Source organism: Urocitellus parryii, chromosome 4 (genome assembly GCF_045843805.1).
Source record: "Urocitellus parryii isolate mUroPar1 chromosome 4, mUroPar1.hap1, whole genome shotgun sequence".
NCBI lineage: Eukaryota > Metazoa > Chordata > Mammalia > Rodentia > Sciuridae > Urocitellus > Urocitellus parryii.
Genome location: NC_135534.1, coordinates 73,010,625 through 73,154,803, shown reverse-complemented (window position 1 = coordinate 73,154,803; position 144,179 = coordinate 73,010,625). Strand labels below are relative to the sequence as shown.

Genomic DNA, 144,179 nt, shown 5'->3' with positions numbered 1-144,179 from the left:
CAGATTAGAGTCTCACATTTTGCTTTTTAATTTATGTGCTATCTTACTTGTTAACTCAGTGACCTTGGCAAATAATTCACATCTCTAAGCATCATTTTTTAATGTCTAAAACAAGCAAATAGAACAAAAATTCATACATTTCTTCTGAGGATTAAATGTGATAATGCAGTAAAAATGAAAGAAGAAAAGAAATTATAGTGCCTGAGTAGAAGAGCCCAATACATGGTAATAACTATTATTAAACACAGAAGGAACAATTGCATTCATATTCATGACCTATAGGGCTAAGCACAGTGCTTGGAATGAACAAGATGCTCAAATGTTATTGAATTAACTAATTTACACATTTATTGTAGAGATCAAATAATGGGATGTGTATAAAGTTTTGAAAACTAGAAGATAGAAGCAATGTGTTACTATCTGTCCCCTGCCAACTGGGTAAAACTTTACTCTTTTTCAGCTAAGATGTGTGTCATTCTTCCGGTTCTAAAATCAATATTTTAAGGCATTTATAGATTTAGTATGAAACTGCCATTTCTTCCCCTATACTGCTTGCAGCTGCCCACTTTGCTGTCAGGGGGCTACTGCTTTCAGTATGGAATCCTGCTACCAATCAAGTTCCATTGAGCTCATGGTTTGTGCCACTGGCAGTCAAGATTGGAGCCAGAAGTATGAAATTTTGCTCTGAATATTTTAAGACAGTCCAAATTTCATATGTTAAGATACTTTGAAACTCTTTTTGTGAATTTTTATATTCTTTTTTGGGGGAGTGGGGGGTAACGGGATTAAACTCAGAGGAACTTTACCACTTAGCTGCATTCCCAGCCCTTTTTTGAATTTTTTGTTTTAAGACAGGCTCTCACTAAATTGCTGAGGCTGGCCTTGAACTTGTGATCCTCCTGCCTCAGTCTCCTGCGTCACTGGGATTCCAAGCATGCACCAATGAACTTGGATAGATGTATTATTTTTATATAAATGTATTACTATGCATTTATCCATTCTTTCCTCAGATATTTATTGAGTTCCTATGTTAGCAACTGTTACAATGTTGAACAAGACAGAATCTCTGCCCTCCTGGAGCTTACAACCTTGAAATTATATAAAGTACTAATGTCATTTAATATTTATGCTTTTGCAAGGCTCTCTGTATGAAAGAATTCACAAATCAGAAAAAAAGTTTTTCAAAGGTTGGATCCATATTTTTCATTAAAAAAAAATTTGGTCACTTTTGCTGTGGAGAGTTACAAAAGATCATAACTTTCCTAGTATTTCTCTCAGAAAGAGGAGGAGGAAGAAGACAAAAGAATTTTACTTTAAAACCAGACATTTCACTTAAATAATCTAATGAAATTATAAAACACATAAGGAAGATGTTCTTCATTTTAGAAAAAAGAACCGAGATTCAGAGAGGCTAATGGTAAGGCCAAAGTCGACCACTAACAAATGTCATTACTAAAATTAGAATCCCATATTTCCTGATTCCCTACCCAAGCTCTTGCTACAACCTCATTCTACTCCAGATAAAGCAATCAACTATTAAACCATTTAAGTATTATCAAATATTATATGCCTTGGATGAGACACAAAAGAATATGGTTCTTAATCTCAAGGGGCTTAAATCTGGTTTTGACATAAAAATACCATGAACTACATTAAGTGACTCGAAGCATAATAAGTGTTCTCAGGAAATATACATAACAAGGGTGTAGGTGGTTCAAGATAGTTTCATAGAAAATAAGTAAATTTCCTTAAACCCTCCCAGACATCTATACTTTCATAATGTTTTGTGATAAGTCTGATTACTTTGTATTGGGTTAGTTTTCTTGCCTTCCAAGAACATAAGCTAAAGGAAATGAGGAACCATGTTTGCATATCATTAACCTCTGTCCTCATAAGCTAACACAATGCCTACTATATATTAGGAGGAGTTTGAGAGAAGTTGCACTCTATGAAGATGGCTCTTTAAAACTCATACAGAAGCATGATTTAAGATAAACAAGAGAAGAGCATTCCAGGTGAAGGCAATGGTGGAGGCAAAGGCAAGGAAGCATGACTGAACGAGCAGTGTGTGGTTGAAGACGGGGATGGAGCAGAGGTAGAAGTCTGAAAATCTGACTTGTTGCAGTGTGGATAAAGCCACCTGTGAGCTGAAAATGAAGCCTTGTCAGTTTAAAAACCTGCCCTGAGATTTCAGGCTCCGTAAGGCAGCTGGAGAAAGGTGTCATAATTATCATGAGAACAGATGCAGTTGAGAGCACTGGAGAAACTTGCAAAATGTTCTTGGACCCTCTGTGTGTGTAGCCAGCCCAGAGGAATCAGACTTCAGCCATCATACCATCAGTGCTGCTAGACTGCATTCCAGGGCCGAGTTAATGATCCCATCATTCCATTTGATCCTAAGTATAGCTCTAGATGAGGCCCAAGAAAACATCTGAGTGCTAAGGGTAGCCAATTAGAAGGCATTTCTTTAATGACCATCTTTTCCCCTGCCCCTTCTTCCACCTTTCCCACTAAATAGTGACTCCCCCACTGGCTCGGGTGCTACATTCTCCTGCCTACTGGAGTAAATCAAGGTGAGACTCAAAGGACCAGAGAAGAACGCAATGACTGTTTTTCTCACCATACTAAGAAAATGTTCAAGTCTGAGAGCTGAGGGGAGGAATTTTCCACATGCTGGAACCATTTAGCCTAAGTTTCAAGTATAAGGAGGCCTCAGATTTGGGCTGCAATTTAGTGTGGAATTTTCAAAGGGGCAAGGAAAGGTCTTCTTATAAATATCAACCCTAAATAAAACACATGGATCTCTATGGTGAACTATTTCATAGACTAGAAGACTGATTCCAGATGAGGAGCCTCAAATTTCCATTTGTGTTGCAACTCTTTCAAGACTCAGGAGGACAGATCTAAACCACAGCAGTTGTCTTTATGAACTGGAAGGAGAATTTTCTGGGAATTGTTTTCTTAAAAACAAACAAACAAAACAAACAAACAAAAAAAACTGGGGCAGTTTTTAAATTTGTTCTTGTGTGAAACCTAACAGTTTTAGTTTACAAAAAGTTTTTGCCCACAACTGTTGACTTGATTCTCACAACAGCCCTGTGTGGTCATTAAATCCCAGTTTATAGACAAGGGGTTAGATGTTCAAAGACACTTCAACACTGAGTAGGAAGTTTTAAGATTGGAAATGGATCCAGGTTGTCTTTTTTTTTTTAGTGGGAGGGGGTATACTAGGTATTGAACCCAAGGGCACTCTACTACCGAGCTATATCCCAGCCCTTTTCATTTTTTATTGTAAGTCAGGGTCTTGCTAAATTGTCTTGGCTGGCCCTAAACTCTCAATCCTCCTGCCTCCATCTCCAAGTACCTAAGATTTCAGGTGTGCACCACAGCACCAGCTTCCAGGTTGCAATAGCTTATAAAATATAGTACTTTCCTCCACTTAAACATGTAATCCAAAAGTGCTTCTTATGTTGTTTCCAACTGGCAGATTCAAATCACAGCCTTAGATCTGTCATCTTGCTAATAACTCAGCAAACATTTAGTGAGCCTGACCATGAGCCAGACATTAGGCTATGTCCTGAAAACACAAGAGATAAATAAGTTATAGACTTTATCCTCAAGGTCTGAGAATATAGTCAAGGAGGAAAACATACAAAGAATTTATTGCAATTCAGTGCGGCAAGTGCTAAAATTCAACCAAGAATTGGATATAGAGTTGAATAAAGAAAGATCAACTTGAACTGAGTATGTCAGTGTGCTCCTGTAATCCCAGTACTCAGAAGGTTAAGGCAGAAGGACCACTGGGAGCCCAGGAGTTCCCCACCAACCTGTGCAATATACTGAGACCCAGGCAAGGAAAAGAAAAAGAGACCCTGGGAGGGAGGATGGAGGATGGAGGGAGGAAGATCAACTCTGCTTGTGGTGACGGGGGACAGGTAGTCTCCCAGAGAAGGTGATGATTAAGTTGGAACCTTAGGGAGCTGAGCATGTAGCTCAGCATTAGGGCTCTTGCCTAGCATTTGTGAGGCCCTATGTTCAATCCCCAGCACCCAATAAATAAATAAATAAAGGCTTTCTGTTCCAATTCTTTCTATAAGGTATAAAGTGGGTTTATTAAAAACATAAAGTTAGAACCTTAGCTATAAGTAGGAATGTGATTTTTGGACAGGGGAAAACCATTCTTGACTGAATGGCCACTGGAGAGTGGGCATGAAGTATGAAGCAGCATGATTATGTCTATGTTATCATTACGCACTAATGAGTAAAGGGCTCCCTGGTGTGGCTCCTTCAACTAACAGTGCCCACCTCCACAGTTCCCAGTTGAGGTATCAATCAGTCACTTTTTCATTCATTTGGCAAATATTTATTGAGCTTCTACTATCTGATGAACTCTGTTCTAGGGGCTGGGAATACAATAAAACAAGCAAAGTTCCTTCCCTTAAGGAGTCTAGTGGGAGGAAACAAGCAACAACAACAACAACAATAATAAAGCAAATGAAAATAATTCACAATAGGGGTGATAAGGGTTATGTAAACAGGTATATACCACGGCATAGAATATTTGTTCTGGAAATACATAATTTAGGATTAGTTTGGCTGTATGTAACAGAGAAACACAATATAATGGAAACTTACACAATATAGAGATCATTTCTTATGCATAAAAAGTCTTGAAATAGGCAGTCAACAAATTGTCAGAGACCCGGTTCCCTTCTAGCTCTCTATTTCACCATCTTTAGGATGTGGCTTTAATCTTCTGGTTTCAATCTAGATGCTGGAGCTCCAAGAATCATATCATCATGCTCATGGTAGAATGCAAGAATAGAGAAGGATAGACCCCTTTAAAACAAATAAATAAAAATATATGTATGTGTGTAAAACAATCACATATCATTTTTACTGACTTGTCGTCCTACCTGGTTAAGATGAAAACTTTAAAAATAAAGTTTCTCGTTTTTATTTTTTAAGCTGGTTAACATTGAGCCCGTTAAGATGAGCATTCTGTTTCTAAAGAAGGGGAAAAGGAATATTAGGAAGCGTAATAGTCAAGATCCCAATGGGAAACAGTTACTACACTAAAAATTAAGGAAGGCTTACTGACAGAGGGACTATTAGAAAGATGTGTTTCTGAGTCCCACAGCCTTGTGATGAGACAGATGCGTAAATTTGGTTGTTTTGAGAGAGGCTGTGACTTTGGTTGAGGGACTGGGTCAGTTGGAAGTGGCCCTGCAGGGAGCAAGTCCAGGGAATATAAATATTTTGACCTTCCTTCCTGCCTCCCTCTGCTCTTCAGCCAGGGCTTTCCTTCATCCTAACTTAACTAGAAGCAGAAAGTCACTGAAGCCCTTGACCTGGAATAGGGAAGAAGAGTGAGGAGAAGAAGGGATGTGGGGGCGGGGCAAACAGCAAGCACTGCAGGCAAGAGCCATCTCGCCCACGGGGACAGTTCCTTTCTACCTGTTTTCATCTCGCTCTTTTCCTCTCATAGGTCATCTTCCTCTCTGCTTCTTCTTTCACGACCCTATGCCTTCTCCTTGCCCTCTCCTAATTGTGCTAGTCTGACCCTTCCTGGTTTGGGTTATGCCTTTTCATTGATCACCCCCAACATCTTGGTCTAGCAGTAAACACTCCCTTACTCAGGAACTGTCCTCATGGAGTGTGCTTCCACTTCAGTCCTTCTATCTCAGGGACAGGATAGTCCAAACTCCCACAAATCTTAAATATAGAGCGTTCATGAATAACAATAAAAATTTACCTTGAGGATCAGTACTCTTAAAACATGGATAATTTCAGAATTTTAGTCATCCATTTTTCACGTACCATTATTTTGCTCTTCTATTTGCTATTAGTGCCCTGGTATTCTACTTCTGTGAGGCAGTTTAATTCTAGGTGTCAGCTAATCATAAGAAACCATAAATACTTCCTCAAGCTTAGCAATTGCTGGCTTGACATTCCCTGATGAAGACACAGATGATGAATTTAATCAGTAAAGGAACAAGGCAGTCATCCTGGACCCATAGCTCATTATCAGGCTAAGTATCAATGCATATGGAGTAACCACATCCTAGGAGAAAAATATTGGATTCCAAGCAAGGATGGAACATTAATGAGTTTCTTCTTTTGTGGTTTGTTTTGCCGGGCAGTCTGTACCATTAGTAAATACAGTTTTCACGATCAAATCTACCTAATTTTCCTAAATACAATAAAACAAATTTTTAAATTTTAACGAATCTCTGAGATCCTAGTAATTTGATTTCTGTGGAGAAAGTGCCATTAAAACTAATTTTTTTTTCTTTGCAGTACTGGGAATTGAACCCAGGACCTTTCACATATTACGAAAGTGCTCTACCACTGAGTTATATCCTCAGCCCAAAACATCAATATGTTTTTACTCACAGCAAAATTAGTAGAATTAATTTCAATACAATCCTGAACATTTTGTGTGTGACTTTAGACAAGTTATTTCAACTACTAAGCCTCAATTTTCTCATCTGAAAATTGGGGATAAAAGCACCTGCCACACTGAAGTTTGTAAGGATTGACTAAAATAAAGATTATAGATCCCTAATGGGGGTGGGGTGGAGCATGGGAGGAATGGAGGAACTCTACATAGGGCAAAGGGGAGGGAGGGGAAAGGAGGCATCATGGGGGTAGGAAAGATGGTGGAATAAGATGGACATCATTACCCTAAGTGAAGACACGAATGGTGTGACTCTACTGTGTGTACAACCAGAGACATGAAAAATTGTGCTCTATGTGTGTAATCTGAATTGTAACACATTCTGCTGTCATGTATAACAAATTATAATAAGTAAATTTAAAAAAAATAAAAGATTGTTATTTTCCCCTTCTTTAGAAACAGAATGCTCATTTTATCGGGCTCAATGTTACCCAGCTTAAAAAATAAAAACGAGAAACCTTATTTTTAAAGTTTCCCTCTTAACCAGGTATTGGTATCACAATGCTTCACATTTGGTGGGCACTCAAGAGATGTCTGTAGTTTTTTTTCCATTCATCTTTCATGAAAATTTATTTGATTTAATAATTTATCATTATAAAACATACATTAATATCAGATCTAGACAGATAGACTTTGAGATCCTTGAAAAAATTATTAGCAAATAATAATTTTGAGTTAAAAATTGCCTTCAGCTTTTCCTTCTCTTTAATACCACAGTATCTGGAAAATAATAGGTACTCAAAAAGTTTTGTTAATTGAATGAATGGATAATTAACAGAATTTTCTCTTCTTTGAAGCCCTATATATTATTTGTGTTTCTCTTTATTTTTTAGAACATTTTTAGGTTAGCAGAAAATGGAGCAGAAGTGGCAGAGATTTCTCCTATTTTCCCTGCTCGGCCCTTGCATAGCCTGCCTTTCAATATCCTCCTACCAAAGGGGTACATTTGTTACAACTGATAAACTTACATGGACCCACCACAATCATGCAAAGTCCACAGCTTACCCTGGGATTCACTCTTGTTACTGTATGTTCTGTGGTTGGAAGAAAAAAAAAAACGGAAATGACATGTACCTACAAAATAGTTTCACTTTCCTAAAACTCCCCTTTGGTTCACCTATTCATCCTCCCTGCCCATAATTCCTGGAAACCACTGATATTTTTGCTGTCTACATGGTTTTCCCTTTTCCAGAATGTCATAAAATTGGAATTGTAAAACATGTATCCTTTCCAGACTGGCTTCTTTCACTTACCAATATGCATTTAAACTTCCTCCAAGTCTTTTCATGGCTTAATAACAACACTTCTTTTTGGTGCTGAATATTAGTGCATGGTCCAAATGTACCACTGGTTATTTATCATCCACCTACTGAAGGATGTCTTTGTTGCTTCCAAGTTTGGCAAATATGAATAGAGCTGCTATAAACATCCATGTTGAAGTTTTAGTGTGGACATCAGTGTTTTTTCCCAAGAAACTGACATTTACATTCCCATTAACAAAGAATGAATTCCTCATCTTTGCCAGTATTGGGGGTTGTTGGTGTTCTGGATTTTAACCATTCTGTTGGACAGGTAGTGGTATCTCTTTTTTTCTAAATTGCATTTCACTCATGATGTGGAACATCTTCTCATTACTTTGTTTTTCTTTTGACGTGTGTATATTGTTTTATCTCTGATTCTTGGTGTTTATGTACTTGTCTTTTCCTTACTAGGAAGTTCCCTGTATGACTCCATTCTATGTAAGGATACTTCAACCTACTGCACAATGTTAGAAACTATTTGTTCAAAATTCTCTAGAAGAGTTTCAATGTCATTCTTTTCCATGAAGGTAATAAAACTTTTCTTTACTACTATAAAACTTTTCACTTGCATTCTCAGATAAAATAATAGTAATAATAATAATAACAACAACAGAATCCTGGGCTAGGGTTGTGGCTCGGTGGGAGAGCACTTACCAAGCATGCATGAAGCACTGGGTTCTATCCCTGGCACACAGAAAAATAAATAAATAAAACAAAGGTATTGTGTCCATCTACAACTAAAAAAAAATTAAATTAAAAAATAGAATTCCTTTATCATATGTGTCTCAATTTTTTACTCAGATGGCTTCCTTCTGTTTATTAAGCTAAAACATTTAAAAGTAGCATAAAAATCCACATGACAAAAATGAAGAAAGAGATGTCAACTTAAATTAACTTATACAGCAAGATAACTCATCAGGAACTTGGGTATATTTTTTTTGCAATCAATTTATCTTCAGTGATACACTCCATAGGTGTTTTGCACAGTATAGACGACAATGTAGTCTTTTCTAGAACACTAGGTTGCCTGCATTCTGGTTAAAAATGCAGATTTCTAGGTTCCATTCAGATATTTTTATATAGTTGGTTTAGGATAAAACCTTGGAATCTATATTTTTAGAGTATCCCAACATAAAGAAAAACTTCCCTGGGATAGCCTATAATTTATTTTTACTTATGGCTTTGTTTTTTTAGTTTTTCTACACTGATCATATATGACTTTTTTTTAATGTGCGTTTCTTTTTTTCTCTCTATTTAAATCACATATTACTTTTGAAATGGAAAAGGAGAATTGGAGTTGTGGCTCAGTGGTAGAACGCTTACCTAGCACGCATGAGGCACTGGGTTTGATTCCTGGCACCACATAAAAATAAAAAATAAAATAAAGGTAACGTGCCTATCTACACTAAATATATATACATATATATATATATAAAGATATATATATGTATGTATATATATATATATGTATGTATATACACACATATATATAGCTATATTATATATTATAGTTATATATAATATTATATATTATATACATATATATAAAGGAAAAGGAAACCAAATTTTACTTTTATTAAAGATAAATTTTCCATGCTATGCTCTGGGAGACTAACATTAAATTATGTCCCCAGCATATAATTTGGAGGTTTAATTGACTCAATCCCATAGGTGTTGAAGCATAATTAAAGTATTAGAGTAATTTCTAAATATAATCTGTAGATATGTCTTATGGTACACTGTTAGTATTCCCTTCCAGATTGTCCCAACTAATTGGCAGATTTGATATAATTTTCTGAAAGTTGCAGGCCAAGATCAAAACTAGGTCCCAACTGGTCATTCCACCATGAATTTAAAAGCATTAAATTATGAAGATTAAGTCTGAAATAGATTTAAAAAGGGAAAGAATCTTGATTACATGAAACATATAAGATTAATATTTTTGGAAACATGACTTCAAAATACTTTCTGAGAAGTTATGATCTAGGGGCTGGGTTTGTGGCTCAGTGGCAGAGCACTTTACTAGCACATGTGAGACACTGGGTTTGGTCTTTAGCAAAAAAATAAAGGTTAAAAAAACAAATAAATAAAGGTAAAAAAAACAAATAAATAAAGGTTAAAAAACAAATAAAGGTTAAAAACAAAAGTTTTTAAAAAAGACTTAAAAATAAGTTATGATCTAACTTTTTAATAACAAAAATTATATATAGGTCAGTTATCATATTCAGCCCTGAGTTTCTGTTTGGTTCTTTCAGGTTCTGTGCATATGTATGCATGCGTGTGCTCTTAAAAAAAAAAAAAAAAAAAAAAAAAAAAAAACAACCTCTTTTAATTGCACATTTGTGTCTTGAGTTACTCTGGAGTGAGAAGCCCCTTCCTTACTCCCAATTCCAGCTATACAGGTATAATATGGTGTCATGGTCTAGCTCTCAGTGAGAGGGCATGAGTGAGTGCTGAGCTATGGCCTGGGGCCATCTCAGAGCTGGCCCTTGAGTCTGCACCAGACTCACCAAGGAAGGGATCTCAGACCTTGGAAGTACTTGCCCTGCTTCAGGGCTAGCTGAAATCCTCACACAGGGACAGGCTTCTCTGAATCATGGAGCAATCCCAAACTGCTTATATTCATAACAGCAGGGCCCCCATCCATGGGGGTTGGGTTGCCGGGGCCCAGCTGGCCTCATAGGGTGGGAGCTAGGGTGGCAGTCATGAACAGTGGGTATACAAGTGGGTAGACAGAGTGTGTGTGTGGGGGGGGGGGGGAGGTGTCCGGCTGGCTGGGTAAACATACCGCAGTCCCCTGAGGCATAGCGGCCATGGTGGGACTCAGACAAGCTGGGTCAGAGATAGCAAAGGTGGTGGCAGTTCTTTTTTTTTTTTTTTTAATGATTTCTAGCACTTCATAGAACTTCTAATTTTGTTCATGAATTGTTTTCCTGATTTCATTTACTTGTCTATCTGTGTTCTCTTGTAACTTCTTGAGTTTCTTTAAGATGATGTAGATTTCTGGTTTTTTTTAGGGTCAGTTATAAGTGTTTTGTACCTTGGTGGTTCCCTGAGTAAACTTGAATGGGCTGTCTGGTGGGATCCATGGTGAAGTCCTTGGTGGGCTTGGCCTAGTGCCTGGATCTGCAGAGGTGGGTCTCAGACCTGCATTTTTGGGCGTGGTTCTGAATCCTGGTCCAAGGGAGCCAGTGGAGCACTGGGCTTCACTGACCTGTTTCTGGTAACTGGGACCTTAGGGGGAAGCCTAGAGACTGGGTCTCAGGGATTAGACCTATAGCCTGTGTCCATGGTGGCCAGCAGGAAGCTTGAACCCACTGGGGCTGTTCTAGTGCAGGAAATAGAGCTGATCATGGGGTTCATGGGGTAGACCTGGTCCTGAATCCATGTGGACTAACCTGGTGCCAGAGTAAGCCTGGAGTCTGAGTCTGCATGCCTGAGTCTCTGGGGGTGATTCTGGAATCTGGGTTCATTGGAGCAGGCTTGCAGATTCCTTGTCCCTTAGAGTGTAGGGGCACAGCCAGCCTTGGCCTAGGGCCTGGCACTGGAGAAAGCCTGGCGCCATGGTCTGTGTTGATGGGTCTGAAAGCCTTGTCTGTGAATGCCAGCCGAAAGCCTGAGTCTTTAGGGGCCAGCCTGGTGATTAGTAAGGCTTGAGTCTGGGGCTGGCCTGGATTCTGGGGCTGCAGGGACAGGCTAAAGCCTGGGTCCACAGGGACCAGCTGGGAACTGGAGTTCACTGGGGAGGGCCTGGTGCTGGGTCTAGGGGGAAGTCCCGAGCTCAGTGTATTCCCCTTCTCCATGAAGAAGGCTTAGAGGGAATGATGTGGGTAATGGGACCCTGTCCTTCCTACCTGCTTAAAGGCACCTTTCCTTAATTCTGTGCTCTACCCAGATACTATCATATCTCACCTAGATTCCTTAACTCTTGTGAAAGTATTTTTGCATGTGGATAATTGCTTAATATTCTGCAAGGGAACAAGCATTAGAAACTTGTATCCTGCCATCTTGTTGACCAACATCACTCCCAAAACCATATTACATTTTAAACATCCTTCTGTGTTCTTTCCAATTTTCTGAATTTATATTCTGGGACAATATTCCCAAATTTTCACCATCAAGAACTTTTTTTATAGGGGCTGGGGCTTAGTGGTAGAGCATTCGCCTTGCACAGGTAAGGCACTGGGTTCGATCCTCAGCACCACATAAAAATAAATAAAATAAAGATATTGTGTCAATCTACAACTAAAATGTTTTTTTTTTAAGAAAGGAAACTTTTTATGGTAAAACAGACCTTAGTCCTTGCCATCACATATCCTAAATTTGAAAATTTTGTCAATTAAACTATACTAATTCATCATATTCATTTTGTTGTTTTATAGCCAAGAATATCTGTGACTGCCCATAGAGTTAGATCTGCCACATGAGTTGATCATTACAGGAGCAGAATATGTGAATTAGCCCATGCAGTTACCACTTGAGGTTACAGATTGTTTGGGAACTTCCTTTATCACTTTCAGAGAGATCCCTGAGATATATAGGAGACTTAGGTTGTAAGTCCTGGGAATACAGGGTTTTCTAAGAGAAATTAATTTGCCCTGAACCCAGTCAAAATTATCTTTAAATCTAGATAGGTGACATCTAAATTAATGAGAGTTTAGACTCAATTTGTTATCTTGATCTTCACCTTGGAACTAGATAATTTACTCATTAAAAAGTATGCCTTGAGATGGAATCAGTTTGGGGTTTTGTTTTTGTTTTTGGATAAAGTGTGAGTTCTGCTTTAAAATGTAAACTTGTAGAATTGTTTACTTCAAGAAAAGTTAGTGTCCCTAATGATTTCAGTAAGAAACATCAACATCAGAGGTGTCATCCATGTTTCTAGTCACATCCTTGAAAATCCTGTTGGGACACTCAAGGTACAACCTTCCCAGGAGGATAAGATATTAATAATAGTGAAGCAAGGTTAAATGCAGTTAAAGTCCGGGACTTTTACAATTCATCTTTTTATAAAGGCCTGAATCTTGAATTATTTTGTTATCATTAATTTTTATGGATAGAGCTGCAGATTGGCTAGGACAAAATGTTCTCTGTCTCTTATCAGAGCCTCAAATCAGAGCTATTACGTTGGTGTCCTAAAGACTTACGCTGAATGTTCTAAGAGAAATTGTTATTGCTAGAGTTACTCCTTATTACTGATTAAGAACACAGTGCTTAAGATGTTTCTAAAGATAGATTAATACTCTCTTATGGCACACCTGTGTTCCTAAAGTAGTCAGAAATCTGAGTTTACATGCAAGGTGCCTGTGCCCAGTGGTGAGATGGGAAAGATTTCCAGCAGTCTTATACATACTGTCATCTCTGAGAGTGGTATAATGAAAACAACATTGGCTTTGAACAGTCCAAAATTCAAATCCTAAATCACTTCCCAGAGTGACTAACTTTGGGGAACTGCATAATTTTGGGCCTCAGTGTCTCCATCGGAATAAATTAGATCTATAAATGATACTTATTCGTAAGAGAGTTGTGAGAATTAAATGAGAAAACAAACATTGAAAAGACTTCACAAATGAACTCTCTCTAAAGAGATTGTGGAGTTCAGAGGGACCTTTAAAAACAAGCTGTCCTCCTCATACTCTTTGGTGTGGATTATTATAGAGTCACTAGCCTTAGGGAAACTAGATCTATGATAGTAATGTAAAGGTAAAATTTCTAAGCTGATTCTAAGCTGCAAAAGTCTGAGTTAAAGTGTAAAAGACTGGGCATTGTAAAGTTTCTAAACTACGGGGTCTGAGTTAAAAAGTAAAGGACCAAGTATTGTTAAAATTCCTCTGCTACCATGGGAACCTGTAATCCCTGTAGCTGTTAGGACAATACTGGAACTGCCCAGTAAATATTTCCACTGTTTCCACTGGTTGTCTAATAACCTGGGATTCTGTGTAGTATGGCACGTAGGCATCCAGGCCCCAAAACCAATCAGTTTAAATGTGTACCCCGCTTAGGAGTGACCAATCACCCCTGCCCAGCCTGTTCCCGCCAATGAATGTACTAATCATGTCTCAGAGTTGTTGTTCAATTTTCCCGCGCCTCATGATGATTTGTTCTGATGTATGCAAAGCCGCCCCCCCCCCCCCCCCGCCCTCTCTAAAAAGTGTACTTAAGCTCTGCTTGACCTCTGCTCTGGGCTCTGGGCTGCTCTCCCTTCCTGAGTGAGCCTTGAGCCCCAGCATGCTGGTTCAATAAAATTCCCCCCTGCTTATTGCATTAAGTTGGTCTCTTGTGGTCTCTTTCTCCGACGCTCCGCCGGACCCTTACAGTAAAATGTACCCCAGTTCACCAGGTGCAGTGGCACAGGCCTGGAATCCCAGCAGCTTTGGAGTCTGAGGCAGGAGGAACCCAAGTTCAAAGAAGCAACTCGGTGAGACTTTGTCTCTAAATAAAATATTTTTTAATAAAAGGGATTGGTCATAAGACAAAAGGGGGTGCTGGGAATGTGACTCAATGGTTAAACACGCCTAGATTTAATTCCTAGTACCCTCCCCCCAAAAAAGTACCCAATTCCTCCCCTATCTCCTTTCACACCAGATAGATCAGAGTTTTAGATTCTCTGTAAAGCAACCAACTGTTTTGATCAAAGAATAGGTAAGTGGAATTTTTCTGGAAATGTATGCTTTGGTCAAAGGAATTAAAAGAGATATTTATTGAGTTCCTACTATGTGCAAGGCATGAGTGAGAACAGTATGATATAGTAGTTCTGAGCATGGACACTGGTAGGTGATTTTTAGATTTTGCCTCTTACTATCTGCAGGATCTGTAGGCATGTTAGGTTTTCCATGTTAAAATTGAAATTATAATAGTACCTGTTATAAGGATTAAATGAGATAGTCTTTACAAAGTTCCTTTAGTAGAACTATGTGACATGTACAAAATTCTATGTTTGATAAATTTATTTTGATTGTGTTTAATGTTTATTTTATTTATATAGATCTTAGTCCCCCACCCACTAGATTATAAATCCCCCAAAGGATGACTGGATCTTGGAAAGGGTAGGGGGAAGCAACCCTTCTCTTCATGTTGGCTAGTGTCCATACCCCTGCTCTGTGGTAAATAGTATCTTGTATACTTCACACATTTAATTTCCACCTTTGGATATAGATGTGAATGTCTTATTTTTTTTTTTATAGATGATTGCTGAGAGCCACAGCCAAGTTGGAATGAAGCATGGCATTTTTGCCAGAATGGAGTGGCTGAGAGGTGATATCAGCAAGCCATTGAGATGATGATGGTTATGTTAAGCTGTGTATTCAATTGTATATTAGACCCCTGCTGTCCGCCTCAAGCGCCTGCTACTTTGGAGTTGGGATTCCTGGAGAGTTCGGGTTGGTTGGGGAGGTGCCGGAGGAGGGATTTCCGGTTGGTGGTTCCTGGATGGGCCGCGTGGGTGGCGTTGGCTGGAGTTTGGAGAATAAAGGGGTTCCTGTTTTGAACCTACAAGTGCATCGTCATTGCGGCTTGGTTATTTTGTGCCCAGCCAGACTGCGGCAGATGATGAAGCTAAAGCCCAGAGAAGATAGGTGCGTTGCCTAAGGTTGCATAGTATTGGAGACAGAATTCAATCTGGTCTAATGCAAAATTCCATACTCATACACCTTAATTATCATGGAAGGGAGAATACAGAACTTGTTTTGTGAATATATTCTGCTTGTAAATTTCTCTTCTCAGTTGTCCTAAAGTGTACATCATATTTTTTTAAATATTTATTTTTTAGTTGTAGTTGTACACAATACCTTTATTTTATTTATTTATTTTTATTTGGTGCTGAGGATCAAACCCAGGGCCCCATACATGCTAGGCGAGCACTCTCCCTCTGAGCCACAACCCCAGCCCCCAGCATATTTTTTTTAGCTATAGATGGACACAATATATTTATTTAATTTTTTATATGGTGCTGAGAATGAAACCCAGTGCCTCACACATGCTAGGCAAGTGCTGTACCACTGAGCCACAACCCAGTCCAATATATGTTTTCCAGATAATAAGAGAACATATATTCAGTATTGTGCCTGTGATTAAAATGTGTAAAAGCATTCATTCTACTTAGCTTTAGCAAATACAAACTAGGTCAGAGAAAAAGAAAAAAACAATCATTAATAATTATATTCATGGGATGGGGGGAGACAAAGGAGTGGCAAAGATGAAAGGAGAAAAGAAGAGGAAGGGAAGAGAAGCTATTTTGCTTACTAAAAAAATGCTATAAACTTAATTTACAAGAATGATGAACACAAACATGCAGGAAGCATCCTAAGAAACATAGAATTAGCTTCTGCCTGAAGGAAAAAATAGGTTGACAGAAAAACATGTCACAGACTCCCAGGACCAACATCAACAGACTCAGTTTCAGTGTAGCATAGGAGGCATCTCAAGGATACATGATATTCAAGCCAGATATTAATAAAATAAGAAGCAAGAGGGAAAAGAAGACTTGGGACCCAGTGGTGACTTTCAAGTAAGTCTGATAAATTAGCGGCTTTGGGACTAAGTTTTGAAAAATTGCTATTTAGAGTACTAGTGAGATTATTTCATAAGAAGCAGAGTATAATGAGAAGGGAAAATGGGGCAGATAGGACTGATATGAAATAGGAAGAAGGAAAGGAAAAAGGGAAGAGAAAAATGGGATTAGTGGAGAAGCATATTAAATATACAGATTTTTTAAAAGTGAGGTTATCAATCAGATATTTTAATTTGCACAAGGACAAGGCTGGCACTACATACTGAGAATGCAGAAGAATAGAAAAATCAGCAACTTTCTAGATGTTCACAAAGTACCGGTTACTTTAGTTACAAGTCATATACCTTTTTTTAAATTTACTTTTTAGTTGTAGATGGACACAGTATCTTTATTTACTTTTATGTGGTGCTGAGGATCAAACCCAGTGCCTCACATGTGTGAGGCAAGCACCCGACAGCTGAGCTATAGCCTTTTTTTATTTTTAATGTTAGCAACGTTTGAGATGAGGATTTCAAGTTTGAGAGATTAACCACATCTCATTGGCAGCAAACAGGGATATCTAAACCAGGTCTACCTGGTTAAGAAAATGGACTTTCTTTCCCCTTTCCTCCTTATCTTCCTTTCAATTTTCATAGGATTAAAAAATGCATATATATAAGTGTATTCAATTATAAAAATAATACATATTTATTATAGAAAATGGGAAAACATTGTTAAGATAAAAAAAATATGATTTGTCAAGTCTATGCTATGTTAAAGAAGTCCAAGGAAGAACATCTTAAAATTCATTACTAAAGTATATATTTTAAAGAAACTGCTCTTAACCCTTTTCTTAAGAAAAAAAAAAAGAAAAAAGAACCCTGCTCTTGTACTTTCATCAATACTCAGTGTCATTTTTTAAAAATGCCAATCTGATAAATGGAAATGGGCACTCCTTGCTATTTTAGTTTCTATTTCTCCAGTACTCCTGTGGTCTTGTGGTTCTTCATGTTTTTGGTCTTTTCTACTTTGTGCATGTGTGTCACACTCTGATATCTGCTTTTCATTTTCTTTTGAAGTATTTGTTTCCTATTGATTTGTAAATTATATTAAGAATATTAACTTTGCCACTTATACATAGTCAATATTTTTCCTAGTTTTTCTTCTTTTGTTTATAGTGTGATTTAATATTATAAAGCTTTTCATTAAGGAAGCAAATCTACTGAGCTTTTGCTTTGTTGTCTTTTTTTTTTCCTTGATTTCTTCCTTTTGACCAGGCCCTACTCCACCCCAAGATTGGCTAATATCTCTTCTAATGAAGGTTTTGAAGAGGGAAGGGATATGAATTGACTCAGAGGAAGAGGGAAGGGATTTGGTATTCAATGCAATGATGGGGCTGATGTAGCCAGAAGCAGCGATGAGGCTCACAGAGACTAGCAAAATAGATATTGGATATCAATCTATGAAAAGCAGATAGGGAGAGGAAAATAGATAGGATTGAGGGCCTTGACGGCTGGGCCACAAAGCCTTGTATTGGCTTGTTTAACAGAAAATAATGATTCATGCCAACTTCTCCCAAAGTGGAATCCCAGGTGGGAAAAGGGCACTATATAAAGATAAGTTTGCAAGGAGTTGCCCAGATGTAGGGAGACAGAAGAGCTTGGATGCTGTTGCTACAGTCTAGGCCCCAGGTGGATGTCATATCAAATTGGCAGAGCAGCCTGGAGAAGTGAAATGGAAGAGACAGGTCCAAGACATGTTTCTGTAGCGAAAACAACAAAAAATAAATAAACGCATCAAAACAAATCCATTTACTTTGTAACTTAGTACACTAACAGGCATACAAAAGAGAAAGGATGTCTCTGATGTTTGGAAAAGAAGGAAAGATTTCTGTGTTTCAAGGATAGCAGCAGGGAGATTTGGAAAGTCAAACCAGTTTCAGGAGTGGCACCAAAGGAGAAATCTAAGCTTAATGTTTGGACACTCTGATATTTGGTATTAATGGAACATCCACAAGCCAAATATCCTCAAAAGAGGAGAGAGGGCAGTTCACTAGTCAAATGAGGGAAACTTGAAATCAGACCTTGATTCTCCCTTCCCTAACACATGACTCTGAGCAAGGCCTGTGCCTGAAGGGAGGTAAAGCAGTTTTCTGTTAGGAATGTTTGGGAACTGACCAATCAATGAGCACAGAGCCTACGAAGGTGTAATTTTGATAAATGACAACCTCCATGTTGGTGTCAGTGCTTGGAGTAAGTTCCTGTAGGTAGGGTTGCCAAATCAAACACAGACACTCAGTTACATTTGAATGTCAACAAACAGTGAAATAAATGTTGGCATAAATATTTGACCCAAATGTTGTAGGGTATTTCCTTATGCCAAAAAATTTATTCATTGTTGTATCTGAAATTCAAATTTCACTTGGTGTCCCACTTTGTTTTTTTATTTTTCCCCTAAATTGGGCAACCTTACCTATAAAGGGGAGATTTCAGAAATCTCCGAGAGTATGGCAGTTTGTACTAACAGTTGGTGACAGTTGAGAAATGAAACACAGCAGGAAATTTCAACTTCCCAAAGAAAAGATACAAATCAAGCAAGAAAAAGAGATGATAAAAACAGTGCAGATGAATTAATCAACCTGTGTTTCTTTAGCACCTGTTTTGTACTGTTGGGTACTTTGGGGATTTCACTCCAGGAGCTTTACATGATTTTTAAATTAATTCCTAAAGCAATCATCCAACAAATATGTGTTGTGAACATTCTATGTGCTGGGTTCAGGCCTTAACACTAAATCCTCAAGTGAAAAGATAGTGTTGGAGCTCACAAACATAGAGGAGACTAGATAAACTCAGGAAAATCAGAGACCAATTCAAGATAGAATCTAATTGGGAACTAAAAGTGGCTTCTAAGCTTACAGGATGAGCTAGGAAGCAATGTCTCTATGTTCATGACTTTGCTTAGCTTCAAGAAGCAACCATAGTTCAAAGGAAGTAGTAATCCACTGAAGGTCATATATTAATTAAAGAACTGGTGGGGGAAGTGTGTTGAGCCAAGCTTGAGTCACTCCATAGCTCTTTCCCTGACACTCCTCTGCTGCTGTGAGAGAGCTCACATGAAATTATTTGCATTGAAATGAAAATGAAAAAGTCTGCTGTCATCACACAAAGTATCTTTTGAAAATAAAGTGATGAGGGGCTGGGGATGTGGCTCAAGCGGTAGCGTGCTCGCCTGGCAGGCATGCGGTCCAGGTTCGATCCTCAGCACCACATACAAACAAAGATGTTGTGTCCGCCAAAAAATAAATATTAAAAAAAATTATCTCTCTCTCTCTCTCCTCTCTCACTCTCTCTTTAAAAAAAAAAAGAAAAAGAAAAGAAAGTTATGAGCAAGAGTGTTCTTCCCCCAGCCCCCATTTCTCATCCAAGTCCTTGAATCCTTGTAAGAGGGATTTCTTCTGTGAGAAGGAAGAGTGCAGGTGGGTTTTCATGATCAGGATGAGAGAGAGAGTGAAAGGTTCCTTGCTTGACAGACCTGAGAAAACCCTGCACTTCCTTGTGTGGAAGCTCTCTTTGTTGTCCCATTCTATCCTGAAATGCAGCAACCTGGACTCTGATACAAGTTTGACTGCTGTGAGGTCATGAGAACTCTGTGGCCCATCTGGTGGGAAACCTGGCCCCTCACCTGATAGCATCATATTCCTTTCTTAGGGTATGACTGTTACATGGCCAGACTCCAAGGGACTTGCTAATGTTTTAGAGCGTGTCACAGTTTATAAAGGGCTTTAATCCACATTCATTCTCTTTGCTACTTTGAAAAATCTCAGGGACCCAAGATTCCTGGTGGGGAATCCAAGTCTCAGAGACTTTAGGTGATGGGTCCAAGTTCACAGCATCTACAGGTGTTAGAGTCAGGACTTGGTGCTTAGGTTCTTTTAATCCTAAATCTCCCACGCTCCCCCAAACAATTGCTACGTTTTTTCCTTGACAATTCCTTGTAAACATATCAATAAATTTTTGCTACTGGGGATCACTGTGAACTCTTGGACATGAGAAACTATCGTCAAAAAATTTGGCCTCTCCCAAGCACGGTGGTGAATGTCTGTAATACCAGGGGCTTAGGAGGTTGAGGCAGTAGGATACCAAGTTCAAAGCCAGCCTCAGCAACCTAGCAATACCCTAAGCAACTCAGTGAGACCCTGTCTTTAAATAAAATACAAAAAAAGGGCTGGGGATGTTGCTCAGTGCTAAGTGCCCCTGGGTTCAATCCCCAGTACCAAAAAAAAAAAAAAAAAAAAAAAAAAAATGGCCTCTAACACATATCATCTTTCTTGGATAATTAAAAAACTATCATTTACTAAACATATCACTGTGTTATTCAATCATCACTATAATCATATGTGTGTATGTAGATATATGTATGTGTGTGTATATAGTGTGTGTGTGTGTGTGACAGAGAGACAGAATGAGTGTGTTCAAGTATACATACTAGTAATTGATTGAGCCAGATTTCTAGCATTTTAGCCTAGTCTGTCTCTAAAGCCACTATTATAGACCTTAATTTCCTATCTTTGGAATCCACAAAGTAACATTTAAACATGCTTTCATTTAAAAATTTTTTAATTTGTTTCCTACTTGTCCTATTGTAGACATAAAAGAGAACAAAAACTATGATCCCCAAAATAACTTTCAAATTTGGACTTTCTTTCACTAGTTGACCAAGAACAATCATTTGCAAATTCATTTTAGGTTCATGTTTATATTTCTGCTGTAGTTTAAAAAATATATTTGTTTAAACTAAGATCTCCAGAACTTAACTACTGATTTATTCAGGCTTTAAACCTGTTCTCCTCTAAAACAATATGAGACCTGCTTATCCCCAGTAAGGTTACAGTCTTTCTGGTGCCTACCTTTGATAAACAATCTACCACCATTTCTCAATTAGATGTGAATGGCCCATTTTTTGAATTTTGGGTGAAATTTTCAGGGTTGACCTCTCAAGGAGGGTTCAGATTTTTTGTTTACATCCTCTTTCAGTGAGGAGGGACCTATGTTGATTTTCCTGAAGCTTTAAGATGAAGAAGGAAGTAGCAATGAAGATAGGGAGATGGGGGCAGGAATGGAGGTTGGTGCAGTTCCTGACCAAAAAGATCCAGAACAGAGCCTCTGTGTGCTCAATCTCTCCACTTATTTGATTAACAAATATTTACTAAGCGCCTACAATGGCTACATGTTAGCCTTATGGGGACTCTGGCCATACCTTCCTAGCACTGGGCTAAACAGACAAGTTAACAGGCCATTTCAGATTCTTCTTACACAAAATGCCTGCCAGGCATACCAAGTCACTATTCCTGATCTTCACATTGGGGGCCATTGACTTTTTTATTTTAATGCATATATTTTTGAGCTTTTTATTATTTGCTTGGTGATGTACTATGTTTATATTTCTCATGTAAGACTATTTCCTTGTCTATGAAATAGAGGCAACAATGATAGCTACTTCATGGAGTTATAACATATGAAATGATTATAACAATGATTATAACAATTTGTTGAGAGCAACCCTGTGCCAGGCATCATGGTAAACATGGTAATTATTTTATTTAATCCTTATAAAAACCACAAGGTAGGGCTGGGGTTGTGATTCAGTGGTAGAGCGTTTGCCTAGCATGTGTGAGGCACTGGGTTGGATTCTCAGCACCTCATATAAATAAATAAAATAAAGGTCCATTGACAACACATACACACACACACACACACACATACAAGGTGGGCACTCTTGTTAGTCTTATTTCACAGTTCAACACACTGAAGTACACACTGGTTAAGTAAATTGCCCAAGGCCACAAGGAAAATAAGTGATAGATTCTGGACTCTGATCTAGGTTGGTCAGGGGTTAAAGCTGTGTACTCAACTCCTTATCCATGGTGTTTTCGTAATGAAGCTATAAAAAGATTCTAATGCATGGTTTGGTAATGGCGACTCTCTGTTTTTGGTCTTAAATCCTTTTTGCAATACCATAGACAAACAGTTTTAAAAATAAAAATTTGTAATTTTCTTTGCTAAACAACATTGGACAGGATCATTTTTGATCAAACAAATAGAAAATTGGGACCAACCGATGGAGGCTTAGGATCTAAAGTAAATACATTTCCATTGCCTGCTCCTCTTTGCTTTTCATTCACTTTTGTTTTCCTTTCTCTGTTTTAAAATAGGCTTTGGTCACCTTTGGGAGAAACTTTGCAGGAGAAAAAATTCACCAAAAGACAACACTTAGTCCCAACTAAAGGTGAGAGAAAATTAATATTTATTCAACTCCTCTCTATGCCAGTCATTAAAGATATGTATAAGATTTATTGAGCACCTCTCTGTTAGTGCAACTGGCTGCTGCTGTTGCTGCTGATCCATCAAAATTTCACCACAATCTTGCAAAATGAGGACGCAGAGCCTTAAAGAAGTTAAGTAATTTGCCCAAGGTCACATGACCAGTTGTTGACACAACCTAGTTTCCAACACAGGTCCATCTGCTTTCAGTCTGTGCTATTTCCATTACATCTTTCTCCTTTGCTCAGGCAATGCTGGGAAAGGAATTCTCTGAGATTCTAAACTGATATGCCCAAGGTGCTAAGTCCCAGTTGATAGACTCACTCCTTCCCACATCTTGTTTTCTCATTGGCTGACATGTGTTTTCAGAGAAGGGGGCATTAGGGAGATCAATAAAAGGATGTTTTTCTTACAGAATCAAGAAACAAAGCATTGCTTTAAGTGCTATTCTGGAAAATTCTCAGTAGCTTCCAAAAATGCCTCTTAGAAATTGTTGATTGCTCTGGAAAGTCTAAATACTACAGTTTTCCAGAGCTAGAGGCTTTGCAGTGAGTACAGTGTTTGTGTACCACAGAGGCAAGTCATTTGAATTGATTGGATTCACATGCTACTTTGACTTGTGACAGGAATCCTCCGGGAGCAAACAGGCAGGGCCCTAACTCCTGCTTTGAGCAGTCCAAATGGAGCTAGAAACAGGAGGTGTCTAATGAAATGTTTCATAGCTTAAACTTCAGAGTCAGTCTCATATTGCTCCTATCAGCTGTGTGAAGAAGCAGGTGTTTTTAGAACACTTTAAATTATTCTCTTGTGCCCTGGAAAAACCAAACAACATCAAAGAAAATGGCTTGCTCTTGAATTCTGTGGCTGTAGTTGTTAACCATCCCCATCCTGATTTTTGCTTCTTAAATTGCTTAGCATGATGAAGTCATAAAACAAATGGTCTGCTTTTTAGAAAAGACAGCAGGCTCTAACATTTGCATCTAATAAATATCTGATTTCTTAAAGGAAATCATCTAACTGTTCGTGTTCATAAAGTTAGTCAACACTTATTATATTCCAGTCATGTGGTAGTGGCTAATGGTAAAGTTATGGCTGGCTTCTACCTTCAAGAAGCTTTTAGTCTTAATATCTAGCACAGACTCAAGTGCTACTCAGAATACAATGGGGTATATTTTACAACTGATCTACTTTCAAGGCAGGCTGCAGGGAGCTGGTGCCAGGTAAGCCCGGCTTATATCCCTATGGCTTCTTAATGACCAGATACTCAATCTCATCAATCATCACCCCTCTCAGATATAAACAGTGTCATCTCATAGGTCGGCTTTGAAATGCAGGACCAGATTCAGAAATCATCAAGGTAACCTACCATAATTTGCTTAAACATTGCTCTGTTATTTTTTTTAAAAATACATATACCTTGTAGAAAAAATCTCCAACAGAACTGAAGAATATAGAGTGTAAGTCTCTCTACCAACCCTAGTACCTGTTCCTGGTTTACCTCCTCAGGGGCAACTGCTCTCTTCAATCCCTTGTGTATCACTCTAATAAGATATTTTGACACTTAATACGTCTGTGTATATGTATTTAAATTTTATAAAAATGATAGCTTACTACATGTGCTGCTCTGTACTTAAGCTGTTTCTTAACTCTATTCTGGATATGTTTTTTATAATAGTAGACAAAGATTTATGTCATTCTTTTTAGTGACTGAAGAATTATGTTTTATGGATACACTGCAATTTATATAACCGTGACCTTATTGATAGACATCTCCCCCATATAAAAAATATACCTCATTTCTCTTACAATGTTGCAATGAATATTCTTTCTGTGGGATAAATGAAAATACTGGGTCAAAGATATAAGCATTTTTTATAGATATTGTCAAAATTTTCCCTGAAAGGATGGTACCAATTTATACTTCTATCAACATTATTTGAGAATGTTTCCCTGCATTCTGGCCAAAACAGTGTATTTTCAAACTTTTTGATCTTTGCCAAACTAATGAAAAAAAAATCTTATCTAGTTTTAATTTGTAGATCTCCTAATTTAAGTAAAGTTGAACGTCTTTTTCATTTTAAAAAGTTACTGATAGATCATTTTGTTCAGAAATTTGCCACAACCTAATCTAATCACAGAAATTTAAAGAAGTTAATAGAATAAAATGGTTAGCATGGAATACCCTATTGGACATTTGAGATACAATATGAAGAAAACAAGATCTTTGAAATATAGCTGGGTCATTAAAAGTATTTAAGCAAGAGCAGTGGACTCACATTTAGAACCGTGTTTTGAGAAGCTCTAGACAGTGCTTCTCAATGGATTGGAAGTATTAAGACTGAGAGGAGGAAAACAAATTAGTGAAAAGGTTGCTGCAATTCTGAACTAAAGCTTGTCAGAAACAATGATGATGATGAAATCAATTACAAAAGCATTTCAGAAAGAGAATCAGCAAAACTCCATGACCCAATAAATGTCAATTCTAAGGGAAAAAAGACATTATGTAGACAAATGAATGAGTTAAAAAGAAAAGGAATATATGGCAGGGAATTTGGTCTCTGACATTACTAAGCACTTACTAAGGACTTTTGGGTGTGTGTGTGTGTGTGTGTGCGCACATACATGAAAATTGAATGAAAATATATACATATAGTACACTAACTTAATTTCACAGCAGCCCTAATAGAGAAGTATTATAATCCATTTAAGCATGAAAAATCCTAATTAGGCAGATAACATATGCAAAATAAAAAGCTATTGGTTTTCTCAGAGGGATTCATATCAGAATCATATCAAAGTCTGATATATGTGGTGGCAAAATCAATGTTCTTTACTTGTCTAAGCTACCTAGGCTTAAAAAAAAACATTCAGGGAAAAAAATTATCTTACATCATGCAGGGAAGGAAACTGCTTGCAATGTGTGTAAACCACCAGGGATTAGTCTCTGAGTGATCCATATCATTGGTTTAGTTTAACTACCATGATTCTCGGAGGAACAGATTATAATTCACAGCTGTCTCCATTCTGGATTGTTTTTATAGAAAAAAAATGAAAAAATAAAAATAAACAAAACCCCTACATTGTTCTTTCTTTTACTTTCTGTCATCACTCTGCAACTCATTTGGAAAAACATGTCAAATTATTAAGATTTATGACAATAAATATGTAATAGTCATATCAAAATGTTACCTGAAAATGCCTCACCAAGAAGTTAACATCTTCATTATATATATATTGACTGTTAAAAAGGATTGGGGGGCTGGGGATGTGGCTCAAGCGGTAACATGCTCGCCTGGCATGTGTGGGGCGCTGGGTTCGATCCTCAGCACCACATAAAAATAAAAGAAAGATGTTGTGTCCACCGAAAACTAAAATATAAATATTTAAAAAAAGGATTGGGATTGTGAATCCATAATTAACATAACAATGTTGAAAGAATAATGAGCTGATGGGGAGGAGTCTGATTACTTGGAACTGGATGTTGCAGTCTGATTACTTGGAACTGGATGTTGCAGTTGTCTGTATCACTGTCTGTTTTGGAGAAATCATATATTTATATTTTATTCTTAGCACTCATCAACTTGCTAGCTTCCTTCCACGCATACTATTATTTTTTATTGTCAGCCTTTTCAGTGTACAAATGCCTTTATCATTGTAACCAGCTAGTGTTTGCTGAGCCTAGTAAGCTATTTGATTGTGTGGCTGCTTGCTATTTTGTTCCTAAAGCTAATTATACACTTAATAAACTAAGTCCCTAAAGAAGACATTAAAAAAACTGAACATTAAGCCAAAAATGTAAATATTAACAATAATATTTAACTATAAATAAAGGAATATTCATTCCCCAAGATATTGGCTTACGAAGTAGAGGTACAGAAATTACGTCATAACTCTTTAGGAAATAACACGAAAGTAGGAGTTTCAAGTTTGTCAAATTTGGACCAGGATAGAGAGGGTACTTGATGCCAGATCAAATAAGAACAAGAAGGAAGACAGGCTAAGAACCTCCAAAAGCTCTGATCTCCTTTGCAAAAATCTGAGGAGCAAGCAGCACTGGAAGAGAGTATAGCCTATAAAATAATTCAGTTCTTAGGATTTTAAGAATTCAGACAAGAGTGGGTTGGAGATACAGCTCAGTGGTAGAGCAATTGCCTAGCATGTATGAACCCCTGTGTTCCATCCCAGTAGTGCCAATAAAACAAGTTTAGACAAGAGACTGGAGAACAGGTCAGAATCAAACAACTTTCTAAGAGAGTTGTCCCTTTCTCAGAGTTTCTCCAGAGAAGGGAGTGAACCTCGATTATCCATGCTGCCTAGGATTCCACAGACACTTGACAGAGCAGAACAGGTGTAGTGAATTGAATAAATGGATAGAATAGGGGGTTCTCTACTGTTGGAAGTAGCTACGAAGTTGGACTGAACCTGAGTATCATGGGGTTAAAGAAGGCATTTGATTGTATTCATGGTCCAATCCAGCTAACTTTGATTTTTATATTCTAAGGTTTCCAAGAAGTTTGCAAATCTTTAGCCTAATGTGGTCAGCTTGTTCTCTGCCATATATTTTACCTCCATAATTTATTTCCAGTCTCTCAGACATTGCCAGTGGGAATAAAAGTCAGTACAACTGATGAGGAAAATTCTGGTATTAGGTTTGCAGACTAGATACATACAACTCAGCTCCATGAAATATGCCCATTAGAAATGCATGCACATGTGCATCAAAAGACTCAAACAAGTATGTTCATACAAGTATTCAGCATTCTTCATAAGAGGGAAAGAAAGAAAGAAAACTAGAAACAACCAATATCACCACAAACAATAGAGTGAATAAATAAATATTGCTGTATTTTTACTATATAATGAAGAAATCAACCCACAACAACATATTGAGCCAAAGAATGTATTTATTTATTTATTTTCAGTACTGGAAATAGAACCTAGAGCCTCACACATGCTTGGCAAGCACTCTACCACAGAACAGTATTCCCAGCCTCTTTATATTCTCTTTAGCATTTCTAAAATACCCTTTATTTCATGTAGTCTTACTTTTTGCCTTTTGCCCTCACTAGAAGGTAACTTCCAAAAGGGAGGGAGTTTCACATTTTGTCACTGCTGCTGTGCCATGTTTAGAACAGTGCAAGGGACACAGTAGACATTCCATCAGTGGTTGTTGAGTGCTTAATGAATTGTACTTAGAGTAAAATCCATAGTCCTGGCCTAAAAAACCCTGCTTAATTTGTCTTCTGCCAGCCTCCCCACTCTCATTTCCACCCCTTTCGTTTCTCTAAACATATCAAGCTGTTTTTCAATTCAGAGAACATTTGCTCTCTCCTCTGTCGAGAAAGTTTTTTTCCAGCTCTTCACATTCCTCATTTCTCTCCTCAGAAAGGACCACTCTGACCACTCTAATTGCCTCCCCCCAATTACTTTAAAAAATTTTTTTTAGATGTAGATGGACACAATACCTTTATTTAATTTGTTTATTTTTTACATGGTGCAAGGGATCGAACCCAGTGCCTCATGCATGCTAGGCAAGCACTGTACCACTGAGCCACAACCCCAGCTCCCCAGTTACTTTTTTTTTTATATTTATTTTTTAGTTGTAGTTCTAAACAATACCTTTATTTTTATGTGGTGCTGAGGATGGAACCCAGGGCCTTGCATGCACTAGGCGAGCACTCTACCCCTGAGCCACAACCACAACACCCCCAACCCTCCCCCCCCCGTTATTTTTTATACATTTTCCTGCTTATGTCTTTCATAGCATTTATCACAATTTTCTTGTTAATTGATTTGGTGACATATTATATTTGTTTTGCTTTTTGTCTGTCTATCCTCATTAAACGTAAGCTTCATGAGGGAAGTGGCCCAGTCTATCTCGCTGATGTATTTCCAAGATCTGGCACAGGCCTGACACATATTTATTGTTCAATAGTGTCTACTGAATTAGTAAATATAATTTAAAAATGAATAAATGAAGAAAGCAGTTTTTTTGGTGCTCAGGGTAGGATTCTAATATTTACAAAGAACCATTGTAAACTAGATGTGCATGCCTCTAATTCCAGCGATTTGGGATTAAAAAGTCAAGGCTAGCCTTGGCAGGTTAGCAAGACCCTGTCTCAAAATAAAAAATAAAAAGGGATAGGGAAGTAACTCCATGGCAAAGAGCCCCTTGGTTCTTCCCAGTATTAAGGAGGGGAAAAAAAAAAAAAAAAGAACCAATGCACCACTATCCAGGAGAGGAAAAAGGACATTTGTCCTGATACATCAAGAACCCAAGAATGAAAAAAAAAAAAGCATTTTTTGGAGTCAACTTCTTTACAAGACCCTTCCCTGCTCTGAATATTCTGACCAGTTACTCAGAGAAAAAAAGAGCAAATGCGGAAATAGTCCACCTGCACCAAATGGACTCCCTTTGTTGTACTAATCAGAAATGGTTGGCGTGGACCATTAAGGACGGCTGGCCTTTGAGCCCCAGTAATTTCTGCTTAAAACAATGATGGCTTTGTGGGAAGCAGAATGGGAGGGCGGCTTCCTAGTTAGGGGCAAAGTACACTGTGCTCCACTAGTCCATTTATTTTATTGTCATTATATGTATAAGAGCAGTTTTCACAATAAATTAAGGTCAAGTTTAAAGGGGAGAAAGATGCCACAAAAGAGAAAAATGCAACTAGCAGTGGAGAAGTTGTAGAGGCAGAGGGCCATGCTGTTTTGTTGAGGAGGAGCCACTAAGGCCTAGGCACTGTGCTTAAATGGCCCCAATAATAATCTTTCATGGAAAGTATGTTATTTCCATTTAACAGATGAGAGAAGAAAGGTTTAGAGAAGTGAAGGCTTTATTCAAGTTCACAAAGAAAGTAAGTTGAAATCCTGATTCCATTAATGCCAAAGCTCATACTTTTTCCATCTTAACTGAGATCCTGTCCCCTCTTCCTCCAAATGAACAGTCCTGGACCCCTAGAGCTGTGAAGCCGAAGATAATAATCAGAGTTCCTTTTGCAATGCTCTCATGGTGCATTTCTCTCCATTCTCGGTGATTAACACAGATCTTGATGCATGGCTGACTCTCCAGTAAGGGCATTCTGAATTTAAAGAACAGAATGAACAAATGAGCAAAGGAGATGTTTTAAACAATGTGGCTCCTTTTATGAATCACACTCTAAAAACCAAAAAACAGGGCTGGGGATGTGGCTCAAGCGGTAGCGCGCTCGCCGGGCATGCGTGCGGCCCGGGTTCGATCCTCAGCACCACATACCAACAAAGATGTTGTGTCCGCTGAGAACTAAAAAATAAATATTAAAAATTCTCTCTCTCTCTATCTCCCCCCCACTCTCTCTTTAAAAAAAAAAAAACAAAAAAATAAAAACAAAAAAACAGCTCCTGGGTATAGATGCTATATCAGTTCTCCAGGGGCAGGATATCACCTCAAGAATCACACAAAAGACTTAGTCAAAGGAGGCTGCAGTGAGTCTGGTGTTGTGCCTCCTCTGCCTTCATCTGGGGAACACTCTGGTTATACAAAATGCAGGATTATCTTCTACTGATGTAGTTGTTATCAACAGCTAATCAATAGTTGTTAGTAATAGCTAACATTTATGAAGCACATATTAGGCAGTAGGCCCTGGGCCAAGACCTTTCCATGTCTGATTTATTTAATCCTCCAAAACCTGAGAGAAAGGCACACCCCTGAGTGTGGGTCCAGGAGTGGACACAACTGTGCTGAGACCATTAGGAGCTATTTTTGTATACATATGTGTTTATAGCTAACTGACCCTCTCTTGGAGGAGCTGGAGGCAGGAAGCTTTCTGAGGCACCAGGACTTGGTTTCCACATAAGTTAGGTTATTGTATGTACTGGCATGAGGAGACAATGAATCTGTACATGGTGTATTTCTCCATTTATTTATGTCTTCTCTAATGTCTCTGAATTTAGTCTTCTCCCTAGAGAAATGCATATCTTTTGTTAGATTATTCCCAAGTAATTAAAAATTTTAATACTATCATAAATTATCTTTTAAAATTAAAAGGTATTGTGGCTGCTTTATAAGAATGGTATTTAAGAATATATATATGTATGCATGTGTGTGTATGTATGTGTATGTGTGTGTGTGTATATAAATAAATAAGCTAAGTTAAAGTAATATATATATATATTAGTTAATATATATATATTATATATTAGTTAATATATATAACTATATTATAACTATATATATATATATTAGTTAACCTAATAAGCTAAGTTAAAGTTACTTTAACTTAGCTTATTAGGTCCTCCAAGGACAATCATATGTTGGAGTCTCTTATTCTTGAACTCAAAAGGAAACTTTTCATCCTCTATTAGATTTGATGATATACTTTTGTTTTGTTTGTTTTTGTAGTGCTGGGCATCAAATCTGGGGCAGGGCCTTGCTCATGCTAGGCAAATAAATGCTCTACCCCTGAACTATATTCCAAGCTCAATAATAATATACTTTTAAAAGATACCCATTACCAATTTAAGAGAGCTTTTGCTAGGTTATAAGTTTTAAAAATTTTATTATATAGATACTTCTTTTTAGTTAAACAAGTTTTCTTTGGTTCCCAACTTACCAAAAGTCTTATTTTTTAATGAGTGGATTCTAGTTTTGTCAAAGTTTTCTGAACCTATAGAAATGACCATATGTTTTGATCCCTTCTGACAGTTAAGGTATAAATTACATTTTTGACTTTCTAAAATTTTAAACAAAATTTGTATTTCTGATACAAATACAGTTTGGATTTTGCATATTTTGGATTTGCTTTGCTAGTATTTTACTTAAGATCTTTGTATCCGTTTTCAAAAGTGAAATCAATCTGTATATCCCATTTAATATTCTCATCAAGTTTTCAATGCAGATTTTACCATCTCCATTTCTACTTGTGACTCCTAAGAGGTAGAATAATTGGTCAAAATCACATATAGCTAATTGGTGACTGTGTCAGGATTAGAAGTCAGGTCTGTTTGAACACAAAGCATGCTTGTTTCCTCAAGTCAGGTAGTTTTCATGAACATTTATCAAGTTCCTTAAATCAATCCCAGCTCCTAAACCTTTCTAAAACATAGGATTGAAGAGGGATTATGATAAGGGTGATAACATCAGATAATCTTAGGAGACTATGCTGATATTTTCATTCACCAAAGTCAATGAGAAATTATTCATCTGCATCTGAGAAGAAAAATGTGAAGTCAGAGCCCAGTTAGTTATCTATGCAATTCCATAGGAATCAATTTTGCAAATAAGCATGAAAAAGGGGAAAGTGCAATAATATTGTTTTATTTAAAAAATATGATATTTGGGGCTGGGGATGTGGCTCAAGTGGTAGCGTGCTTGCCTGACATGTGTGCGGCCTGGGTTCGATCCTCAGCACCACATACAAAGATGTTGTGTCCGCCGAGAACTAAAAAATAAATATTAAAAAATTCTCTCTCTCTCTCTTAAAAAAATATGATATGAAATCATTCAGTGATCAAGGGTAATCCAAATGACAGGAATTCAATTACTCCAGCTAAAAAATATGAATCAAGACAGATACCATAATGTAACATCCAGAAAAATTATTAGGGTAAAGGAAACTATTGATTATATATGGGCTAACTTCAGGGGAAAAAATTCCAAAACACATTTCAACTCTTGAATTGAATAGATAAGAGAACACTTCATCAACACAGAGGAAGGATTCTTGATGTCATATAAAATATGTACTCAAACTCACTACTCATTTTTATAAAACTTGGAGAAATGTGTTGAACTGACTTTGTAGGCTATAGGCCATGAGATTTTGAATGGGTGATATCTTCATTTTTTAAGGTGTTCCCGGTGGTATCTGTGATTCTTGACAATTTCTCATGCTTTATTCAAAGAACTTTTACAGATACTTGCTCATAAGTTATTTCATATAATTAATCTTCATCTGTCTAAAGTGAATGAGGCCAAACCCCTTTTATTGTAGATATGTGGCAGACACTGTAAATAACTCTCTCACTTCTCTAGGTTTGTGCCAATATTCTTGTCTTGGTACACTACCTGCTGTAACAAACAATCCCCACATCTCAATAATGTAACACAATAAAAGTTAATATCCTGCTCATGTCACAGTCCAGTACAGGATGGAGGTAGAGAGATAAGCAAAGAGCTCCTTTCACCTAATGGTTCTGCTCAGTCTTCTGGCACACAAGGGAAGAGAGCATGGAGAATTACAAGGGAATGCCTTAGAGGACAGGCCTAGAGGTAGTGCTGATCACTTCTGCCCCTATTTTAATGGCTAGAATGGTAATGTGATCATGCTAACTATAAGAGAGAGGCCAGGAAATGCAGACTTTCTGTGTGGTCAGGAGGAAAAGGAAAATCCTTTGGTGAACTACTTAGCCTTTACCCACTAGCATATTGAAGATTAAATTAAAGTTTGTAAAGATTTTAGCTTGGCATCTTTGTGCACATAGTGAGGGTTTAATATTATCACATTATATTCTCTTCAGTGAGGTGGATATAATATAATATAATATTAATCATTCTCATTTAGATGAAAAACATGCTCCAAGAAGTTGTTGCTTTCCCAAGTTGCATGGTTAGTAAATAGTACAGCTGGGATTAAATCTAGGAATCTAGGTCCACTCTTAAAAACCAGAGTCTTCCTTCCTTCCTTCCTTCCTTCCTTCCTTCCTTCCTTCCTTCCTTCCTTCCTTCCTTCCTCCCCCTCCCTCCCTCCCTCCCTCCCTCCCTCCCTCCCTCCCTCCCTCCCTCCCTCCCTCCCTCCCTCCCTCCTTTCTTTCTTTCTTTCTTTCTTTCTTTCTTTCTTTCTTTCTTTCTTTCTTTCTTTCTTTCTTCCTTTCTTTCTTTCTTTCTGTACCAGGGATTGAACCCAGGGCACTTAACCACTGAGCCACATCTCCAGTCCATTTTATTTTTGAGACAGTGTCTCACTAAGATACCTAGGGCTTTGCTAAATTGCTAAGGCTGGCTTTGAACTTGATACTTCTGGATTTTAAAATATAATTTTAATTAAATCAAATCACATGGTGGACTATTGTTTTAAAAAAAATTGCTGGGGGGGGGGTAAAACCCTGTAAGTTAAATATAGCAAAAACAACAAAAAACGCTGAAAAAAATCCAAAACTATTATAAAGTTTATCAGAAACATTAATTTATATTGACTATCCACAAGGTATAGAAACCTAAGTATATATTTAAAACGAACAGAAAGAAAAAAGAAATCTAAGTATATTTTACCATGAAATAAACTAATTTCAACTTCACTCTGTCACTTCCAATTTTTGTATGCTTTTCATAATTCATATCCTAGTACTACCATAGTAGTAAATATGTATAACTTATGAATATATATATATATATATATAGAATGTGCTCGAATTAAATGTACTGATTTAGACAAAGCCTTTTCACCTTTCACCAGTTGGGAGTTTTAACCCATGAACACAGTGGTGATTAGTACAGAATAATCATGCAGTAAGAATTACTTACACAATTAATATTTAGGTTTAGTCCCAAAGCTCAAGGAAGTACAGCAATTCTGATGCAGACAGATATCATTTAAATGTGACTCCCACCATTTCACTTCAAGTAAACAACATTAATCTGGTCTCTCTGGAGACAGTTTGTCTGTGATTATAATGCCAGATATAAAAGTCAGTCATATTGACTTGAAGAATCCTAGAAAGCTCTCCTTCTAATCCTTCTCTTTTAGTATGACTTGAAGAAAACCAGAAAGAGTTCCCTTAACCCGTCCACCAGCAAAAGCCCCTAACTCATTCCCACCTAAAGTCTTACTCTGAGCACTGATTTCTGTGAAGGAGACTGCCCTCACTCTACCCCTCAGGGTTGACCCTTTCTGCTCTGTGCTCTTAAGCATCTGGGATAAACCTCAACAGTTTGAATGTACACCCTTGTTTATATGTCTGACTACCTGCTGAATAACATGCTCCAGTGGAGATAAGGGCTACTTTATTCATAGGCTTTGAAGTTAGACAGTGTAGACTGTATGGGCTCTGACATGTTACTAAATGCCTCTCAGTCTGCAATCTCATTTATAAAGTGGGTAAATACTTCTTAGGGCTGTTGTGAGCACTAAATGAGACAATATGTAGTTTTAGGTGTTCAATGAAAGTTATTGCTATTTTCTTCTTCCCTCCTACCCAATACAATCATTGCCTTTTTGAATTTATCTTAACTGAAAGAATGAGGAATAAATTATCGTATTCATGTCCTGTGATCTCTTATAACATAGGAGTTTTCATTGAATAATGACTAATGGTTTGAGTGTGTTTCCTATGTCAGGAACTGTGGTATATGCTTTCTATTCGTTTTTGAATAATCCTCACAACAACCATTTGAAGTAAGTACTGCTAAAATCCCAATTCCACACCTAAGAAAACTGAGGCCTAGTAACTTATCTACAGTTAAATGCTGAAGCCAAGATTGGAATCCAGGACTTGAGGATTTTTGTACTGTAGAATGCTTAAAATTTAAATATCCAGGGCTGAAGCTGTGGCTCAGTGGTAGAGCGCTTGCCTAGCATGTGTTTGATTCTCAGCACCACATATAAATAAATAAAATAAAGGTTCATCAACAACTAAAAAAAAATTAAATATATCCAATTTTCAGCCCTGCTTAGAGCTGGTTCTGTGGTTTTATTGCCAAACTCAGAACAAGCTGTATACATTTGGATTCAAAGCAAACACTGCCTAGGTCTTTTGCAAATAACTCATGGAGACCATCCTGTTCCCTCCCTCATAAGTCTGTGCCCTCTCAAAAGCAAGGTACATAGCAGTGCCAGGAATCAGATCCTTTGAAGTATTCAGCCCATGAAATCAACCTGCCTGGGCTTTGGCCCATCTGCCAGCTCTGAGTCAGCTGGTAGGCAAAAGAGCCAGAGGCTCAGATATAATCAGTTCCTAAACAGGTTCACCCACACTACCTCCACCTCCTTTAGCTTTTGTATCCTTTCAACTTGATTTCACCACAGGAAACCTATTTGTGAGGGAAGGTAGCACATCTCTCAGAAGTGGCACAGTAACTCCCCCTCAAAAGATTCCTGCCCAACTACTGAACACAGACATCGACACTTACCTCATAAATTATAGTGAAGGTTAATGATAATGCCAGAAGATTTGGCAATTTAATGGAATGGAGCACAGACTTTGGAGTCAGAACACCCAGGGTTCAGAGTCTCAGTTTTGCAATATGTTGTGCATATTGCAAATACTAAATTCTTTAAATTTCTAAATTCTTTAAGTTTCAGGATGACAAGATTAACAGAATTTTACAGGTTTGTCAGAAATATTAAGTGAGAAACATGAATGAAATGCTTGTAATGCCCTTGGAACTGTGCCTTTGCTTACAGCGAGCATTCAAATGTTAGTCAAAACTATATGGCCTGGGGCGAGTGAACTTAGAAGATTCTATCACTCTCTACCCAAATAATTTATGTGAAAATTAAAAAAACTCCTGGCACATATTGAATGTTCATAACATTAATACATTTGATCAACAAAACTCTCTCTAGGTTACCTACATTTATTTATTTAACTTTTATTAGTACATTATGGTCATACATAATAGTGAGACTCATTTGACATTCATAAATGCATATAACATAATTTGCTCCATTTCAATCCCCAGTACTTCCCTTTAATCTCTTCTCCCTCCCCCTGTCTCTCTTTCTCTGCTCTATTGATTCTACTTTAATAATAATAGTAAACAACTTGAATTTCTTCCATCACAAGCCTAGGAGAGATGCAGTCTTGCTGTAATGTACAAAAGGGAAAACGCTTTTGGAGATTAGGTAAACATTCAGATAGCTACTCTGGTTAGACTGTACTAGCCCTTGAAGATTCTGCAGCAAGGCAACGGTCAGATAGGTAAGTAGAAAACTTTCTAGCGCACACAGCACTGTTTTTGTTTAACAAGTTTGACTCTCAAACTTCATGGAACAGTTCTCATACCATGTTTGGAATTATTTAAAATACTTGTTTTACATGTCCTTCTGCTCCACTGTGAAACATGACTTTTGTCATCTTTCTTTACTCAGATAAGATTTTACAGATGAAGACACTGTCCTGACAGAGTTCCAAGTGTTCTGAATAGGGAGTAGAGGAAAAGGAAATAGGAATCATTTTATCTAGAGAGCTAGTAATATGTTACCCTTGTGAGATAAACTTTGGGACAGATCTTGATTTTTTTATCTGTAATATTACATAATTTGTGTTTCAAAAAACCTAAAAAAGATAAAGTATGTAATGCTGACCTTTGGGTTATAGCACATATTCATGAATCTAAATCTATTGAGGATATAATTCCTACTCATAAAAGGAAAACTGAACATGCCCATTAGTTAACAGTCAGGAGGCATGGTGCAATTTTCTCATCTATAAAGGACCAATAAAGCAAGGCAGCTCTATACTACACTATGTACCACCATCAAGGAATGGCTTCCAGACTGTGTAGATGTCCACACATTTCCAGTCCTTAATCTAAAGTACATGAATGGATCCTAGAGCAGCTTCTAGCATTCTAAAAAAATGGGTCTTATACAAATATAGATGTTCAGTGGTTAGGGCCAGGAGAGGATCTTGGCTCTTCCTGTGTGAGGCGGGGGAGGCCCAAAACCCTCCATAGTTTTTATAAAATTCTTAGAGGTCCATGGACTCAAAACATTAACACTTCTATAGAACATAAGAAAAATGCTTATTCAACAAATATCCATCCAACACTATGTACAGGTTTCATGTCACCTCTGCCCTCATGGTGGAGAATGACATGAAAAATAAGTATTCTGAATAATTTTAGTGACTTATTGCATAAAATCTTTTTAAAATTTTTTTACATTTTTTGTTATCAAGACCAGCAAGCTTGCCTTGTGAAGTCACTCTGCCTGTTCATCTCAATGACCTAAGAAAATTACCTTTAATAACTTGTATAAAATGCCTAGCACATGGTAGGCCCTCAAATGTTAGCTCCTTTCCCTTTACTTATCAGTTTAATGTCACATATATCTTTTTCTATCCTTTCCTTATCTAGGGCTTCATGTATTATTAATTGAAATGAGATCTTGCTGTTGGAATGTTACCCAGATAGAAGTAGAAGGTATGGTGTGACTTTCTCCATACTTTTATGCTCATAAAGTGTGGCAGTGCTATAGAAGTCTTTAAATAATGTAGATAAATGCCAAAAGTTCTGACAATATAAGGCACTGAATGAATAGTAGTTCGTAAAAATAAACAACAAAAAGTTAAATAACAGTTTCATACCCAAAGAAAATGAGACCAGAAGGAACACTGGCAAGTTTAACAAGTTATAAGGAACCTTAGAGTACATCCATTCTATTAATGAGAAGGCTGAAGTTCAGAGTTACATTCACTCAAACCCAATTCAGATCAGAACTAACTCTGCTATGCAGCTTCTGATATCAAACTGCATGCAGTTTGAATAAATCATAATGCTTGCTAGAATTTGATTTCTGTTATCTATAGATGTATCTCTTCAGTTAAAACTAGAGTACAGGGCTGGGGATGTGGCTCAAGCAGTAGCGCGCTCACCTGGCATGCGTGCGGCCCGGGTTCGATCCTCAGCACCACATGCCAACAAAGATGTTGTGTCCGCCGAGAACTAAAAAAGAAAAAATAAATGTTGGAAATTCTCTCTCCTCTCTCACTCTCTCTTTAAAAAAAAAAAAAACTAGAGTACAAAAATCTTAGAGAAGAAACAACACACACATATAAGGGTTTGTGTCTAGTCGGAGAACACTGAAATGGACCTTAGAATATACTTAGTCCATCTGCTCCATACCTCTTTTCTTTTTCTCTTGTTAATTCTTTCAAAAACAAGTAAATTTTTTTGCCAGGCGCAGTGACACATGCCTGTAAACCAAGCAGTTCAGGAGGCTAAGGCAGGAAGATCATGAGTTCAAAGCTAGCCTCATCAACGGTGAGGCTTTAAGCAACTCAGTGAGACTCTGTCTCTAAATAAAATACAAAATAGGGCTGGCAGTGTGGCTCAGTGGTCAAGTGTCCCTGAGTTTAATCCCTAGTACCCCCCACACCCCCCAAAAAAAACACAAGTAAGTTTTTTATATAAATAAATTATTTTTAAAGTGTGGGGGGAAAGAATATACTTAGTTCAAACTTAATATCTTGGAGATAATGAAATTGGGGCCCAGAAATTTATTCTCAAGGATTAGTTACTGACAGAATCAGTACTAGAATTCCACGCTATGCCTTCAGATTAAAACATGAATTTTTACATGAAGGCTATACCTCTTCAGGACTCATTTCTTTCTTTAGTGCCCCCTATATCTGAGAATCAAGGATTCTTCTATTTACTCAAAACATACCACCCTTATCTATCCTTCCATGCACACTGCTCCATAGTCAGTTCCTAATCATCTCTACAACCCCTTGACTCCATCTAATATCTAACCCAATGTATACTTCCTTCACCTTTTCTTAAATCTTTTCAATAGTTTAAATTACAAAGTTGCTAATGTCTAATAATGGTTTAATGATTTACCCTTTCTTTGTATGTTTCCATAGAAGTGTATTAGGAAAGATACTCTTAACTCCCAAAGACATACTTTTTGTCATGAAACACTCATAAATTATTTTTGGAAAAATAAGTAATTTTAACCAGAAAAATTATAAATGCAGTGGCACAAGAGAACTCTCTGGGGATAATGAAACTCTTCTAAATCTTGATTATGCTGGTGTTTATATGACTATGTATTTGTTAAAATTGGAATTATATATCAAAAAGAAACTTATTGTATGTAAATTTAAAAATTAACTAAAAAATCTGAAAAGAGGGGAAAAATGTAATTTCATGGTCTGTTGATGGTCCTTAGTCTTTATGACCAGGGGAAACCACAATGCAATACTAGGCTTCTAAAGAGAAATATTCCAATGGTAGAAATTTAGTCACTGAGGGAGGTTTATTGGGGAGCTATGTATGGAAATTACTTTTTAGTTCTCTTAAATCAGAAAATCCCCATTCTACTCAAGATTAGGGTTGGCACTGATTAGGGAAAATGAAAATGGGACAATTAGGAGGACTAGAGAAGGTAGGTGAGAATTAAGACAAAAGAATTTTAACATCTAGAACAAGTAAAGCCAAAAAGCTCCAAATAAAACCAAAAACTGGATTAAATGATGAAAGAGTGATTTGTTTTTAAGTTAAAGGTTTTACTTCAGAAGTCCAATTAAAAAAGGAACTTGCTTTATAGCTTACCTGGGATCAAGTAGTTCTCTTTCCTATGCATTGTTGGTTGGTCGTTTGATTTCTACACAGTTCTTACCCAATGTTTTGATACATCACTCATGCTAACACATGCATTTGATTCATTTAATTGATACTGATAGATTACTAAATCTAAAATTAATAGTTCTGCCATTTTTTTCCATTATAACCATTACATTACACTGCAATGTTTTGGACTTGCAGATTTATTTTTCTACCTCTCCCCGTAAGACTGTCAAACTTGTATGAACACATCTGTGTTTACTTATCTTCATATCCCCAGATCTACCTAGTATATTATCTGACACCTAGTGGATACCCAATGAATATTTGCTGAAGAAACAAAAGTCCTGTTTTAAGCACAGAAGGAAATGTGAAAATGAATGTGTTATAACTTTTGCTTGCAAAGAAGCTATGACTTAGTGGTCATGTACTATCTAGATGGGTAAATAAGAAGACAAAGGAAGGGAAAGATTGAGCATAGTCTGACCATGGAACCCAGTTATCTTAATGCTTTACTAGGGTCATATGAATTGCATGAAGATTGAACATTAAAAAGGAATATTTGGGATTGAAATTGTTCTTTAAAGTCTGTGCTGTATTGTAACTGTATTTGTTCTTTAAACACCACATGGCCTAGATGATTGCTCTGGAAAGAAAATAACTATAAGTCAACAATCCTAGGGTCAGTGTAATCTAGAATTTAGAGTTTAGAATGGCAATAAGGTCCACACACTGTATCATGGAATGTACCCAGAAGGGTCTGTGCAGGATACTGTGATCAATGTTTCTGCTGGGGAGTGAATGATGCTCACACTGTGGGTGAGTACAGCCTGCAGACACCTTCCTATCAGTTCAGATCAGGCCAGGTTTTACTTTCCAGGTACCTAATTTCCTCATCTGTAAAATCAAGTTGTATTTAACTTCTTCAGGCTATGTGTTGACCAACACAAGTGCTTCAGAGTCAGAACTAAAATAATCTAAATCATGCACTAATTTAGATATAATGGTCTCATGCTTCCCAGGTGAATCAGAGGAGTTAGAAATCACTCTTCACTTCCATTAGCATTTTCTCAGTTTAAACAATGATGCTTTCATATGAACTGTTTTATTCCTTCTACAAAAGCTATGTGAAAACATTATTTATTAGGGGAGGGTTTAAAAAACCCAAATAGTGTAAATTACCAACACAAACCCCAGAAATCTTGAACTGTGTACTTTTGTTGTTGTTCTTTGGTACTGGGGATTGAACCCAGGGGCATTCTACCACTGAATGGGCTACATCCCCAGCCCTTTTTATATTTTATTTTGAGAAAGTCTCCCTAGGTGCTAAGGCCAGCCTACAACTTGCCATCATCCTGCCTCAGCCTCCCCAGTCCCTGGGATTACAGGTGTGTGCCACCACACCCAGCTTTGAACTGTTTTTCTTAGAGCATAGACTAGAAAAGATAAATAGCTGTTAATTACACTGTGAAGGCATAATATTGCAGCATAGATTTTATATATAAAGTTTTAAAAAATATTATGCATTTTTAATTTAAATAGCTTTAAAAGATGTGTTTTAAATAGTTACAGAACATTTGTCACCTGGTGTTAGTTTCACAATGGTTGTTGCATCTGATTGGGAAATGTGCAAAAAAACAAAACCAAAATAAACCAAAACAAACCACATTTGTAGTCATGGCTGTGATGGTTTTCTTTTGTATAAATTGAGCACTGAAATACTTAGGGTCAAAAATGCTGTTTTTTTTTGCCAGGTATGGTGGCACATGCCTGTAATTACAGGAACTCGGGAGGCTGAGGCAGGAGAATCCCAATTTCGAGGCCAGCTTTAGCAATTTAGCAAGGTCATAAGCAATTTAGCAAGATGCTGTCTCAAAGTAAAAAATAAAAAGGGTTGGGGATGTGGCTTAGGGGTTAAGCCCCCTTGGGTTCAACCTCTAGTACAGGGTGGGGATGGGAGTGATGCTGTTTTTGCCAGGTGTGGTTGCCTCAGTCTGGCTGGGCACCAAATAACCGAGCCACCACAAAGCCTTGTAGATTCAAACAGCAACTCTTTATTCCTGAACTCTCACGTACACTCTACACACACTTCCCGTGAACACCCTGCCTCCACTCGGCTCCGTGCACCAATTCTCTCAGAACCCCACGAGAACTCAAGGGGAACTCCAAAGGAGTGGGCACCTGAGGCAGCAGGATCCACCCTAAACCTGGAGCCACCCTAATCCCTGAGCAGGGTCACCTTTCAACCCAAAATGCCATGCATCATTCCTACTTGGCTATGGCTCTCAGCATGTGGTGGTGCACACCTGCAATCCTAGTGGCTCAGGAGACAGAGGCAGGAGGATCACAAGTTCCAAGGCAGCTTCAGTAACTTAGTGAGAACCTGTCTCAAAAATTAAAAAAAAAAAAAAAAAAAAAAAGTTGGTGGCGGTCGCTGGATATGTGGCTCAGTGGTTAAGTGCCCCTGGGTTCAATTCCTGGTACAAAAACAAAACAAAACAAAGAGTGTTTTATTTTGTATTTCCTTAAAAGGAAAGATACTAGTAGCAGTTCCTGTGTAGTGAATTTTAAATGTTGAACAAACCTAGGTTCTATGCTCAATGTCTTTGCTTGTTAATAAAGTAAGGATGGACAGATTTGTGCTTTTGCTTTTAAAATGGAGGAAATTCCTACACTGAAGTAATGAAAATCTTAGCTAAATATAATACTATGGTAATTATTTGCTTTCTGTTGAGGAGAAAATAAAAACATTTCTTCTCATTAGCTTACTGAATGCCTATTAAATTGTAAGAGGCATTTTTAATTTCCACAGATGGAGATAGGTTAATGCTAAACTGAGCAGAGCTCAGAGAGATACCCTAGAAATGAGGCTGGTCCAGGCAGGACAAATTAGTTGGGTGTTATGGCACTGTCCTATGCTTTTGGATACATCGAACACATGGATACATTCAAATATCTTTCTCACAGAACTTACACATCAGTGGGTCATTTGAGGATAGTATCCCTATTCTTTAATTCTACCTGCAATGGATACTACTTGGGTTACAAACCCCTCTATTCCATTAATTGATTGAGCAAAAAGAGCATATAATACCTACTATTGTATTCCATTTTTCATATTGTCCCTTGATGAATTTCATGTTCTCTAAAATTACTGCTATTCATTCATTCTATATTTTTTGATTTTTTTCTTATTTTTTTTGCATTACAATTCTTAATTCACCCTGATACCACAATTTATCATATCTCTGATTGTATATAAGGTATGTTGACACCAAATTCACATCTTCATACATGTATTTTGTATAATGATGAGGGTCTCCTTCCACCATCCATGCTATTCCCCTTCTCCCTCCCTTTCCCTCCCACCTCTATTCCCTATCTAGAGGTAATCTTCCTCCCTTGCTCTCCCTCCCAACCCCATTTTGAGTCACCCCTCTTATATCAGAGAAGACATTCAGCATTTGTTTTTTGGGGATTGGCTAACTTCACTTAGCATAATTTTCTCTAATGCCATCCATTTCCCAGCAAATGCCATGATCTTATTATTTGTTATTGCTAATATTCCATTGTGTATAAATGCCACTTTTATTTTTATCCATTCATCCACTGAGGGACATCTAGGTTGGCTCCACAGTTTAGCTAATGTGAATTGTGCTGCTATAAACATTAATGTGGCTATGTCCCTGTAGTATGCTGTTTTTAGGTCCTTTGGGTATAGTCCAAGAAGAGGAATAGCTGGATCAAATGGTGGTTCCATTCCCAGCTGTCCAAGGATTCTCCATATTGCTTTCCAAATTGGCTGCACCAATATGCAGTCCCACCAGCATTGTATGAATGTATCTTTTTCACCATATCCTCGCCAGCACTTTTTGTTGTCTTCATAATGGCTACCACTCTTACTGGAGATGATGTCTTAGAGTAGTTTTAATTTGCATTTCTCTGGTTGCTAGAGATGATGAGCATTTTTTCGTATATTTGTTGATTGTATATCCTCTTCTGGGAAGTGTCTGTTCAGGTTCTTGGCCCATTTATTGATTGGATTATTTGTTTTTGGGGTGCTTATCTTCTTGAGCTCTTTATATACCCTAGAGAGTAGAGCTCTGATGTGTGAAGGGTAAAAATTCGTTCCCAGGATATAGGTTCCCTGTTCACCTATATTTCTTTTGCTGAGAAAAAAACTTTTTAGTTTGAATCCATCCCATTTGTTGATTCTTAGTTTTAATTCTTGTGTTATAGGCATCTTATTAAGGAAGTTGGGGCCTAGCCCCACGTGATAGAGATTGGGGCCTACTTTTTCTTCTATTATACACAGAGTCTCTGGTTTAATCCCTAATTCTTGATCCATTTTGAGAACTTTTGTGCATAGTGAGAGATAGGGATTCAATTTCATTTTGTTGCATATGGATTTCCAGTTTTCCCAGCACCATTTGTTGAAGATGCTATCCTTTCTCCAGTGCATGCTTTTGGCACCTTTGTCTAATATAAGGTAGTTGGAATTTTGTGAGTTAGTCTCTGTGTCCTCTATTCTGTACCATTGGTCTACCAGCCTGTTTGGGTGCCAGTACCATGCTGTTTTTGTTACTGTTGCTCTGTAGTATAGTTTAAGGTCTGCTATAGTAATACCACCTGTTTCACTCTTCCTGCTTAGAATTGCTTTAGCTATTCTGGGTCACTTATTTTTCCAGATGAATTTCATGATTACTCTTTCTATTTCACTCATTCCATTATTAAGCTCTTATATATACCAAGTGCAGTGGACACAGCCAAGCCTGGATTCTAAACCCACACTTTCAGATATCAGCAAAGCAGCTACATTCTCCTGCCCAAGAAACAAATGGAGATAATTTAGCATTTTCTAAAAATATCTTAATCTTCACCATGGGACAGTAAGAACTTTCTTTAATTCACATTATGATTTTGAGTTATATGGGTTAACGCACCACAAATTTTCTGTGCCAAGGTCTCTAAAGACCTTAATTGGGGGCTGGGGCTGTAGCTCAGTGGCAGGGTCCTTGCTCAGCATGTGTGAGGCACTGGGGTCAATCCTTAGCACCACATAAAATTAAAAATAAATAAAAGCATTCTGTCCAATCACAACTACATTTTTTTAAAAAGATCTTAATTGGGCCTTGAAGATAGCTAGGTTCATATATGTTATATGAACATATATGTGTGTGTGGTATGTGTATATATATATATTTTTGGTACTGGGAATTGAACCCAGGGGTGCTTAACTTCTGAGTAAACTCCCCAGGCCTTTGTTATTTTTTTTTAAACTTTGAGACAGGGTCTCACTAAGTTACTTAGAGTGTAGGTAAGTTGCCAATGCTGGCTTTGAACTTGCAATCCTCTAATCAGAGCCTCCCAAGCCACTGGGGTTACAGGCATGTGCCATCATGCCCGACCTCTTATTAAAAATCTTAACCAGGGATCCATAGACATAATTCAGAATCTATGAACTTGTATGGAGGAAAATTATAACTCTATTTTCACTAATTACTAATAAAATTTGAATGTAGCAGCTTAGAGTAGTACACTTTTGACTGTCACAATTGCACTGATTATTTTCATATCATTGCGATTGTTGTAAATAACTTGAAATAATTCATCCACCACTATTGAAATTATTATTGAGCCACTGCTAGATTTTAAGGAGTTAATAAAGCACATATTTAATTTTAACTATATCAATATTATTTGCTCCGTTTGTAATCTAATGCAGTGTACTTTCTGCATTTAAAAACTTTTGTTACTATTTTTTGTGGAACTGATGATTAAACTCATGGCCTCATGCTTGCTAGGCAAGCATTCTACCTCGGAGCTACATCCTTAGACCCTAAAAACTGTTTTATTTTTTTCTTTTTAAAAAAATATCCATTGACTTCACTAGATTGACAGAGATCTATGACATTAAAAAGGTTAAACCTTATGTTTTAGAGGGCCACAATCATCATTGTACCTCCAGGGTCTTGTACTTGGTACTTACTTAATACATAGCTACAGAATCAGATTTAGAACTGATTTGGTGAAACTGTGCTCCCCAAATATTGCTACTTTAGATGTCTATAATAGAGTACTGTAGTGCTGCTTCTTATTAAAAAACATTTTAATGCTTTAGTAGAATCATGGAATAAACTACAGAATTTATAATTTCCCTAAAAGAACTTCATCTTTCTATATACTCATGTGGTGGTTGGACTATATTCTTCACTGAATATCTATGCACTTGGAAACATTTAAAATTTTGGCATTTATGTCTTGGTATTGCAGCAAGGATAAGAGATATTGGAGCACAATAAAATAAGATTGAATTAGGAAAACACAAATAAAAGGGTGCCTGTATTTAGAGATCTGATTTGGGCAAGCTTTTTACCTTAGTGCTTTCTAGTAAAATTAGGGATTGGGTTAGAGGAATCACCTGGTGAGATTATTAAAAATGCAGATTCCTGAATCTCACCCTCAGATTTTTAAGCAACATATGTAGTTGAGATAACAAAATCTACATATTAATAATATATTCCAGGAGATTCTAATGCTGGGAGCCTATATAGATCGTGCTATAGAACATGACAAACTACTATATATTTGGTATTCTATTAACTGCTACCATATTTTAAAGTTAAAGAAGCTGATTCAAAGTTTATTTGCCTAAGATGACACTACAGTTGCTAACCATTTGAGCAGGAATCAAGAACCCAGTTTTGACTCTAAAGCAGTTCGCATTTAGCTTTGTCTTCGAAGTTTCAACATTCAAGTAGACCCAGAGCTTGAATTCACTTTAGATATCTGCAGATCAGATCCTGAAAATTGTTATATTAGTCAATCAATACTCACCGTATTTGTCTCTAAATCGTATAATCCTTCAGTTAATTGTAAATCATGTGTACACACACACACACACTTTACAAAACATATAAAGCATACTTTACTAAGCAAGGTATCTGGCTGATACCTTAAAACTGAGGGGATACTGCTTTCTAGCACCTAAGGCAGAGATAGTGTCATGATGAAAAACCCAAAACATTTTTTTTTTTTTTAGTTGTAGATGGACACAATACCTTTATTCATTTTTATGTGGTGCTGAAGATTAAACCCAGTACCTCACATGTACTAGGCAAGTGCTGTACCACTGAGCCACAGCACCAGCCCTGAATGTTTTTCAATGAACCCTCATGAAGTTATTTTTATCTCAAAAGGACGGTCTCATTTATTCATCAGTATTTCCACTTAGATGAAACTGAGGCATAAAAAACTTGCTCAAAGTCAACAGTGACTGAAATGTCATTTCAATCCAGGCCACCTGGCTCTGCAGTCTATGTTCTAAGATAAACTTGACCATTCTGCCTTTTGAGTATTAAGCATTTTCATGTATTTCCTTAGCTCTCAAGAAAACTCAATGAAGTAGGCATATTTTCTCCTTATAGGATTTAAAGTCTCATAATGGACATGCCCAAGTCTTATAGTATTGAGATTCAAAGCCTCATTCAATGACCAAACAAACTTCCCATGACCACATGAAGATGATCTTAAGATTACAGTATATGTAGCCTGTAGTTTTATTTTGACCTCAACTGGTACATGAATATTTTAATAACATGTCCCTACCAGTGTTACCAGAGGAATTGAGCACAGGGCTTATGCATGCCAGGGAAGCACTCTACCACTGAGCCACATTCCCAGCCCTTATAAACTGTTCAATAACATTTTAAGTGAACTCCACCATAGCTCTGATACACCCTAAAAATTAAGGCTACAGTGGACTATATATGACTTTTGAGCCTCTACTTAGGTTCAGAACAAATTATATGAAGCTTACCTCTTATCTCAAACTACTGAGGAGGTATTAAGTTAATAATTAGCATAAGAACTAATTACCTTCAAATCAACTTAGAAATAGTGGTGTGAAATAGTTCTCCAAATCTGGGTATTTTTGGGCCCATGGTATAAATAGTTAAATTTATTATTTTCATGCCTTTCCCTCTCTCTGAACAGTTGAAATGGTAGGGCTGCTGGATTCAGTTTTAAATTTGTCAGGAATAGATGCTAGCCTGGACAAAGTTAGGCTTTAGCTTAAATTTTTGAGATCTGGGAATTTACTCCAGATATATGAGATCTTGCAGCTTTCATTGTAGTTCAAAATGTCTTATTTTACAGCAGAGAACAATTCAACTGGCAAACATTTTCAAGTCTCCAGTGGATTCCTCCTTGTGTGTATCTCCTGAGAAGTCATATTTGAACATACTGGGTTACACTGCCAGGATCTAGTTAACAAGCAATGTCCTTTAATATATTTTTAAAATTATATTGAACTTGTCTAAGCTGCTCCCTTCTTTTGCTGACTCCTGTTTATTTTGCCAGTTAAATCTCTTAAGAGAAAATAATGGGGTGAGACTGACTTCAAATAGTGGAAAAGTTAATTCTTAATTATGTTAGAATTGACTTTTTTGGGTGGTGCTAGGAACTGAATCTAGGGCCTGTGCATGCAAGGCAAGCACTATACCAACTGAGGTATATCCCTAGCACTGATTCCCTACTTTTTGAGGAGGGCTTTGTTACCTTATCAATTGCTTTTCTCCATATGCATTTTTCTTCATCTATATCAGATATCTACTCCCCTAAGTAAAAGGGTTCATAAGTGTAGCTGAACCGGGCATGGTGGCACATGCCTGTAATCCCAGTGGCTCAGGAGGCTGAGGCAGGTGGATCACAAGTTCAAAGTCAGCCTCAAAAATTTAGTGAGGCCATGTCTCTAAAAAGGGCTGAGGATGAGGAAGTGAGCCAGAGGTTAAGCACCTCTGGGGTTTAATCTCTGGTACCAAAAAAAAAAAAAAAAAAAAAAAAAAAGTACCTAAGCAGGAACAGACAAGTCCTGATTAAGTCAAACTTCCTAGTCAAATGGATACAACTATTTTCTCTAACAGTGGTTGTGAAGACCCCAGAAGAAAAACAAAATGAAAAAGCAGAACAATTTTAGAAAAGACACCCAAACATGAACACTGAAGAGAGACGTCCATGGGACTGGAAGGCAAGAAAGACACATAAGTTTGTAGTAATGGTTGCACAACTCCATGAACAAATTTAACACCCAGTGGATTGCACACATTAAATGGGTGGACAGAGGAATTTCATCTCAAGAAAGCCATTTATAAAAGTTTTTAAGATACAACTAAAAGGATTAACCTTAACAGCAAGTTCATGTAGAGAGCACCCTCAAAGATTTGCTAACAAATTGACTTATGACTATGTATCTACTTACTTCAATTTGAGCATCTCTGCATGTTTGAATTTCCTAAAATGGCTGTTCATAAAACATACTTACATTGATAGCTTCAACTGTATGTACTCAAAGAAATGTTTTCTGGGGCTCCCTTATTACCCAAATCTGCTAAAAACTGAGAACAAAAATCATAGAATAAAGACAGCTCACCTTTTCTGGTTAATCATTAACTATGGATATGTGAACCTCAAATCTTGCTGTTGGAACATTAATCTTCAGTGGTACATTAAACCCAGCAGCTAAACTTGTCAATCCATTATATACACAATGGTTGGGTTACCCAAGAGTAGAAAACATACTCTTCTGTCTTCTTAATATAACTTTTTTCTTGTTGGGTGTGGCACTCCATTCCTGTAGTATCAACAACTTAAGATTCTGAGGTAGAATTGCAAGTTCAAGATCACCCTGGGAAATCTAGTGAGACAGTGCCTCAAAAAAAAAACAAAAAAAAAACAAAAAAAAAAAACAAAAAAAAAAACTTAAAAAGGGGGGTAGGGATGAAGCTCAGTGGTAGACTTCAGGTTCAATCCCCCATACCAAGGGGGAAATTTTTTTTCTTCCTGTTCAGAATTAAAGATCTTCCCTGGAGAAACTCTAGTTATTAAACCTAAATGGCAGGCTTATCTGTAACTAATTATGAAAATATTGGCTGAAAACCTTTAACTCAAATCTAAGGGGAAGTCTGAAAAGACATTTTTGTAGTATTTTTATTTTCTCCCTTTATGTTTGCTTATTGTCTTGATTACTTTGTTGGTTAGAGTAAGTTTTAATGTAACTGCTGGGCCTGTTATCACCTTTAGGTTATTGGCACTGCATTTCTGGAATTAGTAAGACAATTGCTGAAATGGAAGGGTAGGCAACATAGCAGATGGCAGGTTTTCCAAACTTCATAGGTCAGAATATGAAAAGGATTATTTCAAAACTTGGTAAGGTACAAAGTAATTCTAATACTTTTTTATAAATTTAGGCATTCTAACTATTCTTTTAGGGAATTAACTACTGATTTTCAGTAAAGATAGGGTCTGATTTTCATAATCAATTGTGAGGCTTTTCAAACTGTCCAGGTAAACTGGAAAATCATTATGTAATTTTCTTAAAGTTAAGCCATCCCAGGCATAACCATAGTTACATAGTAACGCAACCCGGCAATAGGCATGTCACATTTCTTATGTTATAGGCTAAAAGATTGTTGCCCTATATTGTCATTATATCAAAGGAAGAAATGGGGCTATATTTTAATGTGAACTTGTCATACAAATTTGACTTATATTAAAAGAATCTTTGAAAGTAATCCTTATCTTTGGGGTTCAAACTACTTTTTAATAACTTAAAATCCACAATAAACTTTACCACATTCTGGACTTCTAAATGCTTCACAGATTATTTCACTTAAGTTTCTTCTTTTTATATTTTTTTAGTTGTTAATGGATCTTTATTTATATATGGTGCCGAGAATCAAACCCAGTGTCTCACATATGCTAGGTAAGCGTATTACCACCGAGCTACAACTCCAGTCCTATTTCACTGAACTTTCATCAACACCCCTGCTATTATCTATCGTCAAGGCTTTCTTATAGAAATTTTTAAAAATTTATTTTTATGTGGTGCTGAGGATTGAACCTAGTACCTCACCTGTGCAAGGCGAGTGCTCTACCACTGTGCCACAAATCCAGCCCTAGAATGTTATAAATGGACTTCAAGGGCTGGGGCTATAGCTCAGTGGTAGAGCACTTGCCTAGCACATGAAAGGGACTGGGTTTGATCCTCAGCACCACATGGGTAGAGTGCCTGCCTAGCATGTGTGAGGCACTGGGTTCAATTTTCAGCACCACATTAAAATAAAGGTCCATCAACATCTAAAAAAAAAAAAATTAACCCCCTCCCCAACAAAAGTATTGTTGTCTATCTACAACTAAAAATAAAAAAATGGACTTCAAACTAAAACAGTAGGAATTCAGGCTAATGGTATCTCCAAGTGTACCTCCCCCCTCTAAAGATGTATTAAAGTTTAAATCCTGTGATTAATTTAAACTGCTTATTCTCTTAGGTCTTATCTTAATCATCAGCAAATATGGATGAAAAGAATGTAACTGGACTATGAATGTAAAGATTGTAGATAAATTCAGTGAACCAAAGAATTTGCAGAAGCCAGGCACCAGGAACATGTCTGTATTCCCAGGACATTGAAGTGGGAGGATAGCTTGGCTGGAACCCAGAAGTTCCAGGTCAGCATGGAACATAACAAGACCCCATCACAATACAACAAACCTAAAAAATAAATGTTTCTTTTGTTTTACTATTTTTTAAATTGTCTGAGATTCCAACACTAAAATCAAATATATACTGAAATGTATAAACCCTAGAGTATCATAGGGGAAAAAATCTGGAGCTTAAAAAAATGCGCATAGCACTAAAGATAGAAGGAACTGGGGCTGGGGATGTGGCTCAAGCGGTAGCGCGCTTGCCTGGCATGCGTGAGGCCCGGGTTCGATCCTCAGCACCACATACCAACCAAGATGTTGTGTCTGCTGAGAACTAAAAAATAAATATTAAAAATTCTCTCTCTAAAAAAAAAAAGATAGAAGGAACTGGATTTCACCTTTAGCTATGCTTCTTACCACTAGTGTGCAGTGTGACCAATAGTAATTTTAAAATTTACTGTGTCCATTTCCTCTTTTGTAGAACACGTCTTAGACGATCTGTAAGATTTCTCATTTCTAAAAAGGGGCCTATATGACTTTAGACACTGAAACATCAAGAACGTTACAATATCAATAATCTAAAATATTCTAGATTTAGGGCAAAGGGTTGTTATTTCCAGAAAATTCCCCAAACCAAAATATCACGTTGCCTCTAACTACCATGATTTTATCAGGGCAATGAGCTCTTACTGGCATTGTGCTATTACTGGGTGTCTCTTATTATTAGGCTTTGTTAGGATTAGGCTAAACCTTCACTCTCAGAAACATCTAGGTAAGTGATGATATGGCAGTACTTTTAAGGTTAACATTGATTTCTTCTCCTCAATTTCAACTGCATTTGCTTCCCAAATGTCATGTTTTAGTTGATCACCAGGTGAATCCCTCATCTACACTTTCAGAAATCACATGGATTAAATCAGCAATTAACTAGTTTTTGCCAAAATCTTTTTGTTATTCCTTGCTTTAGATAATACAAAAACACAAATACAGGATGCAGAAGACTACTCCACCCAAGCCCTGTAGTCACACTTATAAAGTTCTAAAAATACTCAATAGTTGGTTCCAATTCAACAGGGATGGATGGGCAGTAGTAATATATTTTTAGATTTTTATAGGCAATCCTGACACTTATCCTTGTTGAAAAAAACCTCTGCTCTAAATGCAACTGACTCAATACTCTTAAATGTGCTACCTATGATACTTGAATGTAGTTTATCTCTTTCCTAATTCAAATTTTAAAATGTTTTTCTAATTCAATGTTTTCCTCAGGCTATTCTTTCAGAAGCTAGCATCACAGACCCACAGATATTAATTTGTAAATCAAATTTCTAAAGAGGAGTGTGGAATTTCCCCCCCCCCCATCAAAGTAAGAATTACATCATGGAGGGGCTGGGATTGTGGCTCAGCAGTGGAGTGCTACCTAGCATGTGCGAGGCGCTGGATTCGATCCTTAGCATCACATAGCAATAAATAAAATAAAGGCACTATGTCCAACTACAACTGAAAAAAAAAAAGTTTAAAAGAAAAAAAAATAATTAAATCATGGACAATTTTAAGGATACTAAATACATTCGTTTCATGTATGGCCAGATGTTCAGATGAACAACTTTAAACTTAAAAAGATATCACTCTTATTTTTCACACATAAGATTTTTGAGCATTCTGTTCCTTTCCCCACTATATACTGGCCTTTCACAGTAACTCAAACTAAGGCTGTTGCTTACATAACTGTCTTATAAAATGCACAAGATTTATTAGCTTAAAACATTTCTAGAGGTCAGAAAAAAAAAAGTAAGCATTTGCTTCTTTCCAACTACTTACCATCAGTATTTGCAAAAGTGTTTCTGAATAACATACTATTTGTATGAGCCTTGTACATGGTTGTATTCATGGATAAATGACACCAACAATTTACCTTTGTGTAAGAATGAAACAAAGTGACTTATCTTGTGGCTTGTTCCCAGGAACATGACATATGTTGAGTCTTTCAAATTCTGTTTTTACAGTTATCATCTGCATACACGTGAAAGACTGTTTCTGCCTGTTTTGGTCATTTTAAATCACTCTGACTAGCCTTTTTTTTTTTAATAGGAGAAACTATCTGCTCTAATTTTATTACGTCCTAATAGAGATATAGTGCATACCTCCACTAACCCCCCAAAGCCACAGTTAATTCTGTTCTCAGAATAAAGTGCAAAAGGGAGAAGTGGGTGGGGGAAGCACAGATAACAGCATTTTCTTTAACCCTTGAGACACCCTCAGCAGGAAATGAAATTTCCCATCTTTCCATAGTGTAGACAGACTCTGGAAAAGAACAAACATACAATTCTGTTTTAGTAACACAATTGGGAAAAAAAATACAGTTCATTTAAGAGACTGGGCAAAATGACTTAAAAGTTCTTAAAGCAGTCATACGTATGGAATACCACATAGTAAATGAATTTTTAAAATAAACCGGCAATCCATGTTAATCAACTTAGCATCCACTTCGTTTATCCAAGAACCAGTGTTACTCCGGATCAGTTCACCCGCCCTCGGTAAGCCTATAAATAATATGCCCTTTCAACCTCCCTGCTTTCTCCAGTCAGTGAGTTGTCGTTCAACTGGGTGTTTCTCCTTTAGGCTGCTCCATGTTTTTTTCTCATCTTCAAGGCCAAAGCAATGTTCCCTTCTATCCCGTACCTTCCAATAACGGTTTCTTTTAAGACCTTTGCAAATCACTTCCGTATGAGAAATAAGTGAAGGCCCAAACCTAGTAGAGGGGGCATGATTGTTGCAAATAAATAGCAAGAAGACACAAATAAGGACAAAGTTTCTCCCAACTCCTTGGGTGGAAGCCGGCTTCTCCATCTAAAGGCGCGCGGGTCGCCGCCAGCACCTCAGCAGAGGCATCCACCGCGACGGTCCTGCTAGCCAGTCTAAGGGAGCCTCCACTCCCAGAAGTAAAACAACTCCTTCAATCCCTTAGAAAATGGGGCGGGAGGCGTGGGGCTCCATGCAACCCTGCAGGACCGTGAGGCGGAGGCTCACTCGGCCTCCATAAAGATGCCACCCCCAGTTGGACCCGCAGGACATCAGTCCCCAGGGCGGCTTCCACCCGGCTCCCCACCGGATCGGGGCCCAAGGTTCTCCCATCGGCTTACTCTCCACCTCACCGTCCCCACCGCACCACCACTCGGATCCCGCGCTCCCTGAACCTCCGCGCCGGTCCGTGGAGTCCTCCCGGCACTCCTAACATGGCGGCCGAGTCGCCTCCGCTCCCTCGCTCGGGCGCGTCCGACCTTGGCGCATTTTGGGCATTGTAGTTCCGGAGGTAGACTCGGTGTCTCTCCCGGACGCAAGAAGACTACCATACCCAGAATGCACCTCTCCCGAGCATGGCTATTGGGGCCGCTTTGGACAGAGGGATGATGTCATTGCAAAAACCCCACTGCATTCATTGTGCTACGGTCTATCCACCCCCCTACTGCTGCTGGGCTTGCGATTGCCGCTCGCTCCAGCTGAGCTCAGAGTAGCAGCAGCACTAGGGCAGGGACCGACTCCAGCCCTTGGACTTAGGACATCGCAGTACCTTCCCTTGCGTGCGTGACTCTTTCCCACATCATTTCTGTTTATGCCTGGGGTGGGGAGAAAAATCCCAAACCAGGTGAGTTAAAGTGATTTATTCAAATGGTCCTCCCAAGTTATTCCTCCCGCTTAGTTCTTAAGGCTTTCTTTTGGGAAGATGGGGGCGGGGGGAATTGGAGGTTCTCACGGGCGCTGCTAAGGGAAAAGCTCTGTGCAATTTGGGTCACTGCAAAGAACTCCAGTAACGTACACCCGCCAGAGGACCGGTGCCTGCCAATTCCCTCGTCGCAACTCCCCTCAACCTTTTGAGGCTGGCAGAGGGGGCTGGGCTGGGAAGGATGTTGGGAAGTGCTCTTGGAAAATCAGAGGAGGGCAGAGGTGGGGGACTGCAGTCCTGTCACAGTGCTGAGGTTTGAGTGGGAAGGGGTGATGCGTGGGGAGAAATGGAGACAGTGATTTAATGTGGTCGCACTACTTTAGAACATTTATATGTCGCTTGGACGAGCACACGCTATTCATTTTAAAGAGGTGTATGTTTCTTTTTGAGCAGCTTAAGTTTCGTAGGGCTTTATTTTATGTGTGTATGCCTATGCCGTTTGTCTCTCCTTTTCTGCTGATTTGAGGTGACAGTGTCCTTTAATGGTGCACTCCGTGCTAGTCAGAAACATTTCACGTGTCTGAGGAAGGTTCTGTTAGGCTGCTGGAAGCAGCATTTTAAAGTGTTCTCCGTTCTCCTGACTGCAGGATTCGGGATTGTTTGGAAGTGGAGCCGACAGATTTGTGCTTGTGTGAGTGTTTTAAATTACATTGCAATAGGCTCCTTGCCACTGACAATGGTACCATAATGAGCTGCTGTTTCCCGAGGCACAGTCACCACTCACAAATAACGGTTTGCAGACGGGATCGATTAGGGAAACCCGGGTTTATTTTAACACGTTAGGGAAAGGGAAAGTTAGTGTTATCAACCTTCATTTGCCATTGCTGATAGGAAGAGTGATCATGGCCAGGGAAGCCAAGGAGCATAGTGGTGTTGTGCTCAGTTTGATGGTAGTGGTTGTTTTTAAACAAACTAACACATTTAATAGGGGAATAAAAGCATACAGAGCTTGTATGATGTTGGCTGTCTTTTAAGAGGTAAAGAGATGATCAGTGCAATAAATATGTTACTTTGAGATAAACAGCTGGCAGACTCTAGAACAGATGGGGCCAGTCTTAGCAGAGAGATTTACAACCTTGGAAATGAATGGACCTGGGGTCAACCACACCCCCTCTTGGAATGTCAAAAGAAGGAGAAATGCCAGAGTATTTGCTTAACTCTAAAATGCTAAACCTTTTCACAGCTGAGTCAGGGATTGGGGAAAGTCATTACTAGCTGTCTTCTGCTGTAGTGAACCAATTTTGTTCATATTTTCATTAAGACCCTTTGGTCTTGAAAGTTGCAGATGGATGATACTTCGTTAAATGTTGTGTGTTACTGAATACAAAGACAATCCATTGTATGGACTTTGTAGTAGAATGATTTATTGGGATGCAATGAGCAGCTTTTGGAATAGGGAAAAGATCCAACAGTCTGCCTTTGCCTCTTCCCACATCTCTTGTTGCTTACTCTGCTCTTGCAGAGAACCTACCCTTTTCTTCTATACCTTCCTTCTTAGCCTACCCCACCCACATCTCTTGAAATTGTTTCTTTCCCTATTTGTGCTTCACATTTTCCCTGTTTTAGAATTTCCCCTTTATTCTCAATATATCACACCTCTTTCTCTAAGTCTCTTTTCACCTCAGAATACCCTCCCCGATCCTCCTTCCCCTCACTCAGGAACCTCAGGGTGAATGTAGACTGTGTGGATAGTTATTGAGTCCTTTTTGAAGAGGCTTTAGCTATTCTTTTTTCTTGCAATCTGTACTTGGCAAGATGACCAGCATCTAACCTGACCCTTGGCCTGGTTTGTGGTTTCTGTAATAGACATGGTCTGGCCCCAGCAGCTTGTGGACAATGAAATGTTGCTGTTGAGTTCATGCCACTTTTTCTTTTGCTGGCACCTGTGAAGAACTGCCAATGTACTGGTGAGGTGGGACACACATATAATCCAACTTGAGAAGCTGAGGCAGGAGGATTGCAAATTTGAGATCATCCTGGGCAATTTAGCCAAATGCCATTGAAAAAAAATTAAAGGGACTGGGGGTGTGGCTCAGCAGTACAGTGCTCCTGGGTTCAGTCCTCAGTACCAAGAAACGAAAAACAAAAACTGCCAATGGGTTAGCAAATTTTTGAATAGTTTTCAAATAGCTTCTACCTTACTGATATACTTTTTAATTTTCTTATCCCTGCTTCAGTAAGTGGTGGGAATGGGAAGACTGTTTTCCCCCTTGTTGTTTCTTGTTGATTATTAAGGGGCAATCAGGGACCAAACTGCCCATTTGTTTTTTGAAGGTACTTGGAAGTGCAACAGCTTTCTTCCTGTTATTTCTTCCCATATTGGAGGAAAGTTTGTTATTTTATAGCCCTCTTGTAGGAAAAGGGTGGTAGTTGTGTTACTTTGCTTAACAGTAGTGTTTCTTCAAGGCTTGGCAAGTCTAACTGCTGTCTCTTTGAAGGCAACTATTATGATAGGAAGATTCAAGCTGTCATTCAGGATGTCTCTTGCACCCTGACCAACTACACATTTCTTTTTAGTTTACATATTCGCAAAGGGATAATGATCGTTGCAGTTTGGTTTACTTGGGCTGATGTTATAGCCCTCCATGATCTGACCCCAAACTATACTGACAGCATAGTAGTTAAGCAGCTATTCTGTGTCAACACAATGTGAAATGAAATGTGAAAATAAATGCTTCTCTTGTCCTTATAGAGCTTGTATTCTAACAAGAGAGACAATCCTTGAACAATTGTAGGTGTGATAAATGTTTCTTCCAAAGGAGAATGTGTGCTAAGATGGTGTTCCTCTTGTCTGGGGCAACCGGGGATGGTATCCTGTTGGAAATGACACTTCCAAACACTTAAAAAGGGAGTGGAAGTAATTCAGAATGACCATGAGAGGTGCTTAGAATGGAGTGAAGAGCATTTCTGGCAGAAGGAACTTCATGGTCAAAGTACAAAGGAATAGTGGTGAGCAAGGGGACAGAGACCAAAATGAGGAAGAATGAGATTGGAGAGGTGGACAGAGGCTGTAGAGTGGAGGTTTTCTGAGCTACAGGTAAATTTTTGTCTTTATTTTAAGGGCAATGGGGGCTTTAATTAGCCGGATGAATGACATGTGGAATAGTAAAAAGTCATCCTGACTGTTAAGAAGAGATTGGAGGAAAGGATTGGTTGGAGTGAGTATGTGGAAACACATATATATATATATATTTTTTTTTAAGAGAGAGTGAGAGAGGAGAGAGAGAGAGAGAGAGAGAATTTTTTTTTTTAATATTTATTTTTTTTAGTTCTTGGCGGACACAACATCTTTGTTTGTATGTGGTGCTGAGGATCGAACCCGGGCCGCACGCATGCCAGGCGAGCGCGCTACCGCTGAGCCACATCTCCAGCCCCACACATATATTTTAAGTGTATTTATTCCACTAAGTTATACTGATCCCCAGGTGTATGTGCCCCATGCTAGAAATATGGCATTGATAGTGTTCGTTTTGGAGGAATTCACCAAAGTGAGGAAGACAAACAAATAATCACATATGGGGAAGTGTTTAGGCAATGCTAAGAGAGCACAGCCCCACAGGAGGTGTCCTTTCTTATGGATGGGGATGTCCACAAATTGGCAGGTAGCTTTTGACCTTAAACATGAAGGCAAGAAACAGTGTGGTCCCAGGCACCTAAGAGAGTGCCTTCTACAAATTAGGGACTGTGAATGTTTGTCGACTAAGTCTCTAAGGGCCTCTTCAAAAGCAGGAAATATCAACACATTGGAAGAGGGCAATTAGTAATAATGCAAATGTCAAATGTAAAGTGCTTTTAACAAATCAATTCCTGAGACCTGCAGCCTTTGAGTTGTTTTGTGGATTACTTTTAGGGAAATTCAGAAATATTTCAGTTCTGTTTTTTTTTGAGGGGGGGTGCTTAACTTCTTTGATTCAAGTTAGTTTCTCAAAAAGCATTCTAATTGCATAAAGATCCCTAAATCAGTGGATCTCAGTTTTTTGAGATTTATAGATAAGAAAAATCACAAACAAATAAAACAATAAAGTTAGGTGGGCTGTTGACAAGTTATTTTCTTGGCTGTGGTAGAAATGTTGCTCATTATTAAATAAGAACATTTCCAAGTTTAGAGGAGTTTTTTTTTGATACACAGAGAATTGGGGGAGGTACTGTGCATTGAAGCCAGGTGCTTTACCACTGAGCTATATCTCACCACCACCCCCCCCCCCCACCACCCTTTTTCTTTTCTTTTTTTTCTATTTTGAGACTGGGTCTTGCTAAGTTGCTGAGACTGGCCTCATATTTGCAGTTCTCCTGCCTTAGCCTCCTGAGTTGCTGGGTTTACAGGTGGGCGCCATAAAACCTGTCCACAGATACTTTATTTTCAGTTTCTTCTTCATAGGAATCTAACCCTTGAGCACTAGGTAGACTTCCTCAAGATTAGTCTAACATAGGGGTTCCTGACTGGTCCCTGGAAGGTTCTCAGTGAGATTATGACTCATGAGTTCACATATTGAATTGTGTGTGTACGTGTTCATGTGCTGAAATTCACATGAACATCCTGCATTTTTCTATCACTATGTGTGTGTCCTTGAGCAAATTACTTGCCCTCTTTGAACCTCTGTTGCTTTGTAAAATTGTTGTGAGGATTAAATGAGAATGTATTTTAAATGTCTGGCACTATGCCTGGTGTAGCTGGTGCTCATGGCAGCTATTTCTGACATTATATTTATTGATGATTTTTAACATTTTATTTATTGGGTGATGCTTGTTTAGAACCCATAGTGAGAAAATGAGGGAAAAAATAACGGTGTAATGATACAGTCCAAAGTAAGGGGAAGTACACATCATCAACATGGAATTTTTGCTAGAAATGTTTAGCTTACATCTATCTAATCATGAGGAAATAAATTGGACAAATCCTGATTGTGGGACATAATGCAAAACAGCTGGACTGTGATTTGTGTTTTGATTCTATAAATAACACAAGATTAATTAAAATGATTGCAGAAATACTCAATGAACTACATTGGAAAGTGCTTTTTAATTGTGTACCACAAAGATAAATCAACTGTCAGGTTTTGATGTACTATGCAGTCATTTCCTATATATACCAATAATTTATAATACATACTATTCTGCTTGATCTCCTTTGCCTGACATGCTTTGGGCATTTTCCCCAAGTATTTGTCCACTACTATAACTTAGCTGTTTTAATAATTGTTGGACCAGTGAATCTTTAAGTGCCCATCATTTTGTTATGAATTTGTAGAAATATTTCTGTAGGATACTTTTCTAGAGGTGTAAATGCTGAGGGAAAGGGCACAAAATTTCCCTTGAATTGCGCCCTGATGTAAATTCTTATTAGCAATTTTTGGGAGTGCTATTTCTATACACCTTTGCCAAGTCTATTAAGTCACTTTGGCCGTACTCTCTAAGAGAGGAAACTTGTGAAGGGTAGACAGAATGAGCAAAAATGGAATCACAGTTTCTTTTGGATTTTTTGAGGCTGTAATAAAGGTTGATGTGTAAATAATTCTTTGGGAGAAAGAAACAGAATACATTATTCTTGCTACAACATAGTGTACTGTTTAAAGGGCTGGAGATGTGGCTAAGCGGTAGCGCGCTCGCCTGGCATGCGTGCGACCCGGGTTCGATCCTCAGCACCACATACAAACAAAGAGGTTGTGTCCGCCGAGAACTAAAAAATAAATGTTAAAAATTCTCTCTCTCTCTCTCCTCTCTCACTCTCTCTTTAAAAAAAACAAAAAACAAAAAAACATAGTGTACTGTTTAAAGAGTAAAGTGAAACAAGCAGCCAAGGGGTTTCCCCAGAAAAATTTTAAGAAAATTTTTATTTTTCAGTTATGGTTAACTTCACTAAAATGAGGACATCATCTAAGTTGAGATGAAAATAACCTGCTCTGCTCACTTCCTCTGCAATTCAGTCACATAGCCACATTGGAAAGGGGGAATTTAAGCTCCATTTAAAAACTATCTGGCAGGCGGTTAAAGTCTGAATGTTCATCTTTGTGAATTTCAGTAGAAGCAATAATAAAACAGATATTTTGGCATTTTTCTCCCCATGGAATGTTAGGTGTGAGCTTAGGAGTGGCTATCAGCTATACACTCTGCCCTAACAGCAGACCTGGGAAAGAAATTGTGAGGGTCATAGGTCATTAATGATAGGCTAAACACAAGGCCCTGTTCTGGGTGTTCTGATAGGGAAACAAAAACAAAGGTGGAATTCTTCCCTACTTTCATTCTAGGAGACTGATATCTTTTAATGAGGGTCTTCAATAAAAGATGCTTTATGGAAGTATATTGTGTTTGCTGTCTCATTCTCTCAATGGTAGGCAGTAGATCTTAGCTGTGTTTTTTACATGCAAATGAAAAAACAATTCTCAGGCTTAATAATGTGTTTTTTTTTTTTTTTTTTTTTTTTTTTAGGTTACCTAGCAGTAAATAAAGAAATAAGTAAAATGCAGATGTAGACCCTAGGTAAATTTTCTGAAACCAAAAACTATACTGTTTCTCCAGCTGCTTCCTGTTTTTGCTTTGTCTTCTGACTGAAACTATAACTTCATGAAGTCAAGACTGGCTGGGGGGTCTGTTTCTGTGTTACTACCAGGCACCCAGGTGATCTGTTGGATTTGCTGAAGTATTACTGCAGTGCCATATAGCATTAGCTGGATGTGAGGTAGTTCATATGTTTTATTTGATTATTTTTTTCCAACTTATTTTGGAAAACTTTTAAACCTATGGAAAAATTGTAAAAGTAGTATACCCCTGCACTTTTTTTTTAAAGAGAGAGAGAGAGAGAGAGAGAGAGAGAAGTTTTAAAATGTATTTTTTAGTTTTTAGTAGACACAACATCTTTATTTTGTTTTTATGTGGTGCTGAGAATTGAACCCAGTGCCCAGCGCATGCTAGGCGAGCATGCTACCGCTTGAGTCACATCCCCAGCCCTGCACTTTTTTTTTTCTAAATTCATTTGCTTTTTCTTTTTGCACATCAACACACACACTTTTTTTTAAATAAAGCATTTGAAAGTTAAGTTGCAGACATCACCATACTTTATCTCTTAATTGTGTATCCCCAAAGAATAAGGACATTCTTCCATGAAACTATACATCATTACATTGAAATGATATTTTTTCAGATTACCCCAGTCTTTCTAATATCCTTTATTACTTTAAAAAAATTTTAAAAATTACTTAAACAATTTGTGTCCTTTAGTGTTCTTTCATATAACATAGTACTTCTGCTTTTTATTGTTGTTGTCTTTTGTGATCTTGAAAATTTTGAAGATCTAAAGTTTGTTGTTTTGTGGACTGGAATTGGAATTATCCAATTGTTTTTCTCATCAGATTCAGGTTAACCACATGTGGTAACAATTCTCCTAGCAATGTTGTATCCTCTCCTCCTCCTCCTCCTCCTCTTCTTTTTTTTTGGGGTGGGGTGGGGTGGGGAGGTACTGGGGATTGAACTCAAGGGCAGTCAACCACTGATTCATATCCCCAGCCCTATTTTGTATTTTATTTAGAGACAGGGTCTCACTGAGTTGCTTAGTGCCTCACTTTTGCTGAGGCTGGCTTTGAACTCGTGATCCTCCTGTCTCAGCCTCCCAAGCCACTGGGATTACTGGAGTGTGCCACCACTACTAGCTATATCTCTCTTCTTGCTTGCTAGGTGACACATGATGTTGTTTGTAATATCACTGGTGAAATGAGGCCAGTTCTCTCTATTGAAAAGGCACCCTTTTCTCCTTTGTAATTAATAAAATTATTTGTCAAGTGATATCTTGAAGTTATTTGAATAGTCATCCAATGGTTGTAATATCTATTCGTAATCCTGGCATAGGTCAATTGGTATTTATAAAAGGATAATTTTCTAATGTTTTCATTTTATATTTATAATCTGATCATTGAGGCTCCCCCCTTCCTCCACCCACAGAAGGGATTGAACCCTGGTTGCTTTATCAATGAACTATATCTCTGGTCTTTTTATTTTTAATTTTGTGACAGGGTCTTGCCAAATTCCCGAGTCTGGCTTCAAACTTGCAATCCTGCCACAGCCTTGGGAATATCTGGGACTATAGGTGTTTGCCACCTGACCCTCCACCTGCCCCACAATTAAAAAAAAAAAAGTCACTTGGACTCATGTATTCTTTATACTTCAATGTGTTAAAATCCATTATCAATCCTCTCCACACACCCCCCTCCCCCTCATGCGTTTTCATATTTAGATTCTCCCAAATTTAGCCAGGGGAGCCTAGCTTCAAGCTTTCTGATAAAGTAGATGTTATTTTACTTATACAAGTGAGGAAACTTAAGTCCCAGAAAACTACCTATGTGAGGGATTACATGGCTAGTTAACAGAGAAGACCAGTTGCAAATCCAGTTCTGACTCTGAAGTGGTTCCTGCTACTCCACACTGCCTCCTGGCGCCCAGGAACAGAATGTCACCTGCTGAAAGGAAGTTAAAAAAAATAAAAGAACAATCATTGCATCATTGTTGCTAATAGCAATGATTGCAAACAACCTCTAAGTGTGCAAGAATAGGAAACTAGTTAAGTAAGTGGATATGTTTACAAAAGGAAAAGCTCTGAAACTATAAAAAAGAATCAGGGTGTTCTCTAAGTACTGATATGGAATACAATCTCCAAAGATATATTAAGTGAAAGAAGGAAGTGTAGAACAGTGCACACTTTGTGAAAGAAGTAGGGGATAGATAGATAAATATGTTTGAATTTGCACAAAGAAACCATGGAAGGATATAAAAACTGGTTTCCAACAGAGAGTGGAAGAGGTGGATAGTGTATTTGTGTATATGTATGTGTACTGAAATATCAAGATTTATTATTTTATGTAGTGTTGATTTTTAAATGATCTTATTGAGATATGATCACATATACTGCACAAGTCCCCCATTGAAAGTATGCAATTTACTGCCTTTTAATGTATTCGTAAAGTTGTGCAGTCTTAGCCACAATCAACTTTAGAACAATTTAATCACCACTAAAAGAAACTTTGACCCACTAGCAGTCAGTGGCCATTTTCCTCACTCCCACCCTTCCCCAGCCCAAGGCAATCAGTAATCTACTTCCTATATCTGTAAATTTGCCTATTCTGGATATTTCATATGAATTGAATAATGCCATATATAGTCTTCTGTACATTTCTTTCATTTAGCATAATGTTTTCAGAGTTCATCCATGATGTATTATGTATCAGTGCTTCCTAACATTTTATTACCAAATAATACTCCGTTGTATAGACATGCCATATTTTATGTGCCCTTTTAGAATTTGGGGGACATTTGGATTGTTTCTGCTTTTCCATTGTTTGGGATAATGTTGCTATAAATATTTTATATACATTTCTTGATAGACATATAATTACTTAATTATTGGGTGGACTTTCTTGGTCAACTCTGACCTTTTGAGACATTACCAAATTGTTTTTCACCACTAATGTGTAAGAGTTACAAATTTCTCTGTCTCCTTGACAACCCTGTATAATCTGTTACTTTTATTATTACAACCATTCTAGTGGGTGTGTCCCACAGATTTTTTTTGACCATATCAGTATATTAACAATATGTCTGTTCCAAAATAATATTATATTTAAATATTAGAAAGAAATGGGGGCTCAGAAAGAAATTTCCAGGTGGCCAGCTGAAGGGTCAGGATACACAGAGAGAGTTCCAGGGTATAGACAAACTCCAAGTTTTCCCCTTTCAGCCTGGTGTCCTAATGGACACACATATTCATTTTGGGTTTTTTTAGTACCACCTGACTTTTCCTTCTCTAGCATGCTCCCAGTTTCATTGCCCAGAGGGTAGACAGCTTAGATATAAGTGCTAGCCTCAGGACTTATTGAGCTTTAGTAGCAGCAGTAGAGACCGTAACTAGGACCATATTTGTTCTTAGGACCAGAATTCTGAGGACCATGATGTCTTCGTGTTAGTTTCTTCAGTAAACACGGTGAGGGCATTAGTCAAGTCTGCTTCAACCACTGGTAACGGGTCTAGAAGGCAGAGGGATGCTTTGAGAAGCTCGAGTATGGGAGCCCATAAATTGGAGTTAGTTTGAATTTGTGTTCTGGTGTATACAAGCTATGTGATATTGGACAAGTCACAATTTCTCAAGGATCCAATTCCTTATCTATAATAGGGGATGTCTAGCCTTACAGTAGCTCCTCATAAGATGCTTAAAAATTACAAAGAGGAAGTAGTACCTTTATGGGAGAGAAGCAGGCAGAACCGCTTTCACTCAGTGATAACATCAATAATGGGCAGAAAGCCTGAGAAGAACACATCAGTTTGTGGCATTCCTACTAAAAATGCATAACCTGAATGTAATCACAGGAAACATCTCACAAACCCAAACTGAGAATCAGTCTACAAACATTGTTTTTCTATTATCTTTTTTTTCTGTTATTTTTCAAGTGTCAAGGTCATATGAAAGACAAATACAGAGGAGTGCTTCTGGATTAAAGGAGACTAAAAGACAGATAAAGACTAAATGTTTCACATGGTCCTGGACTGATTCTTGGGCCAGAGAAAACTTATTTTTCTTTGGACATAAAGAACGTTGTTTACTCAGTTACTCTTATTCAAATAAGGATTGAAATTAGAGAATAATTTAGTATAAATATTAATTTCCTGATTCTGATAATTATGCTGTGAAAATATAAGGGAATGTCTTTGTGTTTTAGGAAATACTATTTAGTTAGGGGTAAGCAATATCTGTATACAGAGAGGGAGAGAATGTAAGAAAATCTGAAATTTTAACATTTGGGTGATGTGGGTGAAGGGTATATATAAATTCTTAGTAACTTTCTTGCAGCTTTCTGCAAGTCTGAAATTAATTAAAAGCAAAAAGATAAAAATAGAGGAAGGGGAGATGCCAATACTTAGGGCATAAGGTGATTGTGAGGATTAAACAAGGCCCAGGTCTCAGCATGGTACCTGTTTCCTGGAAGTACAGGTCGACATCCTATTATGGGTGAGGCTGATAATAATGCTTAGCTATTATGTGGGAGGCAAATTAAAATTGACCCACTGTGGCATATAATGACAGAGCTACTCTGAATCCATAATTGGGACTCCAGGTCTGACAAGGAGCTTTCTTCTTTACTTGCAAATTCATTTAGTTGCAAAGTCTTACAAAAGCACATGCATCAAATCACAGTTACTTAGCCATTTAAGAAATCATCTCAGTATAGTATGAAATTTACATGAAGTTGTGATAGTACTAGGAAAGCTAGGGTTATGGTCATTTTGCATGTGGGCCATATTCAGGCCAGTTCTAGCATTTGGGTAACTGCCTCTTATTTTCTCTTCCTCTTCCTCTCTCTGTCCCCCACCCCACTCACATTTCTGATTTTGTCTTAGCCATTTTAATTCGCTATGTCAAATTTTAATTATTTTGGCAGACAAAAGAAACTTGAATAATCTTTTCCTTTCAATACTCAAGAATTTTGCTTTCTAAGAGCAACTTTGGGAAAAAAAGAAGTGCTTCTACTCTGGAAAATTCATGTGGTAACCTCAAAAGGAATTCATGTCCTAGAGGAACTGTGAAGGGGATAGAGAGCTCAATTTCTTTTGAGAGAGGCTGAAAGAAATACTTCTGTCTGAAATAGTAATAAAGATCTATTTATTTTTCATCTTTCTGCCGAAAGCCTCAATATGTGAATGATTAAATTCTAAATAGATTTAGTCCAATTGCAAAAAAGTATAACATCAATCTTGATTTAAATCATTTATGAGATCTTGGACAGGCTACTTTGCTGAGATGATCCTTAGTGTGACATTTAAATTTGTCTCTTTGAAGTAACAAAAACTTCCAACTCCTGGAGCTGCAACTGTAACTCAAGATTCCAAATTCAGTGACACCCATCTGGATTCACTGTTATTACTGAAGGACTATCCTTCTGTTTTGACTATTATAAATTGGTTGATCTTAGGATTCTGTATTCTTTTTGCTTTTGAAGTTATGGCCAGGAAGTGAAATGGCTGTTTGTACAATAAGTCACTTTTATTATATAACTTTATAATAATACTACTGAAGTTTTAAAAATTTTATGATGTAGCAAGCGCTGTATTGACTGCTTTACATAAGTCATATCATTTAATCGTGACAAAAACCACATGAGGAAACAAATCTCTGAGAGCTTAAGTTACATGCCTTAGATCATTGAGTTAGTAAGAGGCAGATCCAGGACCAGAAATCAAGACTGTCTTGATGGACTTTGTGAGTTTTCTGCTGTGCATTTTGTAATTTTGTATGGAAGGTGATTATTTTTTCACTTTACCTTCAGAACTGAGTCCTATCTTATTTACCTGAAAGGTATTCACTGAGTGCCTAGCACGTCAGGCACATTGAAAACTATAGAGATGGTTGAGACTTAGTTTTTATCCTTAAGGATTTCATACTCAGTTAGAGGTAAGATAGATACACCCCACACCCCTACATTCATAACAACATTATCCACCTTAGCCAAAGATGGAAGCAGCTCAAAAAGCATGCATAAACAAAATGTGATATATACATACCATATAATTCAGCCTTAAAAAGGAGGAAAATTCTGGCACGTGTTCTAATATGGATGAACCAGGAGGACATTATGCCTGATGAAATAAGTCAATCACAAACAGACAAATAATTTATGATTTCATTAATGTGAGATATCTTGATTAGTCAGACTCATAGAAACAAAGTAGAGTAGGGCTTGAGAAAGAAATGGGAGGAGAAAGAAATGGGAAGTTTCAATGAGTATAGAGTTTTATTTTTACAAAATGAAAAAATTCTGGAGATTAGTTGTACAAATATAAAAAGCTGAACAGATATACCCCTTGTCTTAGTCTGTTTGTGCTGCTGTAACAAAGTCTAAATCAAGTTCTTGAAATACCGGAGACTTAGTAATTTATAAATAATAGAAATTTCTTTCTTACAGTTCTGGAGGGTGGGAAGGCCAAGGTCAAGGTGCCAGCAGGTTTTGTATTGGGTGAGAGCTACTGTCTGCCTCCAAGATAGTGCCTTGCTGCTGCGTTGTCACATGCTGAAGAGTGAACTTGCCCCAAGTGCTTTCTATAAGGCATTTATGAGAGCAGAGGCCTCATGGTCTAATCTTCAACTAAAGATCCCACTTCTTACTACTGTTAGCACTGAGTATTAAGTTTCAACATGAATTTTGGAGAGGACACAAACATTCAAAACATACACCCTTGACTATGTGTTGGAATGTGATCAGTGAGGCAAGGAATGACCAGTGATGTCACAGGGATTAGAGATGGCTTCCTAGACAGGGTAAGTATGGCCAGGAAATAGAAGGCAGTAAGATTTGCGTGGCAATGAAGAAGGTAGGAAGGGCGACTCAGGTGAAGGGAATAGCGAGCGAAGTTGTAGAGCAGTTTGAGATCTAATCTTTACAAGAAATCCATCTCCAAGTGTATGGTTCTATAATTGTAGGTAACTCAGCCACATTCTACGTAGGCAGAGTTAAGAACAAAGTCTAAATCAAGTTCTTGACATTGTGGGACACTGGATAGGGAGTCACTTATGATTCATTTAGTAAACATTTATTTAGCACATACTTCCAGGTACTATGCTGGGCACTTAATCTATGTCAGCAGATATAATATCCCCAACAACTCTGGAGTTATTAGTAGCTCAATTAACAGATGTGGCAGTTGTGACTCAGATGAAACCTGCCCAAAGTCATATGACTGGTAGGTGGCAGAAAGCAAGACTTGACCTGAAGCCCATGCTATGTCCACTTAGCTACACTGCCTCCTTTTGTGGGTGAGTGTGGAGTGATGTCTGGTTTTGAACTCAAAGTCAGATTGGAGATGACTGCCACCTCTTGTCCTCTTGCTTCTTTTAATGGTCCTTTGTCTGAGTTGTCTGACATTTCTGGGGCTCAGCTTCTTCATCTGTGAATGAAAACTTATATTAAAGCAGATTATTTCTAAACTTTCTTCCATTCTTAAAATCCCATTCATTCATCAAACACTAATTTAGTATCTTCTATATACCAGGTATTCTGCTGCTGGTTTCTGGCAGTTGAGATTTGGTGGGACACTATTCTTGCCTATATAGAGATTATAGGCTAGCGAGGGAAACAGAGACATTATGGTCATAGCACTGGTAATGGTATGTGCAAAGGATACTGGAGCACAGAGAAGGGGCACCTAACCATGTCTTAGACCACAAGAACCTAATCCTTCCTATTGTTCCTATGGTCATAAACATATTATATAATTGAGTTTACTAAAATTTTGTTGTACTCAAAACTCCCTTTCATTTTGTGAAAAAATTAATTGAATTTGACAGTTAAGTGCAGTTATATACTGAATGTAAGATTTGGAGTTTTTTTTTTTTAAAGAGAGAGTGAGAGAGGGAGAGAGAGAGGAGAGAGAGAGAATTTCAATATTTATTTTTCAGTTATTGCCGGACACAACATCTTTGTTTGTATGTGGTGCTGAGGATCGAACCCGGGCCGCATGCATGCCAGGCGAGCGTGCTACCGCTTGAGCCACATCCCCAGCCCCTGGATTTTTTAAAAAATATTTTTAGGGGGCTGGTGTTGTAGCTCAGTGGTAGAGCACTCGCCTACCTCATGTGAGGCCCTGGGTTCGATCCTCTCAGCACCACATAAAAATAAATAAATAAATTAAATAAAGGCATTGTGTCCAACTGCACCTAAGAAATAAATATTTTAAAAAATAGTTTTAGTTGTAGATGGACACAATACTTTTAGTCATTTTTTTATGTGGTGCTGAGGATCGAACCCAGTGCCTCACACATGCTGGCAAGTGCTTTACCACTGAGCTACAACCCCAACCCTGGATTTTCTTTCAGTTTGAAGAAAGATTATAGAGTTGAAGAGAGACCTGGTGCTTACATTATTTTTAAGGGAATTTAGGAAGCCTGGAGCAGACTAGTAAGAGGCCTAAGGGCCAAGATTTATTTAAGACATTTACAACTAAAGTCATAGATTATTATGCTTTAAAGATGGAAGCAAAATGGCCAAGATTCTGGGTGAGATGTATGATCTTTCTCTTAATTACTAAGGACTAGGAATTACTAGGAATTAGAATTACTGAGTATTAGAATTGTAATACTAAGGAATTGAGTAACTAGTAAGTCAGGCACCATGCTATTATTTTATCATTTCCATAATCCTGTAAGGTGGATGTTCTTATTCTTGCTTTACAGATACAGGAACTGAGCTCAAAGATATTGGGACTAGCAAGAGACTGGTTCAAAATCAGGTGTGTCAAAGTCAAGACCTTTGCTCCTTCCTCTACCCCAGGCTTCTTCACGATCCTAGACATTTGTAGTTCTAAAGGAACTGTGCCAGACCATGAGGTCCCACCCCAACCCCCATCCATGCAGGAGGGTCACATTAGTCATGATGAACAGTTCTTCAAATTTTTCTAACACACTGGAGGATAAATACCTCCTCCAGCTTCCTGAGTCATCCGTCTGAAGTAGTAGAGCACCAACTCTCAGGGATACATGGCTCTTACTAAAGCATGAAACCCCGCCCCTTTTATTTCTTTCCCAAGTAGTATATAGTATTTGGTCTTGGTAATTTGTCTCTTAAAAGTGACTTATCAATATCTGAGAGAATGCTGATTGAGGCCAGCTGGGTATGTGTGTTTGATCCCATCTTTCTCCCCAGCAAAGGAGAGTTTCAACTTATTTCTTCCAGATTCTATCTTTGGGGTCCTTAGAGACCTTGTCACCTGGTTCTCAGAGGCCTTCACCTGTAAGATCCTCACTGGGTCACATGAAGGTCTGAGCACTTCTAATCGTCTGCCTCAGGGTCTTTCCTTCCCTCTCAAGGTACCTGGTGGGCATGTTTTTCTAGCTGGCTTTGGAGTTAGGCCATGCACCTGTCCCAGGCCTTTTAACCCTCTAGGGAGTTCCCACATATGATGGATGAAACATGGAAAACCAACCTATAACATAGGTTGATGAATTACAAAAATGGGGAAAGTCTCCTCCTTCCAGGCTGTTTCTCTGTCCTGGGGTTCCAAAGTTTGGGGTACAGTGAAATGGACAGAAGATCCGAGTTCAGGAGATGGAACTTGAGTCTTGGCCTAAGTCACATGTTCTGGGGCTGTGAGCATTGAGTTGCCTGAGCCTGTTTTCCCAGCTATAAATGAAGGTCTGATGATGATCCCAGCTGCCTTCTCTTATTCTGAGAGTCAAATAATTGAATGTGTAGAATAAAAGGGCTTTATTATAAGCCTGTAGAATATATTACAAATGTCGGTGCTTGTAGTGATAGATCAAATTGGCTCCATGAGAAGCCTCTCTGGACACTGCAGGACACCCACTCTGTCATCACTGGCCCCAATTCCTGCCAAATCTGATCATTGCCCAAGGAGACTTTCATAGCATCATTCTTTGTTTATTTCTGTAATCTTCTCATTTATAACCTTGTAAATGCTACTAAGAACCTTTGATGAATATTCATCTTTGAAAACTCTGGTCAAGCTTGTACACTCACTCCCAGAACTATTTATTTACTCCAGAGTAATAATTTGAATTATTGGAGCTGTGTGTGGATCCATTTCCCAATAAATTCTGGGACAGCTATTTATGGCTGGCTATTTATGATAGAGGAGGTTTATCTTGCTTGTTGGAATTCTCGATGACTGAGAACTCCAGAGGGCATCTTAGTAGGTAAAGCATAAGGCAGGGCAGTTAGGACTTCCTGCAGACTTCTGGGAATGCAGAGAATGGGGAAGAGAGTAGTTTACCATAGTTTTGTGAGCTTAAAACTAGAAGCCCTGGAAACTGAAAAGGTTTTTTTTGTGTGTGTGTATTGTCATCAGTTTGTTGAAATTATTACCTTGTTCTGAGATATCTTTAGATCTCCCCTACATACTTGTTACAAACTTCTAACTCCCGCTTCAAATGACTGCTGTTCCTTCTTGGATGTTAGTTAGAACTCTGAGTTGTAAATGAAAGACTCTGACTGATAAGGAGGGAATTTGTGGGTGAATATTGAGATTTTTGATGTAACTATAGCATGAATCAGCTGAAACCAGGAGGTATTAGAGTAGAAAACTGCCCAAACAACCTCCAAATTTCAGGGGCTTAATACAAATAAAGTTTATTTCTCTTATTCATCCAGCATGGCTGTTCCTGATTAGGCTGCTTTTAATGTTTCAGGAACCTTCTATCTTGTAGCTCCTCCTTCATTCTGAGTTTTCTTTTTGTAACCTGCAGTCTAGGAAGGAGATTGGAGGATCTTATGTGGGAAGTTTCCATGGGCCAGGTCTGGAAGTGGCTTATCTCACTTTTGTCCTCATTCCATAATTATAATCAGTGTGTGGCCCCACCTAACAGTAAAGGATGCTGAGAAATATGGCCTGTTTGCCCAGAAATTAAAAAAAGAAAAAAAGAAAAGGTTGGTGAGCATCTAGCCAGGTTGAACTACACAGGGTCTCAAAAAGCTGCCAAGATTCTGTCTGTTTTTGCTTCTCTCCTACCACGGCAGGGAGCATGGCTACTAATTGACTCTTGAATTCTAAATCTCACTCTTGTTAACTCCAGAGAAGAACTGACCTAAGTAGGAAATGTCAAAGAATAATGACTGGCTCCATTCAGATCATGTGACCATCCTGAGACAATCACTATTAACCAGAAGGACTGAGTTATTAGCATAGATGTAGCCCATGGGAACCCCACTTGGACACAGTATTATAATTTTATTTATTTATTTTTATGTGGTGCTGAGGATTGAACCCAGTGCCTCACATGTGCTAGGCAAGCGCTCTCTATCACTGAGCCACAACTCTCGCCCTGGAGCCCCACTTGGACTGCTCATAGGCAAGGGAGAGGCATTGTGAGATACAGTTATCCCTTTTGCCACCCTCTAGACAGGTCTACCTCTCTGTTTCTCCTCTTAGGGAAAATATTACAGTTTTATAGTGATCTTTCCAACCTTCCTTGCCATAGGCACACCAGGTAATTGTATTTCATTGCATCTAGGATACTGTTCTTTTTAACATGTGCTACTATTTGATGCACCACTGACAAAGAAAGAGAAACTCAGGTTCCAAATAAACTATAACACAATGCTAAGATGCCATCAATTGTCATTTCCAAGCTACCAAAATGTAATGAAAAAAAAGTTTTGAGAATTGATGGAAATGACATTATTACTCCATAACAAAGATCTGAACTTTCATGCTTTGGTACTATTGCTCATTTTCTTTCTTTAGTCCATTCATTAATTCAAAAACCATTCATAGGCCAGGTAACAGTCACTAAGACAGAGTCAGGTTCTACTGCTTAACTCTTACTATCTCTCCCCTTTATGTCCTCACTATATTAGTCTGATTTTCATTAATGAAAACTTAATGAGGCATCTTACTTATGAAGAAAAAGATGTTTATTTAGCTCACAGTCTTGGGAGGCTGAATGTCCAAAGAGCTGATGGAAGTGGTGAGTGTGCTTGCTAAGTCAAAGAGCTGCCAGGGCTCAGGCTCTCATAACAACTGGTGCTCATAAGAACTCACTCTGGGAGACTAGTGATACCTTCTCAGGATAGCATCCCCTTTGTCCTCCTCCTAGGCCGCACCTCTTAAAGATCCACACCATCTCCCAACACCATCATCCAATGACTGAGTTTCCAATACACAGACCTTTGAGGAGACAGAATATCAAACCACAGCATTTAGTATCCCCTTTTTCCCTTTCCTCTGCTAGTATTATGAAGTGCAAACCGTGTCAGGCAGTTTGTTGGAAACTGAGGGCTCAAGAAAGAATACTCAAGGGACTTATAGCATGAAGTTGTAAGGGAAGTGGGATGTGGGGAGACAATCACACAAACAAGTGAGTAAATGAAGAGTTACAGGTCCTCTTGTCAAAGTCTACAGAGTACCATGGGCTCCTGAAATAGGGGAGTGGTCTATCCTACCTTGAAGAGTGAGAATGTTTGTTCCATGCTTATAGTTAAGATGATAGTACCCTACTTAAAGAGAACACAGTCATCTCTTTTAAGTATTAATATGTAGTTGTTTCCAAAGATACCTGATAATAATTACTAATTAGGCCACTGTGTTTTCCAGAGCTTATTTGAATCACCTCATACTTCCTATTAAACTTGACCTTCAAAAGGCACATGTGGGTCTCCTTTCTTGGTGCAAACATTAATGAGTAGTCTGAGATGACTTTTATAGAAACAAAGTGAGGAGATAATCAGATTTTATTATGGAGGTGGTCCTCATCTTAAATATTAATTGTATGCCTTAAAAAGGATTCCTTTTAACCATGTGATTGTTCTTTCAGGCCCAGTGGGTATGCTGGGTCACGTGCTCCAGCAGGCAGAAGAGCAGGGTCAGCCAAGAAGGGCTGTGTGCTGACTCAGGGTCATGCTGGATCCCAGCAGCAGAGATTACAGGAATGGAATTTGGAGAAAATGTGGGTGAGGCTGTTTGGGCCTGGGATCAGAGAATAGCTATGGCAGGACCCTGCCTCAGAGGGTCCCAAAGCTCAGAGAGTATGGAATTCTCATCTCTTAAGCAAGGATACCAGCTAAGGTTGAACCCATTTTTATTGGTTAAACTCACAAAGAAAATAACAAGATTCTGGGAAGCAGAGAGATTTGTTTGAGGTTCATAGGGAGGTCAGCAGAGAGAGCCAATGTCTTGTCTATTCTGGCAATGAGAAAAAGCTTACCTAATGAATCAGGGGAAAAAATCCAAAGTTAAACTATCCTCTTTTTTTTTTCTGGTTTATTGAAGAGGCTGGAAATGAACTCTGAGATGTTGAGGATTTTTTTTTTTTTAACTTTCTGGGCCAGTTTGTCCAGAGCAGGGTACTTGGCAGTGGTGGTAGTTGGGAAGTGGGTAAGGCATGTGCATCTACCTTATCCTTGGGCATAGGGGCCTTATGGAAAGAGGCAGGTTTCCCTTTAGTCCCCTGAGAAAGAGAGCTCTAAGGATCTTCTTTGGGGAAAAGGGCAAAGGGTAGAATCTGCCAATCAACTTTGTGATTTATAGGAAACAGCCTGAGTAGAGTATGTAGTTGGAGGTCACTGCACTTGTAGTAGGTAAAGCTTGATGGAAGCATGGGGAAGGCACCTGAGCCCTCTTCAGGACTTCTTGTGAGCATATAAAATGAGGAGGAGCAAAGGAAAAGGAAAGAAAACCATCCTTTGAAATCAGCAAAAGGCTTGTACTCAGCAATGATTTATCAGTGTACCAAGGAGGAACATTAAAAGAATAATTGCCAGCTGTTTATTTTGTAAAAATATGTGTAGTGTGAGTCAAGGCAGGGAGCTTTATTTTCTCTTTTACCTTGCTCTCCTATTAGTGTTAATAGGATCGTATATTCTAGACTTTGCTTGGCTTACTGTACTGACAAAAATAAATACCTTGTCTTAGTATTATATATTCTTAACAACAGGCAGAAAGAGAAACAATGTTATAAGCAAAATTGCCCTATGAGCTTTATTGTGGATAGGATTTCTTTCTCTTGTCCATGACTTTTAAGATAATCTGTTCTGATAATCTGTGTTTCTGATAGCTTCTTCTAGATACTTTATAATTTGCCCATAGGGTTTATTGAAGAGGCTGGAAAGAACTCTGAGATGTTCAGGGGATGGCTACAGGTATTTTTTATTTGGTGAAACAGGTGTGTCCTGATCTTGGTTATCTGAGCTCGGGTCATGTCATCCAGAGGCCCAGTATATCATCACTGTGGCATCCATCCTGAGGGCATTTATTAGGTGAGCATTTGATAAATATTGACCCAACTTACTGTCTTGGTGGAGAATTTAGTTCTTAGGGTTGGTTCTGCAAATCCATTTATTCAATTAAACAAATAGCAGTTGAGCGCCTGTTGTGTCTGGGGTATTGTTTCTGACTTGGAAATACTAATGTGTGGAAAGGTAGAATCAGACTGTGATTCAAGGAAACCCAGCAGAATTAGAATGGTAAAATGCCAGGCTTTGATAGGACCATAGAGATAATAGAATCTAGAGATCAATAAACTTTTTCTGAAAAATGCCAGAAAATAAATATATTAGGCTTTGGAGGCTACATATTGTCTCTGATGGATACTATGCTTTGTCTTTATAACCATTTAAGCAGAGGTGGAGGCATAGGCTGAATTTGGCCATGAGCCACAGTTTGCCAACCCTTGATTTATTAGATTCCACTCATTTTACCAACAAGGAAACTGAAGGCCAAAGAGGGAAATGACCCCATCCCCCCAGGTCACACAATTAGTCCTGACATAGCTGGATTGATGACCCTTAGTAAAGGATCCTAAGTCCAGAACCACAGCTCAAAATAAGTAGGCACTTTGCAAATGTATAGTTTTGGTCCACAGGGATATGAATCTTAGTCAATTGTTACATTATTGGTATCGACCACATTCCAGGTACTCTGTTGAGGACCGAGGATGCAAAATTCAGTACAATAGGGTCCAGTTCTCAATCAGCTTTAATGCAGGCTGATAAGATGGCAATGTGGAAAGTGTCATGTAGAGACAAACAGTGGATACATTAAAAGAACAGGAAGGCACTGCTACCTGAGGAGGTGGACCCTTCAGTGGCTGCATGAAGGAATCCATTCATTCATTGTACTCTCCCCACTTATGTTTTGGAAGCCACTGCCCAACCTAAACTAGAGGGACAGGTACCAAGCTTCACCTGCAATTGCTTGTTTCTTTTCTTGGGGACTAATAGCCTGCATACATCCCATATATACATGGATAGGTAGATGTTGAGAGCCACAGCCAAAGGGGCCCCAGCAAACTTCCAGCTGCCAGCAAACTTCCAGCTGCTGGCTGATGATTGGCTCACAGCGGCCCCAGAAACATCTAGCTGATTGGCTCCTCTGTGGTGATGGTCATTGGGCTGTTTCCCTGCCCTTTCAGATCATGGAGCTGCTCATTGGGGGACTTCTTTGGCTCTGCCCACGCGACCGAGCCAATCGGCCTCAAGAGCAGGAGGATTGTGGGAGGTGGAGAGGCTGGTGTGGGGGTGAGAGGCTTGTGGGAAGCCGATGGTGGCAGTTGGGCTCTGAGGGTTTTTTCCTGAGGAGCTGTTTTGTTTGGCGTTTTTAGTTCTAAAAATAAAGTTAGTTTCTTTTGACAAGTGGATCCTGAATTGTGCCCAGCCAGACTGCGGCATTTGGTGGCCCGTACGGGGATCGAACCCGCGACCTTGGGATTAAGAGTCTCATGCTCTACCAACTGAGCTAGCCGGCCATGCACCGAGAAACAGCCCAGTGACCATCACCGCAGAGGAGCCAATCAGCTAGATGTTGCTGGGGCCGCTGTGAGCCAATCATCAGCCAGCAGCTGGAAGTTTGCTGGCAGCTGGAAGTTTGCTGGGGCCCCTTTGGCTGTGGCTCTTAACAGGTAATAGGATTTAAGGAACCAAAATGAGAAAGATTCAGGCAGCCACCAGAGAAAGATGGTTTGTTTGGCAGTAGATTTGTAGCACAAGTTTATCTGAGCAGTGACATTGAGACACATATGGAACCATACAAGATTGATCATAGACCCTTTTAATATTGTAGGACTTGAGAGAATTTTAGGATCACTAAGCTATAACCTGTGGTTAAACAGATAAAAAGCATGAGACTTAGAGATATTAATTTATTAACTCTGGGTTATGCAGCCACTTTATAGAATCTCAGAGTTGATTCTAGATTTTAAAAAGGTATATAGTAGTAGGTGAGTGTAGTGGAGCATGCCTGTAATCCCAGTGGCTCTGGAGGCTGAGGAAGGAGGATCACGAGTTCAAAGCCAGCCTCAGCAACAGTGAGAGACTAAGCAACACAGTAGACCTTTATCTCTAAATAAAATACAAATAGGACTGGGGCTCTGGCTCAGTGGTTGAGTGCCCCCAAGTTCAATCCCCAGTCCCTTCCCCACCAAAAAGGAAAAAAGTACATGGTATAACTACCTAGATAATAATAAAGATAAATAATCACAGCTAACATTTATCTAAAGCTTAGTATGATATATATAGTAACATTATCTCATTTAAGTCTGATGATACCTCCATGTATCCCCATTTTATAGCTGGGGAAAGTAAGCTTGGATAGATTAAGTAAAATTTGTTCAAGGCCATCCATCCAGTTAGTGGTAGAGTCAGGATTCAGGCCCAGGCTCAAGTGCTTAACCATGTACCTGTTTGTAACCCTTTATTCCAACTTGGCTAAGTGCTTAGACGGTGCTTTTCCATTAGTTTGTGAGTGACTTGTGGGCTAGGGCTGTGTCCCCGTTACCTGTTTCCTCATTCTGGGCCTGGCATTGTAAAATTTGCCCGTAAGTGTTTGTAGAATGAAAAAAAAAAAATGAACCAATAAGTGTCTAATTCTCTAAACAGTTGATACTCCTGATGCCCAGTGCATGGGAACTCAGTGACTGAGCCAGACCCATGTTTAAGTCCACTGATGTCTAATCCTCTTACAAGACAGAATGGCTCGTGTGTAGATGTGGGCCAGGAAAGTCTACTGCTCTGCAGATTTTTTTTTTTTAACCATGTCTATCAATACTTTGAGACTTAATAGACAGTAGAATTCTCTTTGAACATCAAAGTTTCCTTGAAGACATGACAGCCTGGTTGGTTTCTCTGAATTTGTTGAAATTAAGGTAGGCAACTGGAAGGTTCTCTCTGCATGTGGTAAACTTCTTCCTTTTGCATAGCCATTTTAAGATTGTGGTTTCAAACTATATCCTGATGCATCCTGGAGTTGTGAGGCAGAGAACTGAGGAATTCCTTAAGAAATCAGGAATGGGTTTGGCTTCAAGTCAAATAATGCCTGAAACAATTGTCCTTGCTGCATTCATGTTTTAGTTCTGACAAATGAAAACAAGCAGCTCATAAAATGTATAGTATCTTGCCACATTTTCTTCCCTTTCTTTTGTAAGTTGAATGTTTTTCTCACCTGACAATAGTAATGCATAGGATTGCTCCACTGGAGATTTTTGAAGTAAAACACTTTGAAAAACAGATTTATAGAGATTGTTCTTAAAAAAAAAAAAAATCTGTGCGTAGGTTACAGTTTTTTTTTTTTTTTTTTTTTTTGTATAAAGAATGGTGTGGGCTTTGTTCGCCATTCATTGTAAGCAGAGATTCTCTATATGGCATAATAAAACCAAGAAGCTTGAATTTTAGTTCAGAAAGTTGTATCCTTTGAATCTAGGCCCCTGAGTTTGTTCATATAAGTCAATAGACAGCATTGATAATTGCTTCATATTATTTGCGGGGGGAATCCAAGTTATATGAAGAAGGCTTTCATTAGGCTGTGAAAAAAACAGATTTAGGTTGTATTGGTAAGATTCTCTAGGGATTTTCAAGGGGAAGAGATGTAATACAAGATACTCTTCTCATTTGTAGGCCATTGAGAAATCCCTTAAATAGAGGAACATGAATATTTGTTTTCTAACAGAACAGTTCAAAGAGCTACCCATGTTTCTTGTCAAAGCTTTTTTCTTTTCATGTTTCATTCAACTTTACACATTTTTTTCTGATTATGTCAAGAAGAAAATTTCACTTAGTGATTGCTTGCTATTATTACCTACCTTTAAAAACTCCTTTATTATTAATGAGTTTTTCTCATGACTGTATCAGGGTATATTCCTGGTGTACTGCAGTTTTTATCTGCTACCCTTCCCCCTCAGTAGCAGTAGTTCATTGCCTCCAGTAAGAAGGTGAAGGCTGGCAGGAAAGGATAAGAAGGGTCTGTTTACTACCTGGTGACATCCTCTGGTAAATATCAGGTAAATATTCTGTATCACCATGTTCTGCAAAGAGGCATATGTTTTTTCCTATCTTTTCATTTTGAAAAATTTCAAACAGATGAGTACAAAGAACATTCAAAAACCCTTTACTTAGATTTACTGATTGTCAGCATTTCACCACATTTGCTTTGTCTTTAGAGAAAGATAAGTGCATATTCACATTTTGGAGGGGGAACATCAGGATACTCTCATCTCTTTTGTCTTCTACATCACCATGATACCATTACCGTGCTCTAGGAATTTAACATTGATTCTGTGATATTGTCAAATGCACAGTCTATGTTTGAAATTTTCTGTGTTTGAAATTTTATCTCTGATCGTCTAATTATTGCTGTGTAAAAAGCCATGCCCAAATTTAGTAGCTTAAAACAACCTCCACTTATTAATGCTCTTCAGTGGGTCATTTGGGTGTTTCTTCTAAGATGGCTCAGGATCAATTGGTTGGCTAGGGTTCCTCATATATCTACAGTCAGTGCTGGATCAAGTAGGGGCTGGCTGGTGTCTGTTGGCCTCAGTTCAGATGGCTCATGTTTGCTCCAGAGGTCTCCATCTTCTAGCAGGCTGGACCAGGCTTGTTCCCATGGCTTGCATGCAGGTTCCAAGAGAGAGCGAGCAGAAGGCCTTTTGAGGCCTAGACTTGGAACTGGCCTCACTTATATAGTAGTCTTTTAGCAAAGCAAGTCACAAGTTCCTCTTAATGGGAGGAGCTAAAAAGTCATATTGCTGAGGGGCATGGATACAAGAGCATGAATAACTGAAGCCATTTTTGCAAATAACCTGTCATATCCCTATTCTCCAAATAATAATAATGTTAATAATATAACTGTTGGTATGTTTTACTCCCAGAATGCAATTAAGGATTATACATTAAATCTAGTTATTATCTATCTTTACTCTTTTTTTCCTTTATTCTCTTTAAATCTCTTAAGTGTCTATAAGGAGTTTTTTTTGTGTGTGTGTGCATGTGTGTGTTTTATGATATTTAAAAATTTATAAGCCCAGTTTCTTAATATCTCACAGTCCGAATTTGTCTATTTCTCCATGATTGTATGCAGGTAAAACTTTTGGGCAAAATGTTGTGTATTTTTTATTGCATCACAAGAGGAGGCATATATTATTATTACTAGTCCAGATTATTGGTGACAGTAAGTGTATTATTTCCTGGAGATAGATTTAAGTCTGGACATTTGGTGTTAACATTTTTACTATTACATGAATATATATTCATTAGATACCTACTACTTATCTAGATATCTCATTTAGTATTATAGAGAATCTGCAAGAATGGTAATGAATGTTGCCTGACTGAAGGAACATATAGTTTTCTTGAGTTATTCTTTTAAATGCTAAACAAATAGTAGAGGAATGGTAATTCTAAGTTTAATGATTGATTTATAAATACTTTTCATTGAAATATAATATACATACAGAAAACTGCACATATCATGTGTATAGCTTGATGAAGTTTTCAAATAACATCATCAGTATAACCAGCACCAGGTTAAGAAACTCACTATAACTGATATCTCAGTAAGCCTGGATTTGAACTGTACAGAACTTAAATCCAAATAACTATTGTTCTTTTCAATGCCAATTTATGAATGATCTAAGAGAATCAATATCATTTTAAGCTAAAAATAGTGTTATCCCGCTTGATCACTCTTTGTATTTTTAAGAATTTTTTTTAGTTGTAGATGGATGAAAATACCTTTATTTTATTTATTTATTTTTTTATGTGGTGTTGAAGATTGAACCCAGTGCCTCATATGTATTAGGCAAGTGCTCTACCACTGAGCTAGAACCCTAGCCCAATATCTTTGTATTTATCAAGTTTGATTTAGAATAATTTTTTACAATGTCCATATGTCAGAGTCTCTCCTCTTTTATTGCTGTCTCAGAGCAGAAGGTGACTTCTACTTTCCTTATGCATTCTGTCTTGTGTCTCTCCACTTCCTGGGGTCTGGCCTCCTATTTCTTTCTGGTATCTTTTCCACCTGTCTTCTGTCTTCAGCTTTTCCTCTTCTTTTGGTTCCTGCTCCTTACCTTATACATTTACCCACAATCCTTTTGCTTCTCATCAGGCTATTATTTTTTCCCTCTCCTTCCTTTTATTACCAAACTTAAATCTTGCCTCATCTTCCTCTTTAATCCATCCATCTAATTGCCCTTTGAAACTTGGTTTCTTTCCCCCCACCCCCAATTCTAGTGACAGCCATTAGCAAGCTCCTATTTACTAAGACTATTATTTTATTCAGCTTTTGTCCTCTTAGATTTCTGTTCCCTTTGGAAATCTTACTGTATTGGTCAGCTTTTTACCACTATAACAGAATACCTTATCACTTAACAAAAATCAGCCTGTAAAGACAGGAGGTTTATTTTGGCTCACTCTTGTGGATATTCTGTTCATGATTGATTGGACTCATTGCTTTTGGGTCTGTGGCAAAGCAGCATATCACGGAGGGAGTGTGTGCAGGAGCAAAACTCATCACTTCATGGCCACAGATCAAAAAGATCTGGGGCCTACAGTCTCTCTCAATGGTATGCCCCAGTGATCTAAAGACCTTTCCCTAGGCCCCACCTCTTAAAGTGTCTACCATTTCCCAATAACACCTCTAACACATGGGTCTGTGGGGGGACATTTAAGTCCAAAGATATCTCAAAGACACCTTGAATGAATGATCCAAGAGAATCAATATCATTTTAAGCTAAAAATAGTGTTTCCAACTTGATCACTCTTTGAGTGTCTTTGAGATATCTGCTCCCTTGGCTTCCATTCTCTGTGTGCTCTTGGTTTCCTGCCTACTGTTCTGAATGATCTTCTAGTGAAAGACTTCCCTGGGAAAGAACAATAGTAATTCTGACTTATTTTGGGCTGTATATGAGAATGACATTTCTTAGGACTTTTTATGTTGGCAGTTTATCTGCCATTTGAAGATTGTGGTTTTAATGGCAACTCTCAATTAAAGTGATGTAAATGATCTGAAATGCCAGTTTCTTAATGCTCTGCCTGGTAGAAACTCAACAAATGTTTGTTGGAATCATTCATTCATATATTCAACAGATATTTATTAAGTATCTAGTCAGTGAATTGAATTGTTAAATTCAATAGTATTTTGTTCAAATTTCCAAAATATGGTTTTCTGTCTTTTTCTTTTAACCTTTATTGAAGTTTATTTGTTTTTTACCTAATTTTCATAACTGCATATTATATGACTTATTGTAGCCTCTGGAAATCAGTTTTGTAATTTTCAAAACAGGGATAATAATAGTGATTATTACTTTGTGTATTGCTTAAGGATTTGATGAAATATATGCATATAACATACGCCTGTCATATAGTTTTATGTCTATAGAAATAGATGTTAGCTATGATGATAATTATTATTACCAGAATATATTAGACATTGCTGTTTGAGCCTTACAGCAAACATCCTGAATAAGGCATGATTTTCCCCATATTTCAAAGACAGAAACTGAGACTCACAGGATTTAAATAACTTGCCAGAGGATACAGAACTAATAAATTGCAGATATGTAATATCCAGTTCTATAACTGTGCCTTTCCCTTATACCATAAAGCTTCTGAGCATCTCACATGACACTTAGAAGTGAAGTAGGAATCACTTTATAGTGACTGAAATTAGCTGACCTTGTGTTCATTTGACTTCTGAGAGGTAAGAGATATTAAAGAAGTTCTGTGCCATTAGAGAAACTCTAGTCCAAAAGATAAAATCAATTTTACTGTAAAACTACCGAATTTCAGGGTTTAGAAGGATTTTAGGCAGTGTTCTGCCCACCCAAATACTGAACTTCAATCTACTAGTCAAGGTCATCTGCTTTATTCTGTAATATTTCCAAAGAAGGTTAAGTCCTCATCTCCTTCTGCCTCCACTCCCAAGGCAGCTCACTGCTTTCTCTTTGCATAGCTTTGACCATAAGACAGTGCTTCCCACATTAACCTGAGCTCCTTTCCTCTGTTTGCTTTTTGCACATAGGCCACCATTTGTCAGCAATAGCCACATGAAGTAGGTAGAATCTGTTTTAGGTCCCTGCAGTTTATTCTGTTTTAACCCCCAACCACCTCCTTTTCATTAGGTTAAGCAGCTTCAAGTCTAAATTCATAACTTCTCTCTCTTAATAAATGGTACTACCATTGGCCTAGTTGTTCAGTTAGAAACCTGAGTTTGGTCCCTTCACCATACACATACAATCCAGCAGCAAGTCTCTTCAGTCCTATCCCCCAATATGAAGTCCATCTCCACTGCCATTGCCCTGGTCCAAGCCACCATCATCTCTGCCTTGATTCCAACTTTTGCCTCCTCCCTATTGTCTCTCCTTCACATAGCAATCAACTTTAGCCCTTTAAAGCACAAATTATATCATGTTGTTTTTCTGATTTAAAAATTTTTTTGTTTTGTTTTGTTTTTGAGGTGGGGTCTTGCTGTGTTGTCCAGGCTGCTCTCAAACTCCTGGGCTCAAGCAATCCTCTTGCCTCAGCCTGTGGAGTAGCTAGGACTACAGTCATGCACCACTTCCTCTTGCTTAAAACTCTCCTTTGATTTCTCATTGCCCTTAGGGCCAAATCTAAACTCTTTTCCCTAGTCAAGGCCCTGCCTCATCTGAACCATTCCATCTTCCCTGTTGCTCACTCAGCCTTGGTGAGTAGTCTTCTTTATGCTTCTAGGACATGCCAAACCTTTTTTTCCTGCAGCCAGCTCTTGTACTTCTAGTTCCTTCTATCTACACTTTTCTTTTCCTGGCTTACAAATGACTGACTCATTCTCATTTCTCAGGTCTCAGCCCAGATACTACTTCTTCAGAAAGGCCTGCTGCCCTGATCACTCTTCTTAGCTATCCTTCCAATTTACATGCTCATTGTTCCTCATGAGAAAACCAGATTTTTAGTAACTGGAACTATCATGTATGTGAACAGTTACATTCTCTGAGTGGCACAGTAGCTGGTTCATAGAAAGTACTCAATAAATACCTGAGGAATAAATGAGTGGACTCAGTATTGACTGAATGAAAGTGTGTGGGGTCATGCTAAAAACAGATATGAATTTGAGCTTTGCCACTTCCTGTGTGACTTTCAGCAAATTACATTACTTCTCTGGATTTCAGTTGCCTCATTTGCCTAATAGCAATCCTATTTACTTCACAGAATGTTGTGAAGGTTAATTAAGACATCTTAATTAATGCTATAGTATCCGGCACGTATTAGGTGCTCAGTCCACCTCAAAGCATAGTGCTTAATTCTGAACATGCATAAAAGCGGTCTATCAGGTTTCATCCTGATTAATGGAATGGTGTGATATGCCTGTGTGTGCATAGCCATAAGCCTGGTTGTTAGATGCCCCTCAGGTCACACTTGTGCAGCTGGAAAGACTGTTCTAAACTGGGGTATCCACACTTGTGCTTGATGATGCTCAGTTTGACAACCCAGAGGCACTAAGCCCAGAGCCTTCACTGGGGTGCTGAACAGAGTCCAAAATCTGTGATCAAACCTTACATCGTATGGCCCATTTTTTTCCCAAGATGGATTGAGATGCTCTGTCTAGACAGTCATTTCCCTTGGGAAATCACAGTTACTCCAGGAGGCAGCACGTGGTCTCCTGTTAAGAATACAAAATGGCCTGTGAGCTGTTGGGGTGTGGGCTGCTGTATGGGCCTGTGGAGCAGAGCCTGCAAAGGGGCTGTCTGCCTCTGCTCAGGGGAGCCAGTATCATGATAGTAACCTTCTCCTTTACATATGTAGGGTCCACAGAGCCCACTGTGCAGTAGTACATTTCTACCTAGAAATGTAGCTATCAGCTATCCCAGAGATTCTGTGCCTCCACCAAGGGTGCTAGGAGGAACTGAAAGGTAAGCCTAGAACTTGGATTTTCCTGCCAAGAAGGGAAGCAGAAATCTCAAGGTGACTTGACTTGCTTGGTGGGATGGCTTAAATAGTTTCCTGCTGTAGGCTGTTTGAGTGTTTTAAGGTAGAGGCTCTTCAATTAGATATCCCGGGGTTCAAATCTGGTAACATCATGTCCAAAGGTTGAGCTTAATACCTAAGGCTTAGTTTGCTTATTTTAAAATGAGCATAATAATGACCCCTATCTTATCTGATTGCTAAGGATTAAATTAAATAATGAATATAAAAATCTTAGCTTAGTGCTGGGCACATAGCCAGTGTTCAGTAAATGATCATTCTTTTTATTGGATGAGGCAAGTCAGGATTTTGAGTTTGGTATTTTTGATAACCCTCATCCATACTGAACTTTGAGTCTTGTTCCTCCACTTACCAGCTGTGTGTCTTGGACAGGTTTTCTAACCTCTCTGAGCTGGTGTTCTTATCTGGTACGTGCAGTTTAGAATTCCAGTCTCATAATGAAGGTGAGATGAGACCAGAGCACCTGATACACAGTAAGTGCTCACAATACTCATTTCTTCCCCTTTGGTTCTCAAGTATTTGAAATACGGCCCCTTTAAACTTGTTAAGATTCCCCACTAGCCTTGTATGCAGCTGTGGGCAGACAGCTTTGGCAGAAGGAAAGAGCCTTTTTTTTTTAATGACTGTTTCATAATCTGCTGGTGCAGATCTGCTGCAGCCACACCCTGTGCTTCTCAGGGTCCCTGGGTCCTGTTGCAGTTAACATGTAACCCTTCTCTAACCTAAATAACCCTGGAAAGTGGTGGCTGTGAAAGGCGTTACTGAATGCAAAATGGATTTTCTTCCCTGCTCTTTGGGAGGAAGCTGGCTCAGGGATTCTGAACTGCAGAGGGAGGGGCTGGCAGGCCCGGATCACAGTTGGACTTAGCAGCCAGGGGTTTTCTGGTTTTCATTAAAATTCTCTGGCTGTCTTTCGAGATTGCTCCATTGGATATGACTGTGCATGGGAGCTGTTTATGCTCTTCTCCCAGCTACACACACCCGTCAAATCTGGGACAAGAGAATATTGAAGGTGGGGAACAGCCTGGCTGAGGGTTTTTGCTCAGTAATCTTTGCAGTGAGAGACCCCCGTCTATAAATGCAAAGTGTGAGATGTGTAAAATCTAAAATTCAGACTAGGAGGCAGACATAGCTAAGCTGGGAGTGTGTAGCAGAGAGAATCCTGTTACAGCTTGCTCTCAGGGCAGATGGAGGCTCCCTGGCAGCTGTCATAGGGTTCCCAAGTGTCATATTAATGAAATCAGCCTGATCTGATCATTCTTCAGAGGTGCTGATACTCTCATATACCCAAGAGGGTTGGATTTGAGGGCAGTTCTGAGGATGGCAAACTGAATTAAAGAAGACTTAGTTTTAAATGTTAATTTCTGGTTGCAGGAGGGATCTTTCTTGAAATTGAAACTTGAGTCTGAAAACCTAGGTTTAATCATGATTCTGCTATTAACTTTCTTTATGGCCTTGGGCAAGTGACGTTCCTGGGTCTCAGCTTCACAGTGTGATTGTGAGGATTAAATGAGTTAAATTATGTAAAGCTCTTGGCAGGTCCTATGTTCTCAACAAATGGGAGATGTTATTATAAATTGGGCTAGATTTGACCTGTCATTCTAGCTCACCAAGATATATCCCGCTTCTGTCATCGAAAACATTTGTTCTGCATCCCTCCCTGCTTTGTGTCATTTGTGAAGTTGAGGCAAGTATGTTACCTCGGGCAAGCTGGAACTCCTCTCCCTGGAAAAATACATCAAAACCATATTATTATGTTTCTGAGTAAGAGGCTTAATTCATCAGCTGTTTCATCACTAGATGACTTAGTAGAAAGAAGGGCTTTTTCCCTATCATTCCTGATGGATAGATTGTGAAGAAGCCATTTGATCTTGGGTATAAATGTCCCCTGATGACACACCCAAGACAGCGTCCCTGAAGTACCTATTTGCCTTCAGAGTAAACTCCCATTTTCATTCTTTTCTGCTGTTACTCTTTCTTCAAATCCTGTGTCCTTGCCACTGCAGACTGCTGACAGAAAAAATAATTAACCTGAAATATACAATACATACCCAAGAGTGTTTTAAATATACACTTACAGTTTAAGGAAGAAGGTCAAAATGCAAATTATGTATCTACCTTCCAGTTTAGTAAACTGCACATTATGGATACCCAGAATCGGCTCATGTATCTCCTTACCAGAGGCAATGTTTACTTTGACCTTTGTGTTGGTCATTCCCTGATTTTCTTTGTGCTTTAGCCACCCATGTTTGTATTACTAAAACAAATGTTGTTTAATTTTTTAACAACAGAAGCAAGCACAAACCTAGCAAACTTTGTAAGAAAAGGGCAACCAGGGCTGGGGATGTGGCTCAAGTGGTAGCGCGCTCACCTAGCATGCACCAGGCACTGGGTTCGATTCTCAGCACCACATAAAAATAAAAAATAAAGATATTGGGTCCACTTAAAACTAAAAAATAAATATTAAAAAAAAGAAAAGAAAAGGGCAACCTTGCTACTATTAATAAGATGTAAACTGGCTTTTGCTTCCTGGGAGTTACAAAAAGTCCTAAAGAGGATGTAAGTGGGCAAGTTGTGAGGAAATGCGAGGAAATATAAGGCTTATCACTGTTAGGGTATCTGATAGGGCTTCAGCTCGACATCTGATTGTAATATGGTCACAGAGAGTAGCCCACCTCCAGCTCTCAGGAAGAAGGCCAAAGCAAAACTCTTTAGTAGGGTGAAGTGCAAGTATCAGCCAATCCAGAAAGGCAGCAAGAAGAGGCGAGCCACATGTGGTCAAAACAAATAGTCAGAACAGCCTCTGGACCAAGAACCTGGGCATTCTTTGTCAGGTTAAAAAGAGAGTATACCCGTTACTACCTGTGGAATATTCTAACTAGAAGTTGACCACTAGATATAATCAAGCTTCGGAGTTAACTTCGATTTTTTGGAAAGATGGAGGAAGGAACAGCAAGTTGAATTATACTCCAAGGAAGCAAGCAGGTAAGTTCAGACTGTGGAATATTCTTTTGGACACTGACTTTGCTTCTGCAACAAGTCAATGGCATGAAAAAATTTAAAAACATTTAAATAGAAACAATTTAAAACATTTAAATAGAAAAATAGGGGTAAAAGTGACTTAAGAATTATAACCAGAACTGGGCATGGTGATGCACTCCTGTAAGTCCCAGCTACTCAGAAGCCTGGGGTAGGAGGATGGCTTTAACCTAGGAAGGAGTTCAAGGCCAGTCTGAGCAACATAGACCCAGTCTCAAGGGGGAATAAAGAGAGAATAATAACCAAATGTACTGTATGAACCTTGTTTTGATTTGGATAATCTATTATTTATTAGTTTGCTAGGGCTGCCATAACAAAATCCCCAATTGGCTTCAACATAGTTTTTCTCAGGATTCTGGAGGCAGGAAGTCCTAGATCTATATGCCAGAAGGTTTGCTTTCCTCTGAGGCCTCTCTCCTGAGCTTGCAGGTGGTTGCCCTTTTGCTTTCTCCTCACCTGGTGTCTATGTTGTTTGCATCCTAATCCCCTCTGCTTTAAAACACCAGTGTCATATTCTGAGGTTTTGGGAACTGGTTAGGGCTTCAGTATAGAGTTGGGTTCTGAAGTATATAAAGATGAAATAGTATGAAGTGGAATTTGTTTTAAAACATTTAAATAGAAAAATAGGGGTAAAAGGTAAGTAAATATGCCAAGTTCTTGACAGTTGTTGAATTTGGTTAATGGGTATGGGGGTCCATATTTGCATGTCTGAAAATTTTATAATTATATATTTAAAATATTTAGAAGTATAACATAAGGGAGTATCTAACAGCAGTGGGGTTGTTGGTGATGGCCATCTGCAGCATGTGTGTGCCTTGAATTATGCTTCCAGTCTGCTTGGCTTCTCCAAGTGGCAGTCATGTTGGAGTCCTTGGCCTGTCTGCCTTAGATCCCCTCCTGCTTGTATGCCACCCATAGAAGGACATGCTCCAGGAGCATCTTAAAACACGTGCTTGGGATGTGACTTTCTGAGAGCTTGTGTACTTGTCTTTATTCTGTCCTCACTCTTTTTTTTTAATATTTATTTATTTATATATCTTTAGTTTTTAGGTGGATACAATAGTTCGCTTTTATGTGGTGCTGAGGATCAAACCCAGTGCCTCATGCATGCTACGCGAGCGCTCTGCCACTGAGCCATCACCCCAGCCCCTGTCCTCACTCTTGATGTGCTTTACCTGGGTACTGTACTGTAGTTGGAAGTCACTCCCTTTATTTTTTTTATATTTATTTTTTAGTTGTAGTTGGACACAATACCTTTATTTTATTTATTTATGTGATGCTGAGGATCGAACCCAGGGCCTCCTCGCATGTGCTAGGTGAGCGCTCTACCACTGAGCCACAACCCCAGCTCCTCCTTTACCTTTTAATGGCATTGCTTCATTGTCACTGTAGACAAGCTGGAAGGGTTCTATTTTTGATTCTTTGTACATAGAGTCTTTTTTCCTGACAGCTTATGGAATGTTTCTTTTTCAGTTTTCTGGAATTTCATGGAAATGTCACACTGTTCAGGGCCATTTCAACCTAGCAACCTGCATTCTTTTTTGGGGTGTGGATACTGGGGATTGAACTCAGGGGCATTCAACCACTGAGCCACATTCCTAGCCCTGTTTTTAATTTTTTAAAATATCTTTATTTTAAAATTTTTAATGTGGTGCTGAGGATCGAACCCAGTGCCTCACACATGCCAGGCGAGCACGCTACTACTTGAGCCACATCTCAAGCCCTCTGTTTTAAATTTTATTTGGAGACAAGGTCTCGCTGAGTTGCTTAGCACCTCCCTTTTGCCAAGGCTGGCTTTAAATTCTCAATTCTCCTGCCTCAGCCTCTTAAGCAGCTGGAATTACAGGCGTGCACCACCACGCCCGGCCGCAACCTGCATTTTTAAGTTCGAAGTTTTATTAAACTATATTGTTATGATTTTTCTTTTATTTTTTTGTTCATTTTTTCTTGAGAATTAATCATTTATTGGTCCCCTATACTAGTGCTCTAGAATATTCTTCTCTCTTCTGTCTTGCATATCTTTGCCTTTTGATTTTGCTCTCTAGAAGATGTCCTCAAATTTATCTTGCCATCCTTTCATTGAGTTCTTTTTTTTTTTTAATCTGCTATTATGTTGTCAATTTCTAAGAGCTCTTTTGGTTCATATTTCCTTTTAATAGTATTCTATTTTTGTTTCATGAATGTAGTTTATTTCATTTTTGTGAGAACATTAATGGTACTCTCCCCACCCACCACCCATGGTATCTGTTTCCTTTGAGTTGCTTTTCTTGCACTTTCTGTGGTTGTATCTTCATTAGTGACTTTCAGAAAATGTCACATTGAATGTGATCCTTGGCTGTGTTGCTCCGGATTAAGAAAGGGAGGAAAGAGGCTGTTAAGACCTTGACATTAAGGCAAGTGAAAGAAGTCACTCACTAAAGACCACATAGAATATGACTTCATTTATATGAAATGTCCAGAACTGGCAAATCTGTAGAGACAGGCAATAGATTAGGAGCTGCCTGGGGCAGTGGGGTGGGGTGCAAAGTGACTGCTAATGGGTACAGAGAGAGGAGAATGTTCTAAAATTGATTGTGTTGATGTTTGTACTATACTAAAAACTACTGAATTGTGTACTTTAAAAGGGTAATTGTGTACTTTGTGAATTATATTTCAAAAAAAACGGTTTTAAAATGCTGTCAGGAAACTTTGAATGTAGGACATAGATGATTAGCTCAGCTTCACTGCAGGGTAATCTTTGTGGGCTCTGGTGCAGACCTTCAGGTTTTCTCTTGTTCGCATCTCTTTCCTTGCAGAGGTAGATTCTACCCGATGATGCTCTGGTGGTCAAGAGGAGAAGGAATAGGGTGATCTTTGCACTATAACTTCAGTACACCTTAATGCCATATCTTTGTTGTGTGTTTTCTCTTCAACTCTGCTGGGTACCCCCAGACCAGAGACACTTTGACTTTCTATTGGGGAAAATCCCACAGGTTTACAAACGTAGAGAGTTCATTGTGGTACAGTGAACTGCCATGTATTCAGCATCCATGTGTACCAGTTACCAGTGCATGGATGTTTTTGTTTCATCTGTATCCATCAATTGCCTTCCTTAGATTCTTTTAAGCAAATACTAAACATTTCTGTGTTATGCTCTCCAGAGATGAGCCTGCAGAATTCTGTGAGGAGGAGGCATCTGGAGCTCTAACTTCTTGAGCTGTTTTCCTTCTTGTGTTCTTTATCCTAGCCTCCTTTGTTCCTGCCCTAGGAGTACAAGGTACTGCCAGTTCCTGTGCTTTTTTAAGGATTCAGTGGTTTCAGTCAGCTGAATTCTCAGCTTCCCCTGCATTTGGTTTAGGATACAGATTTGTTGAGTTTCTTAAGTCATTTATTACTTCTTCATCTGCTTCCCATACTTCCAGAATTTGATACCATTCTCTTTTCTCATCTATGTTTGTGTTTGTGAGGAATAAAAGTAAGAAATAAAAGACTTTGCTGAGTTTTTGTGGGGCTTGCGGAATAAGTGAAGTCAGATGCAGTTGTTCTGTGTGCCAGCTTCTCTGGAAGGTGGCTACTTATCTTTATTTTTCAATCTTGCCATATCCTGTCCTATTCTACTCCACTCTGTAACCCTATTTTATGTACGCATGTACATATATGAGTATATATTTGCCTTGGAGACTCCCTTTTAATCTTCTAAGAACTAAGAGAAGTCTTCTTGGTTTAACATGATGCTTCTTCTGACTCTTAAGTCCAGGCAAAGTTAAGGAGTCCTGCTTTTGTGCCTCCCTGATATTTCCCCTCACCTCTTCGTATAGAATTTTTTGCTTGCACACCGTTTGCTGCATTGCGGTCTGTTTACCTATCCATCTGCCCTGTTGGCCTGTGAAGCAGGGCTTGGGAATACTTATTTTTCACTGTGTCATGAGCACAGGGCCTCACTGCCAGTGGACATTTGTAACCTCACTGAAAGGATAATTCAGCATTGTGTTTCTGGGGGTGGAGACAGATAAGCATACAATGCCCCTTTCCTTCTTGTCTTTTTTCAAGAACAATTATTTGGTAAAATTAGAGCAAAATATGCCTTGTTGGCTTGTTATGCAACGTTGTCCCCTTTGCTTTCAAGTCTGATGTTTTTTACCCAGTCAGCAGGTTGGAGAGGGAGGGAGGGCGGCTTTCTGAGTGTAAACATCCTAACAAAGAAAGAATGGACCCAGTGGACATGTGCTGTTCCCCTCCCCAAGAGAAAGGCCCATGTTCTGCACTCTGCTTTACACTAGGGAAAGAGAATGTATTCTGTTCAGACAGCTACTTAGCTCTGCAGTGTGTTCCACTGCTCTTCCCCTTTGGACAAAATGTCAGGAGACTTTTAGAAATTACCAATTATGTTCTTGAAAAGTCTGATGTTAACGTATTGTCCATGTGAGATCCTGGTAAAAATGCAAATATATAACATTGAAAGGATAACACTTAACCTTTTGTTTCTTCAGGTATATTCCCCAAGATGCTAACCATATCCTTCAGGAGGAAAGAAATAGGGAAGTAGTGGTCAAACAAACTTGGCATGTTGGATAAACACAGTGAAACAGGGTTCCCTTACTTCTAGACTTCCCAGAGCCTCGTTATCATGCAATGTGAACCTCTGAGAGGGCTGTATGTTAAGCAGCATTTCCTAAATTGATTTTTTTTTCATCTGTGAGATGTAAAAGCAAGAGTGTAACTAGGGAAACGGCTCCTTAGCTTGAATCCATCCTTTGTGGTCCTGTTCAAATGGTGCTTCCTCCCAAGGATGTCCTATCTACTTACAGAGATACAGAATCTTTTCCTTTTTTGAATTGTACTTCCTGCATCATTTAATTGCCTCCCTGTCTCTCCCTGTTCTTTGGATGTGTTTTGTCACTTCCTACCTCTTCCCTTTTGTGTCCTGCACAAAAGTGTTCAAGAAATGTTTTGCAGCCCTGCACTGTTCCCTTGGTGAGCCATCCTAGAGTCCAGAGGCTCTGACAGGGAGCCCAAGAGAGGTCTGGAGCCTGAGACTCTCACTGCTCAGGCACGCGGACAGATAGCCAGCTTCTGTGACATATGGCCCATGTAAGAGGCTGCTGCTGAAGGGCGGATCTAGAAAGCAAAAACAGGAGATGTAGAGAATGCGAATCAAATGTCCCTATTGTGTGCCTGTGGTAAGCATTGAATGCTGAAACTTAATCCTAACCTTTGAGTAGATGACATTTTTCCGATTTTAGAGATGAAGAAGTAGAGCATCAGAAAGACAAAGTAGAAGTAAGTTATGGGCCTTCTGTCAATCAATCAATCAATCAACTAAACTCAGCCATTTCCTCCCAAAGCCCCCATTTTATAGAGTGGAAAGTTCTGTAAAATAAATAATTATAAACACTGGAATAATTGCAGTAATGAAACTATGTTCAAGGTCTATGGGAGAATCAGATAGAAAAGCTATGTGTGGCAGGTGGGAGGAGAGAGGTAGAAGTTAGCAAATCCAGGAAAGGAAGAAGGCTGTGCCTAAGCAAGGCAGAGGAAACATTTGGGGGCAGAAGGGACTGAAACAAATATAAAAACAACAGCAACAACAGAAAACTAAAGCATAAGGGTAAGAAATACCGTGAGTAATTCAGTGTTACTGGGGCTTCAAGTGTGAGATGTGTAAGAAGTACAGCTGGAGAAGTTGAGAGGGGTTTGAAGATTTCTGGACTTGATTTCAAAAACTATGGAAAGCCACTGTAGGCTTTTTAATGGAAGACCGAACTGTCTAGCATGTGCCAACCTGTTGGAGAGTAAAGCTGAGCTGGGTAGGGCCAGAGATGGGGCAATCACCTGTAGTTCTCACAGGTTCTATAGGTGAGATAGGATGAAGTCTGTCCCTGGGCTAGGGCAAGACAGGAGGGGAGAAGGGGCTGGTTTGATAAATATTTGGCAGGTATTAGGAAGCAGAGAGGAGTCAAATTCAACTCCCAGGCTTTATGTTTATGTGTCCCTCTTCTTTCACTAATTGACATTTCAAGTCTGCTTTTGTAGGTTTATGAACATTAATTGGGAGATAATGTTTTATGAAGAGATAGTGACATAAGATTACTTTAAATATTGTTGACTTTAGAACATTTATAATATATCATACATATCAGAATTCTTATTTTCATAACTCTAGGAATAAATCTCTTAGGTAAAAGCAGTGGTTCCTAAACCAGGTTGTCACAGATCACCTGAGACTATTTATCCCCCAACGTGTAATTATGAAATATTCCAGGTCTGGGGGTATAGATATGTGGCAGAGTGCTTGACTTCTATGCATGAGGTTTGAGCCCCTGCACCTCAAAAAATAAAAGAAAAAGAATTTTATTCATACTTAAAAATTGAGTAATAAAATGAACATCCAAATATTCAACAACCTTTGAGTAGATGAGTTTTAACATTTTCACCTTATTTCTCAAGTGTGTGTGTGTGTGTGTGTGTGTGTGTGTGTGTATGTGTGTGTGTGTGTGTATGCTGAACCATTTGAAAGTCAGTTGCGGACATTGTTATACTTAATTCCAAATAAAGCATCTGTCTTCCAAGAAATATTTGAGACAACAAAATTATTGTGTCTAATACAAAAACCAAACTGATCATCTACTATAAGACCATCTTCATCTTTATCTAGTTTTGTAACCAGGGAATGCTTTTACTTAGTTTATATTTTTGATTATTGATTACTAATGGAAGAACCTCTTTGTAATAGTCTAGGTTCTACTTCTGATTCCAGTTTTTCTTTTTTTACTTAAAAATTACAAAATAAATCATATTTATAAGAAACTTAAAAGAGTGAAAACAGAGAAAGTAAACAATATCTAAATTAAAATGGAAAGCCTTTTCTCACGTATTGGAAGTTAACAAAACAGACTTCCTTAGAGTATCTAGGAAAGGGATGTAGCAATTTTATTTTTAAAAAACTCTTTAGGCTAGTTTTATGTAATTTACCAGGTATCATCATTGGGAAGATTCTGGTGTGCTGTGAGGTGTAGCTACAATCATCATTTTACTTATGATCAAAAAAAGAAGTGACTACAATCTCTTGAACTGTGTGCTAGGGACTGTGGAAAATCTACTGAAATATGTAATTGTTATCAGTCTCCAAGAACATCTCATTGAAGAGATAAAACTGACATTTACAAAGTCATTAGAAGGAAGGGAATTAATATTTATGGAGCACTTATAATGTCTCAGGTACTGTGGCAGATTATTTACAAAAATATTTAAATCTCATAGTAAGTAGTCCTTAAGGTAGGTAATCTTATTCCCATTTTCTAGCTGAAGGAACCAAGGCTCAGAGAGTGACTTGCCCCAAGGTCATTAAGTTTGTAAGAGATGGAACACAGCCATAATTTCAAATCAAATCCATCTGAATTTTTCTTTGAATCTCAAAGTGACAGTGGCCAACATTACATTAAATTTCCTACTGAAAAGTATTCTTACTCCTACTCTGATATTTGAATCCGAATAGTTTTATAACCTAATATGATCAAAAGCTGTAACCTCATGTTATAAAGCTTCAGAAGAGAGGCCAGGAAGAATTTTGAGGGGGAGATGGTATCTCTGTTGCCCTGAAGGAAGAGGCAACCTAGGACAGGAAATGGGAAGCTAGGAAAAGAATGGCTGTGGAAAGGAGGGGGGGCGTTGTGCTGCCCTGTGGCAGAACAGAGGAGGCCTGGGGAGGAGGAGACCCAAGTCCATTTCCTAGGACATTCCCAGCCACTTGCCACCTGAGATAGCCAAGCATAGGGGAAAGAAGCAAAATGATCATGTACTATAATTTTCATCTTCAGTTTTGCTGAATCTAAGTACATAAATGGTATTTTAAAAATCATTTTAGTGCTTTATTAAGTACTGGAGAGTTTATTCCCTATAGTTTTATCACATATATTGCACTGTGATTTTTCTTAGTGTCCCATCCTCTCTTCAAACCCAATCTGAACATAGAAGGGCAACAATCGAGGGTCCTCCAGCTAAGTAGTTACTAGCTGTAGGAACCCTGCCAGATGTGCAAACATAAGTGACATTTGAGAGAAAATGCAATAATAGAAGTCTGTATGAGGAACAGAGCTTGCTCACATAGAAGTGAGAAGGGGGTGTGTGTTTGCGTTGGCTCTCTCAAGTTCTCTGAAGATTCCTTCCAACTCTGTTCTGATTATCTTCAGAGCCTGGAGTGGGGATCTTTTGCAAATGCTGCTGTATATATTAAAGTTAATGATGTGACAGAAAGAGGATACACTTAGGAATCAAAACAGACCTGGATTAGTAAGTATTCCAGAAACTTGCCTACCAATTTTTTTTGTTGTTGTTTTTTTTAACCTCGGGTACAACCTCCATCTCTCTGCCATCATTAAATTTAACCTCACCACTGGATAATCCTCAGTAGTAAATACTCATGTACTAGTGTTTCTTACTAGGACAAACCAACTCCTCCAAATTCACAAATCTTTTCTAATTTCATCTCTATAAATATCGCAAAATAAATTCATTTTTTAATTTGCAAATCTGTTGACATTGTATCCACCTGTCACTAGCTCCTCCTTTCTCTGTTCCTTTTCTGATTAAAACTTATAAATTGTCTATGGTTTTGGCTTTGACTTTTTCCTCTAAAATAATTTCCCATTATCCTACCAGTACTGTCCTTGTCTCTGTCAACCATTGACCTTCAGTTGTCAAATCTAAGGTTACTTATCTGTTACTTATCTTCTCAGCAGCATTTGACAAAGCTGATCATTATTTTTGGTGACACTCTACTTTCCTGGGTCCCTTCCCACCTCTCTAGGCTCTGCTCAGCCTCTAATGGATGGGATACTCCAGGTTCTGAAGTGGGCCCCTCTCTTCTCTATTCACTCTCCGTAGATATCCTCTCTTAATCCAGGGGCCTTAAATGACATCCATTTGCTAATGATTCAGTCTCTCTCTGGAGCCTCAGACTCATGTCCACATAGATGTCTAAGGAGGCATTTCAAGCTTAACACAGCTAAAAGAGGACCCTGAAGCAGCCGCCACTTCAGACTTCTGTTCTCCTAATCCCTGCCCCAGTAAGTGGTGCCATCAACCCTAACATACTTGGGCCCAAACACCAAGGCATTGCTTTTCATTTCCTTCTTTCTTCTGCATCCTCAGCTAGTCCTTCAGCAAGTTTTGTCTTGTCTTCAAAACTTTTTCCAAATTTCTCTCTTGTTTCCTCATCACTGCTAGCACCCTAGGCCCAGCCACACTGTCTCTCAACTAGACTACTTGCAGTAGACTTCTAACTAGTCTCCTTGCTTATACTTGTACTATTTCACAATACCCTCCTTTGTAGAGATCTGAGAAATCTTTTTAAAATGTTAATTGGTTTGTGTCACATTTCTTAACACACCCCTCCCCTCTGTCCCATCCCACCCCATGGCCTCCTACTGCACTCAGAATGAAATCCAAACTCCTTGTGCTGGCTTTTCCTGATCTACGTGACCTGCCCCACATCAGTCTTTCTGCCCTCTCTTCCTTGATGATGCACTCAGCCTTGTGTCTCCTTTTGGTTCTTTGACCACGCCAAGTTCATTCTCACCAGAGGGCCTTTGCACTAGCTGATCTTTCAGCCTGAGATGTTCTTCCAGTCTTTGCATGTGTGGCTTTCTTATTCAAATCTCATCTTAAATATAGCCACTTCAGAAAGGCCTTCTCTGACAACTCAGACTAAAATAATCCCTGCGTCCTATTTTCATTCTCTACCAGCACCTGTCACTATCTGATAGTTCTCTTGTTCACTTATGTATACTTACATTTCCCCAGGCATTTATTGCTGCTTTCTTATGCTGTATGGGAGGGGGGATCTTGTCTGCTTGTTCATCATCCTGTGCCCTGCTTCTGGGTCTGTGACTTGCACAGAGTAAATAAATGCATAGTATAAAGGTATAGCATGACTGAGAGTGTTCTTCTCATCTGCAGAATGGAAGCTAATTCTTACGTCTCATAATTGTGGAGGACTTACATTGTCTAATTTGATAATGCACATAGAGTAAATATGTCTGTGTCTAGCATATATTGTTTAATAAGTAGAAACTATATTTATTTTTAAGTATTGTAGACTTTCAACAAAGATTCGTTCTCTTTCTTTTTTGCATTCTGGGTCCTCTACATTTTATATTTAAATAACTAGCACTCTTTTCCTTTTCTCAGTCAAATATGATTCTAGATTTTTTTTCCAAAGAAGGTTTTAAAAAGCACAGTTTAACGAATAGTCAATATCAGCTAGGTTAAAACTATTTTTACTGTCACTTCTGTTTCCCCTCTCCTAGTACAAAGTCACTGCATTATAACAAGACTTAGCTTTCTCTTGGGAAATTATCATTTTCTTCTTCTCTTTGGATATATGGTCTTTGCCAATTAACTCTCTTTTGATGACAGTTTGGGGTGTTTGGGGATTTGATTTCCTAGTGTTCAGTTTCTCTGAAAAGCATCCCTAGTTGTACTGTGTACTAGTCAGTTTTTCTTTTGCATTTATTTAATAAACATTTATTTAGAGTCTGTTGAAGTGCCAGGCAATGGATATGCAGATAGGAACTCACAGTGACTCTGTCCTTAAGGCCTAGTGGATGAAACAGGATACATAAACCAAGGAGCATAATAAAGCTTTTATGAAGAATCTCTGAGGGACACAGGAGACACAAAGTGAGGAGCGACTAACTCACATGGTGACAGTCTTCAGAGACCCCTTTCTCACCAGTCAAGAAGAGGAGAGCCCTGTGAGTAAATGCGTGATGGGAGAAACCTATCTCAGTCTGCCCTCTGGGAGCTTGGCAGAGGTGATGGCACAAGGTTATGAAAAGCAAAGCTGGAGAGCATACAGGGGCTTGTCACAGGTGCTCTGTGTGCCCTGCTAGGGGATTTGAACTTTCTCCAACAGTAACAATCACAGCAGCAGCATCTAACACTGAGCACCTCTTATATGCCAGGCTCTCCTTTTTTGTGCTTCATTGTATTCCTTTCATCTACTTATGATAAAAAAAAGAAGTGCCCTCAAAGGTACAAGCTGTTAAAATCCCTGTGTGCAAATAAAGAATCGTAGGCTCCAAGAGGATCAAACTTGCCCAAGGTCTCACCCAGCTCCCAAAGGGCAGAGGTAGGATTCTGACTCAGTTTTACTCCAGAGTTCACCGCTGAACCAGGGCACTGTGCTTCCTTTTTAGAGATGACTGTGGAAGCAGCTGGGAGCCACTGAGGAGATTTAAGTGCGGCAATGACACGATCAGATTAGTTCTTCAGAAAGGTTGCAGTGGAGTCACATTGCATCTTGAAGAGAGGTTCGTGTCTAAAAGCATCTAAAGCAACAAATGCCAAGTTCCATTTCTCTTGGACTTCTAAGGAGGTTAGCTCCCTTCGTGGTGGCAAACCATGTCATAGCTTTTCCAACACAACAGCTTTTCCTCTGTTCTTGGAACAGAAGGCAGAGTCCTTGGCAGACAGGCACGTAATAAATGAATAGTCGGTTTGTGTTGAAGAACCCTATTGTTTGAAAGCACTACAGATTCACATTTCTGCAGCCATGGAGCCCCTTCTTGGAGGCAATGCTCAGCTTTTCCTCACTTTCTTCAGGCCATATTCATTTCACAGGCAGCAGAGCAGTGCATTGCTTAGGTAGTGTTTTCCCTATTCCCCCCATCCTTGTTTCTCTAGGAGTCCATGTGGCACAGATGCATGTTAGGTCTGTGTGTGGCAATCTGCAGTGCACTGGGCCACAGCATGGAGTAATGACCGTGCAAGAGGAGAGCCAGAAGAGGTAAGGGGAGCAGGCTGAGCACAGCAGCTGCTGCCTGCTATGAGAGTTTGGCTTCAGTGAAGGGCAGATGAACAGGAGAACCGAACATGAGAGATGGAAAGCAGGTTTGTTCCCTTTAACATTTTTCTGATCTGAAACTTATTACATCATTGTATCTTTCTGTTTTCAATGTCTAGTAAAAATCCTTCCCAGTCAATCAACAAATATGTGAAAAAATGTTCAACATCTCTAGCTATTAAAGAAATGCAAATCAAAACTACTCTAAGATTTTTATCTCACTCCAGTTAGAAGGCAGCTATCAAGAATACAAACAGTAATAACTGTTGGCAAGGATGTGGGGGAAAAGGCACACTCATACACTGCTGGTGGGACTGCAAATTGGTGCAGTCAATATGGAAAGCAGTATGGAGATTCCTTGGAAATCTTGGAATGGAACCACCATTTGATCTAGCTATCCCACTCTTCAGTTTATACCCAAAGGACTTAAAAACAGCATACTACTGTGACACAGTCACATACATGTTTATAGCAGCACAATTTACAATAACTAAATTGTGGAACCAGCCTGGATGCCCTTCAGTAGATAAATGGATAAAGAAAATGTGAATGTATATGCACAATGGAATATTACTCAGCATTAAAAGAGAATAAAATCATGGCATTTTCAGGTAAATGGATGGAGTTGGAGAATATTATGAATTATGAATATTATAAGTGAAGTAAGCCAATCCCCCCAAAACAAATGCCAAATGTTTTCCCTGATATGAGGATGCTGACTCATAATGGGGATGGGGGGGAGAACCTGGGGGGGAAATGGAGCAACTTTAGATAGGGTAAGGGGGAGAGAGGGCAAGGGAGGGCGCCAGAGGTAGGAAAGATGCCAGAATGAGATGGATATCATTACCCCAAGTTCATGTATGAAGACACGAATGGTGTAACCAGAGACATGAAAAATTGTGCTCTATATGTGTACTATGAATTGAAATGCATTCTGCTGTCATGTATAACAAATTAGAATAAATAAATAAATTTTTAAAAATCCTCAATTTTCAACTACATCAACTTTAGTGACACAGTACTTTCCAAGCTCTTGGCTTATGCTTACTGATATAACTTAAGGATCATCTATAATGTTAGGAACTTTGATAAGTCCATCTATTTCGTCACAAGAGCACATTATTTGTTCTTTGCTTAAAAACAGACATTCTGTGGGCTGGGGTTGTGGCTCAGCAGTAGAGTGCTTGCCTAGCATGTGTGAGGCCCTGAGTTTGATCCTCAGCACCACATAAAAATAAATAAAATGGGGCTGGGATTGTGGCTCAGCGGTAGAGCCCTTGCATAGCACAGGCGGGACCCGGGTTCGATACTCAGCACCACATAAAAATAAAGGCATTGTGTTGTGTCCATCTACACCTAAAAAATAAATATTAAAAAAATAAATAAAATGAAGGTGTCGTGTCCAGCTACTATATATGTATAGTGTATATATATATACACTATACATATATAGTATATATATTTTTTTTCTAAAAAAATATATATACACACATATATATTTTTTTTTCTAAAAAACTCAGACATTATGTGAGTACTCTTGATGACCCTTAAAGCAAACCCCTGCTATGTCCTGATATAGGGCTCATGTTAAGTTACATCCTCAATCCAAGTTCTGTCATTTTTAAGATAGAAATGATTGTGAAACAACTTTAAAGAAAATATTAATATAATTACAATGATGATAAAAATGAAGCCAAACCACCCAGTACATAGGAAAAAGGAGGAACACATCAAAATGCTGACAGTGATTGTGTTGCTACTGGTAATCTATTTTCTCCTTTCCAAATTTAAAAAAAAAATGTGTCTGTGGTACATGCAAAATGTTAAACATTTGTTAAAGAAAAATGAGGACAAAACTTAAAACATAAAAAGCTCCCTGGAATCCCATAATCCTTACACAGCATATGTTTTCACTTTTGAATTCCCTTGTTCATATATACACTGATTTTCCATAGCTGCAGCCCTAACAAATGCAGTTTTGTGTATTCTTTTCATTTTACAGACTATTGTCAACATTATTTCATATTTCTGCATAGTTGTCATAATTGACATTTCTCATAGCTTCCCTGAATTCCATGGTGCGTATATTCTATGCTGAATTCGCCTCTCCCTCTTTGGACATTGAATTGCTTTCAATTCTTTAACTCTTTTAGATAAGATGTAATGAGAATTTTTGTACATTTAACATTTTGAGTTTCTTAATTTCTTTTCTTAAAGTGAATTCTCAACAGTGAATTCACTGCATGAAAAGTCTGAGCTCAGTTGTGGTTTTTGGTAAGTTCTACATTCTGGAAGGGCTGTTTGAATTTTCATCATTACTAGTATGGTACATATGTACCTGCCCTGTGTTTCTTTCAGGGCTGTTGAGCATTTATTATATTTTAATAATGTGCTTTTTTTCTAAATAAGTCAAGTTTAGTGAATAAATTATGTTATTGAAAATTTAAAAAATATATGAATGTATAAATGAGGCAAGTTATTCATTCACAGTTCCCACCACTCGGAGGTAAGGATTTTTAAAAAATGTATATCTTGGGGCTAGGGATATAGCTCAGTTGGTAGAGTGCTTGCCTTGCATGTATAAGGCCCTGGGTTCAATCCCAGCACATATATATATATATATATATATATATATATATATATATATTTTTTTTTTTTTTTTTTTTTTTTTTCTTCCAAGCATTTATTTCATAATATTACATCATGTGACTCAATGGAGAGGCATGACTACTTATCTACATTTAGATGGAGGTTTTAGTCCTTCCTCTATCTTGGGGGTCTAGTCTGAGTTTTATCAGAATTAACTTTCTTGTGAATAAATCCTTGTGCACATTTTGGAATCATTTTTGGGACAATTTCTAGAAGCAGGATTGCTGGGTCACTTTGTTAAGGCTTTTTATTTTTTTCTTTAAGAATCACCTCAGGATTATTTATTTATTTATGTGGTGTTGGGGATTGAACCCAGGGCTTTGTGCATGCTAGGCAAACACTCTACCACTGAGCCATACTCCAATACCTTGTTAAGGCTTCTGATGAAGTTTTAAAACTTGCCATTGTGAGAAGTTGTGCTCTTTATGTTTCACTTGTTTTGTTTTTTTTTTTTTCACCTGTTAATGTTTGGATGTCATTCCTGCCTTCATTAGGTTATCAGTGGCCATTTATCGTTTATTTATCTTAAATGAAGTTTGGACCTCTGCTTTTTGGTCCCTGGGCATGTTGTTCCTAGGATAAGAATCCTAGAATTTATTTATTTATTTTATTGAGGCTCTCCCTCAGATTCCATCTGTTGGTAAATTTAACTCATCTGTATCTTCCACCCAGTTCTTAAACTGTGGCCTGCACATGTTCACATGAATTCTGGATTTCTTCAACTTTTTGAAATCTAGAACTCTTCGAAAAACAATTTCTATTTTTGCTTAAAAATTTTTCCATTCTCACTTATTTCTTCAATAAATAGTTGTTAAATTCTAGTTTGAGGAATTTAGGGTTTAAAGATGACAGATAACTACAATGTGTAATGGGTGCTGGGGTTATTTTATTTACAGAGGGTAGTTGGAAACAGAGAAAGAAGACATTCATTCAGCGCTAGGGTTGTATTGTAGCTCAGTGGTAGAGCACTTGCCTACCATGTTTGAGGCACTAGGTTCCATCCTCAGCACTACAGAAAAGTAAATAAATAAAATAAAGACATTGTGTTCATCCACAACTAAAAAGAAAAAATAAAGAAGACCTTCATTCTACATGGTAGGATTTGGAAAAAAATTATGGAGGAAAGGGCATCTGAGCTTCTGAAAAGATAAAAAGGAATTTTTTAATAGGAGAAAGGATAGATTAGGGAGGGGGAAGAGCATGTGCAGAGCTCTACAAGCCAGAAAGGACATGGGGTGTTTGGAGAAAAGAGAAAAATCTATGTAATAGAGCTTACAGGATGTGGGGATTGGAGAAAGGTAAATTGAGTTGGACTATAAAAAGCCTTATCAGGGAGCTGGGGTTGTGGCTCAGTGGTAGAGCGCTCGCCTAGCATGTGCGAGGCCCTGGGTTCGATCCTCAGCACCACATAAAAATAAATAAATAAAGATATTGTGTCCTACTTAAAAAAAAAAAAAAAAAAAAGCCTTATCATACTAACCCTAAGGAATTTAAACTTCATCCTCCAGACTGAGAATCGGCAGATACATTTGGGAAAACATTTGACCACAGAGAACCTGCTTAGAAGTCGTTAGTAGACTGGCTGGGTGAGAGCCAAGGAAGGCCTGAGCCTTGTTGGTGCAGCAGGAACCGGTGGGGGCGAGTTAGAAGGGCATTCAAGCAATACTTCTGACAAAAAAATCTGTAGGCCTTGGCAACAGGTGGTTTAGAGCATGCACTGTGTGTGTGTGTGTGTGTGTGTGTGTGTGTGTGTGTGTGTGTGTGTGTATGTGTATTGGAAGGCCATGTTGAGGAAGAATTTGTATCCTGCCTTTCCCACAGGAATTTGCCAGGATACAAACAAGATAATGCACAGGAAAGCCCTTAGTAAACTAGAAGTGCTCTCTGTTTTTTACATCTGTAGATGTAAAAACTTACTTACAGTGACAGTACCTATAAAATCCTACCTAACAGGGCTGTTTTAAAGATGAAATGAGCCAGTGTGTGTAAAGTCTGGGCTTTAGACAAATAGTCATTCTTTTGAATGACCTAGGAACTGTCACAAACTTGGGAGACTTCCTGTATTTTATCTTCATCCATTTGGGTGCCAGAGCATGTAGAGTCTTACGTTGCTTTGACTTTTTCTCCTACTTCCAATGGGAATATATTTGAACAGCTGAGGGAAGCATCCAGTCTCACTGGACAGTCTTCCTGCTAGGAGGAGACACCTCTGTCCTTGATAGGCCTCTGGTTGCTGGGGTGAGGACCATCAGGGGAAATGCTTGAGCCCAGTTCTGGGTCTTGGCTCTGACCTCTGTCTGCCTGGCCAGGCTGCATTGTGTGCTCAGTCTGTGGGAGAAGACTGAGGAGGCTGATAAGGGGGCCCTTCTGGTCCAGCCAAACAGTCACAGAAAAGCTTCTGCAGAACAAAGATTAGACACAGGCCCTGATTTAGAGAACACAGATGGGAGGGCAGTGGGGCAAAACCCCAGAGTTCTTTACAGTGGTATTGTTATTGTTGAAGGAGGACCACAGAGGGAGCCTTGCCTGCTTGTGCAGAAGAGGGAAACAGCAAGTTAGATTTGGAAGTACCATTTTTAGATCTGTTCAACAAACATATTTTGCAGACAGAAGCTCCCTAACTTGGAGAGGGATTAGCAAGTGCGAAGGGTATCCATTTTCCTTTCCCCAGGAAAGAAAATGCCAGTATTTCCAGGTGCATGCAAGTCTCTCTGACAAGCACCTGCTCCTAGGTGCTGTGGTACAAAACAAATTGGTTCTGCCTGGGGAACTGAGTGGGAGCCCAAGTGGGTCCTAAGCAGTAGCCCCTTTTTTAGGGCCAACTGTCTATGGAAAACCAAATCTGTGTGGTTTTCACTATAGCAAGTGAAAACACTGGAAGATAATTCAGATTTTTGCTTTGGTTAATGCTGATGAAATGCTGTTTCATAGGTTAATTTTCATCTTTCTTACATGTTTGTAATCCCAAGTCTATTTTGTGTTTCTAGGAAGTATGAGAATATAAAAGACAATATATACCAAGAATAAAATAAAGTGTTTTATTGTCTTGATTTTTAAAAATAATATGGTATTATTGTTTTTCATTTTTATTTCTTTGCAAGTCTTAAAAATATTCTAAGGGCTTCTTTTGAGTTCCCTTGTCCTTATTCCACCCCTAATCATGGCGTGGATCCATGCCAGCCACCTACGATGGTTATGCCTGTGGTCTTTCATAGTAGGGATTTTTATTTGTGGACTTTATTTGTACTGGCAGCAGTCCTGCTTCAGAATCAGAGGACCTGTGTAGTTCATTGCTTATGTGCCACTGGCCTAAGGCTATAGTTACTTTCTTGGTTTCAAATGCCTTCTCTGAAGTGGGAGAAAAAGACAGACTCCTCATGTTTACTCAGGAAGATTTTGTCAAGGGCAGTGAGAGCAATTTCCAAGCTGTACAGATGTATTTTTAAATTAGTGTCACAAATAAACTATTGTTTGATCCATTGGTTTTGGTTTTTATATAATGGATACTTGGTTTTAAGGGATGTTGGTCTCCAAGAATGAATCTTCCTTTTAGGGAGCTGCTCTACTGCGGCATGCTTTAACAGAGAAAGCAATGATATACACAATGAACTAGGAAAGGCAACACTGGAGTTTTGGTGGAACATTTTTTCCCTGGATCCAGGATCCAAGAGGACAGACAAAGAGAAAGATAGAAACAGAGTTCCCCAAACTGATTTTTAAAAAGGCCTTTCTTACTGTATTAGGAAAACTGTCTTCCTTTCAAGCACTACTGGATAGTGAATGGAAGGGTAGAATATAATTCAAGAGTTAGAGGTTCTCTTCTTTCCTAGAAAAAGCTAAATCTTACAGCCTTCCCAGGGGAAACCACTCTTGCTAGTTTTTTTGGTTTCATTCCAAAAATATCGTATGAATCAACAGATGTAGAATTATATGCTCTTACCCTTTTTCTATATTATACACACCCTGTTTCCATCTTGTTTCTTTCACATAATACACCTTGCACACATCCAAAGCAGACTGTGTGGCCCATTGACATATATGCCATAATTTATCGTTGCCATAATCCTTCTTTTTCTTTCTTTTTTTTTTCCTGAGGGACTTCTAGGTTGATTTTTATAACTGTAATTACAAATGCAGAACATCCTACTACATGTTCCTTTGTTCACATGTAGGTATGAGTATCAGTGTATCAATGAGTATGGATATATGCTAGATTACTAGAAGTGCATTGCTGGAGCAAGGGTTTGTTGCATCATATTTGAGTTGAGTTGTCTTCTACCAGTAGTACACAAATGCCTCATTTCTCTGTATCTCTGTACAGAATGAAGTTTGCCCCAATTTGAGATGAAAAATGTCCTTTCTTTTTTTATTTAATTGATTTTATTTTTTTAAATACATGACAGTGGAATGCATTATAATTTTTATTACACATATATACCACAATTTTTCATATCTCTGTATATAAAGTAGGTTAACACCCAATTTGTGTCTTCATACATGTATATTGGATAATGATGTCCATCTCATTCCACCATCCTTTGCTAATCCCCTGCCTCCTCCCTTACCCTCCCACCCCTCTTCCCTATCTAGAATTCATCTATTCTTGCCATGCTTCCCCTCCCTACCCCACTATGAGTCAGCCTCCTTATATCAGAGAAAACATTCAACATTTTTTGGAGGGATTATCTGACTTCACTTAGCATTATCTTCTCCAATGTCATCCATTTACCTACAAATGCCATGATTTTATTCTCTTTTATTGTTGAGTAAAATTCCATTGTGTATATATGCCACTTTTTTTTTATCCATTCATCCACTAAAGGGCATCTAGGTTGGCTCCACAGTTTAGCTATTGTGAATTGTGCTAATATAAACATTGATGTGGGTGTGTCCCTGTAGTATGCTGTTTTTAAGTATTTGGGTATAGTCTGAAGAGAGGGATAACTGGGTCAAATAGTGGTTCCATTCCCAGATTTCTAAGGAATCTCCATACTGCTTTCCATATTGACTGCACCAATTTGCAGTCCTACCATCGATATATGAGTGTACCTTTTTCCCCACATCCTCGCCAATACTTATTGTTGTTTGTCTTCATAATAGCTGCCATTCTGACTGGAGTGAGATGATATCTTAGAATAGTTTTGATTTGCATTTCTCTGATTGCTAGAGATGATGAGCATTTTTTCATATATTTGTTGATTGATTGTATATCCTCTTCTGAGAAGTGTCTTTTCAGGTCCTTGGCCCATTTGTTGATTGGGTTATTTGTTTTTTCGGTGCTTAGCTTTTTGAGTTCTTTATATACTCTAGAGATTAGTGCTCTATCTGATGTGTGAGGGGTAAAAATTTGCTCCCAGGATGTAGGCTCTCTGTTTCTTCTGCTGAGAAGAAACTTTTTAGTTTGATTCTATCCCATTTATTGATTATTTTAATTATAATTTATAGCTCAAAAATTAGTTTGCAGTTACTAATATGTGAGGCTGATCTTTTTTTTTTTTAAGTTCTGTTTTATTTCTTGTGAACTTTCTGCTCATGTCCTTAGTCCATTTTTCTATTGGGTTATTGTTTTTTATTTATAGGAATTCTTTATGCAATTAATGGAATTAGACTTACATGTGTTACAGATATTTTAGTTCATTTTTACTGTTTTGCAGAATTATTTTAAAATTAGTAAAATTAATCATTTATTTTGCAATTTAGACTTGATTTTAAGTAATTCCCCACTTCAAGATTTTATACACATGCACACATTTTTTCCTAGTATTTCCATGCTTTCAGTTTTTTAAAAAAATATTTATTTTTTAGTTGTACACAATACCCTTATTTTGTTTATTTATTTTTATGTGGTGCTGAGGATCAAACCCAGGGCCTCACACGTGCAAGGTGAGTGTTCTACCCCTGAGCCACAACCCCAGCCCCAATTTTTCATTTATTTATTTGGTGCTAAGGATCGAAACCAGGGCCTCACACATACTTGTCGAGTGCCTACCGCTGAACCACAACCCCAGCCCCATGTTTTCAGTTTTTGAAGATTCAAACCTTGAATCTATTTAGAGTTTATTTTAGTATAAAGAGGAATACCTAATTCCAAATTAACTTCTTTTCAGAAAGACCTAGGTTTGGAATCAAGGCACTTTCTACTCATGAGCTGTATGATTCTGAATAAATTTACCTCTTTGAACCTCAATTTCTTCACTTATATAATGTGAATATTAATGCCTGTCTAAAGGGCTAGAGCAAGGATTACATAAGATGATATATGAAAAACATTTAGCATTGTTTCTGGCCCCCTGTGTGTTCAAATCATGGTCCAAGGTCCTAGGAACATGGGAAAATGGTGTGTTCTAGAAAAGAGAAGTTCTGGGTGGCCAAAATTGTCACCTTGCATCTCACTTGTGTGTGACTTAAGGTGAGTCACTTCATTACCTAATCCCTGTTTCCTTACCTGTATAGTGAATAAGAAGTAGTTCATGAAGTTGTTGGGATATCCATATTAGAGCATGCATGTGAAAGCATTTGTAAACTATAAAGAGCCATATAACAAAATGTTGGGAGTTTATAGCCTGGTGAATGAGGAGCAGCCATGGCGCAGGTGGGTATTTGACATCCATGGCCAAGGAGAATAATTAACTTGCAATAATATGAAATTAGCAGCTGATGTAAAGCAAGTGAGCTTGCAGCAGTTGATTATAGTAATGGTTAGTAATTGCCTCCTCGTAATTAAGCAATAATGAGCTTCCTGGGACAGAACCTCGTTAGAGTGAAAGATGGATCAAATGCTTTCAATTCAATGTATACTAATTGAACACAGCAATGGAGTAAGCAGAGATGAGTGTCTTATTGGCATATAGTCTTTACCTTTAAGGACGGTAGGGGTAAGATAGACATGCAGGGCACAGTCCCCTTCACCAGGCGATTGGTAGAGATATCTTGTTTCTCATGCCCTACTCATCTCCTTTCACAGTTCTGTATGGGAGTGGTGTGTATTTATGGCCTCTGTTTCTGCTATGACCTAGCTAATCAATTTCCCTGGGTAGGGTTTCCAAATAAAATATAGGCTGCCTAAATAATTTTGAATTTCAAATAAACAACATTGTGTGTGTAGGTCTTATGTAATATTTGGATCACACTGATATCTTTTTTCCTTTTTTCTTTCTTTCTCTCTCTCTCTTTTTTTTGGTACTAGGGATTGAACCTAGGGGTGCTTAACCACTGAGCAACATCTCCAGCTCTTTTTAAATATTTTATTTAGAGACAGGGACTCTGCTGAGTTGCTTGGAGCCTAGCTAAGTTCCTGAGGCTGACTTTGATCTTGCGATCCTTCTGCCTCAACCTTTTGAGCCTGGAATTACAGGCATGCACCACTGTGCCTGGCTACACTTATATCTTAAAAAGTCATTCATTTATCTCATTCAACATATTGAATAAACATATTCAAATTTACTTATTACTATCTGAAACTGAAACTTAAGTGATGTCTTGACTTTCTTTGGCAACCCAGCCTGGGCAGCCCTGATTTTAAGTAATACAAAATAGCATTTAACACATTCATGTGTCATGCAACCCTATATATATATAGCAAGGGATATTGAAAGGCGTTACATGAGAAAAGAATTCTCAGCTAAAATCATATTTTGTAAATATGAACTAAACAAAGCCGGTTTCCTTCATGATGAGAATTTTCACATTTTATTTTTTGTTAAAAATTTGCTTTTTTAAAAATCTTTTTGGATATACCAAACACAGTGTATTTTGACACATATAAATGGAGTATAAGTTATTCTAATTGTGATCCAGAACATTTTAAATCTTCAGGATTGGATTATAGTATTTAGCATTCCTCAAAGTTATGTCACTGTGAAGTCATCTTCCACAAACCCTCCCTTCTTGAATAGTTAGGGTTATAGAAGCAGATGTTGAAAGAATGCTGAGGGTGTCTGATAATGAGTTCTATTTTGCAGACTCTCAGTTCTGATTTGGGGTTTTGGAAAACACAAAATTTGTATAGAATATAAAAAAAAACTTTACATGATGCTATGATGCTGGTTTTGTTTTTTAAATCTAAAAATTTATAATAAAATATACGTACTTATAAGGGTATATAAATAAAGAAACTAGAAGGATATACAGCAAAATGTTGTTATTTATACCCAGGAGGAAGTATGGGTAGGGAAAGATTATGGATGGTTTCATTTTTCTTTATATTTGTCTATATTTTCTACAGTTGGTAAAGATGACTTGACAGAAGGACTAAAATATTTTTATTCTGTTTTTTAAAGGGACAGTTTCCATATATTATTTGCCTCTCAAACAACTCAGTAATATATGTTTTAATGTTTATTTTATTTATTTTTTAAAATAGCTACTTTTTAGTTGTAGATGGACACAATACTTTTATTTTATTTTAATATGGTACTGAGGTTTGAACCCAGTGCCTCACATATGGTAGGCCAGCACTCTACCACTGAGCCACAATCCCAGTCCCGGTTCTAATGTTTATTATCTCTCCATTTTATGAATATGAAAACTTTTCTCTAGAAGATGCAGGCCTCCTGGTTTCATCTTTGTAGCCTCAATGGTGTGCAAGAACAGTGCCACATACTGTCATGGGAAGGGCCCATGGTACCTGTGTGTCAACACTCTCCATTTACAGACCAAGTGAAAGTTCTGGAAGGGAAAAGAAAGTGCCTGAGACACACAGTTTTTGAACCGGGGACAAGTGTTCACAATGTTTTTAGGGTAAAGTCTGGGGTTAGAGGTGGGAAGAGGAGACCTGGCTGCTGACTTACGCTGAGTCCCAGAGGGCAAGGGGGAAATACATAGATGTGCAACAGTGAATGTAGTCATTTTTAAAAACTGGTTTATGTTACCAAATTTATATTGCTTAGATTGGTTTTCTTCCTTTTAAGCTTTTCATACTAATTTTCATTTCCTGTTATCGTCTTGAAGTTAATTTTTTCTTTTCCTTATTGATTTTTTTTTCCTTTTTGAATCTCATGCATATATCCATTTATTTAGAACTATGGTGGTGATTATATTTCAGATTTTACCTGTTCATCTGAGTGGTGTTCCTGTTTATTTCTCTGTACCTGGTACTTAATTACACAGATGATTGGTGACTAAATTGTGGGAGTGGCATTCAAGGGAAGTCTAACTCTAGTTCCTATGGGAGACCTGGACTGCCAGGCACAGTGAGGAGCATCATGTGATGTGAAACCAGTGTGCATCCCCATCAATGTAGGAGTGATGCTTTCAGAGCTGGGGGATTTCTAGAATCCTGCAGTTCAAAGGAGCCTGGGGATCAGTTCAACTGAGCCTCCAGCCCCAATGACCGATATAGTGATATTGTCAATCACAAGACAGGAGGCAGCAGTATTCTGTTTGAGAAGCAGTAAAGCTCTGGAGTCAGATGGACTTGGGTTTGTATCTATCCTAACACTAATTAGCTATATCTAGGATAATCTCTCTGTATACCAGTTTCCTCTGTAGTAAATTAGTGATGATAAAAAGATTACCTACAAATCAAGAATCAATAAATGATTGATTAAAAAGTTTCTTCTCAGCACATAAAACAACCAGTGAGGTGAATAGAGAGCCTACAGTTTGGGAGCAAGTTTTTACCCCTCACACATCAGAGCACTAATCTCTAGGGTGTATAAAGAACTCAAAAAGCTAAACACCAAAAAACAAATAACCCAATCAATAAATGGGCCAAAGACCTGAACACATACTTCTCAGAAGATGATATACAATCAATCAACAAATATATGAAAATGTTCATTATCTCTAGCAATTAGAGAAATCAAAACTATTCTAAGATTTCATCTCACTCCAGTCAGAATGGCAGCTATTAAGAATACAAACAACAGTAAGTGTGGGTGAGGATGTGGGGAAAAGGGCACACTCATAAATTGCTGGTGGGACTGCAAATTGGTACAGCCAATGTGGAAAGCAGTATGAAGATTCCTTGGAAAACTGGAAATGGAACCACCATTTGACCCAGCTATCCCTCTCCTCGGTCTATACCTAAAGGACTTAAAAACAGCATACCACAGGGACACAGCCACATCAACATTTATAGCCACAATTCGAAACAGCTAAATTGTGGAACCAACCTAGATGCCCTTCAATAGATGAATGGATAAATAAAATGTGGTATATATGCACAATGGAATATTACTCAGCAATAAAAGAGAATAAAATCATGGCATTTGCAGGTAAATGGATGGAGTTGGAGAATATAATGCTAAGTGAAGTTAGCCAATCACAAAAAAACCAAATGCCAAATGTTTTCTCTAATATAAGAAGGCTGACTCATAAGTGGGGTAGGGAAGGGGGTCATGGGAGGAAGAGAGGAACTCTAGATAGGGCAGAGGGGTGGGAGGGGAAGAGAGGGGCATGGGACTAGAAATGATGGTGGAATGAGATGGACATCATTATCCAAAGTACATGTATGAAGACACAAATGTTGTGAATATACTTTGTATACAACCAGAGATATGAAAAATTGTGCTCTGTATATGTAGTATGAATTGTAGTGCATTCTGCTGTCCTGTATAACAAATTAGAATAAAAAAATTTTAAAAAGATTACCTACATCATAGAGTTGTGAGGATTAAATGCATAACTACATGTGACACAGTACCTGGTACATAATAAGCTTTGAATAAGTGTTAGCTATTATTGTTATTATTGACAGTAACAGAATGGGAAATCCCCAGAATAATGCTTGGCAGAAGACCATCTCATAATGTGCTTGATTGACCCTCACTTGGCATTCCTAAATGTGAGACAAGGTGTGACTTTTGTTGTCAGTTTAGGGTTGGTTATAACTAGTTTACTTCTGAATGGGTATCTCCCCACCTCTTGGATACTTTCTCATCACAAAGTGATTCCATGATGCCTGGGCTGTTATGTTATGGACTACACAGAAAGGCTTACTCAAAGCTTGGTTTTTCCAGAGAATCTATGAACATTTCATTCAGATGTGTTTTCTTTCTTTCTTTTTTAAAGTTTCTTCTTCCCTTTATTTAGAATATTTGTCTTTTTTTTTTTTGGTATAGAGGATTGAACCCAGTAATATTCTACCTCTAAACTACATTCCAAACTTTTTTATTTTTTATTTTGAGACAAGATTTTGCTAAGCAGCCAAGGCTGGCATTGAACTTGTTATCCTCCTACTTCAGCTTCCCAAGTAGCTGGGATTACAGGCATGCAGCACTGTATCCAGCTAAGATGATTGTTTTTTAAGAGAAGTTTTTGTTGTTGTTCTAATTAGTTATACATGACTGTAGAATGCATTTTGACACATCATACATAAATGGAGTGAGTACAACTTCTCAGTCTTCTAGTTGTACACGATGTAGAATCACACCAGTCATGTAATCATACAGTCACATGTTTTCTGTTAGAAACAGAACATTAATCAAAGCAGGTAATCTGGAGTTTACAGTCCAGCTTAAGCCTGCAGTTTTAAACTCACAACCATTTTCTTCAGAGGTTCATTTAAAAAATACTTGGGCTAGGAGTATAGCTCAGTGGTAGAACACATGATTAGCATGCATGAGCCTCTGGGTTTAGTCCCCAGCTCCAAAAACAAAAAACCCCAAACTGAAACATATTCAACAAAGCATAAAAGTAAGTTTCTTTTAGAAAGGGGAAGTGTCTTTTTTTCTGTGGTTTGCTCCAGGTGGTAACCACATGACACAGCATTGACAGAGCCCCTCTTTCTTCTCTTCATAAAGATACATAGTTTGGGCACTGATAACTTTCTCTTAGGAGCACTGTTTCTGAGTTCTTTATTTTTGGAATTCTGTGTATTTCTTACTTTGTTGTTTTGACATCAGGCAAAGATGTAGAAATAAATGTGCATCAAACAAGCAAAGTACAGGAAAAGAATGCAGTTCAGTCCTGTGTTTCCTGTTTCTCATTTGCTCATGGGAGCAGTGAGTCCCGGTCCACACAGCTTCATCTTCCTGCTAACCTTGCATATCCTTGAGTTTTATTTTCTTTTTACTGTTAACAGTGAGTTTTAACTGACATCTCACATCCCTGAAATTTATCAGGAATTTGACTTTGTTTCTTACTTAAACTATTATAATGTGGTAGAATTTTGGGTCTGAAGCTGGAGGGAAGGAGAAAAGGGAAATCACATTTATAAAAGTGCTTGTCCTCCCTCATTCAATTCATCACATCTTTCTTGAGGTCTTACTCTGAGCCAGGTATAGTGAGAGGCACTATCTAGTGGTTCAAAGATGTGGGTGCTGGAGCCAGTTGTCTGGGTTCGAATCTTAACCCTACTAGTTAGCATCTGTGTAACCTCAGTGCCTTCTTATTTCATTCGCTTGTGCTGTAATTTAGGAATGTCAAGTGTCTACCCCATAGTTGTGATATTAGATGACTTTATATCCAGTGAGATGCTGATGATGCCGCTGATGATGATAATAGGTTGGGATCAGGGTGCAGTCCACTTCATTACCCTCATGCTGCACAGTCACGAATGTGTCAGTAGTACTGAGGTGCTTATGGATGGGGATGAAATATGAGACAAGCAGTTAATAGTAAAGTGTGGTGGGTATTATCATAGGAGATGAAGAGGGTGTCAGGAGAACCTTCATACGGGGCCCAAGCTGCTCCCTGTCAAGTTAGAGAAGTAACTAGAGAAAGGGATGTTTCAGCTGAGACCTAAAGGGGAAGTAAAAGTTATCTGGACTAGGTGAGGGGATGGGAAATTAGGTCATGTGTTCTGGGCAGATGTATGTGTGAACATCTGAAGAGAAAATCAATCCCACAGTATTTAAGGAAGAGAAGAAATCCAGTGAGCTTCAAGTGTGGGTTATAAGGAGGCTGGTGAGAGATGAGGCCGGCAGTGAAGGAGGAAACCAGCTGATGGAAAACTTGTGAGTCAAGAGAAAGAGTTTGGATGACCAAGGGCCTGGTCTTGTCCTTGAGGTTTCCATTCATTTCTTCACGCATCACTATTCTGTTATAAGTAATATAAGCTTCATTTTGTTAATAGGGAAGTTGAAGCTCTGGAAAATTGTCACTTAGAAAGCAGCACAGGCAGGATTTGAACCTGGGTCTCTTCAGCTCCAAAGTTTTTTTGATGACACACATGCTCTTGGAACTTGAAGTCTGGTTGTTTTATGATTTCGGGCCCCCTTGGTTTTCCTTAATCTCAGTTTGCTCAGGTAATATACCTTAACACTGTATATTACCTGAGAATTCAGTCTCTGGACTGTAGAAACAAATGGAAATATACATAAAGGGTCACATAGTGCCAGACATATGGCCAGCACAAACCACTGCTTATGGACCCAGATTCTTACACCAAGATTTTCCTCCACAATTTAAGTGAACTGAGAACCCTATGAGCGGCTACCTGGGTGTTGGCTTGGTTGCCAGTCATCTTATCAAGAGCTAGTTAAGTCCACTGGATACCGCATTTGTATGCAGCGGATTTACTTCCCTAGCAAATTTGACAGGTTCAACCCCTGGGGCTCTTTTCTCTGCCGGCAGCCATTTGAGCTTTTTAGTTCCTGGTAGGAGTGACCTTGAGGCTTCTCTAACTCTCTCAAGCACCCCAGGGGCTCATTGTCTATCCTTTGCCTCTCCCTCTAGAGTCTACTGGACCTATTCTATGATTTATTTAACTTTTTTGTTGTTAACTTGTCCTTGCTTGGTTTTGAGGTGGCTCACCTCCCAGGTGATAGAGTACTATAGAAACACTTAATAAGTAACTTGCTTTCACCAGGATAGGGTACCAAGGCTCTTTCAGAGGTTGTTTTTAAAATCTTCAAAAAATGTCCTCTCAAGTAGACAGTTTACAGTATTCTTTTCAGCACAGTTGGAGAAACTAAGGCCTATACTTAAACAATATGCCCATTATTTTTTCCTTCTATAGAGTAAAAATTTATGAAGGGTAACTCGGTCCCAGAGGGTGGGAATATAGAATTGAAAGACATAATCACTTCCCTCAAGGATGAGACAGATATTTGAATAACTGTGTATAGGAAGTGAAGTCTTAGGACAGAAGATTGGTGGAAGTGGTTTGCCTTATTTAAGTAAGATTAGTAAAAAATTCAGAGAGAAATAGCTATTTGCATTGGGCCTTGAAGGGCTTCATAATGTTGAAGGGAAGGCATCCCGACAGGGGAAACTCATAAATGCCAAAGCCCAGAAGAATGAAAAGATAGGCACTTCAGGGTCCCTTTAGCATCTGTGTGGTTGGAGAAAGTATATAGGAATGAGGTGGGGATCGGAGGACAAGATGACTATAACTTCCACTGGTAAGACTCCCAGGACTTGAAGGAGACCAAAAGGGTCCTTCACAGTTATAGTCCCTTCAGTCTCCTAGCTGCTAGTCCTTTTTTCCAGAGCCATGCACAATACATAAACATCCTTAAAGTTCTGGATGGACTCCCCTTTGTCCCTGTTTCTCTGCACCACTCCCTACTTGCCTGGTGATGTTTCTCTTATACTGAAAGAAAATGCATCTTATCACTGAGGACTTGTGACCTGACTGCTTGGAGGAATAAAGGTTACCAGGTGAAAGGACATCTGTCATTACTTTCTGTGGCATGACGTAGCTGGGAGGAATGAAGTCTATCTGTGACTAGACACCTGTGTTCCTCTCTCATTGGCAGGGTCACCAGAGGGGAACATTAAATTGCTCTTCAAATGAGTCAGATTTCTTATTCCTGAGGAGAAGGGGCTGGTGCACCTTGGGTTCTCTGGGCCTTTCTCACTCTTGCCTGTATTTGCCTTGCAGCTGTGTAAATGAGTATGGAAGATTATGATTTCCTGTTCAAAATTGTTTTAATTGGCAACGCTGGTGTGGGGAAGACGTGCCTAGTCCGACGGTTCACTCAGGTAAGAGCACTCAGAAGCCCAGAGTGGGTTTTATCTGTCTAGCCTGCCTTAGAGGAATCTTATGGATTGGGTGCCTGGTCCCAGAGCCAGCCTCTAGGCTGTGCATTCTTAACACACCCTTTGAAAGTGGTATCAGTTTTGTAGCCTAGGCTTTTTCTAAATCCCCTCAAGGGAGCTTGGCTGTGGGGGTCAATACCAACTCTCCCACACCTCTTTTTGTTTCCTTATATGAAAGGAGCAAGTGGTTTTGTTTTCAGTATGAAGTTTCAAAATTTATTGGATAAAAAATAGATTAGTTCTTAATAATCCAAAGGTGGAAATAAATTAATGCAAATTAAACCTCAAACTCCCTGCCTATGCCTCATTTCCTCCCAAGAAACTGTGTGAATCATTTTGGTTTAGAACCAAATATGCTGATTTTTCTAAATCTCATAAATGGGGATGAGATGAGAACAGTGAAGAACTCTCTGAACTGAATGTCCTTTCTGGTTTGAAGCCTTATCATATGACCTAAGTACAAGTTTCCTTTGGGGCTGCCTTCTTGAAACTCACTAGCCAAGATTACATTCTGTTTTAAATTCGAAAATCAGAAATCATTCTAAAGTTGGCCTTTTGTGTTTTCCTATGAAAAGGAGAATGAAGCCTTTTTCTGGGCTATCATGCATTCAGCTTGTATTTTGCTAAAGTACACATTGGGAAAGTTAAGACTAGCTCTTCTAAGGTCTAGGGCAACATGGTGCCATGGAAAGAGCACTGCTCGTGCTGAAACACAGGTCCTTGTCCTAGTTCCTCCCCTTCCCAGGTCTCCCAGCTCTACATGAGGGAGCCCAATAAACTCTAAGGCCCCTTTCAGCTCTGAAGTCTGTGGAAAACTGGAGAGGCAGATTGGATAACACAAACAGCTTTATGGCTCAGAGTCACTTTGGAAATGTCAGGGTTTTTCCCATGATAAGAAACACAGAAAATAACTCATGCTTTTTACTAAGCCTTGGCCTGGTGAAATCAAAAGCAAAAAGCTAACAGGCATCTGGGGCTCAGTTAACCACCTTGGAGATACATTGAAACTCCAACTGGTTTTACATCTGTCTAACATTAGTAATCTTTTCTGCTTTTAAGGGAAGAACAAGACTGTGGAACTGCAAAGATACAGATAAATTTTCAATCCCTTTATCAAAAGTTCCCTTGACCTTGTTTCATTACTGAAAGGTCAGAGATTCAATTCAGTCCTCTCACTTTACAGATGAAAACCTTAGATGTAGAGGGAGTGAATGACATGCTTATGATCTCACATCATACTAGTGACAAGAATGGGATTAGAATTTGGGTCTCTTAGTTCTCAGCCTGATATTTCTATGTCCTGTGGGTTCTAACCTCTGAGATCATTCTCTTTAAAAACACAAACCCTATCATTGAAGGTGAAAATGCTTTCCTTCTTGAACAATAATTTTTACCAACAAGCACATTTTTCTTTTCTGTCTACTTATTATCCTCCCAGTCCCTCAACTACCCCCAAAGTTCATATTTCATAGACAAGCTTGTTTGTTATTTAGTAAGCAGTTAAAATGAATTGGATTCAGCTGTTTTTGAGACATGAAGGGTTAGGAAACAAAGTGGTGGGGAAAAGCATTGGGAAGGATTTATTTTTTTGGCATTTGTTAGGCTGCAAAACAGCTGGAGCTATAAACTTGAAGCTTGGCAACCTTGTATCTGAGCCAAGCTAAAGTAGAAGAAAATTGATTCAATATTTGTAAGTAAAGTTATGAATGTTTATATTTACATTTTTTGCAGAAACGCAATGGAACATTTTCTTTTGGTTTGAAGCTCAGCCTTTTAAGTTCAAACTTTAATTAAGGAGCTCTTGTCAGGAAATGGACTTAATTAGAGATTCCCCAGTCTTAGATGTCAGAGCTAATAAAGTCCATTTTGCTTTAATTTCTGGACATTCTAGAATATGGATGAATAAGGGGGGAGAGACTAGGTATAGAGTTCTTTCCTGATAGAATTCCTTGCTACCCACAACTTCCTCTCTAAGCTTACAGGAAATATTATACAATAGTAAATTACATTATGCATGTAATTTTGCTAATATCCTATCCTCTGGAAACTGCTATATTTCCAGTTTGAGGTAAAGCTCATCAGATTCAAGGCCCAGAGACGGAGGGTGGTTAGTCTGAGGTCACCTGGAGATCCTAAGTCTGCTGCCTCCTGGTTTAATGGTTTATATCTTTCCCATCCCCATTCCGCTTCCTTTCATTCCCCTTTGTCTAATGCAATGAATTTCTAGTCTTCTCCCCCGCCTTATTGTATGTTAGCATCCCTATATCAGAAAGAACATTTGGCCTTGGTTTTTTTGGGATTGGCTTATTTCACTTTGCAAGATAGTCTCCACTTCTATCTATTTACTATAATTTCATTCTTCTTTATGACTAATTAATGTTCAGTTATATATATATATATATATATATATATATATATATATATATATATAAATAATATTTTCTTTGTCCATTCATCTGTTGAAGGGCATCTAGGTTGGTTCCACAGCTTAGCTATTGTGAATTGAGCTGCTATAAACATTGATGTGGCTGCATCACTATAGTATGATATTTTAAGTCCTTTGGATATATACCAAGGAGTGGGGTAACTGGATCAAATTTTCTGAGGAATCTCCATACTCCTTTCCAGAGTAGTTGCACCAATTTGTAGTCCCACCAGCAATATATGAATGTAAGTTTTCCCCCCACATCCTTGTCAATATTTATTGTTACTTGTTTTCTTGATAATTGCCATTCTGCCTGGAGTGAGGTGAAATCTCAGTGTAGTTTTAATTTGCATTTCTCTAATTGCTAGAGATGTTGAACATTTTTTTCATATATTTGTTGACCAATCATGATAACTAGTTTTGAGCTTCCTTGATTTTGCCTATTCATTTCCCCCCATTCTAACAATCCTAGTCTCATTCCAGTGGCTCCCTGGATTTTTCTTTTTCTTTATTAAAATCAGGTTTCCCCCACTGCCTTTTCCTGATTCTCTCCCTTCACCCTCTCTCAACCCATTTCTTTGATCCACCTTCTGTTTCTGCTTCTGTCAGGATTTCTGTATCCCAAGTTCTCCCTTCTCTCTTCCTCTTAAAACATACATACAATGTTAAATTAAACAGGGTTTCCATGAGACCAGCCGACATTTTTTTTTCTACCAATTAGCTCAACCAAAAGAAGAGCCTGGTACTGGTAATATGAAATGTAAGAAGTATTTCATTTACCTGAAGGATGGGCATAACTGTTGTTTCAATTATTTGTTCTTTAGGGTCTTTTCCCCCCAGGTCAAGGAGCAACAATTGGAGTTGATTTTATGATTAAGACAGTGGAGATTAATGGTGAAAAAGTAAAGGTAAGAAGCTAAATGTTCAACTTGTCTTTTGTGTGCTGTGTGTAAGCTTAGGGGAAGTTGTGTAGTCATGTTTTCATAACATTTATTAAATCTCCCAAAAGCCAGGTGTGATGGTACATGCCTGTAATTCCAGCTACTTGGGAGGCTAAGGCAGGAGGATTAGCAATTTAGCGAAATCTTATTTCTAAATTAAAAAACAAAAGCTTGGGGATGTAGCTCAGTGGTAAAGTACCTGTGGGTTTTATCCGCAGTGGGGGGAAAATCTGATTGAAACTGACATTGAAAACAGTATATTCAGCTATGACACTTATTTCTAGTCCCTTTGTGGGAGGAGGAAGGGATTTTAGATGATATTTTTACAGATTAGAACAGAAAAAAGGGCTAAAGCAAGTTTGTCCTATCTTCTGTCATATCAGAAGTGATATAACAACAAGAAATTTATTTTTGGATTTCATGAATTGAGCCAATAAACTATGCTGCCTCCTATAATAGCAGGTCCATGAAAAATTTCATTTTAGGTGATGAAGCCATATTAGTCACTTATTAAAAACTATCCTATCTCCCATGTACCTTTGTTCCTAGTAATAGATAATAAATGAGGGGTTCAAGAAAGAATCCATGATCTCTACCCTATTTTCTATTTGGTGACTTCTGGGTGGCTTGATATACCTGAAAGAAGTATGGTATTTCCAGTAACAGGAGAAGAGAGATTGTGTTCTTGAGTACCTACTATGTGCCAGTGCTTTTGCTAGGTGCTTTTACATGTGTTTTTATAGTTACCTTAATTTTTACTATAAATTCTGTGAGGTAAGTGGCATCATTCTTGTTTTACAGACTTCAAAAAAAGATAGGTGACTTACTTATTCATGGCTGTCTAGTCAGGAAGGGAAATGGAGGATTTGAACCTGTTCTGCCTCCCTGCCATCTCCCCTGTTATGGGATAAGAGGGGAATGAAGCTACAAAAGGCTCATCACCTTGGAGCAAGGAAAGGAAGGTGATGGAAATAAATATGAAATGAGACTAAATTACATGAAAAGAGGATAAAGATATTGATCTTAGGCACTGTGTTCTACCTGCCATTCATTTATCTAAATTCCATTGTCAGGTTTTTTAGAGGTGAGTCCCATGGAAGGAAGTAATAAATCCAGCCATAAGCAGCTCCATGATGAAAGCTGGCATCAGACTTCTAGCTAGATCCCAACCTAAGCATTCCAAATTTGGGTCCATGATATTTGCATCCACCTCCTCCTTTTGAGAGCCTTGGGAAGGGCATAGAAGGTCCATAATGTTTTTGCAGCATTTCATAGATACTTGCCATCACAAATAAGTTATAGGCTGAGGCCTCTGAGTGTATAACAGAAGCTTTCCCGGTATGTCTTCCAGCCCTGAATCAAAATGGGTCTTTACTGCAGAAACATCTACAAATACAATAGTGAATGGAGAGCTCAGGGTGCTGGAAGATAACTGGAAAGTGTGAAATCCATGTAAATGCCAACCAGAAAGTCAGGAAAATAGTGTTTGGGTGAGAAGAAGGAACTAGGGTATGGGGACAGGAAGGAGACAGGAGTGTGCTCTAGAGGCATTAGTGGAAAGAGCCTTTTATTGCTTTCTATTGTTCCAGCAGAGATGGGGTAGTTGCCAACTGGAGTTATGTAAGGATAACTACTGTTTCATGCATTTTACTTCCAGATGTCTGAGTTTTCCATTTATACATTGTATACGTGAGTTCATTTGTTTGACCATAGTACCTACCTATGGCAAACACTGGGCAGAAATAAGGGTGAATAAGAAATGGTCCCTAGGGTTAAAGAAGCAGCTTATTTTTGTCCCCCCTACATCTCTAGGCTTAGGTATTTCATTTATTCTACTTTCTGAAAACCATAGCCTCATTTTTAAGAGCTTACTACATTTCTAGAGTTCATCATTTTATGGTGACTGACTCCACCACAAGACCACAGGTTCCCTAAGAACAAGGTTTGTGTCTTATTCATCTTTGTATTTGCAGTGCAGTTCCTGTCCCTAATACTTCTTTCAGGGTTCTGTAACTTTATAAAAAAATGAGAGTAGGCTAATCCTCTAAATCCAGGTCAAATCAATTAAAAAATTTTTTTAGTTGTAAATGGACACAATACCTTTATTTTATTTATTTATTTTTATGTGGTGCTGAGGATCGAACCCAGTGCCTCACACATGCAAGGCAAACACTCCGCCACTGGACTACAGCCCCAGCCCTCAAATCAATCCTCCTGTGATTTTTTTCTAACCCAGTATATTGACTCAAGATATGAAATCACTACATTCATCCTTATTAATTCAAGGGCCTCATTAATGTGTGGATATAGGAGAAATAACCTGTTATTAGAAGGAAACAGTGTCTGTCTTATTGTCATACTTATTGACATTTATTGAGTCCCTCTTCTTGGTGATGTTTTAGTGTCTTTTTGCTAGTACTTTGTAGGCTTTCTCAGAACCCTGTAAAATCAGTGGAAAAGAAAATTCACTATCAGTTGGTGCAGCATCACCCACTCAGCAAGTGGCAGGACCATGAATCAGGTTCTCTCTCCTGACTTCAGCCCCCTTGTCCCTCCGTATTAGTACCAGTCTTTCAGGAATGGCTTCCAGACTGAAAGTGGGAAATAGGAGGTATTAGAAATATTCTTGTAGCTACTGAGAATATATGCTAAATCACTGGAGGTAAAGTTAAGGAAGAGGCCCTTCTTTTAAAGTAGAATGCATCACGAAAGTGACCTCAGGCAGAAAATAGAATTAAAACATTTGTAGCCCACTGACCTGGGTACTTAAAAATGGCTAAAATGATAAATTTTCTTTTATATATTTAAGCATAATAAAAAATTGGAATACAGAGTTTTCTCTTATACATTGAATTTTTTGGCTTATCATAAATTAATGAGTAATAAGCAAAACTCTAAGCTTTGTTTAAAATGTTTAAACCTTAGTTATGATAGAAAATTTTCTATATTTCTCTTTAATTAGATCTCTGTTGCATAGATAGGCAACTCATAAAAGTATTGATTCCTTCAGCTCTTCGCCCATCCACCCATGTTATAGTATGTGCTTTATGCTTAGCACTATGGTAGGTAAATCTTTGTCCACTAAAAACTTACTATCATCTGGCTCTGATAACATTTTATTTGTGGAATCTTCTTTTATATCCCACCAATCTTTTAAGGAGAATTAATGAATCCCTCCTTTGTGATTCCATAAACCTTCGTTCATTTAGTTAATCTTCATTCAAATGTGTCCCCCTCTACTGTTTTAGGAAGGCACTTGGGGGTATGAGGTCAAATGGGAAATACCCTTGGTCCTCAAAGAACTCAGTCTAGTAAGGGAGACAGACTAGTAAACCAAGGAAAACATTGCATTATTGTGACAGTGAGACAGTAGAGGTTAAGTGGTATGCAAGGAAGAGTAGACAGTGGAGCAGACCCATGCTGGAGGTGAGCGGTTAGAAAATCCATGGCTGCAGTACTGAAAATATATTGACAGGCATGAGACTAACATTAGGAGAAACCATCTTTATGGTACCTTTATAATGGAAGTATCACATTGTATGTTAGTTAATTAACTATGGATTTGGCCTCTTTATAGACTGAGCTATTTGAGATGGGGGTTGTGTTTTATCTTGTATCTTCCTGTGCCTACTGCAGTGCCCTGCCTAGGTTAATGTCCTGTAAATGCTGAAATAAGGCAAGTGGATTGCAGAGAATGAAACCAAGTTGAGTGATAAAGACAGTGGAGTATGAACACCCTTAATAATCAACTATCAGGCTAGAAGTAGGGAGCCCCCTTTGAGAAAATAACATATATCTTGGCAAGGTCATAAAATCATTATTCCAGAAAAATGCTCAAAGCTGTTCCCAAGATGTGCCAGTCATGAGAACATACTGATTTCTTAAGACTGACAGCATCTAAATCCAATCACAAGTGTTTTAGAGGCTCACTGTAGCTTTAAAACAATTGTCTGCTATTCTAAGTACATCCTAGCAGAAAGGAACCATGTCCCTAGGTTTGAGGCAGAGAAGAGAAATAACTTTGTCCCAACAAAAACTAACTCCATCTGTATATTTGCCTTTAGCTTACACAGACTTTCATGTATATCAAAGAGTAGCTGTCACTTCAAATCAAAGGAGAGTCTGTGCTGAAGATTACTACTAGACAGAGACTACTAGTCACCCATCTGTCTCACCGACTTTGGGGGCTGGGGATGTGGCTCAAGCGGTAGCGCACTCGCCTGGCGTGCGTGCAGCCCGGGTTCGATCCTCAGCACCACATACAAACAAAGATGTTGTGTCCGCCAAAAACTAAAAAATAAATATTAAAAATTCTCTCTCTTTCCCTCTCTCTCTCTCTTTAAAAAAAAAAAACAAAACCAACTTTGGATACAGAGGTACATTTAAATTAGTCTGCAGTGGCAAAGATGGCATGGTCCCTGTCATGAAGTTTTGAGTCAAGTGGGGAATAGAGCTACTAAATTATTAGATGATCCAATGTGTGGGAGTGGGGGATGGGTACCTGACCTATTCTGTAGATTGGAGAGGCCTTCCCTGAAGTGGTGTTAAGGTGGTAAATACGAATTGGTGTGAACATACTTTATATACAGAGATATGAAAAATTGTGCTCTATATGTGTAGTCAGAATTGCAATGCATTCCACTGCTGTTGTATATTTAAAAAATAAAATCAATAAAAGATTTTAAAAATAAAATAAAATTGAAATATTAACACACAAAAAAGGTGGTAAATACACTTGTGACCTGCGAAATGTATACAGTCAGAAGGGATTACTGTTGTGTTAACATTATTTCTCAAGGCCCTGTGATTTGCTGTATACTCAGCAGTCTCTCTGGAAAACAGGTTTCTTCTAATCCTTGCCTGCTATGTGCAGAGAATCAAGGGAACTATTCGGCCTTTTTTTATTTGGTTATTAAAACCATCCATTATTAGGTTTTAGAACTAGTAGATGAGTTTAGAAAATGTGAACTTCCAGCAGGTTGTTTATTTTCAACCCCTTTGTACAAGAAACAACAAATACCCAAAGAAATTAAGTGACTTGCTTAAGGTCATAGAGCTTAAAAGTGGTAGAAGGAAAATTTTTGTCTGCCATGGCATGGTCCTGTTTTCATTAACAAAGATAATACATTAATACGTTCATTAGAATTTTGAACTGGAAAGAGTGATGAGGTTGGATTTTTTTTCCCCCCATCTCTGCTGACTGAAATACCAATAGCCACAGAATGACAGCTTACCCCGTATAGCAGCATGGAGCCTGGGACCATAATGCCTTGTTGAGCTTTGAGACACCAAGCAAGTGATTATACTCTATGTTCATGTTTCCTCTTGTGAGAAAGCATATCCTATCTTATAGGATTATCATGAAGATCCGGTTACTGCATACAAAGTGCATAAATAGAGCTTGGAACATACTCAATAAAGTTTTTTTAAACAAAGAGGGAACTCTTAATAGCATAGAAAACAATAACAAACAAACAAAATAACCTCCTCTTTCTAACCAGAAACACCTAACAACATTAATAACAACAAATTGTAAGTGCTTTCTTTATGGCAGAAAATGACCATGAAATTATCTGGGAGAAGATATCCTCATTTCCAAGGTAAAGCAAGCTAATACTCTCTTATTTTCTACTTCTCCAACCTGCTTCTTCTGTTATGCCTTTACAGCTCCAGATCTGGGACACTGCAGGTCAGGAGAGATTTCGTTCTATTACACAGAGTTATTACCGAAGCGCTAATGCCTTGATCCTTACCTATGACATTACCTGTGAGGAATCCTTCCGTTGCCTTCCTGAGTGGCTGCGGGAGATAGAACAATATGCCAGCAACAAGGTCATCACTGTGTTAGTGGGTAAGTAAGCATAAATGAGGAGGGAAAGTGATTTGTGGGCATCAGAAAATTTATAATCACATATGGCTTATGCCTTGCTATCTTCCAAGAATGTAATCTCTCTTTTTTTTAAAAAAAAATTTATTAGTTAGAGATGGACCTTTATTTATTTGTTTGTTTATACATGGTGCTGAGAATCGAACTCAGTGCATCACACATGCTAGGCAAGTATTCTATCACTGAGCCACAACCCCAGCCCACAAGAATGTAGTCTCTAGCTAGATAAGTCATGCAACCAACATTAGTTCATCTGCAATTGAAGAGAGAAAAAAAATCAGTTCTATCCCATCATGATAGTTTAGGAAAATAAAGTAGAAAACATTACTGATTTCTCTGGGCTCTAGGGGAGAAGCTAGATGGTCACAAAAGTTATGTGGGCTGCTATACATTTTTTAAAAACCTAGTTACAAGGTGGTAGAAACTGCTAGTATAAAAAGGGGAAAAAATGGGTTTTTTTTGGGGGGTACTGGGGATTGAACCCAGTTGCACTTAACTACTGAGCCACATCCCCAGCCCACTGAGCCACATCCCCAGCCTGTTTTTGTACTTTTTATTTAGAGACGGGGTCCCACTGAGTTGCTTAGGGCCTTGCTAAATTGCTTTGAACAATTTGATTTGAACAAACTTACCAAAAAAATTATAAATTAGGAAAATTTAAACATTGAATTTTTGAGGCTACTAAGGGTTGTTAATTGTTTTAGGTGTGAAAATGACATTGTAGCTCAGTTTTTTTTTTTTTAATCTTATCAAAGTCACATACTGATATTGTAAGGTAAGCTGGCTTTGAACTTGTGATCCTCCTGCCTCAGCTTCCTGAGCTGTTGGGATTACAGGTATGTGTCACCGCACCCATCTAAAATATCTCTTCTAAGGTGATAATAAACAATTGCTCCAATAATGAATTTATTATCTAAAATACTTTCATTAATTTTTTTCCTTTCTTGAATTTTTGCCGATTTGAGAAATTCTATTTCAGAAACGGTCCACTAAGGGAAAAATGCTGCAGTTTGTTTCATTTTGTAGGAAGACAACCTCTGTCTAGCATGGGGAAGACCAGAAACCAACCCTTGCTTTTCTGTGGTGACAAACATACTCATTAAAAATGGAATTACAGTAAAAACCAGATCACTAAAAACTCCTAGTTGTGATGAAAAGTTTTAATAATTGTATGGTTGTAAATGTTTTCCTTTGGGGAAGGAATTGCTGTATAGTTTAACAAGACCCGACTTGAAAAAAAAAATGTGTAAGGAACTTCTGAAACATTAAGTCACAAATTATAGCTAACAGTACACTAAGTAAACTTTTTATAACAAGCATTATAACTGGTAGATGCCAGGAATCATATTAGGAACTTTTACATGTCATGATCCCAGATTTGTAAGTTAGGAAGTAAAGGCTTAGTGATGTGAAATTCTTTGTCCAAGGTCACATTGTGTACCATGTTGCTTTGTAACAAGTTGCTGGACTTTTCCTTCAGGCTGCTATTTAAGTACCTGCCTCTTTATGAGCTAGTGTTCCAAGCCCACTACTGAAAACACTTGTGTACAGTGGTGAGCCCTTGCCATGAAGTGTTTGAAAGCCTATAGCTCTGGACCTGTGTTTTCTGTGTTCCACAGAAAGCCCTTTCTAGAGAAAGCCCTCAAGTTCAAGCATTACTTCCTGGGATTTTATCCAAAAAAGTTAAATGGAAATTTGAGGAGAGATAAGTTAGTTCAATATGAAAGGGATTGGCTTTAAAAATTTTTGGTATCGAAATTTCAAACATAAGCAAATCAGAGAAATCAGTATACACAATCCCATGAATACATCTCTCAACTTCAGAAAGTATCACCTAACTCATGGCCAATCTTATTTATCTATTCCCTATCTGTTCTGTCCATTCTTTCCACCCAGATTATTTTGAAGAAGTCTCAAATTTTTGCATTACCTTACAATATCAGTATGTGACTTTGATAAGATTTTTTTTTAAAAAAAACTGAGCTACAATGTCATTTTCACACCTAAAACAATTAACAATCCCTTAGTAGCCTCAAAAATTCAATGTTCAAATATTCCTAATTTTTTTGGTAAGTTTGTTCAAATCAAATCCAAATCGCTATACTTTATTGCTGTCTTTTAATTCTCCCTTTATCTATAAGTTCCATTGCCATTTCTTTTTCTCTTGGAATTTATCATTAAAGCATTTGTCCTATAGAGTTAATAAGGATCAGTTGTTTTCTTTGTGGTGTCATTTGAAATGTCCCTTATTCACCTGCATTTCTCATAGATTTGTAAATAAATCTAGAGGTCTGATGAGATTTATTTGTTTTAGGGGATTTTTTTTGAGCAAAAATACCCCATATATGATATTTCAGGTATAGTTCTTCTAGGATAAGAAAGAAGAACACCTGATTTTTTAAAAAATTCACTGCTTTTCAAGGTAATAAATTCATTCCCTAGGACCTTTGATTAACTATTGAAATTTGTTTATATTTTTAATAGGATATGAACTTGTAGACTTAATATATTTAGTGTATTCTACTACCTTGCGATTATTATTGATTCTCCAATTATTACTGATTGTTTGAATTTTGATAGGGGAAATTGCTTCAAATGAATTCCTGAAATCTTTTGATATGACCCTAGGAATTCTTTGATAATTTTTTTGCTTTCTGGAATGACAAGTATTCCAGGTAAATCCATGCATTTTTCTGCCCCAGACCTCATTTGTTCAAGAAATAGTTTGTTTTTAATGGTAAGTTTCTATTTATAGGCCACAATCTACATGTTAGGAGTTCCCCTTATTGGTAGGTTGGCCATTCTTTTTAGGCTTTTCAGTGGGCAGGGCTGATATGTGTGTGTGCATATGTTGGATTCTGTACCATGCACAAGAGGGTTGTCTTACTAGGCTCTACTAAATATTCTGACAAGACTCTCATAAGTTACACTTGGCATCATATTCACTTACATTATGGCTTAACGGCAGGTTAGCATTAGGCATACCTTTTCAGTGAAAGGAATTCTCATAGTAGTCCACACAGCTTTCCAGGACTCTCCCTGCACCTGGACAATTCCAGTGTCAGGAAACAAGGCTCAATTCAGACAAGTGAGGAATCTGCCTGCCCTAAAGTCTCAGTGCCCCATAGGAGCCATCTTGTTTTATAACAACTATACAAGCTTGATTTTTAGGACAGAATCGGCACACTCAGGAAGCCCAAGTTATGGCATTCCAGTAGGTCTTTATAATTCATACACAGAATTCCCAGGTCAGAGTGATTTATCAATTGGGTCATTTAAGAGATGTTGCCAGGTAAAATAGTTGACATCATCTTTATCAGGTTTCCTGGAGAGTAGGTGTTGAAAACATCTGTTATCTTTTAAAAGATAAGATACATCATGAATTATTCATACTGAAACTTCCACTTATAATTCAGGATTGCAGAAATTTTACTAAACTTCATTAATCTTATATCTGTATTTTTTCCTTCTTGTGACAAAAATTCTAGTTCCCAGTGATACTAGAATAATTACTTATTTGCTTTATCCCGTAATATACATATAGCAGCCTCATAGTAACAGTAGCAGCACTGCCACTGACAAAATGATTAGTGGAACTGTTTGAGAGTTTTTCCTTTAATTCTTTGTCTTCAGCATGTATACCTAAGGATGTATGGTTAAATTACCATATGTTACACTCACTTGAAATAGTTGTGTGTGGTTATACCACTACATGGAAGCCATCTTTGTTTAATTTTGCTTTCAATTTTAGGGATTATACTTTGTATTAATTGTATAATTTTAAATGAGTAAATATGAAAAACATTTGTAAGTTTCTGAAGTCAAAACTATAAAACAAAGTATATTCAGAGAGGCCTGACTTCTATTCCTATCCTCTCAACCCTGTTTTTATTTTCTTTTAAATAGGTAACCATTATCTTTTAAATTAAGATGTGTGTTTTATATATATTCATATTCTTCCCTTTTTCTTAGTTGTAAATTATATTTTTCTTCTCGACCTTCTTTGCTTAATATATCCTAGTGTCCTCATTTCATGGTAGTATATAGAAATATTCCTAATGGCTTTTTACAGGGGCAGATATTCCACTGTGTGGATGTACAATCTTACTTAGCCAGTACCCTACTAATGGACATTGGGGTTGTTTCCAGTTCTTTGTCATTATAAATAGTGCTAATATTTTAAAAGAAACATTCCAGTAATCACAGTCACATTTGCTTTGCTTTACTAGCCCATCTGTCTGGCTTGACTTCAGATCTGAAAGTTAATTTTTATGCTTCTGAGCTGGCAGAAAGTCAAGTGTTGATTCTTTCTTTGATCATACCACTGTTATAGGAAACAAGATTGACCTGGCTGAAAGGAGAGAGGTCTCCCAGCAGAGAGCAGAAGAATTCTCAGAAGCTCAGGACATGTATTATCTGGAGACTTCAGCCAAGGAATCTGATAATGTGGAGAAACTCTTCCTTGACTTAGCATGCCGACTTATCAGCGAAGCCAGACAGAACACACTGGTGAACAATGTATCTTCACCCCTCCCTGGAGAAGGGAAAAGCATCAGCTATTTGACTTGTTGTAATTTCAACTAACAGCTGAGGCAAGGAGAAGCAAAAGGAATCAGCAGCTGCCCCGATGGGCCACGAGTTGCTGGGGAGATCAGACGATGACTGTGGCTCCTGCTCTGGGACCCTCTGACTCCTGTGGGCTCCTGAGCTTACAAAGCATGGCAGGCCAAGGGCCTCGTCCACAGGCCAGCATTAGCAGAACACATAACGGTTTCATCCTTTTGCAGTCTGGAGTTAGAGTGAGAAGAAAATTGCACTAGGCGCTCCATGATCTGCAGAGCATGTTGCTTTTGTTTTTTTTAAAAAGCAAGTAAAAGCGCATTCCTGAACACAGTCTAGGGGGAAGCGTACTATAGGGATTCCTCCTGCACATCAGTAAGCGCATGTGGGGGCTGTTCTCTAGGGCTTCAATGATGATATTCTGGTGGCCCTGGTTTTCTTGTCTACCAGGTAAACCAAAACTGGGAAGGCCAAGTACTCTCTGTGGTGTGTAATGATGACCCCATGGAGATTCTGAAAAGTGTTATTTCTTTTGTCCACAGGCACTTTCAAGAACTTTCGGATGTAAAAATTATATGAAACCTTTACCCATGACCAACAAAAACAATCATTGTTTTAATTATATGTAAGCTCCATGACTCCTTTTGGTGCTAATGATTCTGCTATTTCACAGACCAAACATTTTAGTACATTGATGTCCTTAAATGTATTACACAGAAATAAAAAAGAAAGAGGGGGAATTCCATGAATCGGCACTCTTTTTCAAAGTCTCATTACTATCTTTTCTAGAATGAATTTCTAGGAAGAGAATACTTTTTCTTTCATGTTCCCCTTCAAACCTCTAAATTTTCTTCTCTAATCTTTCCTGCCCTTTAAGTAAAAGTTTGAAAATTAAAAAAATATAAATGACTGATGATATTCTACTATAAAAGATTAGTTCTTAGACATTACTAATAGTGTGAGAAAACAGACAAGATATGACCAAAATACTGTGGATTAATGGACTGCAGAACAGGATTCCAAGCAGAGCACAGTCCTTGATAACAGGTCACATCTTTTACTTTCTGGTACTATCCTTCTTGGACAAACCAAGGCTTAGGATTTTTGTAGATATTTTTAGCAAAAGTACGAGTAGCAACAGATGAAAAGCCTCACAAATCATTTTTGTATCTTCAATAACCTTAAAAAAATTCTGCTGTGGAAGCAGGTTGAGCTGTCATTTATCATCTCTTTATAATAAGGTTACTCTCAGACTCATGAAACTTCCTGTTTCTTTCTCTTTTCCTCTCTGTCTTGGTCTCCCCTTTTGGTCCTCTTTTTCTCCCTTCCTGATATGCATGTGTTAATCCTCCAATTCAAAGGAGGTATATATGCCTTTACTTAGCCAGTTTTAAAAGAGGACTCAAAATGCAAGATGTGCTGCTCAATCTGTGTTGCTGTTTCTTCAGTGCCATACTTTGATACTTTCCAATTTGTTCACTGATATAAATGCAAATTGGGAAAGTAATTAAACCTGAATGCTATTGATGCTGTCAGATGTTTCTGTAGCTTGCTGCTTAGCATATCTGATTGATGCTAAGTAATGGAATAAGGGTATGATATGTAATTCTGCTGTTGCTGGAGATGGTGACAATCTCGGTCCTGATATGTTGATGTTTGAAAGCTATTTAATTATAAAGAAATGAGTCATGTAGAACACAGTATTGATAAAGCATTTTTAGCATTTCTCTATCAGGTTTCAGCATGACCAATCTCTTGCACATGGAATTACATATATCATTAAGAGACTGATTCTTCTGATTGGCCTCACTGTGTTTTTCATGATTCTATGGGAAAGAAAAGCAGATCCCAGAAGCTTGAACTTTCTTTTAGAATCTGTCTCTACAGAAGAAAAAAACTTTAATAAAAACCCAAATAATTTATAATTATTGCCTTTCCCTCCTCATCTTTTCCACTAAGTCAGCAATTAAAGTATCAAAAAATAAGTTAATCAAGGTGGGCAGAACCTATTTTTTAAACTGCAAGATAATGTTCCTAAATCTGGATTTATTACTTTTTTGTTGGCAAAATTCCAATGTCCCCAGCATATGATGACCTAGCTTCATCTCACAGTAGCAAGTATGTTAAAAGTAAAGTTGCTTTGCAAACTTAAAGGGCTTTGTTGGATTGGACTAATTTAGTTCCAAAATGACTGCTTCTTGGGCCACATTTGTATTATGGAAATCTTATTCCATAGGGTTTAACCCTCTCCATATACCATTGGTCAGACTCAGAATGAGATTAGAGTGTTTTCTTGGCCTTTTTTCTTTCTTGGTACCTTCTAGTCTTCTGTAGCTTATAGTCACCCATCCATGGCCTGTCAACAGGGACACATGAGAATGTGGGGCTTTGTTTTTCTTAGTTCTGTGAATTTCAGATTAGGCCTTATGGACATTTGTCCACCAATGTATCTCAAGTTTGATAATAAGCTCTGACAGGTGCAATAAATATCAAATAAATGATTTAGTGCTATGAGGGACTTTTTTGTTGTTGTTCAATAACTACTCCTTCAAGTAGAACTTGAGAAAAATACAATTAAATGAAGTCATCTTAACTTAGGCCAGGACCTAAACTTACTGGTTTGCCTAATTGATCTTATTGTTAGGGCAATATTTGCTGAGATGAGCCTTCCTTAGGGGGAAAAATCAAATTCTTATTTAATAGTAGATTTAAAAAACAAAAAACAAAAAAAGTTTCTTTATTGTAGTTTAGTTTGGCTTGACTCTGACAAATAAGACCAGAGTCCATGCCTTTCATTGTTGGTAAGATCTTTTCCTTCTTCTAATAAAGTTATTAAATATATAGCAAAACTCTTTTCAGCTTCCAATGAAAACATCTTCATGTTATAGAATTAGACTTGGGAAAATCTATGAAATTATAATTTGCTGTTATCAATGACATGGCTTTGTATAAATAAATCCTCAAAGGATTTCATGCCTTTTCCTTTGCCTACGCAAGACTTTTTGCTCCTTTGTATACTTCCATTAGATCTGTTGAATTATATTAACATTTAATTTGTGATTATAAAAGGCCAAATATCTGTACATTATTTGGGTTAAGTCAGTGGTTTTTCCTGGCTTTTCTTTTTCCATTCTTTTGGTCATTTTCATTAGAATCTCTCCCTGAGTAAAGTGGCAAGAAAATAACTGAAAATGATACTCAATTTGATTGGTTTGAAAACATGTCAAGTTCTGACTTAGGATTTGGTAAGAAAGGTAGACGATACTGACCAAAATAAGGTATTTGGATTAGGATCATTTTAGACTTGTTGGAGGAAGGAACAGATTCAACATAGAACTGGAATCTCTCTTTCTTCTTCTGTTCATGAATATATGCCTTGGGAGGACACTGGTGACCCCCACAGTGCTAGGTTAATTATTTGCCTCATCTATCCTTTAAGCTGTCCCATAGTTCCTTCAGATCCAGCATCAAATTTCAGTTAATGACTCACTCTGAATACCAGTTGCAAGCTGGGCATGGTGGCACATGCCTGTAATCCCAGTGGTTTGGGAGGCTGAGACATGAGGATCTCAATTCAAAGCCAGCCTTGGCAACAGTGAGGTGCTAAGCAACTCAGTGAGACCCTATGTCTAAATAAAATACAAAATAGGGCTGGGGATGTGACTCAGTGAGCAAGTGCTCCTGAGTTCAATCCCCGTTACAAAACAAAACAAAACAACAACAACAAAAAAATAACCAGTTGCAAATGATTTTGAACTGGTCTTGTGATTAAACTTTTTTTTTTTTGTAAACTAAGCCACAGAATGAGATGTCGCCTATAATAATAATTAAAAAAAAACTGCTTCTTTTCCTCCATGTATCATATTAATGGCCTTAAAGATAGATGTGTTCTATTTCTTAACCTTATAGAATGTGTGTATTTCATGGTCATATATACCTAGTGATCACTTCTTCATTCATTTCTGGAAGAGGTTTATTTAAAATTTGTCATTTCTTTTTTCTAGAATTTTTGTTTGTTTTAACCGTAACTGGTTACTTTCCTCAGTTATGGTTCTCACAGGTGTGTTTTGATGTAACTGTAAGACTTTAGAATTAACTAGAGAAAAGCACTGAAAAAAATTTTGCATCTCATCTTTCTGACAAATGTATTCCGACTAAGCAGTATTGTTAAACACTAATTTTAACAGCAAAGATATAGGATCTATTTTCTTTGGATTTCATTTCTGACAAGAGCCTCTTTTGTATTTGAAAGGAAAGCTGCCTTCTGCTGCATTGTACACTCTGATAATTTCTTCATACTGAGTTAAGAAATACCTTCAAACCACTAACTAAAATAGTAATGTTAGAAGAGGAGAAATGGCACTTCTTTCTGATGTCCCATGAGGTTGAAATGTTATAATCATTCCTAGGAGCCATACTTTGAAATTAAAAACAAATTGAGGCATAACCAGCTTGTGAAGGAACTTAAAATTTAAGACATTTGAAGAATAATTGAGAGGTTTGGGGGAGGTGGATACAACTAGTCTATTATAGCAAAATGCTCTGTAGTTCAAAAAGGTAGAATAAGGCCCACGGAATAAAGGTTACGGAGCCACTGGTCTAGACTCTATTTCAGGGAGAAAGGGACCACAATACCTTCAAGCAATACCTTCTGTCAAGCAGAGCACAGATAAGAACTGAGCAAAGAGAATGTGGAGAAGATTCAAGCATTGATTAGAAGTTTGACTAAATGACTATTAACTTAAAATTCTACATTACAGTACTTTTCTCCTCATAACATGTTTAATTAAGTATCTTTTGACCCATGGCTAATACTTTTCTTAAAAAGGCTTTGTTCTTCTGCCACAAATATATTCACCCTTCAGGGAAGAGGTTGGCTATGTGTTGTTAAGCCAAGAGGCTGATCTGCAGCTGGGATTGGCTTGCCAGTCCATTCACCAGTGTCCTGTTGAAACCACAAACTAGTTGTTAAGTTAAAAAAGGTATTATTTTTGTAAGTTATATGAATCATGGAAATTGTATCAGTGTAATGATAATGATCTCTTCAGGATTTTAGGATAGGCATTTTTAACAGAGCAGAATCTTCCATTTAAGATCCCACAAAATAAAACAACATTAAGTTTTTCAGCTTCTGTGAGATGGACTGGTGAGTCATTGGCATAAAGCAGTCCTTGGGATCTCAAATAACATTTGGTGGGTTTCCTTGATTCTTTTGAAAGTGAGATTTAAAAACCTGAGGCCAAATTGCTCCATGTATAAAGTAACAAAGCATAGGCCTTTGCTTTTTTTTTTTTTTTAAGAGAGAGTGAGAGAGGAGAGAGAGAGAGAGAATTTTTTTTTTAATATTTATTTTTTAGTTCTCGGCGGACACAACATCTTTGTTGGTATGTGGTGCTGAGGATCGAACCCGGGTCGCACGCATGCCAGGCGAGCGCGCTACCGCTTGAGCCACATCCCCAGCCCCAGGCCTTTGCTTTTAAATGAGATAACTCTAATCAATTTTTGCTAATAAAGCCTATCACCCAAATGATTCCACCTACAAAATAACTTGTACTCTTGCTAGGCTGAATAATAGCTTTTCATTGGTTTAAAAACCAAAAAGTCAATGGTCTTGAATCAGTATGGGGAGAAACATACTTGAGTTTGGGTAAGCCTTCCTCTGACTCCTTTGGATAAGAGGTCAGAACACAAAGGCTAGCCCCCACTAATTTGGCCTACTGAGACGTACAAGTCAAAATGTTACGTTCCCACTAGCTTAAAGCAGAATTTTGAAGATGCTGTGTTCTAGTTCCTGATTAAATCCTTTGTAGGTGATGACTCTGACATTTTAAAGACTGAGGTAGGGAGATGTATAGAAGGGGAACACTAATTTAGGTGAGAGGGGCTCTAAGATGCATAAATTAGCTGTGACTTTAGGCAAAGCACATAATCTTGAGAAAAAATATATATATGATAGATCTATCAGCATTATTGTGAACATTAGATGAGATAAATTGAAAGCAGAGTGCTCAGTAAACAGTAACCACTCAACTATTAGTTCTGTCTTCCTTACTTAAGATTTTGGAGCTGGGCATGGTGGCATGTGTCTGTGATCTGAGCTATGTGAGAGGCTGAGGCAGGATGTTCACTTTAAGATCATCTGGGGAAACTCAAAAAAGATTTTGGATGGTGTGATACAAGCATAGATCCTTCAGAGACAAAACAAAAAAACCTTCCTGGCTTAAAAGAAAACAATTCCATTTTTGATTTCCTTAAAAGAAAATCACTTATTTGATCTGCTTTTGGGCATTATTGTCACTGTTTCTTTATATACTTCTGCAAAGATATATTCTTTCAATAGGCAATTGCAGGGTTGTAAACTCCTTCTTATCAGGAAACTTAATCTTAGAACTGAAATACCTCACAGTGCAATTTAAACCTCTTTCCTCTTTGATCCCATTCTCCATAGTAAGAAAAATGGGTTGATCCCTTTCTTTTTAAGGAGACACATTTGCAACTTATTATTGCTCTTTTTGCCTAACTTTACTTAAATAATGGTAAAAGCTCATTAAGGTGGTAATCATTCTTCCCTTCAATGTCAGGAAAGTTTTTGTTAATTCTTAGCTGCTTCTTCCACTTTCCCCAGTATTGGGGATTGAACCCAGGGCTTCATGCATGATAGTAAAGCACACTACCATTAAGCTACACCCCCTGCCCAACTCTTAGCTTCTTATTGATATCAGATTTAGATCTTAATCTTTATGTTGATCAACTCTTCAGTTATACATGTATTTTTCTTCTTTAGTTATATAATTGATAACAAAGTATGCTTCTGAAGAATAATTCTGGTTGTGTGGCTTGTTTCCATCCCTTGGTAAAATGGAGTCATGAATACCCGTTTTGGGATCTGCTTTAAGAGTTAATTTCATATGAGACAATATTTGATGAATGTAATTACCAATACCCAAAAGGGTAACCCCCTTTCTATGCGTGCACTATGTTTTGAAATAAAAGTTGGAGTACCAAATGCCTAATAAAGCAAAAATTCATATACAGAAAAACACAAGGTAAGAATCTGATCAGATAACATAATTTACTAGTTGGCTGAATGGTGCACAGCTTTTGTTTAAGGTTACACTATATGCCTGATTCAATAACAATAGTAAATTTGATAAGCCCTCTGAAAAACAGCTGCTAATCATATTGCATTCTGGAATGTAATCATTAGGAATAAGTTTTCTCTTGTTCTATGTAATTACAGAATGCTAATGGAAATTTCTTATAGGTTATTTGACAAATGAATGTCAAATGATTTCTTTAAACAATTAAAAAAATTCTTATCCCCTTAAGTCTTTTGGGGTTTTCATGTCCCTGTAGTTAAAAAAAAAAAAAATCAAATGACTGGAATGCTGGCTTCTAATTTCTACTCACTGAAGTGTCCTCTAGACATATCACATGGTTAGAGCTCTTGATGGTATACAAAGGAGCTGCATAAATGTATTTGTACTAGTGCATGAGTAAAATTTGTTTTCAGCTAAAAAAATCCACTCTGCTAAAAAATTCAGCTAATAAAGAATTAAGAAGAGTTTTGATAATCTAAAGGGGAAAAGTGTGCCCTATATATTGTTGCACACATTTTAATGCATGAATTTTAGTATAGGGATGAAATAAAATTCAAAAATACAATTCTGGAGATCTCAGCAGCTAGTTAAAAATATTTAGAGAGGCTGCTTTATGAAGACTTAGAGATTCCTTGATTTCCCCCTTCTATCTTTCCATTAAAATGTGGATCTTTAATATACACAATTTTAACACAGGTTAGTCATTGAGTTTTATGAACTCAATTCTTAATATTTGGCTATTGGTTTTATACATAGGATCTAAGTAAAATCTGTATACATCAGCATATAGAATCTAATAAGCTTCAATATAAACATAGTACTTGTTTATAATGCTAATATGCAAATATTAACGGTACAATGTATATTTTATGTCCATGTATTAATTTTTTTTACTTAACAAAAAGCCTATTAGAAATATAAGCCACTGATGACCTGAGTGCAATTAGCTGAAAACATTCTGTAGAAAAATGATTTATTGCAAATTCACTCAACATTTTTTTAAATAATAAATTGTTGATGGTCCTTTACTTTGTTTATTAATTTATTTATATGTGGTGCTGAGAATCGAACCCAGTGCCTCACACATGCTAGGCAAGTGCTCTACCATTGAGCCACAACCCCAGCCCCCACTCAACATTTTAAAAGGGGGACAGGGAGAAAAAACAAACCTGAACAAAATATTTTAAAATAAAGTTATGTTTCGTTTTAAAATTAAGATAAATATACACACCATTAATTTGTCCTTTGCAAAGTAAAAAACTCAATGTTTTTTTTAGTGTATTTACTATGTTGTTGTGCAATATCATCACTAATTTTAGAACTTGTGTCATCCCCAAAAGAAACCTTATATCCATTAGCAGTCACTCCTTCTTCATCCTCCCCAACATCTGACAGCAAATAATCCTTCTGTTTCTATGGATTTTCTTATCTTGGACATTTCATATAAATATAGTCCTCAAATATGTGGCCTTTTGTGACTGGCTTCTCTTCCTTAACATTTTCAAGGCTCATCTATGTTGTAGCATGAATCAATAGTTTCTTTTTATGGTTAAGTAATATTCCATTTCATGTATATATAACAACTGTCCATCAGCTCATGGACACTTGGGTTGTTTCCATTTTTTTGGCTATTATAAGTAATGCTGCTATGAACATTTATGTAAATTTTTTTGTGTGGGCATATGTGTTTACATCTCTTAAAAGCAATTAGCCTAACAAATCTTGTCATTTGTCTGTATTTTAAAAGAACTCTTAAATTACTACTTGGGGAATGCAACTTATGATCTTAGTTCATTTGATCAGTTAGGAGACTCTTGAATAGTGGCTAACTCTCCAATATGTCCATAAATTTTTTTCTATGAGCCTGTCATGTAGATATGATAATCAATTTCTTGAAGACTGCTTCAGTCTTGTAGAAATTGCATTGTCATCACAGAATTTCTAGTCTTTTGCATTGTTTTTAAGGATAGCTGCAAATCATGGTGGAATGGAATACTCATTCAATCTTTTAGGATTCAGTGAAACATTTTTGAGATAAAATTTTTTTTACATGTTGTCTTTAAAATTTTTCCTTCTTGAAAAAAGATTGTGAAATTGCCAAACCATCTGACTGTTCATTGTGGCTTAAGTTTTTATTATTAAGAAATAATTCATACCGAGAGAAAAAGTAAAAAGAATGTATTTTGTGTGCAAAGAATGAATGTATTTAACAAAACCTTTTTATTTGTAAGAATTTTTTAAAAAGTTGAATGGAAATTGCTTTCCCATGTACTTGTACATAAATAAACATTTCCTGTTGTCCACATTTAGAGGGTCATATGCCATGTTAATATGCAAAAAGCAAATAGGTTTTAAATATACTAATATCCTTCAGCATAATGTGAAATGTGCACTAGATTTGGGGATCTGGATACATGAATTTGAATGTTGATTCTCTAACTGGTTTAGTGGAACAAATCAATATTTTATATCATGGTTTTCTCTTCAATAAAGAGAGGATAATCTAGATCACCTTTAAGGTCTCTTCCAACTATAACACTAAATGAGACTACTCTCCTATATTCAGAATGTGAGAATTATGCTATTTATGATACTAGGATAGATGCTTTAACCTATGATAAAACTGAAGGAGTATTACACTATGAACCAGTGTCCTAGTTCTGACACTGAGAAGCTAAAAATCCTAGTACCATTAGACAGTGGAGTAAAAAATTTATTTCAAACCTTAAATTTTACAAGTTTAAAATATGGGCACCAGATAACATACTTTTAAGGTTCTTTCCAGCTAAAACACATTATATGGTTCTATGTTTTTTAGAGATATCACCTAAGATGTTATAATTCACAGAAAAAGACTACCTACTCACTAGTAAGACATTTATTCATTCATCCATTCATTTATTTACCATTTATTGAGCATGAGGCAAGTACAGGAATCTGCCTTTCAGATGTCCTCTACCTTCACTGCTAGAGTTCCCTTTACTTGAAATTCATCTCCATCCCAATCTTTGCCTCTCACTCTTTGCCTGTGACATTGATTTGAAAGAATGCCTCTTACAAAAGCACAGTAAGAGAAACAAAATATCCTTGTAGGGGTAAGTGTGAAACAGAGAGTTCCAACAAAATATCAGCATGGATGCTGGCAAACCAAGCTATTGTAAAGTTTTATAACCCTCACAGTATTGCAGCCTAATAGATAAGTAACTGGAAATCTGCAAGATAGTTTTGCTTTGGGAAAGGATTTCACAACATCGCCTAGAAAACCCCCAGGAAGCTATAGGCAGTTGAGAAGGGAGTTATTGTCTGAATTTGGGCTGCTTTAGGGGTCAGAAACCCCTGCACATACCATCTCTGGGACCTCACATATATTCCACATGGGTAGCTACCTTTTGAAAAAATGTGGCTGAGTGACTGACTCAAATCCACTGAGCAGTCTGCATTATAGGGGACAGTTGTGACATAGAGGGGAATGAAGGGTATTACACTTAAGAACTGGGAGATCAGGAAGCTTGCCCTCTGAGATCAAGGGCATGGCAGGTTATAGATGGATTCATGCTGGTACTTTGTCTGAAGGCAGCCATTCTTGTGGTTCTTACTTCCCTTCCCTTCACCACAACATACACGGGTGCCTGTCACTCGCAGGGCAGAGAAAGAGCTCTGTAGTTTCACTGCTTTACTGAACACAGAGTTATGCTGGGGTGGTTTTGAGCATGGCTGGGCTCTGGGGTTTGGGGCTATCATTCTGCCCCTAGCATGCTTGGCCTAAGGTCAGGAGAGCAATTGGGCTTAGTGCCTGCTGCAATCCCTCTCTCCACTTGTTCCTGCAGGCACTTCAGCTGGAGAAAAATTTCCCAACTGTCTTCCACACCCATGGGCATGAACAGTCAAGGAAGGCCTAAGAGGAATTTTGCCTAGCTTCAACCACATTTTGTTCCCAGTAGCTCCATGGCAGGCACTTTAACTAAAGGAGTCAGGAGAGAAAAGCTCCATTTGTCATGGTACCCCCAGATGCATATGGCTGGGGCCGGGAGGTGGGGGAGTTAAGACTGAAGTCCTGCTCCTGGGTGGGTAATCCCACAATATAATCCCACAATATATAGCACATAGGGATACTGCAGTTTCTGCTACCATCTCACCTATGCAGTTCCCCTTACAGGCTGCTTCTGCACCTTTTCCAACTACACACTGCTGTTAGGACCAGCTGTGAGCACCACAGTGTAGGTGCTATAATTCCTGCCATTACTTCTCATGAAGCACCAAGGCTTGCAACCACTATCTGCTCAAAGGAAAATAGATTCAGGCTGTTTCCTATTACTGGTATAGTCAGTGCTGCATACCCTTATAAGACAAAGCCAACACCAACATTGCCAGAGGAAACCCCCATCACCTGCTAGGGACCGCGAGGCCCGTTGTAGGAGTAGCTTCACGATGTAAACTTCACACACTCTGCGGTCTACACCACACCTGCCTGAACTGCTTGAGTGTCCTCACTCTTGCAAGGCATCCAGAGACAGTGGAGCTTCTCCAGCTGTGACATAGTGCACATTGTGCCCAAATTTGTTAATTACAGTTAAAGAAGCTTCAGGGAGACCACACTATGCTGCCCAGTTGACATAAAGCTAACATTGCATAAAAAGCATAACAAGTGATACCCCAAGACACATTTTCAGGAGAAAGATTCTGAAGGCCATCCCATAAGTGGTAGAGATATTAGATCCACCAGATGTGCAAATCTTAATGTTCCTACATTAAGAAAAAGAAATGTGGGGCTGGGAATGTGGCTCAGGCGGTAGCGTGCTCGTCTGGCATGCATGCGGTCCGGGTTCAATCCTCAGCACCACATACCAACAAAGATATTGTGTCCGCTGAGAACTAAAAAAAAATAAATATTAAAAATTCTCTCTCTCTCTCTCTCTCCTCTCTCACTCTCTCTTAAAAAAAAAGAAAAAGAAATGTGGAAAAACAAGTCAATATTACACCTTCAAAATATCATAATTCTCTAGTAACAGATTCCAAAGAAGTCAAAATGGATGAACTGCCTGACAAAAAATTTAAAATAATGATTTTTAAAAAGCT

General features: G+C 38.1%; 1 protein-coding gene, 1 long non-coding RNA gene and 1 other non-coding gene across 5 annotated transcripts; 1 reads left to right on the top strand and 2 right to left on the bottom strand.

Annotated features, from left to right (window-relative positions):
- Nucleotides 1-42,234: 42,234 nt before the first annotated feature.
- Nucleotides 42,235-54,587, bottom strand: LOC113179962 (uncharacterized). Of its 2 annotated transcripts, XR_013343500.1 has the most exons (4): nucleotides 54,463-54,587; nucleotides 54,002-54,071; nucleotides 53,464-53,623; nucleotides 42,235-42,315 (listed from the first exon to the last, which is right to left on the bottom strand). It is a non-coding gene; the product is annotated as an uncharacterized LOC113179962 (long non-coding RNA). The 2 variants fall into 2 exon arrangements; XR_003300404.2 differs by lacking the exon at nucleotides 42,235-42,315 and having other exon boundaries at nucleotides 52,806-53,623.
- Nucleotides 54,588-54,744: 157 nt separating this feature from the next.
- On the top strand, nucleotides 54,745-135,648 carry Rab30 (RAB30, member RAS oncogene family). 2 transcript variants are annotated; one of them, XM_026384726.2, is made up of 5 exons: nucleotides 54,745-54,965; nucleotides 118,033-118,133; nucleotides 121,440-121,523; nucleotides 127,224-127,407; nucleotides 131,777-135,648. In XM_026384726.2, exons 2-5 carry the CDS (start codon nucleotides 118,041-118,043, stop codon nucleotides 132,025-132,027), a joined length of 612 nt encoding a protein of 203 aa, XP_026240511.1. In that variant the 5' UTR covers nucleotides 54,745-54,965; nucleotides 118,033-118,040; the 3' UTR covers nucleotides 132,028-135,648. The 2 variants fall into 2 exon arrangements, with proteins under 2 accessions (XP_026240511.1, XP_026240514.1); XM_026384729.2 differs by lacking the exon at nucleotides 54,745-54,965 and having other exon boundaries at nucleotides 118,018-118,133.
- Nucleotides 77,196-77,268, bottom strand: Trnak-cuu (transfer RNA lysine (anticodon CUU)). The gene has a single exon. It is a non-coding gene; the product is annotated as a tRNA-Lys (tRNA).
- Nucleotides 135,649-144,179: the final 8,531 nt, after the last annotated feature.

Excerpts from the sequence above, each read along its gene's own strand:
- Rab30 (XM_026384726.2), top strand. The coding sequence starts at position 118,041 with ATGAGTATGGAAGATTATGATTTCCTGTTCAAAATTGTTTTAATTGGC. Across the intron at positions 118,134-121,439 it reads TAGTCCGACGGTTCACTCAG|GGTCTTTTCCCCCCAGGTCA; the intron begins GTAAGAGCACTC and ends TTTGTTCTTTAG. Across the intron at positions 127,408-131,776 it reads GGTCATCACTGTGTTAGTGG|GAAACAAGATTGACCTGGCT; the intron begins GTAAGTAAGCAT and ends CCACTGTTATAG.